General features: G+C 34.0%; 13 protein-coding genes and 3 long non-coding RNA genes across 19 annotated transcripts; 12 read left to right on the forward strand and 4 right to left on the reverse strand.

Annotated features, from left to right (window-relative positions):
- Positions 1-51,066: 51,066 nt before the first annotated feature.
- LOC116004202 (uncharacterized protein At4g28440-like) lies at positions 51,067-53,083 on the forward strand. 2 transcript variants are annotated; one of them, XM_031244154.1, is made up of 3 exons: positions 51,067-51,172; positions 51,459-51,672; positions 52,688-53,083. In XM_031244154.1, the coding sequence occupies exons 2-3, from the start codon at positions 51,468-51,470 to the stop codon at positions 52,873-52,875; spliced, it is 393 nt and encodes a 130-aa protein (XP_031100014.1). In that variant the 5' UTR covers positions 51,067-51,172; positions 51,459-51,467; the 3' UTR covers positions 52,876-53,083. The 2 variants fall into 2 exon arrangements, with proteins under 2 accessions (XP_031100014.1, XP_031100016.1); XM_031244156.1 differs by lacking the exon at positions 51,067-51,172 and adding an exon at positions 51,189-51,283.
- Positions 53,084-55,747: 2,664 nt separating this feature from the next.
- Positions 55,748-58,828, forward strand: LOC116004313 (polygalacturonase-1 non-catalytic subunit beta-like). Its single transcript, XM_031244303.1, has 2 exons — positions 55,748-55,908; positions 56,900-58,828. The coding sequence occupies exons 1-2, from the start codon at positions 55,840-55,842 to the stop codon at positions 58,697-58,699; spliced, it is 1,869 nt and encodes a 622-aa protein (XP_031100163.1). The 5' UTR covers positions 55,748-55,839; the 3' UTR covers positions 58,700-58,828.
- A 1,622-nt stretch (positions 58,829-60,450) lies between these two features.
- On the forward strand, positions 60,451-65,080 carry LOC116004671 (pre-mRNA-processing factor 17-like). The gene is made up of 2 exons (XM_031244812.1): positions 60,451-62,410; positions 64,443-65,080. The coding sequence occupies exons 1-2, from the start codon at positions 60,606-60,608 to the stop codon at positions 64,447-64,449; spliced, it is 1,812 nt and encodes a 603-aa protein (XP_031100672.1). The 5' UTR covers positions 60,451-60,605; the 3' UTR covers positions 64,450-65,080.
- Positions 65,081-67,577: 2,497 nt separating this feature from the next.
- On the forward strand, positions 67,578-69,643 carry LOC116004793 (disease resistance protein RPP13-like). Its single transcript, XM_031244963.1, has 2 exons — positions 67,578-69,409; positions 69,586-69,643. The coding sequence occupies exons 1-2, from the start codon at positions 67,623-67,625 to the stop codon at positions 69,641-69,643; spliced, it is 1,845 nt and encodes a 614-aa protein (XP_031100823.1). The 5' UTR covers positions 67,578-67,622.
- A 166-nt stretch (positions 69,644-69,809) lies between these two features.
- Positions 69,810-70,683, forward strand: LOC116003682. The gene is made up of 2 exons (XR_004094696.1): positions 69,810-70,265; positions 70,361-70,683. It is a non-coding gene; the product is annotated as an uncharacterized LOC116003682 (long non-coding RNA).
- A 1,320-nt stretch (positions 70,684-72,003) lies between these two features.
- LOC116004187 lies at positions 72,004-73,097 on the forward strand. The gene is made up of 3 exons (XR_004094761.1): positions 72,004-72,100; positions 72,198-72,268; positions 73,080-73,097. It is a non-coding gene; the product is annotated as an uncharacterized LOC116004187 (long non-coding RNA).
- Positions 73,098-74,497: 1,400 nt separating this feature from the next.
- On the forward strand, positions 74,498-77,649 carry LOC116005156 (putative late blight resistance protein homolog R1B-16). Its single transcript, XM_031245412.1, has 2 exons — positions 74,498-77,218; positions 77,316-77,649. Exons 1-2 carry the CDS (start codon positions 74,552-74,554, stop codon positions 77,343-77,345), a joined length of 2,697 nt encoding a protein of 898 aa, XP_031101272.1. The 5' UTR covers positions 74,498-74,551; the 3' UTR covers positions 77,346-77,649.
- Positions 77,650-80,566: 2,917 nt separating this feature from the next.
- LOC116004794 (putative late blight resistance protein homolog R1B-17) lies at positions 80,567-83,029 on the forward strand. The gene is made up of 3 exons (XM_031244964.1): positions 80,567-82,017; positions 82,354-82,459; positions 82,577-83,029. Exons 1-3 carry the CDS (start codon positions 80,567-80,569, stop codon positions 83,027-83,029), a joined length of 2,010 nt encoding a protein of 669 aa, XP_031100824.1.
- A 5,018-nt stretch (positions 83,030-88,047) lies between these two features.
- On the forward strand, positions 88,048-92,391 carry LOC116004369 (putative late blight resistance protein homolog R1B-17). The gene is made up of 4 exons (XM_031244393.1): positions 88,048-90,654; positions 90,747-90,855; positions 91,474-91,620; positions 91,772-92,391. The coding sequence occupies exon 1, from the start codon at positions 88,064-88,066 to the stop codon at positions 90,068-90,070; it is 2,007 nt and encodes a 668-aa protein (XP_031100253.1). The 5' UTR covers positions 88,048-88,063; the 3' UTR covers positions 90,071-90,654; positions 90,747-90,855; positions 91,474-91,620; positions 91,772-92,391.
- Positions 92,392-93,643: 1,252 nt separating this feature from the next.
- On the forward strand, positions 93,644-96,726 carry LOC116004300 (putative late blight resistance protein homolog R1C-3). Its single transcript, XM_031244283.1, has 2 exons — positions 93,644-96,290; positions 96,383-96,726. The coding sequence occupies exon 1, from the start codon at positions 93,688-93,690 to the stop codon at positions 95,656-95,658; it is 1,971 nt and encodes a 656-aa protein (XP_031100143.1). The 5' UTR covers positions 93,644-93,687; the 3' UTR covers positions 95,659-96,290; positions 96,383-96,726.
- Positions 96,727-98,617: 1,891 nt separating this feature from the next.
- On the forward strand, positions 98,618-102,684 carry LOC116003530 (pentatricopeptide repeat-containing protein At2g01390). Of its 3 annotated transcripts, none has more exons than XM_031243423.1 (4): positions 98,618-98,753; positions 98,964-99,708; positions 99,942-101,133; positions 101,863-102,684. In XM_031243423.1, the coding sequence occupies exons 2-3, from the start codon at positions 99,156-99,158 to the stop codon at positions 100,940-100,942; spliced, it is 1,554 nt and encodes a 517-aa protein (XP_031099283.1). In that variant the 5' UTR covers positions 98,618-98,753; positions 98,964-99,155; the 3' UTR covers positions 100,943-101,133; positions 101,863-102,684. The 3 variants fall into 3 exon arrangements, with proteins under 3 accessions (XP_031099283.1, XP_031099282.1, XP_031099281.1); XM_031243422.1 differs by adding an exon at positions 101,353-101,420 and having other exon boundaries at positions 98,638-99,708; XM_031243421.1 differs by having other exon boundaries at positions 98,638-99,708.
- A 6,449-nt stretch (positions 102,685-109,133) lies between these two features.
- On the reverse strand, positions 109,134-110,115 carry LOC116004332. The gene is made up of 2 exons (XR_004094779.1): positions 110,041-110,115; positions 109,134-109,680 (listed from the first exon to the last, which is right to left on the reverse strand). It is a non-coding gene; the product is annotated as an uncharacterized LOC116004332 (long non-coding RNA).
- LOC116004331 (polygalacturonase At1g48100-like) lies at positions 109,269-112,661 on the forward strand. Its single transcript, XM_031244326.1, has 7 exons — positions 109,269-109,646; positions 110,073-110,204; positions 110,327-110,554; positions 110,650-110,694; positions 110,792-110,999; positions 111,470-111,660; positions 112,092-112,661. Exons 1-7 carry the CDS (start codon positions 109,332-109,334, stop codon positions 112,482-112,484), a joined length of 1,512 nt encoding a protein of 503 aa, XP_031100186.1. The 5' UTR covers positions 109,269-109,331; the 3' UTR covers positions 112,485-112,661.
- A 1,329-nt stretch (positions 112,662-113,990) lies between these two features.
- LOC116004194 (steroid 5-alpha-reductase DET2) lies at positions 113,991-115,230 on the reverse strand. Its single transcript, XM_031244146.1, has 2 exons — positions 115,090-115,230; positions 113,991-114,942 (listed from the first exon to the last, which is right to left on the reverse strand). The coding sequence occupies exon 2, from the start codon at positions 114,922-114,924 to the stop codon at positions 114,124-114,126; it is 801 nt and encodes a 266-aa protein (XP_031100006.1). The 5' UTR covers positions 114,925-114,942; positions 115,090-115,230; the 3' UTR covers positions 113,991-114,123.
- Positions 115,231-116,504: 1,274 nt separating this feature from the next.
- Positions 116,505-117,542, reverse strand: LOC116004796 (NAC domain-containing protein 78-like). The gene has a single exon (XM_031244965.1). It carries the CDS (start codon positions 117,540-117,542, stop codon positions 116,505-116,507), a length of 1,038 nt encoding a protein of 345 aa, XP_031100825.1.
- Positions 117,543-133,356: 15,814 nt separating this feature from the next.
- On the reverse strand, positions 133,357-139,891 carry LOC116003638 (pantothenate kinase 1-like). Its single transcript, XM_031243538.1, has 10 exons — positions 139,578-139,891; positions 138,878-139,087; positions 138,336-138,382; positions 137,145-137,261; positions 136,396-136,515; positions 136,045-136,139; positions 135,867-135,957; positions 134,894-135,025; positions 134,654-134,766; positions 133,357-133,800 (listed from the first exon to the last, which is right to left on the reverse strand). The coding sequence occupies exons 1-10, from the start codon at positions 139,684-139,686 to the stop codon at positions 133,572-133,574; spliced, it is 1,263 nt and encodes a 420-aa protein (XP_031099398.1). The 5' UTR covers positions 139,687-139,891; the 3' UTR covers positions 133,357-133,571.
- Between the last annotated feature and the right edge of the window lie 1,508 nt (positions 139,892-141,399).

Raw genomic sequence — 141,399 nt, forward strand, 5'->3', positions numbered from 1 at the left:
TTGGGCCGTAATGAGGGCCGAAAAGGCTATTCAAACTTATGTTTTTTTTTAATTGTAACCAAGGGCGTTTTGTTGAAAATTTAATTGTTATAAATTTTAAGGATCTTCAAGGCTCATTCTTTTCTAAACTTTATTTGCCCACTTGGGCAGTAATGAGTGGTCGAAAAGGCTCCTCAAACTTAAGTCGTTTTTTTTTAATAGTAAGCAAGGGCGTTTTGGGAAAATTTTTATTTTTATAAATTTTAAAGATACTCAAGGCTCATTATTTTCTAAACTTTCTTTGCCCAATTGGGCAGTAATGAGAGGCCGAAAAGGCTCCTCAAACTTAAGTTTTTTTTTTTTTAATAATAACCAAGAGACTTTTGGGAAAAATTTTTTATTTTTATAAACTTTATGGATCCTCAAGGCTCATTGTTTTCTAAACTTTCTTTGCCCACTTGGGCCGTAATGAGGGCCGAACAGGCTACTCTAACTTAAGTTTTTTTTTTTAAAGTAATCAAGGGCGTTTTGGGAAAAAAAATTATTTTTAAAAACTTTAAGGATCCTCAAGGATCATTCTTTTCTAAACTTTTATTGCCCACTTGGGCAGTATTGAGGGGTCGAAAATGATCCTCAAACTTAAGTTTTTTTTTTTTAATACTAACCAAGGGCATTTTGGGGAAATTTTTTTTTTTTTTAATACTAACCAAGGGCATTTTGGGGAAATTTTTTATTTTTTTAATACTAACCAAGGGCATTTTGGGGAAATTTTTTATTTTTATAAATTTTAAGGATCCTCAAGCCTCATTGTTTTCTAAACTTTCTTTGCCCAATTGGGCAGTAATGAGGGCCGAAAAGGCTACTCAAACTTAAGTTTTTTTTTTAAAAGTAACCAAGGGCGTTTTGGGAAAAAAAGTTATTTTTAAAAACTTTAAGGATCCTCAAGCATCCTTCTTTTCTAAACTTTCTTTGCCCACTTGGGCCGTAATGAGGGCCGAACAGGCTACTCTAACTTAAGTTTTTTTTTTAAAGTAACCAAGGGCGTTTTGGGAAAAAAAGTTATTTTTAAAAACTTTAAGGATCCTCAAGCATCCTTCTTTTCTAAACTTTCTTTGCCCACTTGGGCCGTAATGAGGGCCGAACAGGCTACTCTAACTTAAGTTTTTTTTTTAAAGTAACCAAGGGCGTTTTGGGAAAAAAAGTTATTTTTAAAAACTTTAAGGATCCTCAAGCATCCTTCTTTTCTAAACTTTCTTTGCCCACTTGGGCCGTAATGAGGGCCGAACAGGCTACTCTAACTTAAGTTTTTTTTTTAAAGTAACCAAGGGCGTTTTGGGAAAAAAAGTTATTTTTAAAAACTTTAAGGATCCTCAAGCATCCTTCTTTTCTAAACTTTCTTTGCCCACTTGGGCCGTAATGAGGGCCGAACAGGCTACTCTAACTTAAGTTTTTTTTTTAAAGTAACCAAGGGCGTTTTGGGAAAAAAAGTTATTTTTAAAAACTTTAAGGATCCTCAAGCATCCTTCTTTTCTAAACTTTCTTTGCCCACTTGGGCCGTAATGAGGGCCGAACAGGCTACTCTAACTTAAGTTTTTTTTTTAAAGTAACCAAGGGCGTTTTGGGAAAACATTTTATTGTTATAAACTTTAGGGATCCTCAAGGATCATTCCCTTCTAAACCTTCTTTTCCAACTTGGACAGTAATGAGGGGCCGAAAAGGCTGCTCAAAATTAAGTTTTTTTGATAATAGTAACCAAGGGTGTTTTGGGAAAAATTCTTATTTTTATAAACTTTAATGGTCCTCAAGGCTCATTCTTTTCTAAACTTTTTTTGCCCACTTGGTTAGTAATGAGGGGCCGAAAAGACTCCTCAAACTTATGTTTTTTTTTGTAATTGTAACCAAGGACGTTTTGGTGAAAATTTAATTGTTATAAATTTTAAGGATATTCAAGGCTCATTCTTTTCTAAACTTTATTTGCCCACTTGGGCAGTAATGAGGGGTCGAAAAGGCTCTTCAAACATAAGTTTTTTTTCTAATAGTAACCATGGGAGTTTTGGTGAAATTTTTTTCTATAAACTTTAAGTATACTCAAGGATCATTCTTTTCTAAACTTTTATTGCCCACTTGGGCAGTAATGAGGGGCCGAAAAGGCTCCTCAAACTTAAGTCGTTTTATTTTTAATAGTAAGCAAGGGCGTTTTGGGAAAATTTTTATTTTTATAAACTTTAAAGATCCTCAAGGCTCATTATTTTCTAAACTTTCTTTGCCCAATTGGGCAGTAATGAGGGTCGAAAAGGCTACTCAAACTTAAGTTTTTTTTTTTTTTAAAGTAACCAAGGGCGTTTTGGGAAAACATTTTATTTTTATAAACTTCAGAGATCCTCAAGGATCATTCTTTTCTAAACTTTCTTTTCCAACTTGGACAGTAATGAGGGGCCGAAAAGGCTGCTCTAACTTAAGTTTTTTTTTTAATAGTAACCAAGGGTGTTTTGGGAAAAATTCTTATTTTTATAAACTTTAATGGTCCTCAAGGCTCATTATTTTCTAAACTTTTTTTGCCCACTTGGGTAGTAATGAGGGGCCGAAAAGACTCCTCAAACTTATGTTTTTATTTTAATTGTAACCAAGGGCGTTTTGGTGAAAATTTAATTGTTTTTAATTGTAACCAAGGGCGTTTTGGTGAAAATTTAATTGTTATTAATTGTAACCAAGGGCGTTTTGGTGAAAATTTAATTGTTATAAATTTTAAGGATCTTCAAGGCTCATTCTTTTCTAAACTTTATTTGCCCACTTGCGCCGTAATGAGGGCCGAAAAGGCTACTCTAACTTAAGTTTTTTTTTTAAAGTAACCAAGGGCGTTTTGGGAAAAAAAAATTATTTTTAAAAACTTTAAGGATCCTCAAGCATCATTCTTTTCTAAACTTTCTTTGCCCACTTGGGCAGTAATGAGGGGTCGAAAAGGCTCCTCAAACATAAATTTTTTTTCTAATAGTAACCAATGGCGTTTTGGCGAAATTTTTTTTCTATAAACTTTAAGGATCCTCAAGCATCATTCTTTTCTAAACTTTTATTGCCGACTTGGGCTGTAATGAGGGGCCGAAAATGCTCCTCAAACTTAAGTCTTTTTTTTTTAATAGTAAGCAAGGGCGTTTTGGGAAAATTTTTATTTTTATAAACTTTAAAGATCCTCAAGGCTCATTCTTTTCTAAACTTTCTTTGCCCACTTGGGCAGTAATGAGAGGCCGAAAAGGCTCCTCAAACTTAAGTTTTTTTTTTAATACTAACCAAGGGACTTTTGGGGAAATTTTTTTTATTTTTATAAACTTTATGGATCCTCAAGGCTCATTGTTTTCTAAACTTTCTTTGACCAATTGGGCAGTAATGAGGGCCGAAAAGGCTTTTCAAACTTAAGTTTTTTTTCTTAAAAGTAACCAAGGGCGTTTTGTGAAAACATTTTATTTTTATAAACTTTAGGGATCCTCAAAGATCATTCTTTTCTAAACTTTCTTTTCAACTTGGACAGTAATGAGGGGCCGAAAAGGCTATTCAAAATTAAGTTTTTTTTATAATAGTAACCAAGGGTGTTTTTCAAAATTAAGTTTTTTTTATAATAGTAACCAAGGGTGTTTTGGGAAAATAAGTTTTTTTTATAATAGTAACCAAGGGTGTTTTGGGAAAAATTCTTATTTTTATAAACTTTAATGGTCCTCAAGGCTCATTCTTTTCTAAACTTTCTTTGCCCAATTGGGCAGTAATGAGAGGCCGAAAGAACTCCTCAAACTTAAGTTTTTTTTTTTAATAATAACTAAGGGACTTTTAGGGAAATTTTTTTTATTTTTATTAACTTTATGGATCCTCAAGGCTCATTGTTTTCTAAACTTTCTTTGCCCACTTGGTCCGTAGTGAGGGCTGAAAAGGCTACTCTAACTTAAATTTTTTTTTTAAAAAAGTAACCAAGGGTTTTTTGGGAAAAAAAAATTATTTTTAAAAACTTTAAGGATCCTCAAGCATCATTCATTTCTAAACTTTCTTTGCCCACTTGGGCAGTAATGAGGGTCGAAAAGGCTCCTCAAACTTAAATTTTTTTTCTAATAGTAACCAAGGGCGTTTTGGTGAAATTTTTTTCTATAAACTTTAAGGATCCTCAAGGATCATTCTTTTCTAAACTTTTATTGCCCACTTGGGCAGTAATGAGGGTCGAAAAGGCTCCTCAAACTTAAGTTTTTTTTTAATACTAACCAAGGGCATTTTGGAGAAATTTCTTATTTTTATAAATTTTAAGGATCCTTAAGGCTCATTCTTTTCTAAACTTTCTTTGCCTACTTGGGCAGTAATGAGAGGCCGAAAACGCTCCTCAAAATTAAGTTTTTTTTTCATACTAACCAAGGGCATTCTGGAGAAATTTCTTATTTTTATAAATTTTAAGGATCCTTAAGGCTCATTCTTTTCTAAACTTTCTTTGCCTACTTGGGCAGTAATGAGAGGCCGAAAACGCTCCTCAAAATTAAGTTTTTTTTTCATACTAACCAAGGGCATTCTGGAGAAATTTCTTATTTTTATAAATTTTAAGGATCCTTAAGGCTCATTCTTTTCTAAACTTTCTTTGCCTACTTGGGCAGTAATGAGAGGCCGAAAACGCTCCTCAAAATTAAGTTTTTTTTTCATACTAACCAAGGGCATTCTGGAGAAATTTCTTATTTTTATAAATTTTAAGGATCCTTAAGGCTCATTCTTTTCTAAACTTTCTTTGCCTACTTGGGCAGTAATGAGAGGCCGAAAACGCTCCTCAAAATTAAGTTTTTTTTTCATACTAACCAAGGGCATTCTGGAGAAATTTCTTATTTTTATAAATTTTAAGGATCCTTAAGGCTCATTCTTTTCTAAACTTTCTTTGCCTACTTGGGCAGTAATGAGAGGCCGAAAACGCTCCTCAAAATTAAGTTTTTTTTTCATACTAACCAAGGGCATTCTGGAGAAATTTCTTATTTTTATAAATTTTAAGGATCCTTAAGGCTCATTCTTTTCTAAACTTTCTTTGCCTACTTGGGCAGTAATGAGAGGCCGAAAACGCTCCTCAAAATTAAGTTTTTTTTTCATACTAACCAAGGGCATTCTGGAGAAATTTCTTATTTTTATAAATTTTAAGGATCCTTAAGGCTCATTCTTTTCTAAACTTTCTTTGCCTACTTGGGCAGTAATGAGAGGCCGAAAACGCTCCTCAAAATTAAGTTTTTTTTTCATACTAACCAAGGGCATTCTGGAGAAATTTCTTATTTTTATAAATTTTAAGGATCCTTAAGGCTCATTCTTTTCTAAACTTTCTTTGCCTACTTGGGCAGTAATGAGAGGCCGAAAACGCTCCTCAAAATTAAGTTTTTTTTTCATACTAACCAAGGGCATTCTGGAGAAATTTCTTATTTTTATAAATTTTAAGGATCCTTAAGGCTCATTCTTTTCTAAACTTTCTTTGCCTACTTGGGCAGTAATGAGAGGCCGAAAACGCTCCTCAAAATTAAGTTTTTTTTTCATACTAACCAAGGGCATTCTGGAGAAATTTCTTATTTTTATAAATTTTAAGGATCCTTAAGGCTCATTCTTTTCTAAACTTTCTTTGCCTACTTGGGCAGTAATGAGAGGCCGAAAACGCTCCTCAAAATTAAGTTTTTTTTTCATACTAACCAAGGGCATTCTGGAGAAATTTCTTATTTTTATAAATTTTAAGGATCCTTAAGGCTCATTCTTTTCTAAACTTTCTTTGCCTACTTGGGCAGTAATGAGAGGCCGAAAACGCTCCTCAAAATTAAGTTTTTTTTTCATACTAACCAAGGGCATTCTGGAGAAATTTCTTATTTTTATAAATTTTAAGGATCCTTAAGGCTCATTCTTTTCTAAACTTTCTTTGCCTACTTGGGCAGTAATGAGAGGCCGAAAACGCTCCTCAAAATTAAGTTTTTTTTTCATACTAACCAAGGGCATTCTGGAGAAATTTCTTATTTTTATAAATTTTAAGGATCCTTAAGGCTCATTCTTTTCTAAACTTTCTTTGCCTACTTGGGCAGTAATGAGAGGCCGAAAACGCTCCTCAAAATTAAGTTTTTTTTTCATACTAACCAAGGGCATTCTGGAGAAATTTCTTATTTTTATAAATTTTAAGGATCCTTAAGGCTCATTCTTTTCTAAACTTTCTTTGCCTACTTGGGCAGTAATGAGAGGCCGAAAACGCTCCTCAAAATTAAGTTTTTTTTTCATACTAACCAAGGGCATTCTGGAGAAATTTCTTATTTTTATAAATTTTAAGGATCCTTAAGGCTCATTCTTTTCTAAACTTTCTTTGCCTACTTGGGCAGTAATGAGAGGCCGAAAACGCTCCTCAAAATTAAGTTTTTTTTTCATACTAACCAAGGGCATTCTGGAGAAATTTCTTATTTTTATAAATTTTAAGGATCCTTAAGGCTCATTCTTTTCTAAACTTTCTTTGCCTACTTGGGCAGTAATGAGAGGCCGAAAACGCTCCTCAAAATTAAGTTTTTTTTTCATACTAACCAAGGGCATTCTGGAGAAATTTCTTATTTTTATAAATTTTAAGGATCCTTAAGGCTCATTCTTTTCTAAACTTTCTTTGCCTACTTGGGCAGTAATGAGAGGCCGAAAACGCTCCTCAAAATTAAGTTTTTTTTTCATACTAACCAAGGGCATTCTGGAGAAATTTCTTATTTTTATAAATTTTAAGGATCCTTAAGGCTCATTGTTTTCTAAACTTTCTTTGCCCAATTGGGCAGTAATGAAGGCCGAAAAGGCTATTCAAACTTAAGTTTTTTTTTTAAAGGTAACCAAGGGCATTTTGGGAAAACATTTTATTTTTATAAACTATAGGGATCCTCAAGGATCATTCTTTTCTAAACTTTCTTTGCCCACTTGGGCAGTTATAAGGGGGCCGAAAAGACTTCTCAAACTTAAGTTTTTTTTTATAATAGTAACCAAGGGTGTTTTGGGAAAAATTCTTATTTTTATAAACTTTAATGGTCCTCAAGGCTCATTGTTTTCTAAACTTTCTTTGCCCAATTGGGCAGTAATGAAGGCCGAAAAGGCTATTCAAACTTAAGTTTTTTTTTTAAAGGTAACCAAGGGCATTTTGGGAAAACATTTTATTTTTATAAACTATAGGGATCCTCAAGGATCATTCTTTTCTAAACTTTCTTTGCCCACTTGGGCAGCAATGAGGGGCCGAAAAGGCTCCTCAATCTGAAGTCGTTTTTTTTTAATAGTAAGCAAGGGCGTTTTGGGAAAATTTTTATTTTTATAAACTTTAAAGATCCTCAAGGCTCATTATTTTCTAAACTTTCTTTGCCCAATTGGGCAGTAATGAGGGCCGAAAAGGCTACTCAAACTTAAGTTTTTTTTTTTTTAAAGTAACCAAGGGCGTTTTGGGAAAACATTTTATTTTTATAAATTCAGAGATCCTCAAGGATCATTCTTTTCTAAACTTTCTTTTCCAACTTGGACAGTAATGGTCCTCAAGGCTCATTATTTTCTAAACTTTTTTTGCCCACTTGGGTAGTAATGAGGGGCCGAAAAGACTCCTCAAACTTATGTTTTTATTTTAATTGTAACCAATGGCGTTTTGGTGAAAATTTAATTGTTATAAATTTTAAGGATCTTCAAGGCTCATTCTTTTCTAAACTTTATTTGCCCACTTGCGCCGTAATGAGGGCCGAAAAGGCTACTCTAACTTAAGTTTTTTTTTTTAAAGTAACCAAGGGCGTTTTGGGAAAAAAAAATTATTTTTAAAAACTTTAAGGATCCTCAAGCATCATTCTTTTCTAAACTTTCTTTGCCCACTTGGGCTGTAATGAGAGGCCGAAAAGGCTCCTCAAACTTAAGTCGTTTTATTTTTAATAGTAAGCAAGGGCGTTTTGGGAAAATTTTTATTTTTATAAACTTTAAAGATCCTCAAGGCTCATTCTTTTCTAAACTTTCTTTGCCCACTTGGGCTGTAATGAGAGGCCGAAAAGGCTCCTCAAACTTAAGTCGTTTTATTTTTAATAGTAAGCAAGGGCGTTTTGGGAAAATTTTTATTTTTATAAACTTTAAAGATCCTCAAGGCTCATTCTTTTCTAAACTTTCTTTGCCCACTTGGGCTGTAATGAGAGGCCGAAAAGGCTCCTCAAACTTAAGTCGTTTTATTTTTAATAGTAAGCAAGGGCGTTTTGGGAAAATTTTTATTTTTATAAACTTTAAAGATCCTCAAGGCTCATTCTTTTCTAAACTTTCTTTGCCCACTTGGGCTGTAATGAGAGGCCGAAAAGGCTCCTCAAACTTAAGTCGTTTTATTTTTAATAGTAAGCAAGGGCGTTTTGGGAAAATTTTTATTTTTATAAACTTTAAAGATCCTCAAGGCTCATTCTTTTCTAAACTTTCTTTGCCCACTTGGGCTGTAATGAGAGGCCGAAAAGGCTCCTCAAACTTAAGTCGTTTTATTTTTAATAGTAAGCAAGGGCGTTTTGGGAAAATTTTTATTTTTATAAACTTTAAAGATCCTCAAGGCTCATTCTTTTCTAAACTTTCTTTGCCCACTTGGGCTGTAATGAGAGGCCGAAAAGGCTCCTCAAACTTAAGTTTTTTTTTAATACTAACCAAGGGACTTTTGGGGAAATTTTTTTTATTTTTATAAACTTTAATGATCCTCAAGGCTCATTGTTTTCTAAACTTTCTTTGCCCACTTGGGCCGTAATGAGGGCGAAAAGGCTACTCAAACTTAAGTTTTTTTTTTTGAAAGTAACCAAGGGCGTTTTGGGAAAAAAATATTTTTAAAAACATTAAGGATCATCAAGCATCATTCTTTTCTAAACTTTCTTTGCCCACTTGGGCAGTAATGCGAGGCCGAAAAGGCTTCTCAAACTTAAGTATTTTTTCAAATAGTAAACAAGGGCGTTTTGGGGAAAAATTATATTTTTAGAAACTTTAAGAATCCTCAAAGATCATTCTTTTCTAAACTTTTTTTGCCTACTTGGGCAGTAATGAGGGCCGAAAAGGCTCGTCAAACTGAAGTTTTTTTAAAAAAAAAGTAACCAAGGACGTTTTGGGAAAAAAAATTTATTTTTATAAACTTTAAAGATCCTCAAGGCTCATTGTTTTCTAAACTTTCTTTGCCTACTTGGGCAGTAATCAGGGCCGAAAAGGCTCCTCAAACTGAAGTTTTTTTTTTCTCAAAGTAACCAAGGTCATTTTGGGAAAAAATTTTACTTTTATAAACTTTAAGGATTCTGGATCATTCTTTTCTAAACTTTCTTTTCCCACTTGGGCAGTTATAAGGTGCCGAAAAGACTTCTCAAACTTTAGTTTTTTTTTTTAATAGAAACCAAGGGCGTTTTGGGGAAAAATTTTTATTTTTATAAACTTTAAAGATTTTCAAGGCTAATTCTTTTCTAAACTTTCTTTGACCACTTGGGCAGTCACGAGGGCCGAAAAGGCACCTCAAACTGATGTTTTTTTTTTCTAAAAGTAACCAATGGCGTTTTCGGAAAAAAATTTTATTTTTATAAACTTTATGGATTCTGAAGGATCATTCTTTTCTAAACTTTCTTTTCCAACTTGGGCAGTTATGAGGGGCCGAAAAGACTACTAAAACTTAAGTTTTTTTTTTTAATAGAAACCAAGGGCATTTTGTGGAAAAAAATTTGTTTTTTTAAACTTTAAGGATATTCAAGGCTAATTCTTTTCTAAACTTTGTTTGACCACTTGGGCAGTAATGAGGGGCCGAAAAGGCTTTTCAAACATAAGTTTTTTTTTAATAGAAACCAAGGACGTTTTTGGGAAAATTTTTATTTTTATAAATTTTAAGGATCCTCAAGGATCATTCTTTTCAAAACTTTTATTGCCCACTTGGGCAGTAATGAGGGGCTGAAAAGATTCCTCAAACTTAAGTCTTTTTTCTTAATAGTAACCAAGGGCGTTTTGGGAAAAAAATTTTATTTTTATAAACTTTTAAGATCCTCAAGGCTCTTTCTTTTCTAAACTTTCTTTGCCCACTTGGGCAGTAATGGGAGGCCGAAAAGGCTACTCAAACTTAAGTTTTTTTTTTTAAAGTAACCATGGGCGTTTTGGGAAAAAAATTTATTTTTAAAATTTTAAGGATTCTCAAGCATCATTCTTTTCTAAACTTTCTTTGCCCACTTGGGCAGTAATGAGAGGCTGAAACGGCTCCTCAAACTTAAGTTTTTTTTTTTGAATACTAACCAAGGCCATTTTGGTGAAAAAATTTTATTTCTTTAAACTTTATGGATCCTCAAGGCTTTTTGTTTTCTAAACTTTCTTTGCCCACTTGGGTAGTAATGAGGGCCGAAAAGGCTCCTCAAACTAAAGTTTTTTTAGTAAAGTAACCAAGGGCATTTTGGGAAAAAAATTTATTTTTAAAATTTTAAGGATTCTCAAGTATCATTCTTTTCTAAACTTTCTTTTCCCACTTGGGCAGTTATAAGGGGGCCGAAAAGACTTCTCAAACTTAAGTTTTTTTTTAATAGAAACCAAGGACGTTTTTGGGAAAATTTTTATTTTTATAAATTTTAAGGATCCTCAAGGATCATTCTTTTCAAAACTTTTATTGCCCACTTGGGCAGTAATGAGAGGCTGAAAAGATTCCTCAAACTTAAGTCTTTTTTCTTAATAGTAACCAAGGGCGTTTTGGGAAAAAAATTTTATTTTTATAAACTTTTAAGATCCTCAAGGCTCTTTCTTTTCTAAACTTTCTTTGCCCACTTGGGCAGTAATGAGAGGCCGAAAAGGCTCCTCAAACTTAAGTTTTTTTTTTTAATAGAAACCAAGGACGTTTTTGGGAAAATTTTTATTTTTATAAATTTTAAGGATCCTCAAGGATCATTCTTTTCAAAACTTTTATTGCCCACTTGGGCAGTAATGAGAGGCCGAAAAGGCTCCTCAAACTAAAGTTTTTTTAGTAAAGTAACCAAGGGCATTTTGGGAAAAAAATTTATTTTTATAAACTTTAAGGATTCTCAAGGATCATTCTTTTCTAAACTTTCTTTGCCCACTTGGGTAGTAATGAGGGCCGAAAAGGCTCCTCAAACTAAAGTTTTTTTAGTAAAGTAACCAAGGGCATTTTGGGAAAAAAATTTATTTTTATAAACTTTAAGGATTCTCAAGTATCATTCTTTTCTAAACTTTCTTTTTTTAAGGATTCTCAAGTATCATTCTTTTCTAAACTTTCTTTTCCTAAGGATTCTCAAGTATCATTCTTTTCTAAACTTTCTTTTCCCACTTGGGCAGTTATAAGGGGGCCGAAAAGACTTCTCAAACTTAAGTTTTTTTTTAATAGAAACCAAGGACGTTTTTGGGAAAATTTTTATTTTTATAAATTTTAAGGATCCTCAAGGATCATTCTTTTCAAAACTTTTATTGCCCACTTGGGCAGTAATGAGAGGCTGAAAAGATTCCTCAAACTTAAGTCTTTTTTCTTAATAGGGCTGAAAAGATTCCTCAAACTTAAGTCTTTTTTCTTAATAGTAACCAAGGGCGTTTTGGGAAAAAAATTTTATTTTTATAAACTTTTAAGATCCTCAAGGCTCTTTCTTTTCTAAACTTTCTTTGCCCACTTGGGCAGTAATGGGAGGCCGAAAAGGCTACTCAAACTTAAGTTTTTTTTTTTTTAAAGTAACCAAGGGCGTTTTGGGAAAAAAATTTTATTTTTATAAACTTTTAAGATCCTCAAGGCTCTTTCTTTTCTAAACTTTCTTTGCCCACTTGGGCAGTAATGGGAGGCCGAAAAGGCTACTCAAACTTAAGTTTTTTTTTATAAAAGTAACCATGGGCGTTTTGGGAAAAAAATTTATTTTTAAAATTTTAAGGATTCTCAAGCATCATTCTTTTCTAAACTTTCTTTGCCCACTTGGGCAGTAATGAGAGGCCGAAAAGGCTCCTCAAACTTAAGTTTTTTTTTTTGAATACTAACCAAGGCCATTTTGGTGAAAAATTTTTATTTCTCAAACTTTATGGATCCTCAAGGCTTTTTGTTTTCTAAACTTTCAAACTTTATGGATCCTCAAGGCTTTTTGTTTTCTAAACTTTCTTTGCCCACTTGGGTAGTAAGCTTTTTGTTTTCTAAACTTTCTTTGCCCACTTGGGTAGTAATGAGGGCCGAAAAGGCTCCTCAAACTAAAGTTTTTTTAGTAAAGTAACCAAGGGCGTTTTGGGAAAAAAAATTTATTTTTATAAACTTTAAGGATTCTCAAGTATCATTCTTTTCTAAACTTTCTTTTCCCACTTGGGCAGTTATAAGGGGGCCGAAAAGACTTCCCAAACTTAAGTTTTTTTTTTTAATAGAAACCAAGGGCGTTTTGGAAAAAATTTTTATTTTTATAAACTTTAATGATCCTCAAGACTCATTCTTTTCTAAACTTTCTTTGTTCACTTGGGCAGTAATGAGGGCCGAAAAGGCTCATCAAACTTAAGTTTTTTTTCTAATTGTAACCAAGGACGTTTTTGGTAAAAAATTTTATTTTTATAAACTTTAAGGATCCTCAAGCATCATTCTTTTCTAAACTTTCTTTGCCTACTTGGGCAGTAATGAGAGGCCGAAAAATCTCTTCAAACTTAAGTTTTTTTTTTTGAATACTAACCAAGGCCATTTTGGTGAAAAATTTTTATTTCTTTAAACTTTATGGATTCTCAAGCCTCATTGTTTTCTAAACTTTCTTTGCCACTTAGGCAGTAATGAGGGCCGAAAAGTCTCCTCAAACTGAGGCTTTTTTTTTTCTAAAAGTAACCAAGGGCGTGTTGGGAAAAAATTTTATTTCTATAAACTTTAAAGATTTTCAAAGATCATTCTTTTCTAAACTTTCATTGCCTACTTGGGCAGTAATGAAGGCCGAAAAGGCTTCTCAAACTGAAGTTTTTTTTTTAAAAAGTAACCAAGGCGTTTTGGGAAAAAAAATTTATTTTTATAAACTTTAAGGATTCTCAAAGATTATTCTTTTCTAAACCTTTTTTTCCCACTTGCGTAGTTATAAGGGGCCGAAAATGTTTCTCAAACTTAAGTTTTTTTTTTAATAGAAACCAAGGGCGTTTTTCGGAAAATTTTTATTTTTATAAACTTTAAGGATCCTCAAGGCTCATTCTTTTCTAAACTTTCTTTGTCCACTTGGACAGTAATGTGGACCCAAAAGCCTCCTCAAACTTAAGTTTTTTTTTTTATTGTAATCAAGGACATTTTTGGTAAAAAAATTTATTTTTATAAACTTTAAGGATCCTCAAGTCTCATTATTTTCTAAACTTTTAATGCCCACTTGGGCAGTAATGAGGGGCAAAAAAGGCTATTCAAACTTAAGTTTTTTTAAAAAAAATTAACCAAGGGCGTTTTGGGAAAAAAATTTATTTTTAAAATTTTAATGATCCTCAAGCATCATTCTTTTCTAAACTTTCTTTTGCACACTTGGGCAGTAATGAGAGGCCGAAACGGCTCCTCAAACTTAAGTTTTTTTTTTGAATACTATCCAAGGGCATTTTGGGGAAAAAAATTTATTTCTTTAAACTTTATGGATCATCAAGGCTCATTGTTTTCTAAACTTTCTTTGCCTACTAGGGCAGTAATCAGGGCCGAAAAGGCTCCTCAAACTTAAGTTTTTTTTTTTAATAGAAACCAAAGGCGTTTTGGGGAAAAATTTTTATTTTTATAAACTTTAAGGATTTTCAAGGCTAATTCTTTTCTAAACTTTCTTTGACCACTTGGGCAGTAACGAGGGCTGAAAAGGCACCTCAAACTTAAGTTTTTTTTTTTTCTAAAACTAACCAAGGGTGTTTTCGGAAAAAAAAAATTATTTTTATAAACTTTAAGGATCCTAAACCATCATTCTTTTCTAAACTTTCTTTGTCCACTTGGGCAGTAATGAGAGGCCGAAAAGGCTCCTCAAACGTAAGTTTTTTTTTTGAATACTAACCAAGGCCATTTTGGTGAAAATTTTTTATTTCTTTAAACTTTATGGATCCTCAAGGATCTTTGTTTTCTAAACTTTCTTTGCCCACTTGGGTAGTAATGAGGGCCGAAAAGGCTCCTCAAACTAAAGTTTTTTTAGTAAAGTAACCAAGGGCATTTTGGGAAAAAAAAATATTTTTATAAATTTTAAGGATTCTCAAGTATCATTCTTTTCTAAACTTTCTTTTCCCACTTGGGCAGTTATAAGGGGGCCGAAAAGACTTCTCAAACTTAAGTTTTTTTTTTTAAATAGAAATCAAGGACGTTTTTGGGAAAATTTTTATTTTTATAAACTTTAAAGATCCTCAAGGCTCATTCTTTTCTAAACTTTCTTTTCCCACTTGGGCAGTTATAAGGGGGCCGAAAAGACTTCTCAAACTTAAGTTTTTTTTTTTAAATAGAAATCAAGGACGTTTTTGGGAAAATTTTTATTTTTATAAACTTTAAGGATCGTCAAGGATCATTCTTTTCAAAACTTTTATTGCCCACTTGGGCAGTAATGAGGGCCGAAAAGGTTCCTCAAACTGAAGTCTTTTTTTTTAATAGTAACCAAGGTCGTTTTGGGAAAAAAATTTTATTTTTATAAACTTTTAAGATCCTCAAGGCTCATTCTTTTCTAAACTTTCTTTGACCACTTGGGCAGTAATGAGGAGCCGAAAAGGCTTTTCAAACTTAAGTTTTTTTTTTTAATAGAAACCAAGGACGTTTTTGGGAAAAATTTTATTTTTATAAACTTTAAGGATCCTCAAGGATCATTCTTTTCAAAACTTTTATTGCCCACTTGGGCAATAATGAGGGCTGAAAAGATTCCTCAAACTTAAGTCTTTTTTTTTAATAGTAACCAAGGGCGTTTTGAGAAAAATTTTTATTTTTATAAACTTTTAAGATCCTCAAGGCTCATTCTTTTCTAAACTTTCTTTGCCCACTTAGGCAGTAATGGGAGGCCGAAAAGCCAACTCAAACTTAAGTTTTTTTTTAAAAGTAACCAAGGGCGTTTTGGGAAAAAAGAATTATTTTTAAAAACTTTAAGAATCCTCAAGCATCATTCTTTTCTAAACTTTCTTTGCCCATTTGGGCAGTAATGAGAGGCCGAAAAGGCACCTCAATCTTAAGTTTTTTTTTTTCTAATAGTAACCAGTGGCGTTTTGGGGAAAAATTATATTTTTAGAAACTTTAAGGATCCACAAAGATCATTCTTTTCTAAACTATCTTTGCCTACTTGGGCAGTAATGAGGGTCGAAAAGGCTCCTCAAACTGAAGTTTTTTTTTTTAAAAAAAGTAACCAAGGGCGTTTTGGGAAAAAAAAATATTTTTATAAACTTTAAGGATTTTCAAGTATCATTCTTTTCTAAACTTTCTTTTCCCACTTGGGCAGTTATAAGGGGGCCGAAAAGACTTCTCAAACTTAAGTTTTTTTTTTTTAATAGAAACCAAGGGCGTTTTGGAAAAATTTTTTATTTTTATAAACTTTAATGATCCTCAAGGCTCATTCTTTTCTAAACTTTCTTTGTTCACTTGGGCAGTAATGAGGGCCGAAAAGGCTCATCAAATTTAAGTTTTTTTTCTAATTGTAACCAAGGACGTTTTTGGTAAAAAATTTTATTTTTATAAACTTTAAGGATCCTCAAGCCTCATTGTTTTCTAAACTTTCTTTGCCCACTTGGGCAGTAATGAGGGCCGAAAAGTCTCCTCAAACTGAAGTTTTTTTTTTTTTCTAAAAGTAACCAAGGGCGTGTTGGGAAAAATTTTTATGTTTATAAACTTTAAGGATTCTCAAGGATCATTCTTTTCTGAAGTTTCTTTGCCTACTTGGGCAGTAATGAGGGCCGAAAAGGCTCCTCAAACTGAAGTTTTTTTTTTAAAAGTAACCAAGGGCGTTTTGGGAAAAAAAAATTTATTTTTATAAACTTTAAGGATTCTCAAAGATCATTCTTTTCTAAACTTTCTTTTCTCACTTTGGCAGTTATAAGGGCCGAAAAAGCTTTTCAAACTTAAGTCTTTTTTTTTTAATAGTAACCAAGGGCGTTTTGGGAAAAATTTTTATTTTTATAAACTTTTAAGATTCTCAAGGCTCATTCTTTTCAAAGCTTTCTTTGCCCACTTGGGCAGTAATGGGAGGCCGAAAAGGCTAGTCAAACTTAAGTTTTTTTTTTTAAAAGTAACCAAGGGCCTTGGGAAAAAAAAATTATTTTTAAAAACTTTAAGGATCCTCAAGCATCATTCTATTCTAAACTTTCTTTGCCCATTTGGACAGTAATGAGAGACCGAAACGGCACCTCAATCTTAAGTTTTTTTTTTCTAATAGTAACCAGTGGCGTTTTGGGGAAAAATTATATTTTTAGAAACTTTAAGGATCCTCAAAGATCATTCTTTTCTAAACTATCTTTGCCTACTTGGGCAGTAATGAGGGCCGAAGAGTCTCCTCAAACTGAAGTTTTCTTATTAAAAAGTAACCAAGGGCGTTTTGGGAAAAAAAATTTATTTTTATAAACATTAAGGATTCTGAAGTATCATTCTTTTCTAAACTTTCTTTTCCCACTTGGGCAGTTATAAGGGGGCCGAAAAGACTTCTCAAACTTAAGTTTTTTTTTTAATAGAAACCAAGGGCGTTTTGGGAAAAATTTTTATTTTTATAAACTTTAATGATCCTGAAGGCTCATTCTTTTCTAAACTTTCTTTGTTCACTTGGGCAGTAATGAGGGCCGAAAAGGCTCATCAAACTTAGGTTTTTTTTCTAATTGTAACCAAGGACGTTTTTGGTATAAAATTTTATTTTTATAAACTTTAAGGATCCTCAAGCATCATTCTTTTCTAAACTTTCTTTGCCCACTTGGGCAGTAATGAGAGGCCGAAAAGGCTCTTCAAACTTAAGTTTTTTTTTTTTGAATACTAACCAAGGCCATTTTGGTGAAAATTTTTTATTTCTATAAACTTTAAAGATTCTCAAGGATCATTCTTTTCTAAACTTTCTTTGCCTACTTGGGCAATAATGAGGGCCGAAAAGGCTCCTCAAACTGAAGTTTTTTTTTAAAAAGGTAACCAAGGGCGTTTTGGGAAAAAAAATTTTATTTTTATAAACTTTAAGGATTCTCAATGATCATTCTTTTCTAAACTTTCTTTTCTCACTTGGGCAGTTATAAGGGCCGAAAAGGCTTCTCAAACTTAAGTTTTTTTTTTAATAGAAACCAAGGGCGTTTTGGAGAAAAATTTTTATTTTTATAAACTTTAAGGATCTTCAAGGCTAATTCTTTTCTAAACTTTTTTTGACCACTTGGGCAGTAATGAGGGGCCGAAAAGGCTTCTCAAACTTAAGTTTTTTTTTAATAGTAACCAAAGACGTTTTTGGGAAAATTTTTATTTTTATAAACTTTAAGAATCCTCAAGGATCATTATTTTCAAAACTTTTATTGCCCACTTGGGCAGTAATGAGGGGCCAAAAAGGTTCCTCAAACTTAAGTCTTTTTTTTAATAGTAACCAAGGACGTTTTAGGAAAAATTTTTATTTTTATAAACTTTTAAGATTCTCAAGTCTTATTATTTTCTAAACTTTCTTTACCCACTTGGGCAGTAATGAGAAGCCGAAAAGTCTCTTCAAACTTAAGTTTTTTTTTTTAATACTAACCAAGGACATTTTGGGGAAAATTTTTATTTCTATAAATTTTAAGGATCCTCAAGGCTCATTGTTTTCTAAACTTTCTTTGCCCACTTGGGCCGTAATGATGGCCGAAAAGGCTACTCAAACTTAAGTTTTTTTTAAAAGTAACCAAGAGCGTTTTGGGAAAAAAAATTTATTTTTAAAAACTTTAAGGATCCTCAAGCATCATTCTTTTCTAAACTTTCTTTGCCCACTTGGGCAGTAATGAGAGGCCGAAAAGGCTCCTCAAACTTAATTTTTCTTTAATACTAACCAAGGCCATTTTGGGAAAAATTTTTATTTTTATAAACTTTAAGGATCCTCAAGCCTCATTGTTTTCTAAACTTTCTTTGCGCACTTGGGCAGTAATGAGGGTCGAAGAGGCTATTCAAACTTAAGTTTTTTTTTAAAAGTAACCAAGGGCGTTTTAGGAAAACAAATTTATTTTTAAAAACTTTAAGGATCCTCAAGCATCATTCTTTTCTAAACTTTCTTTGCCCACTTGGGCAGAAACGAGAGGCCGAAAAGGATCCTCAAGCATCATTCTTTTCTAAACTTTATTTGCCTACTTGGGCAGTAATGAGGGCCTAAAAGGCTCCTCAAACTGAAGTTTTTTATTTTAAAGTAACCAAGGGCGTTTTGGGAAAAAAAAATTATTTTTATAAACTTTAAGAATTCTCAAAGATCATTCTTTTCTAAACTTTTTTTCCCACTTGCGCAGTTATAAGGGGCCGAAAATGTTTCTCAAACTTATTTTTTTTTTTAATAGAAACCAAGGGCGTTTTTGGGAAAATTTTTATTTTTATAAACTTTAAGGATCCTCAAGGCTCATTCTTTTCTAAACTTTCTTTGTCCACTTGGACAGTAATGTGGACCCAAAAGCCTCCTCAAACTTAAGTTTTTTTTTTTAATTGTAACCAAGGACGTTTTTGGTAAAAAAATTTATTTTTATAAACTTTAAGGATCCTCAAGTCTCATTATTTTCTAAACTTTTATTGCCCACTTGGCCAGTAATGAGGGGCAAAAAAGGTTATTCAAACTTAAGTTTTTTTTTTGAATACTATCCAAGGGCATTTTGGGGAAAAATTTTTATTTCTTTAAACTTTATGGATCCTCAAGGCTCATTGATTTCTAAATTTTCTTTGCCTACTTGGGCAGTAATCAGGGCCGAAAAGGCTCCTCGAACTTAAGTTTATTTTTTTAATAGAAACCAAAGGCGTTTTGGGAAAAAATTTTAATTTTTATAAACTTTAAGGATTTTCAAGGCTAATTCTTTTCTAAACTTTCTTTGACCACTTGGGCAGTAACCAGGGCCGAAAAGGCACCTCAAACTTAAGTTTTTTTTTTTCTAAAAGTAACCAAGGGCGTTTTCGGAATAAAATTTTATTTCTATAAACTATAAGGATTCTCAAGGATCATTCTTTTCTAAACTTTCTTTTCCCACTTGGGTAGTAATGAGGGCCGAAAAGGCTCCTCAAACTTAGGTTTTTTTTTTAATAGAAACCAAAGGCGTTTTGGGAAAAATTTTTAATTTTTATAAACTTTAAGGATTTTCAAGGCTAATTCTTTTCTAAACTTTCTTTGACCACTTGGGCAGTAACGAGGGCCGAAAAGGCACCTCAAACTTAAGTTTTTTTTTTTCTAATAGTAACCAAGGGCGTTTTGGGAAAAATTTTTATTTTTATAAACTTTTAAGATCCTCAAGGCTCATTCTTTTCTAAACTTTCTTTGCCCACTTGGGCAGTAATGGGAGGCCGAAAAGGCTACTCAAACTTAAGTTTTTTTTTAAAAGTAACCAACGGTGTTTTGGGAAAAAAATTTATTTTTAAAATTTTAAGGATCCTCAAACATCATTCGTTTCTAAACTTTCTTTGCTCACTTGGGCAGTAATAACTTTAAGGATCTTTGAATACTAACCAAGGCCATTTTCGTGAAAATTTTTTATTTCTTTAAAATTTATGGATCCTCAAGGATCTTTGTTTTCTAAACTTTCTTTGCCCACTTAGGTAGTAATGAGGGCCGAAAAGGTTCCTCAAACTAAAGTTTTTTTAGTAAAGTAACCAAGGGCGTTTTGGGAAAAAAAATTTATTTTTATAAACTTTAAGGATTCTCAAGTATCATTCTTTTCTAAACTTTCTTTTCCCACTTGGACAGTTATAAGGTGGCCGAAAAGACTTCTCAAACTTAAGTTTTTTTTTTAAAATAGAAATCAAGGACGTTTTTGGGAAAATTTTTATTTTTATAAACTTTAAGGATCGTCAAGGATCATTGTTTTCAAAACTTTTATTGCCCACTTGGGCAGTAATGAGGGCCGAAAAGGTTCCTCAAACTGAAGTCTTTTTTTTTAATAGTAACCAAGGTCGTTTTGGGAAAAATTTTTATTTTTATAAACTTTTAAGATCTTCAAGGCTCATTCTTTTCTAAACTTTCTTTGCCCACTTGGGCAGTAATGAGAAGCCGAAAAGGCTCCTCAAACTTAAGTTTTTTTTTAATACTAACCAAGGACATTTTGGGGAAAAATTTTTATTTTTATAAATTTTAAGTATCTTCAAGGCTCATTATTTTCTAAACTTTCATTGCCCACTTGGGCAGTAATGAGGGGTCGAAAAGGCTATTCAAACTTAAGTTTTTTTTTAAATTAACCAAGGGCGTTTTGGGAAAAAAATTTATTTTTAAAATTTTAATGATCCTCAAGCATCATTCTTTTCTAAACTTTTTTACCCACTTGGGCAGTAATGAGAGGCCGAAAAGGATCCTCAAACTTAAGTTTTTTTTTCTGAATACTAACCAAGGCCATTTTGGGGAAAAAATTTTATTTCTTTAAACTTTATGGATCCTCAAGGCTCATTGTTTTCTAAACTTTCTTTGACCACTTGGGCAGTAATGAGGGCCGAAAAGGCTCCTCAAACTGAAGTTTTTTTTTCTAAAGGTAACCAAGGGCGTTTTGGGAAAAAATTTATTTTTATAAACTTTAAGGATTCTCAAGGATCATTCTTTTCTAAACATTCTTTTTCCACTTGGGCAGTTATAAGGGGCCGAAAAGGCTTCTCAAATTTAAGTTTTTTTTTTAATAGAAACCAAGGGCGTTTTGGGTAAAATTTTTATTTTTATAAACTTTAAGGATCTTCAAGGCTAATTCTTTTTTAAACTTTCTTTACCCACTTGGGCAGTAATGAGAGGCCGAAATGGCTCCTCAAACTTAAGATTTTTTTTAATACTAACCAAGGACATTTTGGGGAAAAATTTTTATTTTTATAAATTTTAAGGATCCTCAAGACTCATTGTTTTTTATTTTTATAAATTTTAAGGATCCTCAAGACTCATTGTTTTCTAAACTTTCTTTGCCCACTTGGGCCGTAATGAGGGCCGAAAAGGCTACTCAAACTTAAGTTTTTTTTTGGTTTTAATAGTAACTAAGGACGTTTTTGGAAAAAAAATTTATTTTTAAAAACTTTAAGGATTCTCAAGCATCATTCTTTTCTAAACGTTCTTTGCCCACTTGGGCCGTAATGAGATGCCGAAAATGCTCCTCAAACTTAAGTATTTTTTTCTAATAGTAATCAAGGGCGTTTTTGGGAAAAATTATATTTTTAAAAACTTTAAGGATCCTCAAAGATCATTCTTTTCTAAACTTTCTTTGCCTACTTGGGCAGTAATGAGGGTCGAAAAGGGTCCTCAAACTGAAATTTTTTTTTAAAAAAAGTAACCAAGAGCGTTTTGAGAAAAAAAACTTATTTTTATAAACTTTAAGGATTCTCATGGATCAATCTTTTCCAAACTTTCTTTTCCCACTTGGGCAGTTATGGGGGGCCGAATTGGCTTCTCAAACTTTAGTTTTTTTTTTTAATAGAAACCAAGGACGTTTTGGGAAAAAAATTTTATTTTTATAAACATTAAGGATCCTTAAGGCTCATTCTTTTCTAAACTTTCTTTGCCCACTTGGGCAGTAATGAGGGGCCGAATAGGTTCCTCAAACTTAAGTTTTTTTTTTAATTGTAACGAAGAACGTTTTTGGGAAAATATTTATTTTTATAAACTTTAAAGATCCTCAAGGCTCATTCTTTTCTAAACTTTTATTGCGCACTTGGGCAGTAATGAGGGGCCGAAAAGGCTACTCAGACTTAAGTTTTTTTTTTTTCAAAATTAACCCAGGGCGTTTTAGAAAAAAAATTTATTTTTAAAATTTTAAGGATCCTCAAACATCAATTTTTTTTAAAATTTCTTTGCCCACTTGGGCAGTAATGAGAGGCCGAAAAGGCTCTTCAGACTTAAGTTTTTTTTTTTAATACTAACCAAGGGCATTTTGAGGGAAAAATATTTTATTTTTATAAACTTTAAGGATTCTCAAGGCTCATTGTTTTCTAAACATTCTTTGCCCACTTGGGCAGTAATGAGGGCCGAAAAGGTTCCTCAAACTTAAGTCTTTTTTTTTAATAGTAACCAAGGTCGTTTTGGGAAAAATTTTTATTTTTATAAACTTTTAAGATCCTCAAGGCTCATTCTTTTCTAAACTTTCTTTGCCCACTTGGGCAGTAATGAGAAGCCGAAAAGGCTCCTCAAACTTAAGTTTTTTTTTTAATAGTAACCAAGGACATTTTGGGGAAAAATTTTTATTTTTATAAATTTTAAGTATCTTCAAGGCTCATTGTTATCTAAACTTTCTTAGCCCACTTGGGCCGTAACGAGGACCGAAAAGGCTACTCAAACTTAAGTTTTTTATAAAAGTAACCAAGGGCGTTTTGGGAAAAAAAGTTTATTTTTAAAAACTTTAAGGATTCTCAAACATCATTCTTTTCTAAACTTTCTTTGCCCACTTGAGCAGTAATGAGAGGCCGAAAAGACTCCTGAAACTTAAGTTTTTTTTTACTAATAGTAACCAAGGGCGTTTTGAAGAAATATTATATTTTTAGAAACTTTAAGGATCCTCAAAGATAATTCTTTTCTAAACTTTCTTTGCCTACTTGGGCAGTAATGAGGGCCGAAAAGGCTACTCAAACTTAAATTTTTTTTTAAAAGTAACCAAGGGCGTTTTGGGAAAAAAAATTATTTTTATAAACTCTAAGGATTCTCAAGGATCATTCTTTTCTAAACTTTCTTTTCTCACTTGGGCAGTTCTGAGGGGCCGAAAAGGTTTCTCAAACTTAAGTTTTTTTTTTTAATAGAAACCAAGGTCGTTTTTGGAAAAATTTTTATTTTTATAAACTTTTAGGATCCTCAAGGCTCATTTTTTCAAAACTTTCTTTGTCCACTTGGGCAGTAATGAGGGCCGAAAAGGCTTCTCAAACTTATGTTTTTTTTTAATTATAACCAAGGGCGTTTTGGGAAAAAAAATTAATTTTTATAAACTTTAAGGATTCTCAAGGATCATTCTTTTCTAAACTTTCTTTTCTCACTTGGGCAGTTATGAGTGGCCGAAAAGGTTTCTCAAACTTAAGTTTTTTTTTTTAATAGGGCCGAAAAGGTTTCTCAAACTTAAGTTTTTTTTTTTAATAGAAACCAAGGGGTTTCTCAAACTTAAGTTTTTTTTTTTAATAGAAACCAAGGTCGTTTTTGGAAAAATTTTTATTTTTATAAACTTTTAGGATCCTCAAGGCTCATTCTTTTCAAAACTTTCTTTGTCCACTTGGGCAGTAATGAGGGCCGAAAAGGCTCCTCAAACTTTTTTTTTTTTTTAATTGTAACCAAGGGCGTTTTGGGAAAAAAAAATTTATTTTTATAAACTTTAAGGATTATCAAGGATCATTCTTTTCTAAACTTTCTTTTCTCACTTGGGCAGTTATGAGAGGCCGAAAAGACTTCTCAAACTTACTTTTTATTTTAATAGAAATCAAGGACGTTTTTAAGAAAATTTTTATTTTTATAAAAACTTTAAAGATCCTCAAGGCTCATTCTTTTTTAAACTTTCTTTACCCACATGGGCAGTAATGAGAGGCCGAAATGGCGCCTCAAACTTAAGATTTTTTTTAATACTAACGAAGGACATTTTGGGGAAAAATTCTTATTTTTATAAATTTTAAGGATCCTCAAGACTCATTGTTTTCTAAACTTTCTTTGCCCACTTGGGCCGTAATGAGGGCCGAAAAGGCTCCTCAAACTTAAGTTTTTTTTAAAAGTAACCAAGGGCGTTTTGGGAAAAAAATTTATTTTTATAAACTTTTAAGATCCTCAAGGCTCATTCTTTTCTAAACTTTCTTTGCCCACTTGGGCAGTGATGAGAGGCCGAAAAGGCTCCGCAAACTTAAGTTTTTTTTAAAAGTAACCAAGGGCGTTTTGGGAAAAAAATTTATTTTTATAAACTTTTAAGATCCTCAAGGCTCATTCTTTTCTAAACTTTCTTTGCCCACTTGGGCAGTGATGAGAGGCCGAAAAGGCTCCGCAAACTTAAGTTTTTTTTAAAAGTAACCAAGGGCGTTTTGGGAAAAAAATTTATTTTTATAAACTTTTAAGATCCTCAAGGCTCATTCTTTTCTAAACTTTCTTTGCCCACTTGGGCAGTGATGAGAGGCCGAAAAGGCTCCGCAAACTTAAGTTTTTTTTAAAAGTAACCAAGGGCGTTTTTGGGAAAAATTGTATTTATAGAAACTTTAAGGATGCTCAAAGATCATTCTTTTCTAAACTTTCTTTGTCTACTTGGGCAGTAATGAGGGCCGAAAAGGCTCCTCAAACTGAAGTTTTTTTAAAAAAAAAGTAACCAAGGGCGTTTTGGAAAAAAAAATTTATTTTTATAAACTTTAAGGATTCTAAAGGATCATTCTTTTCTAAACTTTATTTTCCCACTTGGGCAGTTATGGGGGTCAAAAAGGCTTCTCGAACTTTAGTTTTTTTTTTTAATAGAAACCAAGGGCGTTTTGGGGAAAAAGTTTTTTTTTTTAATAGAAACCAAGGGCGTTTTGGGGAAAAATTTTTATTTTTATAAACTTTAAGGATTCTCAAGGCTCATTCTTTTCTAAACTTTCTTTGCCCAAGGATTCTCAAGGCTCATTCTTTTCTAAACTTTCTTTGCCCACTTGGGCAGCAATGAAGGGCCGAAAAGGCTCCTCAAACTTAAGTTTTTTTTTTTTAATTGTAACCAAGGACGTTTTTCGGAAAGTTTTTATTTTTATAAACTTTAAGGATCCTCAAGACTCATTCTTTTCTAAACTTTCTTTGCCCACTTGGGCAGTGATGAGAGGCCGAAAAGGCTCCTCAAACTTAAGTTTCTTTTTTCTAATAGTAACCAAGGGCTTTTTGGTGAAAAATTATATTTTTAGAAACTTTAAGGATCCTCAAGACTCATTCTTTTCTAAACTTTCTTTGCCCACTTGGGCAGTGATGAGAGGCCGAAAAGGCTCCTCAAACTTAAGTTTTTTTTTAATAGTAACCAATGACGTTTTGGGAAAAAAATTTTATTTTTATAAACTTTAAGAATCCTCAAGGCTCATTCTTTTCTAAACTTTGTTTGTCCATTTGGGCAATAATAAGGGGCCGAAAAGGCTCCTCAAACTTAAGTTTCTTTTTTCTAATAGTAACCAAGGGCTTTTTGGTGAAAAATTATATTTTTAGAAACTTTAAGGATCCTCAAAGATCATTCTTTTCTAAACTTTCTTTGCCTACTTGGGCAGTAATGAGGGCCGAAAAGGCTCCTCAAACTGAATTTTTTTTAAAAAAAAAGTAACCAAGGGCGTTTTGGAAAAAAAAATTATTTTTATAAACTTTAAGGATTCTCAAGGATCATTCTTTTCTCAACTTTCTTTTCCCACTTAGCAGTTATGAGGGGCCGAAAAGGCTTCTCAAACTTAAGTTTTTTGTTTAATAGTTACCATGGGTGTTTTGGTGAAAATTTTTATTTTTATAAACTTTAAGGATCCTCATGGTTCATTCTTTTCTAAACTTTCTTTGCCACTTGCGCAGTAATGAACTAGGGGCCGAAAAGTCTACTCAAACTTAAGTTGTTTTTTAAATAGTAAGCAAGGGCGTTTTGGGGAAAATTATTATTTTTATAAACTTTAAGGATACCCAAATCTCATTCTTTTCTAAACTTTCTTTGCCCACTTGGGCAGTGATGAGAGGCCGAAAAGGCTCCTCAAACTTAAGTTTTTTTTTCTAATAGTAACTAATGGCGTTTTGGGGAAAAATTATATTTTTAGAAACTTTAAGGATCCTCAAAGATCATTCTTTTCTAAACTTTCTTTGCCTACTTGGGTAGTAATGAGTGCCGAAAAGGCTCCTCAAACTGAAGTTTTTTTTTTTTTTAAAGTAACCAAGGGCGGTTTGGGAAAAAAAATTTATTTTTATAAACTTTAAGGATTCTCAAGGATCATTCTTTTCTAAACATTCTTTTCCCACTTGGGCAGTTATAAGGGGCCGAAAAGGTTTCTCAAACTTAAGTTTTTTTTTAATAGAAACCAATGGCGTTTTGGGAAAAAAAAATTATTTTTATAAATTTTAACGATCCTCAAGGCTCATTGTTTTCTAAACTTTCTTTGCCCACTTGAGCCGTAATGAGGGCGAAAAAGCTATTCAAACTTAAGTTTTTTTTTTTTAAAGTAACCAAGGTCGTTTTGGGAAAAAAAAATTATTTTTAAAAACTTTAAGGATCCTCAAGGCTCATTCTTTTCTAAACTTTCTTTGCCCACTTGGGCAGTAATGAGGGGTCGAAAAGGCTCCTCAAACTTAAGTTTTTATTTTTAATAGTAACCAAGGGCGTTTTGGGAAAAAAATTTATTTTTATAAACTTTAAGGATTCTCAAAGCAAATTCATTTCTAAACTTTCTTTGCCTACTTGGGCATTAATGAGGGCCGAAAAAGCTCCTCAAACTTAAGTTTTTTTTTTAAAAGTAACCAAGTGCATTTTGGATTTTTTTTTTATTTTTATAAACTTTAAGGATCCTCAAGGATCATTCTTTTCTAAACTTTGTTTTCCCACTTGGGCAGTTATGTGTGGCCGAAAAGGCTTCTCAAACTTAAGTTTTTTGTTTAATAGTTACCAAGGGTGTTTTGGTGAAAATTTTTATTTTTATAAACTTTAAGGATCCTCAAGGATCATTCTTTTCTAAACTTTGTTTTCCCACTTGGGCAGTTATGTGTGGCCGAAAAGGCTTCTCAAACTTAAGTTTTTTGTTTAATAGTTACCAAGGGTGTTTTGGTGAAAATTTTTATTTTTATAAACTTTAAGGATCCTTAAGGTTCATTCTTTTCTAAACTTTGTTTGCCCACTTGCGCAGTAATTAGCTAGGGGCCGAAAAGTCTACTCAAACTTAAGTTTTTTTTTTAAATAGTAACCAAGGGAGTTTTGGGGAAAATTTTTATTTTTATAAACTTTAAGGATCTTCAAGGCTCATTCTTTTCTAAACTTTCTTTGCCTATTTGGGCAGTAATGAGGGGCCGAAAAAGCTCCTCAAACTTAATTTTTTTTAAAGTGACCAAGGGCGTTTTGGGAAAAAAAATTTATTTTTATACTTTAAGGATCCTCAAGGTTCATTCTTTTCTAAACTTTCTTTGCCTACTTGGGCATTAATGAGGGCCGAAAAAGCTCCTCAAACTTAATTTTTTTTAAAGTGACCAAGGGCGTTTTGGGAAAAAAAATTTATTTTTATACTTTAAGGATCCTCAAGGTTCATTCTTTTCTAAACTTTCTTTGCCCACTTGGGCAGTAATGAGCTAGGGGCCGAAAAGGCTACTCAAACTTAAGTTTTTTTTTTAATAGTAACCAAGGGCGTTTTGGGAAAAAAAATATTATGTTTATAAACATTAAGGATCCTCAAGGCTCCTTCCTCTCTAAACGTTCATTGCCCAATTGACAGTAATGAGGGCCAAAAAGGCTAGTCAAATTTAAGTTATTTTTTAATAGTAACCATGGGCTGATTTGGGGAAAATATTTATTTTTATAAACTTCAAGGATCCTCAAGGCTCATTCTTTTCTAAACTTTCTTTGCCCACTTGGGCAGTAATGAGGGGCCGAAAAGGCTCCTCAAACTTAAGTTTTTATTTTTCATAGTCACCACGGGCGTTTTGGGAAAAAAAATATTATGTTTATAAACATTAAGGATCCTCAAGGCTCCTTCCTCTCTAAACGTTCATTGCCCAATTGACAGTAATGAGGGCCAAAAAGGCTAGTCAAATTTAAGTTATTTTTTAATAGTAACCATGGGCTGATTTGGGGAAAATATTTATTTTTATAAACTTCAAGGATCCTCAAGACTCATTCTTTTCTAAACTTTCTTGGCCCACTTGGGCAGTAATGAGGTGCCGAAAAGGCTCTCGTCAAACTTAATTTTTTTTTAATAGTAACCAAGGGCGTTTTCGGGAATTTTTATTTTTATAAACTTTAAGGATCCTCAAGACTCATTCTTTTCTAAACTTTCTCTACCCACTTGTGCAGAAATGAGAGGCCGAAAAGGCTCCTCAAACTTAAGTTTTTATTTTTAATAGTAACCAAGGGCGTTTTGGAAAAAATTTTATTTTTATAAACTTTAAGGATCCTCAAGGCTCATTCTTTTCTAAACTTTCTTTGCCCACTTGGGCAGCAATGAAGGGCCGAAAAGGCTCCTCAAACTTAAGTTTTTTTTTTTAATAGTAACCAAGGGCGTTTTAGGGAAAATTTTTATTTTTATAAACTTTAGGGATACTCAAGACTCATTCTTTTCTAAACTTTCTCTGCCCACTTGTGCAGCAATGAGGGCCGTAAAGGCTCGTCAAACTTAAGTTTTTATTTTTAATAGTAACCAAGGGCGTTTTGGGAAAAAAATTTTATTTTTATAAACTTTAAGAATCCTCAAGGCTCATTCTTTTCTAAACTTTGTTTGTCCACTTGGGCAATAATAAGGGGCCGAAAAGGCTCCTCAAACTTAAGTTTCTTTTTTCTAATAGTAACCAAGGGCTTTTTGGTGAAAAATTATATTTTTAGAAACTTTAAGGATCCTCAAAGATCATTCTTTTCTAAACTTTCTTTGCCTACTTGGGCAGTAATGAGGGCCGAAAAGGCTCCTCAAACTGAAGTTTTTTTTTAAAAAAGTAACCAAGGGCGTTTTGGGAAAAAAAATTTATTTTTATAAACTTTAAGGATTCTCAAGGATCATTCTTTTCTCAACTTTCTTTTCCCACTTAGCAGTTATGAGGGGCCGAAAAGGATTCTCAAACTTAAGTTTTTTGTTTAATAGTTACCATGGGTGTTTTGGTGAAAATTTTTATTTTTATAAACTTTAAGGATCCTCAAGGTTCATTCTTTTCTAAACTTTCTTTGCCACTTGCGCAGTAAGGTTCATTCTTTTCTAAACTTTCTTTGCCACTTGCGCAGTAATGAACTAGGGGCCGAAAAGTCTACTCAAACTTAAGTTGTTTTTTAAATAGTAAGCAAGGGCGTTTTGGGGAAAATTATTATTTTTATAAACTTTAAGGATACCCAAATCTCATTCTTTTCTAAACTTTCTTTGCTTAAGGATACCCAAATCTCATTCTTTTCTAAACTTTCTTTGCCCACTTGGGCAGTGATGAGAGGCCGAAAAGGCTCCTCAAACTTAAGTTTTTTTTTTCTAATAGTAACTAATGGCGTTTTGGGGAAAAATTATATTTTTAGAAACTTTAAGGATCCTCAAAGATCATTCTTTTCTAAACTTTCTTTGCCTACTTGGGTAGTAATGAGTGCCGAAAAGGCTCCTCAAACTGAAGTTTTTTTTTTTTTTAAAGTAACCAATGGCGGTTTGGGAAAAAAATTTATTTTTATAAACTTTAAGGATTCTCAAGGATCATTCTTTTCTAAACATTCTTTTCCCACTTGGGCAGTTATAAGGGGCCGAAAAGGTTTCTCAAACTTAAGTTTTTTTTAATAGAAACCAATGGCGTTTTGGGAAAAAAAAATTATTTTTATAAATTTTAACGATCCTCAAGGCTCATTGTTTTCTAAACTTTCTTTGCCCACTTGAGCCGTAATGAGGGCGAAAAAGCTATTCAAACTTAAGTTTTTTTTTTTAAAGTAACCAAGGACGTTTTGGGAAAAAAAAATTTATTTTTAAAANTTTTTTTTTTTAAAGTAACCAAGGGCGTTTTGGGAAAAAATTTAATTTTACAATTTTAAGAAACCTCAAGCATCATTCTTTTCTAAACTTTCTTTGCCCACTTGGGCAGTAATGGGAGGCCGAAAATGCTCTTCAAACTTAAGTTTTTTTTTTAATACTAACCAAGGGCATTTTGGGGAAAAAATTTTATTTTTTTAAACTTTATGGATCCTCAAGGCTCATTGTTTTCTAAACTTTCTTTGCCAATTGGGCAGTAATGAGAGACGAAAAGGCCACTCAAACTTAAGTTTTTTTTAAAAGTAACCAAGGGCGTTTTGGGAAAAAAATTTATTTTTAAAAACTTTAAGGATCCTCAAGCATCATTCTTTTCTAAACTTTCTTTGCCCACATGGGCGCAGTAATGAGATGCCGAAAAGGCTGCTCAAACTTAAGTCTTTTTTTTTCTAATAGTAACCAAGGGCGTTTTTGGGAAAAATTGTATTTATAGAAACTTTAAGGATGCTCAAAGATCATTCTTTTCTAAACTTTCTTTGTCTACTTGGGCAGTAATGAGGGCCGAAAAGGCTCCTCAAACTGAAGTTTTTTTAAAAAAAAAAGTAACCAAGGGCGTTTTGGAAAAAAAAATTTATTTTTATAAACTTTAAGGATTCTAAAGGATCATTCTTTTCTAAACTTTCTTTTCCCACTTGGGCAGTTATGGGGGGTCAAAAAGGCTTCTCGAACTTAAGTTTTTTTTTTTAATAGAAACCAAGGGCGTTTTGGGGAAAAATTTTTATTTTTATAAACTTTAAGGATTCTCAAGGCTCATTCTTTTCTAAACTTTCTTTGCCCACTTGGGAAGTAATGGGAGGCCGAAAATGCTCTTCAAACTTAAGTTTTTTTTTTAATAGTAACCAAGGACGTTTTTCGGAAAGTTTTTATTTTTATAAACTTTAAGGATCCTCAAGACTCATTCTTTTCTAAACTTTATTTGCCCACTTGTGCAGTAATGATGAACTGAAAGAGCTCTTCAAACTTAAGTTTTTTTTTTAATAGTAACCAAGGACGTTTTGGAGAAAATTTTTATTTTTATAAACTTTAAGGATTCTCAAGGCTCATTCTTTTCTAAACTTTCATTGCCCACTTGGGCAGTAATGAGGGGCCGAAAAGGCTCTTCAAACTGAAGTTTTTTTTTTAATAGTAACCAAGGACGTTTTGGAGAAAATTTTTATTTTTATAAACTTTAAGGATTCTCAAGGCTCATTCTTTTCTAAACTTTCATTGCCCACTTGGGCAGTAATGAGGGGCCGAAAAGGCTCTTCAAACTGAAGTTTTTTTTTTTAATAGTAACCAATGACGTTTTGGGAAAAAAATTTTATTTTTATAAACTTTAAGAATCCTCAAGGCTCATTCTTTTCTAAACTTTGTTTGTCCACTTGGGCAATAATAAGGGGCCGAAAAGGCTCCTCAAACTTAAGTTTTTTTTTTTAATTGTAACCAAGGACGTTTTTCGGAAAGTTTTTATTTTTATAAACTTTAAGGATCTTCAAGGCTCATTCTTTTCTAAACTTTCTTTGCCCACTTGGGCAGTGATGAGAGGCCGAAAAGGCTCCTCAAACTTAAGTTTTTTTTTTTAATTGTAACCAAGGACGTTTTTCGGAAAGTTTTTATTTTTATAAACTTTAAGGATCTTCAAGGCTCATTCTTTTCTAAACTTTCTTTGCCCACTTGGGCAGTGATGAGAGGCCGAAAAGGCTCCTCAAACTTAAGTTTTTTTTTTTAATTGTAACCAAGGACGTTTTTCGGAAAGTTTTTATTTTTATAAACTTTAAGGATCTTCAAGGCTCATTCTTTTCTAAACTTTCTTTGCCCACTTGGGCAGTGATGAGAGGCCGAAAAGGCTCCTCAAACTTAAGTTTTTTTTTTTAATTGTAACCAAGGACGTTTTTCGGAAAGTTTTTATTTTTATAAACTTTAAGGATCTTCAAGGCTCATTCTTTTCTAAACTTTCTTTGCCCACTTGGGCAGTGATGAGAGGCCGAAAAGGCTCCTCAAACTTAAGTTTTTTTTTTTAATTGTAACCAAGGACGTTTTTCGGAAAGTTTTTATTTTTATAAACTTTAAGGATCTTCAAGGCTCATTCTTTTCTAAACTTTCTTTGCCCACTTGGGCAGTGATGAGAGGCCGAAAAGGCTCCTCAAACTTAAGTTTTTTTTTTTAATTGTAACCAAGGACGTTTTTCGGAAAGTTTTTATTTTTATAAACTTTAAGGATCTTCAAGGCTCATTCTTTTCTAAACTTTCTTTGCCCACTTGGGCAGTGATGAGAGGCCGAAAAGGCTCCTCAAACTTAAGTTTTTTTTTTTAATTGTAACCAAGGACGTTTTTCGGAAAGTTTTTATTTTTATAAACTTTAAGGATCTTCAAGGCTCATTCTTTTCTAAACTTTCTTTGCCCACTTGGGCAGTGATGAGAGGCCGAAAAGGCTCCTCAAACTTAAGTTTTTTTTTTTAATTGTAACCAAGGACGTTTTTCGGAAAGTTTTTATTTTTATAAACTTTAAGGATCTTCAAGGCTCATTCTTTTCTAAACTTTCTTTGCCCACTTGGGCAGTGATGAGAGGCCGAAAAGGCTCCTCAAACTTAAGTTTTTTTTTTTAATTGTAACCAAGGACGTTTTTCGGAAAGTTTTTATTTTTATAAACTTTAAGGATCTTCAAGGCTCATTCTTTTCTAAACTTTCTTTGCCCACTTGGGCAGTGATGAGAGGCCGAAAAGGCTCCTCAAACTTAAGTTTTTTTTTTTAATTGTAACCAAGGACGTTTTTCGGAAAGTTTTTATTTTTATAAACTTTAAGGATCTTCAAGGCTCATTCTTTTCTAAACTTTCTTTGCCCACTTGGGCAGTGATGAGAGGCCGAAAAGGCTCCTCAAACTTAAGTTTTTTTTTTTAATTGTAACCAAGGACGTTTTTCGGAAAGTTTTTATTTTTATAAACTTTAAGGATCTTCAAGGCTCATTCTTTTCTAAACTTTCTTTGCCCACTTGGGCAGTGATGAGAGGCCGAAAAGGCTCCTCAAACTTAAGTTTTTTTTTTTAATTGTAACCAAGGACGTTTTTCGGAAAGTTTTTATTTTTATAAACTTTAAGGATCTTCAAGGCTCATTCTTTTCTAAACTTTCTTTGCCCACTTGGGCAGTGATGAGAGGCCGAAAAGGCTCCTCAAACTTAAGTTTTTTTTTTTAATTGTAACCAAGGACGTTTTTCGGAAAGTTTTTATTTTTATAAACTTTAAGGATCTTCAAGGCTCATTCTTTTCTAAACTTTCTTTGCCCACTTGGGCAGTGATGAGAGGCCGAAAAGGCTCCTCAAACTTAAGTTTTTTTTTTTAATTGTAACCAAGGACGTTTTTCGGAAAGTTTTTATTTTTATAAACTTTAAGGATCTTCAAGGCTCATTCTTTTCTAAACTTTCTTTGCCCACTTGGGCAGTGATGAGAGGCCGAAAAGGCTCCTCAAACTTAAGTTTTTTTTTTTAATTGTAACCAAGGACGTTTTTCGGAAAGTTTTTATTTTTATAAACTTTAAGGATCTTCAAGGCTCATTCTTTTCTAAACTTTCTTTGCCCACTTGGGCAGTGATGAGAGGCCGAAAAGGCTCCTCAAACTTAAGTTTTTTTTTTTAATTGTAACCAAGGACGTTTTTCGGAAAGTTTTTATTTTTATAAACTTTAAGGATCTTCAAGGCTCATTCTTTTCTAAACTTTCTCTGCCTATTTGGGCAGTAATGAGGGGCCGAAAAAGCTCCTCAAACTTAATTTTTTTTAAAGTGACCAAGGGCGTTTTGGGAAAAAAAATTTATTTTTATACTTTAAGGATCCTCAAGGCTCATTCTTTTCTAAATTTCCTTTCGCACTTGGACAATAATGAGGGGCCGAAAAGACTACTCAAACTTAAGTTTTTATTTTTAATAGTAAACAAGGGCGGTTTGGTGAAAATTTTATTTTGGGAAAAGGGTCAAATAAGCCCCTTAACATTATACCAAAAGTCAATTAGGTCCCTGAAAGGTGCAATTAAATACATAAACTCATGATTTCGGTTCATCCTACCCCTTCAGCCGGTTAACCTCTAGGTAACTTCCGGTAAAAACTTCTATGGTAGCTGTCTTGTCCATATCTAGCTCACCACATAAGCAAAGTATAAATAAATAAATAAATAAAATAAAAAAACTTGACCTGTCGTCGCAATGTACCAATTACTCCTGTTGCCGAACTTCGCCGCCGGTAAATTAGTCCAGTCAAACACCTCAAATGTTGGTTGAATCACTCCGCTGCCGCTAATCTCCGCCGATCAAACTATTTCGCATCCAGTCAAACACCTCCAGTAAAGGTCTAACCAAGTCGCTGAAGCCGATTTCTACCAGTGAAAACCATTGGATTTTGAAAATGGAGACGAAAGGATATAATTCGAAAATTGAGAGGAAAGAATAGAAGTTGTGTTTTTGAAAATGGGGAGGAGATGAGAAAGAAGACAAAGGGTTGTGTTCAAAAATGGATAGGAGAAACAAGCTGTGAAGGTTGCAGCACATGGAGAAACATAGGAGATGAGAGAAGGGAGAAAACAGTTTGAAGAGCATGGGCATAGCTTTGAAGAACCCAAAAATGTTCTTAGCCATCGTTGACAGTAGACTATTTTGATATGCAATGCAACTAAGATATCTTGATAATGAATATAGTAAAACCATTTTCTCCCAAGTCCGGAACAAGAAATTCTTCATAGTCTTTAGAATAATGAGACTAGAAATGCTTAGAATAAAAAAAGTTTATAAACCCAAATCAAGTACAACTTCTACTCATTCAGCAAGAAACTGCAGCAGGGCGGGGGAGAAACTGATCCAGAACATTGGATCATAATCTTATTGTAGATTCCGGCGATCTTGTCTTACGATTTGGACTTCAAGGCGTCGGCAAGAAGAGAGAACTTCATGGCAGGAAGTTAGGATTTGTTCTCAGCGGTGGGGGAGTTCTAGAGTTTTTATTTTTTTATTTTTACTTCGCTTATGTGGCAAGCTAGATATTCACAAGTCAGCTACCATGGAAGCTTTTACCAGAGGTTAACCGGCTGAAGGGGTAGGATGAACCGAAATCATGAGTTCATGTATTTAATTGCACCTTTCGAAAGTTCAGGGACCTAATTGACTTTTGGTATAATGTTAAGGGTCTTATTTGACCCTTTTCCCTTTTATTTTTTATAAACTTTAGGGATCCTCAAGTCTCATTCTTTTCAAAACTTTCTGTGCCCACTTGTGCAGTAATGAGGGCCGAAAAGGCTCCTCAAACTTAAGTTTTTTTTTTTTTAAGTAACCAAGGGCATTTTGGGAAAAAATATTATTTTTAAAAACTTTAAGGATCCTCAAGAAATCATTATTTTCTAAACTTTCTTTTCCCACTTGGGCAGTAATGAGGGGCCGAAAAGACTCCTCAAACATAGTTACCTAGGGCGTTTTGGGAAAAATATTTATTTTTATAAACTTTAAAGTTCCTCAATGCTCATTCTTTTCTAAACTTTCTTTGCCCACTTGGTCAGTAATGAGGGGCCGAAAAGGCTTCTTTTTAATAGTAACCAAGGGCGTTTTGAGGAAAAATTTTATTTTTATAAACTTTAAGAATCCTCAAAGCTCTTTCTCTTCTAAACTTTCTTTGCCCACTTAGGCAGTAATGAAGGGCCGAAAAGGCACCTCAAACATAAGTTTTTTTTAAAAGTAACCAAGGGCGTGCTGGGAAAATTTTTTTATTTTTATAAACATTAAGGATCTTAAAGGCTCCTTCCTCTCTAAACGTTCATTGCCCAATTGGTCAGTAATGAGGGGCCGAAAAGAGTTCTCAAACTTAAGTTTTTATTTTTAAGAGTAACCAAGGGCATTTTGGTGAAATTTTTATTTTTATAAACTTTAGGGATTCTCAAGGCTCATTCTTTTATAAACTTTCTTTGCCCAATTGGACAGTAATGAGTGCTGAAAAGGCTCCTCAAACTTAATTTTTTTTCAAAGTAACCAAGGGCGTTTTCAGAAAAAAAAAAAAAAATTTATAAACTTTAAGGATTCTCAAGGATCATTCTTTTCTAAACTTTATTTTCCAACTTGGGCAGTAATGAGGGGCCGAAAAGGCTCCTCAAACTTAAGTTTTTTTTTATAATAGTAACCAAGGCCGTTTTGGAGAAATTTTTTTATTTTTATAAACTTTAAGGATCCTCAAGACTCATTCTTTTCTGAACTTTCTTTGCCCACTTGGGCAGTAATGAGGGGCGAAAAGGCTTCTCAAACTTAAGTTTTTTTTAATAGTAACCAAGGGCGTTTTGGGGAAATTTTTATTTTTATAAATTTTAAGGATCCTCTAGGCTCATTCTTTTCTAAACTTTCTTTGCCTACTTGGGCAGTAATGAGGGATGAAAACTCTTTTCAAACTTTTTTTTTTTTTAAAACTAACCAAGGGCGTTTTGGGAAAAAAAAATTATTTTTATAAACTTTAAGGATCCTCAAGGATCATTCTTTTCTAAACTTTCTTTTCACACTTGGGCAGTAATGAGGGGCCGAAAAGGCTCCTCAAAATTAAGTTTTTTTTTATAATAGTAACCAAGGCCGTTTTGGAGAAAATTTTTATTTTTATAAACTTTAAAGATCTTCAAGGCTCATTCTTTTCTAAACTTTCTTTGCCCACTTGGCAGTAATGAGTAGTCGAAAAGGCTCCTCAAACTTATGTTTTTTTTCTAATAGTGACTAAGGGAGTGTTGGGTAAAAAATTTATTTTTATAAACTTTAAGATTTCTTAAAGCTCATTGATTTCTAAACTTTCTTTGCCGACTTGGGCATTAATGAGGGCCGAAAAGGCTCCTCAAACTTAAGTTTTTTTTTTAAATAACCAAGGGCGTTTTGGAAATTTTTTTTATTTTTCTAAATTTTAAGGATCCTCAAGGATCATTCTTTTCTAAACTTTCTTTTCCCACTTAGGCAGTTATGTGGAGCCAAAAAGGCTTCTCAAACTTATGTTTTTAGTTTAATAGTTACCAAGGGTGTTTTGGTGAAAATTTTCATTTTTATAAACATTAAGGATCCTCAAGGTTCATTCTTTTCTAAACTTTCTTTGCCCACTTGGGCAGTAATGAGCTAGGGGCCGAAAAGGCTACTCAAACTTAAGTTTTTTTTTTAATAGTAACCAAGGGCGTTTTGGGGAAAATTTTTATGTTTATAAACTTTAAGGATTCTCAAGGCTCATTCTTTTCTAAACTTTCTTTGCCCACTTGGGCAGTAATGAAGCGCCGAAAAGGCTCCTCAAACTTAAGTTTTTTTTAATAGTAACCAAGTGCGTTTTGGAGAGAAATTTTATTTTTATACACTTATCCTCAAGGCTCATTGTTTTCTAAACTTTCCTTGCCCACCTGGGCAGTAATGAGNAAAAAAATATTATGTTTATAAACATTAAGGATCCTCAAGGCTCATTCTTTTCTAAACTTTATTTGCCCATTTGGGCAGTAATGAGGGGTCGAAAAGGCTCCTCAATCTTAAGTTTTTATTTTTAATAGTAACCAAGGGCGTTTTGGGGAAAATTTTTATTTTTATAAACATTAAGGATCCTCAAGGCTCCTTCCTCTCTAAACGTTCATTGCCCAATTGGCAGTAATGAGGGCCAAAAAGGCTAGTCAAATTTAAGTTATTTTTTAATAGTAACCATGGGCTGATTTGGGGAAAATATTTATTTTTATAAACTTCAAGGATCCTCAAGACTCATTCTTTTCTAAACTTTCTTGGCCCAATTGGGCAGTAATGATGTGCCGAAAAGGCTCTCGTCAAACTTAATTTTTTTTTAATAGTAACCAAGGGCGTTTTCGGGAAATTTTTATTTTTATAAACTTTAAGGATCCTCAAGACTCATTCTTTTCTAAACTTTTTTGCCCACTTGTGCAGTAATGAGGGGCCGAAAAGGCTCCTCAAACTTAAATTTTTATTTTTAATAGTAACCAAGGGCGTTTTAGTGAAAATTTTTATTTTTATAAACTTTAGGGATACTCAAGACTCATTCTTTTCTAAACTTTCTCTGCCCACTTGTGCAGCAATGAGGGCCGTAAAGGCTCCTCAAACTTAAGTTTTTATTTTTAATAGTAACCAAGGGCGTTTTAAGGAAATTAATATTTTTATAAACTTTAAGTATCCTCAAAGCTCATTGTTTTCTAAACTTTCTTTGCCCACTTGGGCAGTAATGATGGCCGAAAAGGCTACTCAAACTTAAGTGTTTTTTTTTAAAGTAACCAGAGGCGTTTTGGGAAAAAAAATTATTTTTAAAAACTTTAAAGATCCTCAAGCATCATTCTTTTCTAAACTTTCTTTTTCCACTTGGGCAGTAATGAGGGGCCGAAAAGGCTCCTCTAACTTAAGTTTTTTTTAATAGTAACCAAGAGCGTTTTGGGGAAAAATTTTATTTTTATAAACTTTAAGGATCCTCAAAGCTCATTCTTTTCTAAACTTTCTTTGCCCACTTGGGCAGTAATGAGGGGCCGAAAAGGCTCCCCAAACTTAATTTTTTTTTAAAAAAGTAACCAAGGGCGCTTTGGGAAAAAAAAATTATTTTTATAAACTTTAAGGATCCTCAAGGCTCATTCTTTTCTAAACTTTCTTTTCCCACTTGGGCAGTAATGAGGGCTGAAAAGGCTCCTCAAACTTTTTTTTTTTTAATAGTAACCAACGGCGTTTTGGGAGATATTTTTATTTTTATAAACTTTAAGGATCCTCAATGTTCTTTCTCTTCTAAACTTTCTTTGCCCACTTGGTCAGTAATGAGGGGGCGAAAAGGCTCCTCAAACATAAGTTTTTTTTTAATAGTAACCAATGGCGTGCTGGGAAAAATTTTTATTTTTATAAACATTAAGGATCGTCAAGGCTCCTTCCTCTCTAAACGTTCATTGCCCAATTGGGCAGCAATGAGGGCAGAAAAGGCTAGTCAAATTTATGTTTTCTTTTAATAGTAAGCATGGGCTGTTTTGGGGAAAATATTTATTTTTATAAACTTCAAGGATCCTCAAGACTCATTCTTTTCTAAACTTTCTTTGCCTACTTGGGCAGTAATGAGGGCCGAAAAGGCTCCTCTAACTTAATTTTTTTTTAATACTAACCAAGGGCGTTTTGGTGAAATTTTTATTTTTATAAACTTTAAGGATCCTCAAGACTTATTCTTTTCTAAACTTTCTTTGCCCACTTGTGCAGTAATAAGGGACCGAAAAGGCTCCTCAAACTTAAGTTTTTATTTTTTATAGTAACCAAGGGCGTTTTGGGGAAAATTTTAATTTTTATAACCTTTAGGTTTCCCCAAGGCTCATTCTTTTCTAAACTTTCTTTGCCCACTTGTGCAGTAATGAAGGCCGAAAAGGCTTCTCAGACTTAAGTTTTTATTTTTAATAGTAACTAAGGGCGTTTTGGGGAGAATTTTTATTTTTATAAACTTTAAGAATCCTCAAGGCTCATTCGTTTCTAAACTTTCTTTGCCCACTTGGGCAGTAATGAGGAGCCTAAAAGGCTCCTCAAACTTAAGTTTTTTTTAATAGTAACCAAGGGCGTTTTGGAGAAAATTTTTATTTTTATACACTTTAAAATCCTCAAGACTCATTGTTTTCTAAACTTTCTTTGCCCACTTGAGAAGTAATAAGTGCCGAAAAGGCTACTCAAACTTATGTTTTTTTTAAAGTAACCAAGGGTGTTTTGGGAAAAATATTTATTTTTATAAACTTCAAGGATCCTCAAGAATCATTCTTTTCTAAACTTTCTTTGCCTACTTGGGCAGTAATGAGGGGACCGAAAAGGTTCCTCTAACTTAATTTTTTTTTAATACTAACCAAGGGCGTTTTGGTGAAATTTTTATTTTTATAAACTTTAAAGATCCTCAAGTCTCATTCTTTTCTAAACTTTCTTTGCCCACTTGTGCAGTGATAAGGGACCGAAGAGGCTCCTCAAACTTAAGTTTTTATTTTTTATAGTAACCAAGGGCGTTTTGGGGAAAATTTTAATTTTTATAACCTTTAGGTTTCCTCAAGTCTCATTCTTTTCTAAACTTTCTTTGCCCACTTGTGCAGTAATGAGGGCCGAAAAGGCTTCTCAGACTTAAGTTTTTATTTTTAATAGTAACTAAGGGCGTTTTGGGGAGAATTTTTATTTTTATAAACTTTAAGAATCCTCAAGGCTCATTCGTTTCTAAACTTTCTTTGCCCACTTGTGCAGTAATGAGGGCCGAAAAGGCTTCTCAGACTTAAGTTTTTATTTTTAATAGTAACTAAGGGCGTTTTGGGGAGAATTTTTATTTTTATAAACTTTAAGAATCCTCAAGGCTCATTCGTTTCTAAACTTTCTTTGCCCACTTGGGCAGTAATGAGGAGCCTAAAAGGCTCCTCAAACTTAAGTTTTTTTTTAATAGTAAGCAAGGGCGTTTTGGAGAAAATTTTTATTTTTATACACTTTAAAATCCTCAAGACTCATTGTTTTCTAAACTTTCTTTGCCCACTTGAGAAGTAATAAGTGCCGAAAAGGCTACTCAAACTTATGTTTTTTTTAAAGTAACCAAGGGTGTTTTGGGAAAAATATTTATTTTTATAAACTTTAAAGATCCTCAAGTCTCATTCTTTTCTAAACTTTCTTGGCCCACTTGGGCAGTAATGAGGGGACCGAAAAGGTTCCTCTAACTTAATTTTTTTTTAATACTAACCAAGGGCGTTTTGGTGAAATTTTTATTTTTATAAACTTTAAAGATCCTCAAGTCTCATTCTTTTCTAAACTTTCTTTGCCCACTTGTGCAGTGATAAGGGACCGAAAAGGCTCCTCAAACTTAAGTTTTTATTTTTTATAGTAACCAATGGCGTTTTGGGGAAAATTTTAATTTTTATAACCTTTAGGTTTCCTCAAGTCTCATTCTTTTCTAAACTTTCTTTGCCCACTTGTGCAGTAATGAGGGCCGAAAAGGCTTCTCAGACTTAAGTTTTTATTTTTAATAGTAACTAAGGGCGTTTTGGGGAGAATTTTTATTTTTATAAACTTTAAGAATCCTCAAGGCTCATTCTTTTCTAAACTTTCTTTGCCCACTTGTGCAGTAATGAGGGCCGAAAAGGCTTCTCAGACTTAAGTTTTTATTTTTAATAGTAACTAAGGGCGTTTTGGGGAGAATTTTTATTTTTATAAACTTTAAGAATCCTCAAGGCTCATTCGTTTCTAAACTTTCTTTGCCCACTTGGGCAGTAATGAGGAGCCTAAAAGGCTCCTCAAACTTAAGTTTTTTTTTAATAGTAACCAATGGCGTATTGGAGAAATTTTTTATTTTTATACACTTTAAAATCCTCAAGACTCATTGTTTTCTAAACTTTCTTTGCTTTAAAATCCTCAAGACTCATTGTTTTCTAAACTTTCTTTGCCCACTTGAGAAGTAATAAGGGCCGAAAAGGCTACTCAAACTTATGTTTTTTTTAAAGTAACCGCCGAAAAGGCTACTCAAACTTATGTTTTTTTTAAAGTAACCAAGGGTGTTTTGGGAAAAATATTTATTTTTATAAACTTCAAGGATCCTCAAGACTAATTCTTTTGTAAACTTTCTTTGCCTACTTGGGCAGTAATGAGGGGACCGAAAAGGCTCCTCTAACTTAATTTTTTTTTAATACTAACCAAGGGCGTTTTGGTGAAATTTTTATTTTTATAAACTTTAAGGATCCTCAAGTCTCATTCTTTTCAAAACTTTCTTTGCCCACTTGTGCAGTGATAAGGGACCGAAAAGGCTCCTCAAACTTAAGTTTTTATTTTTTATAGTAACCAAGGGCGTTTTGGGGAAAATTTTAATTTTTATAACCTTTAGGTTTCCTCAAGGCTCATTCTTTTCTAAACTTTCTTTGCCCACTTGTGCAGTAATGAGGGCCGAAAAGGCTTCTCAGACTTAAGTTTTTCTTTTTAATAGTAACTAAGGGCGTTTTGGGGAGAATTTTTATTTTTATAAACTTTAAGAATCCTCAAGGCTCATTCGTTTCTAAACTTTCTTTGCCCACTTGGGCAGTAATGAGGAGCCTAAAAGGCTCCTCAAACTTAAGTTTTTTTTTAATAGTAACCAAGGGCGTTTTGGAGAAAATTTTTATTTTTATACATTTTAAAATCCTCAAGACTCATTGTTTTCTAAACTTTCTTTGCCCACTTGAGAAGTAATAAGGGCCGAAAAGGCTACTCAAACTTATGTTTTTTTTAAAGTAACCAAGGGTGTTTTGGGAAAAATATTTATTTTTATAAACTTCAAGGATCCTCAAGACTCATTCTTTTCTAAACTTTCTTTGCCTACTTGGGCAGTAATGAGGGGGCCGAAAAGGCTCCTCTAACTTAATTTTTTTTTAATACTAAGACAGGCCGTTTTGGTGAAATTTTTATTTTTATAAACTTTAAGGATCCTCAAGGCTCATTCTTTTCTAAACTTTCTTTGCCCACTTGTGCAGTAATAAGGGACCGAAAAGGCTCCTCAAACTTAAGGTTTTATTTTTTATAGTAACCAAAAGCGTTTTGGGGAAAATTTTAATTTTTATAACCTTTAGGTTTCTTCAAGGCTCATTCTTTTCTAAATTTTCTTTGCCCACTTGTGCAGTAATGAGGGCCGAAAAGGCTTCTCAGACTTAAGTTTTAATTTTTAATAGTAACTAAGGGCGTTTTGGGGAGAATTTTTATATTTTTAATAGTAACTAAGGGCGTTTTGGGGAGAATTTTTATTTTTTTAATAGTAACTAAGGGCGTTTTGGGGAGAATTTTTATTTTTATAAACTTTAAGAATCCTCTTTTGGGGAGAATTTTTATTTTTATAAACTTTAAGAATCCTCAAGGCTCATTCGTTTCTAAACTTTCTTTGCCCACTTGGGCAGTAATGAGGAGCCTTTTAGGCTCCTCAAACTTATGTTTTTTTTAAAGTAACCAAGGGTGTTTTGAGAAAAAAAATTATTTTTATAAATATTAAGTATTCTCAAGGCTCATTCTTTTCTAAACTTTCTTTTCCTACTTTGGCAGTAATGAGGGGCCGAAAAGTATCATCAAACTTAAGTTTTTATTTTTAATAGTAACCAAGGGCGTTTTGGGAAATTTTTATTTTTATAAACTTTAAGGATACTCAAGGCACATTCTTTTATAAACTTTCTTTGCCCACTTGGTCAGTAATGAGGGGCCGAAAAGGCTCCTCAAACTTATTTTTTTTTAATAGTAACCAAGGGCGTTTTGGAGAAAAATTTTATTTTTATACACTTTAAGGATCCTCAAGGCTCATTCTATTCTAAACTTTCTTTGCCCACCTGTGCAGTAATGAGGGGCCGAAAAGACTTCTCAAACTTAAGTTTTTATTTTTAATAGTAACCAAGGCGTTTTGGGAGAAATTTTTATATTTATAAACTTTAGGGATCCTCAAGGCTCATTCTTTTCAATACTTTCTTTGCCCACTTGTGCAGTAATGTGGTCCGAAAAGGCTTCTCAAACTTAAGTTTTTATTTTTAATAGTAACCAAGGGCGTTTTGGGGAAAATATTTATTTTTATAAACTTTAAGGATTCTCAAGGATCATTCTTTTCTAAACTTTCTTTGCCCACTTGGACAGTAATGAGGGGCCGAAAAGGCTCCTCAAACTTAAGTTTTTTTAATAGTAACCACGGGCGTTTTGGAGAAAAATTTTATTTTTATACATTTTAAGATCCTCAAGGCTCATTGTTTTCTAAACGTTCTTTGCCCACTTGGGCAGTAATGAGGGCTGAAAATGCTCCTCAAACTTATGTTTTTTTTTAAAAGTAACCAAGGGCGTTTTGGAAAAAAAATTATTTTTATATATTTTAAGGATCCTCAAAGCTCATTCTTTTCTAAACTTTCTTTTCCCACTTTGGCAGTAATGTGGAGCCGAAAAGGCTCCTTAAACTTAAGTTTTTTTTTAATAGTAACCAATGGCGTTTTGGGAAAAAATTTTATTTTTATATACTTTAAGGATCCTCAAGCCTCATTTTTTTCTAAACTTTCTTTGCCCACTTGTGCAGTAATGAGGGGCCGAAAAGGCTCCTCAGACTTAAGTTTTAATTTTTAATAATAACCAATGGCGTTATGGGGAAAATTTTTATTTTTATAAACTTTTGGGATCCTCAAGGCTCATTCTTTTCTAAACATTCTTTGCCCACTTGTGCAGTAATGAGGGCCGAGGCTCCTCAAACTTAAGTTTTTATTTTTAATAGTAACCAAGGGCGTTTTAGGGAAAAAATATATTTTTATAAACTTTAAGGATCCTCAAGGCTCATTCTTTTCTAAACTTTATTTGCCCACTTGGGCAGTAATGAGGGGCCGAAAAAGCTCTTCAAACTTAAGTTTCTTTTTAATAATAACCAAGGGCGTTTTGGAGAAAAATTTTATTTTTATACACTTTAAGATCCTCAAAGCTCATTGTTTTCTAAACTTTCTTTGCCCACTTGGGCAGTAATGAGGGCCGAAAATGTTCCTCAAACTTATGTTTTTTTTTAAAAGTAATCAAGGGCATTTTGGGAAAAACATTTTATTTTTATAAATTTTAAGGATCATCAAGGCTCATTCTTTTCTAAACTTTCTTTTCACACTTTGGCAGTAATGAGGAGCTGAAATGGCTCCTTAAACTTAAAATTTTTTTTTAATAGTAACCAAGGGCGTTTTGGGAAAAAAAATTTATTTTTATAAACTTTAAGGTTCCTCAATGCTAATTCTTTTCTAAACTTTCTTTGCCCACTTGGGTAGTAATGAGGGGCCGAAAAGGCTCGTCAAATTTAAGTTTCTTTTTTAATAGTAACCAATTGTGTTTTGGTGAAAATTTTTATTTTTATAAACTTTAAGAATCCTCAAGGATCATTCTTTTCTAAACTTTCTTTGCCACTTGTGCAGTAATGAGGGCCTAAAAGGCTCCTCAAACTTAAGTTTTTTTTTTAATAGTAACCAAGGGCGTTTTGGGAAAAATTTTAATTTTTATAAACTTTAAGGATCCTCAATGCTCATTCTTTTCTAAACTTTCTTTGCCCACTTGTGCAGTAATGATGGCCGAAAAGGCTCCTGAAACTTAATTTTTATTTTTAATAGTAACCAAGGGCGTTTTGGAAAAATTTTTATTTTTATAAACTTTAAGAATTCTGAAGGCTCATTCTTTTCTAAACTTTCTTTGCCCACTTGGGCTGTAATGAGGGACCAAAAAGGCTCCTCAAACTTAAGTTTTTTTATTTTTAATAGTAACCAAGGGCGTTTTGGAAAAATTTTTATTTTTATAAACTTTAAGGATCCTCAAGGCTCATTCTTTTCTAAACTTTCTTTGCTCACTTAGGCAGTAATAAGGGGCCGAAAAGGCTCTTCAAACGTAAGTTTTTTTTTTAATAATAACCAAGGGCATTTTGGGAAAATTTTTATTTTTCTAAACTTTAAGGAGCCTCAACGCTCATTCTTGGGGAAACTTTTATTTTTCAAAACTTTAAGGAGCCTCAAGGTTCATTCTTTTCTAAACTTTCATTGCCCACTTGGGCAGTAATGACTAATAAGAGCTGTTTGGGGAAATATTTATTTTTCTAAACTTTAAGTAGTCTCAAGGCATATTCTTTTCTAAACTTTCTTTGCCCACTTGGACAGTAATGAGGCGCCGAATAGGCTCCCAAACTTAAAATTTTTTTTCCCAAACTTAAATTTGTTTTAATAATACCAAGGGCGTTTTGGAGAAATTTTTAATTTTCTAAACTTTAAGGCAGTAATGAGGCGCCGAAAAGGCTCCCAAACTTAATTTTTTTTAATAATACCAAGGGCGTTTTGGAGAAATTTTTAATTTTCTACAAAGTTTTTTTTTGAATAATAACCAACAGCGTTTTGGGGAAATTTTTAGAGATCTGATTTGCACCCCTACCCCTTTTGCGCGAGAGAGAACACCTATGCTATACAAGTTAACAAGTCACAAAAGATCCTTGTATATATACTGGATCAAATCTTCTTTACCAACCAATGTGGGACAAAAGCCTGCTCAAAGCTTTTTCCATACAAATTCCATCTCAAATGGGTCTACTTTGAGAACCAAATTCTCGCTCACCCATTATCCTTTTTAAGCGTATAATATATTGATCTCTTCGTCTAATTACGAAGAACCCGAATCCACTTTGACCCGACCAAAATCGAAAGTGGACCCACATATATTTATACCACAAAATGACCACTTAAAATGTCATTTATGACATTTTTTCCAATAATTAATACCCTGGACTAATGTCTTGAATATGAAACTACTTTGTTCAGAACTGTTGTTATGCCTCTCCATGTTGTCCTTCTAAATTTGAGTTAAAGTGAGTGTTGTTATCAAGTGTTTCTCTAAAGGTTGAGTTTAGTTCGAAAGTGTTTCCTGGACATGATTTCCTGTTCTTGAATCTATCGTTCTAGCTATGTATAAGTCTTTTGGAAAACCCTTCTGTGGAGTTAGTTAGAGGATATATATGTATCAGTTTCAAAACCTATTTTGGATATTAAAGTATATGGTTGTAGCTTTACGTGTTGGAGTGAGATTTACTCAGCATTATTCGCTAATGTTTATAAATTGTGTTTTCAAGTATGGAGTAGAGTCCCCTCGAGAGCGCGATATAAATTTGTCATGCAGCTCTGCCTTCCTCTAGCTAGATTGAGCTTTCAGTTACTAGACTTATGACTTCTGAACCTTGTTATAGACTATCGTGATGTAATGACTTAGATTATGCTTGTTCTTTTCTGACTATGTTGCTTATGGATTTATAGTATACACCTTGCCTTAGCATTTGGGTTTAGAATGACCTACGTGTGGCATAGCATCGCTATGCAGTTGGTTTCAGCTTATGCTTTTTGAGTAATTCAACATTTGTACTTTATTTCTTTATTTTTCGCCTTTATTTCATTATTTCTGGCTTTAGAAATTGCGGGTGTTACAAAACTTACCCAAATCACTCTATGGTAACCTACAATAGGCGCCTATCATCGCCAAAATGAGTGGAAAACTCTCAACACCTGCCCCTTGAAAAGTGATGAGACTTCTTTGAATGACTTGGTGCATGCCACTAGTGATCGCAGAGTTAGGGAGACAAGCTAGTTTTCTGCTCCCCGGGGTCTCCCCTCCTCCCCTCCTCCCTTTTTGATAACAAAAAAAATATCGCATGGTTTGTATATAAGCCACATCAATTTAAATAAAAATGTAATGTCATTTTCATAAATATGTACTTTTATTTTATTATTTAAGAAAAAAATACTAACTTTGAAAAAAAAACATCATTTTGAAAAAAAAAAAAAAAAAAAACTTGTTAAAATACACCATAAATTTAAATGAAAGATGTAATGAAATTTTTATAAATATGTAGAATAAGACTACTAGTGTTGCCCAAAGTCGTGCTTAAGTAATATTAAATTAGAAAAATGGACAAAATCAAATCTCCTTATACATTGTATTAAGATAATTCTACATGTGCCAAAGACCTTGTGGTCTAGTGGCACCCGGTTGCACCCCCATATGAGAGGGGTGGGTTTGAACCTCAGTAGAGGTAATAGGCGATATTGGCGACCTCTTGCATAACTTTATCCCAAGTATAAAATCCATCATTTTATTATATAAAATTTAATAGCAATAGAATAAAATAATATTTTAGTGTATACGAATATATTTTTTTGGTGAGGAAGGAAACCTGCAGTCACTACGCGAAGGTATACACTGAGTAAATCCCTCATTGTAATTCTAGTCAGGCGTTAACAAAGAACCACTAATAAGTAAACCAACCTAGGTTGCCTATAGTTGTGATAAATGCTTATTTGTTTATATTTTTTCACTTTTCACTAAGCCATTTTGCTTATTGATCATTCCAAATTTTATGAAATTAGGACTAAATAGTGTTATTTTGCAAGGAGTTTGTATTCGAAAGCAAAGATGAATATTTTCAAGCATTTTCGAGGGAACTAGAGTCAAAAGCAGCATTTTGGATGCATTTGGAGTCCATGGGAGTTAAAGAGAAGCTAAGAGGATGGATAAAACACTTCCAAGGGAGTGATATTTTCAAAGATTTTGATTATATGAACAAACCAAGGAAAAAGTGGAATAAGTGCCAAAAAGCTGAAATTCTCGCATAGATCGATCACTGTTCGGTATTTGGACAATATCTCGGCCTAGAAATAACCCAATTAAGTGATTCTTGTGCCATTGGAAAGAAGACTAAAAGGGCTACAACTCTTATAAAGACATTAAAGCTTAAAAAGGAAGTCAAAGGGGTCAAAATTGTCGAAACTTACAGATTTCGTCCAAATCTTCCACTGTTCGGTATTTTGACCATATCTCAGCCTAGGAATTTCCAAATGATGTGACTCTTGCACTATTGGAAAGCCAACTTGAAAGGATACAATTTTGTTTAAGACTACAAAGACCAATGAAATGATTTTGAGGGTGAAAAATAGCCTAGAAGTCAAAGAAGTTGCACAAAATTCTGGTTACACAATGTGAAATGCAATTTCTAGAGAGTTTGCACATGGCCACTTACATGGCCCGTGTAGGTGGCCATGTGACTCCTGCTCTGTTTATATTTAAGTTTATTTTGAGCATTTTCAACTCAATTTTGACTTATGGTTGAACCCTAGACACTCACTTTTACTTCCTTTCATATTTTTAGGTTAGATTAAGCTTAGATTTATGTTATTTAGCACTTTTGAAGCTTGTAATTTTGGATTTGAAGCTTGCGTTTCAATATTCTACCACCAATTTTAATAGAGAAGCTTTTTTTTTACCTTATCTCTTTTCTTTTGCAAGATTTATGTTTATTGCTTGTGTTTTTGTGTTCTTTATGCTATTTAATCATGAGTAGTTAGTTTATGGACTTGAGTTAGGGTTGTATTATCTATTTTGATGCTTAAGTTGTGATTATTGTAAAAAAGGGGAAGAACCCCAACCTAGGTTCATGTGTTTATGAGGGTATTGTGTTTGAAACTTGCTTATGTTTTATGTACATATTCATTGGCATGTATTTGCAGGATTTTTTGTCTCAATGAGAGTTGGGTGATGAATTCGTGCCACCTCTTGCATAAACCTAATTTCTTTCCATGCAAATAGGGAAAATTAGGGGCTTTAAAATGCTTATGTGCTTAAAGAGCTAGTATTGATACACCATGAAAGAGGGACAATCCTTGCTCTAATTCTTATTTATTTGCTTACAATTGTGGTTTTAGATTAGGATTGTTACGTGCATTCCCACTTAATTCCTTAGTTATTTGTTCTCTTTAACTCCGTAGGTTGTTGAAGCATCTAGATGGTAATACCCCTAACTTGAGTTATATTTCTTTATTTTGTATTTATCTATTGTTCATATGTGTTTGTCTCACCTTGTTGTCGTTTGCTTAGCTTCTTGTTGATCTTCTTATGCTAGTGCATAGTTTTGTGATTGCATATTGCGTGCCATAACTTCCCATCTTCAGCGGAACGACATTTCACACCCGTACATTCACCATCACTCATTTTTACTACGACAAAGTTGATCAGTTCAAACCAAGAATATTAATAGACTGCTCTCGTTGGGAGTTAAACTTGTAATATGAATTTTTTTTAATAATCAATAAGTAGTCCTTACCAAAAAAAATAATCAATAAGTAGTTACTTTTTTTTTCTTTTGAAATCATAAGAAGTTACTTTGTTATATGAAATTATAAATTGAGTTTTTTCCCAAAATGGTCCCTCGACTATTGCTCATTCTCAATTTTGCATTTCGACTTTCAATTGCATCTAATGTGGTCCCTCGACTTTCAAAAACTCACCCAATTTGGTCCTCCGTTACATATTCCGTCAAATCAGTGTTAAAATGGAGGTCATTTTCGTCCATTTACCTATTGTTAGCATAATAAACATTGAGAAATAGTTGAGGGACCATTTTGAGAATAGTCAAGGGACCATTTTGAGAAAAAACTATTTTATTTATTTCATTTTTGTTTATTTTTCATTTTTTAGACTCTATAAAATTAGAATTTCTATACATTTTTTTTCTTACAAATATAAATAGTTAAAATCGTGCAATCCATCCTAAAAAATTTTATCTTTTTTACAGACTTTTTCCTTCTATCTAAATATACAAACTATTCCTATGCAGATTTACAATAAGTTTCGTAAATTTTATAAATACTCATTTTTTAAGCACCGATTAAAATAATTCTTAGTCACATCCGTAGTACAAAATATATTACTTTGGATTTTTTTATAAATAAGATATAATATTATTAAACTCAAATAATTAAAAATAATGTGTCCACAGCATAAAAGATTTTATGATTGACTTAAAAATTAACTATAAATTTTATTGTTGAATACAGATTGACAATTATTAAACATTATTTATAATAATTATTGTGTCCCGTGTAATATACTAAAATTATTAGGTAGGATTTTTATAATTAAGGTATAATTTAATTAAATCAAAATTATTAAAAATAATGTGTCCACATTACAAAATAAATTATACTTGCCTTAATAATTAATAATTAATAAAAAAATAAGAAGAGGAAAACATATAAAAGATGTCATACAATATCTTAAATAATGTAAATTAATATAAAATTTAAATTACTTCGAAATCAAATACAGAAAATATTACAGGAAACATTGACGAGATTTTACTTTTCGGCTCACCTGAGAAGTTTACTAGAAAAATTTACCTTTCGGTCTAATATTTTCCCTACATTTTACACTCTTTGGGTGTCTACGCTTGAAAAAAAAAATATTTTCAATAGTAAAAGTAATATTTAATGTGATACATAGTGATTGATTGTCTATGAACATAAAAATAATAATTAAAAAAAAGAAGTATATGAGTATTTATGAAATTTACAGAACTTATTGTAAAACTTCATAGGAATAGTTTGTATATTTAGAGGGGAAAAGTCTCTAAAGAAAGTTAAAAATTTTGAGGTTGGATTGCGCGATTTTAACTATTTATATTTGTAAGAAAAAAATGTATAGAAATTCTAATTTTATAGAGTCTAAAAAATGAAAATAAACAAAAATAAAATAAATAAAATAGTTTTTCCCAAAATGGTCCATTGACTATTCTCAAAATGGTCCCTCAACTATTTCTCAATGTTTATTAGGCTAATAATAGGTAAATGGACGAAAATATCCACTATTTTAACACTAATTTGACGGAATATGTAACAGAGGACCAAATTGGGTGAGTTTTTGAAAGTCGAGGGACCACATTAGGTGCAATTGAAAGTCGAAATGCAAAATTGAGAATGAGCAATAGTCGAGGGATCATTTTGGAAAAAAATTTGTAGTTCATTCAAATCATTTTCCCTCTAAACACACTATCACACGAATATTTTGCTCCGTCGGGCAAATCCCTTGTGCCACCAACATGTTGCTGGCAAATTATTGTACGAATCATAATCCACGTATGGATCATAACCAAAAAAAAATATTTTTAATATACTAAATGAGTTGTTCGTGGGGCCAGGGTTGGGGTATAACGGCGCAAAACCTAATTCATATTTTTGCGTTGACATTTCACATCCTCTTCCCCGAAGAAAAAATCCCTCTTATCTCGGCCCTAGCAGGAACTCCGGTAATTATCTAGTTTTTATGATTCACAGGCGTTTAATTATATAATTTCATAAATAAAACACAAGCTCTTTTCACAGTTATTCATAATCTAATTAAGGTTTTTCTTTTCGAGGTACAAGTTTTAACTTCAAATTTATCTGTTTTTCGATTTCTATGTGGAGATGTTACTTCAATGCAGATTGATCGGCTTTGCATAATTGTAGTCTGTTTACAGTTTAATTTTTTATTTTAATCAAATGGATTTGTTAAGATTTGATCCATACTCTTTGTTTGGCTGATTTTGTTAGTGGATAACAATGGCTGAACAGAAGAAGAATGAACCAGTGTTCGTCAAGGTTGAGAAGCTGCGGCCAATGGCTAGCGGGCTCAATCTAACGGTGAAGGTTCTTAGTGCGAAGACCGTAGTTCCAAAGGGAAATCTAAATCGTCCGATGCGACTAGCTGAGTGCTTGGTTGGTGATGAAACTGGAATCATCATCTTCACTGCTAGACATGAGCAAGGTATATCCTTTCTTTCCGTTTGAGATTTTTGATTTGTTGAACCTATTATTCTTTTCTAAGTTAGAAGTACTGGTTTGAGCCTGGGTTGGTTTTAATTTGCTGTGTGGTGGTTAAAATAATTGGAATTATAAATACTGTATGGCTAGGAGATTTAGAACTTTGTTAGAGAAACAATTGCAATTTTGTGCAACTCAGATTATGATTTGGGCTCTTTGAGGCCAATATAATTGCCATGTTTGATTTCAGGAACCTTAATTCAGACCGTGCTGTTGCTTGTTTTCAATTTACTGTATGGCTGTTAAGATTATTTTTTGGGGGGTAAGATTGAAGGAAATACAGATGGGGTATCTTGTCAATTGACTAGGGTACTTTGAACGAAAGAGCGGAAAAGCCAAGTAGTTTAGAAATTCAACCCTTTTTGTATAGGTATCTAAAGTCATTGATTTGAGTGAGACATTCTTCTTTATTGGGGAAAGTAAGAGCAAGACATTTTGTGCTGCACTGGATCTTGTTCTTTGAATCTTTACATGTTAATTTGGTTGCCTTTAGGTTTGGAATGATAAAGAGGAATCATATACAGACAGGCAGTTAGCCTTTTCTTCTTTGATTGCCTTTAGGTTTGGATTTTGAAATGATAAAGAGGAATCATGTACAGACAAGCAGTTAAATCTTTCTTCTTTGAATCTTTATGGGGATACAACTATGTAGACAGCTAACTTCATTGAACTGGTGAGACATATTGCTTTGTCTCGATATTTCTGGATACGTGACAAATGTGTATTGTCCAGTCACACCATGCTTAACCACCACCATTGAATATCAATGGCAAACACTTTCAAGTTTCAACACACGACAATTAAGACGTATATATGTCTCACCTGGTGAACTTTTCTGTATTTGACATGTCTTTCTTCTTTGTGGATTAACTATGTGCATGAATGGTGGGACTATCAAAGTATTATTAACCCCCCTGTATCTACAATATACTTGTCTCTAACAAGATTTTTTTGTGCAGTGGACCTGATGACCGAGGGAGCTACACTAACCTTGCGTAATGCAAAAATTGATATGTTCAAGGGATCAATGAGGCTCGCAGTGGATAGATGGGGTCGCATTGAAGTTACTGAACCTGCGAGTTTTTCTGTGAAGGAAGATAACAATTTATCGCTTATCGAGTTTGAACAGGTGAATGTTTTTGGGTAATTCGGTAGAAATTTCAATTGCTCTACTATGTATTTCTTGTAATGCCAGTCTGTTTCAAACGTTTGTTTACAACACCATGATTAAGATTCAATCTAGTTCTTATGATACTTTCTTCAAGTGCATACAGGGACAGTAAAGCCAACCAAGAATTATCAGATGTTTAATTTTGTTTATTGGGAAGTTAATGAAACATTTATTTGCTAGACTAGAGACTTTGTGCTTAGACTCTTTAGAGAATATGGGCAAAGACTGGTGTTCATAAAGACCCCTAAAGAAATATTTTATATTACTGGTGTGTTTAGGTGGCAAACTAGTTTAAGTTGTTTCTGGATTGATGAAAATAGATTGAATGAAAATTCTAAACGTTTTTAATTATGGGTTATATAGAGACTTGAGTGAGTAAAAATGTAATAGTTTGAATATGAATATGCTAATTGTAGACACATGTTAACCAACATCTTTTGTACGTTGTTGGTACATTGGTATTAGTGTTGGTTAACTTGAACTAATACATATCGACATTGAGTAATTATCTATTTATCTTTCCGTTGTTGGTACATTGGTATTAGTGTTGGTTAACTTGAACTAATACATATTGGCATTGAGTAATTATCTATTTATCTTTCAAAGAGTGAAACAACTCTTGGACTCGCAAACTAAATTGATTTTGAATTTGATGATACATACCAACTTCGAAATTGTTCAGGTTTTGTGATAGTCAAATTTCTTTCGACCAATTATACCTTAGGATTCATGAGTGCTCTAGAAAGATCACTCTATATATTTCATAAAAGTTTGAAATTGTCTTCACACTTATCTTTCTACAACTAGCTAATATTATCAGTTAGTCAAACCCCACTAACAGTTATTTGCCAACACCCCCAGTATAGGATATTTTTTTAAACCTGATGCACTAGTTGACATCGTTTTAGACTAAGATTCACCATGCAACAATATAATTTGCCATATTTTCTAAATATGAGATTTATACATCCTTCTCAAAAATTAATTTGAATTATTTTCAATGACTATTAGATCACTAACATGTTTGGTCACATTTGATGCACAATTTTTTTTTTTTTGGCCACATTTATTCCTTAAAACTAAATCTACAATAGAAATTTATTGGAAATCATCTAGTACCATGCCGGCTTGAACACCTCGGTGCTTTTGGGGGTGAAAATGTATGATTTTGAATTACAAGTCTAATGTGTTTTGATTTTTTTTTTAATTGATAATTTGGTTAAAAGGTGTGATAAAATAAAAGTTGTGCACCAAATGTGACAAAAATAATATTTAGAAACTAAATGTATATGTCTAGAAATAACTTAATAATTGTAGAATGAAAACTGAACATAATTCAATTAATTTTTTTGAGGCTCGAAGCGAAGAGTTTCTAACCCTAACCAAGATATAACAGGCTCAAACCAAACATCATTCGTTCAAGATTTATCCAAAAGAATGATGTTGCATTTGTAACAAGCAATCTGAAAATGTTTGGTCCAACGTACCTTTGCTTATAGAAAGATGAAAAGAGAATCATTTCTTAGTTCATGGTGGGATGGGGTTTTATTGTTGGAGGGAATATATGGTTTGATGATGAGTAATATCATATTCTCACAAAAATGATGAAAAATGCCATTGCTTCATAAATGTGGGATCTAAAGCTTGTGTGTCTCTTTTCTCTAACAAGCTCATGGGGGAATCTCTTTACTAATTAAGCTACTCCTAATATCTTATACTTGTGGGTGCAATTCTTTTTAATTCCTTTTGAGATTTTCCCATATTCATGAAAGAAAAATGAAAAGAAGAGGGAGAAACAAAAGATTATGAAACGTTATATATGTGCAATTCCACATGTTGCAGATTCCACCGATCATGAAATGTTTGCACCTTAGAAGAAAAATAGAAATCTTAAGATCTTGAAATATTTATCTCCTACGTCTTCAAATTAAAGAATATCGACTACTATAAATTCAATGAAAATTTGAGAACAAGGATGAGGTTCAAATTTAATCAATTTTTGACATATCAATATTTTCAAATCTTATATCTTATAGGTATTGAATTTGCAATCTCTAGTGCCTTACACGTATTTTAACTATCCTATGTGATTTTTTTTTTTAAACACATACACCTAAGATTTTAATTATATTTTAGTTGAGTAACCCATATGATCATTTTTCTACTACTATAAAATGGACCCAAAAATTCTATGAATCATGAATAAAAGGTACGTTTTCAAAAAAAAAAATGAATAAAATGTACATTTCTAATATACCAAAAGCACATACATTATTTATATACTGAATTTACTCTATTTGATAGTATACAAAATAATGTATTTTCTATATTCAAATAATGTACATTTACTACACAATTTTTTTTTCTTGCTTTAGAGCTATTGGTCTTCCTAGATCAATAGGTAGCGAATGTTAAACCAAAATTTGTTTTTAACATGATTATTCTCATATGATTTTAATTCTATATCTCAATTCATTTCTTTAATTTATTAAATAGTTAAATTCTAAAACATATACACCTAAGATTTTAATTATATTTTTAAAGAGTAACTAATTTTTTCCATGAAATACAATTACATATCAAAGGATTTTTTGAAAAGTGAGAAGTTATTACTTCTATACCCTCTAGGAAATTGATTATTTTAGTTTCTAAAAATAACACTTAGTTATACTTTAGGTTTTAACAGAACCTACAAAATCTGTATTCCTAGCATTGACTATTTACTATTTACCACCCTACCTCCCACCATCATCTCAACTGTTCTCTTCCACCCCTCACAAAACTCTCACTATAAAGTTGTCTCATAACTAACATACCGAAATTCCATCTTACACCTTTTATATTCTCTCTCTCCCCTTCTCTCTCTCTCTCTCTCTTTCTCACTCTCACAATTTACACAATTCAAGCTCTCTACCTAGATAGGTGAATTGAATAACAATAATGCACCTCCACTCTCTCCCTCTTTGCCTCTTTCTTCTTTTCTTGTGCTTGCCTTCTCCATCTCCCATTGTAAGTGGCTATGTTTTATATTTATTTATTGTCACTCACTTATACACTCAATGTTCATAATTTATGTTTGTTTAGTATATATATTCGCATTTGTTTAGTATAAATATGATAGATTTATCATCCATTATCTGTATGCTCAATGTTTGTAATTTGATTTTTTGGTTTAATTTTGTTAATTATCTATGTTCTTATCTAAATGCCCCTATTTTGTTACTTTGTAAACTCTACGGAATGAAATTTATAGCAATTTTTAATTTATCATCCATCGATCATACACTAGTGTTCATATATAATTTGAATTTTGATTTATTTTCATGAGTTATATCTTTATATATACGTGTGTGTGTGTTTTCATATAATTATATGTATTTTTTTTGATAAATGGGCGTGATTGAACAGAAATCGAATCAAACATTGTATATATACTTAGAGTTCAAGATCATACATTTCTAATTATACATGCATTTCTACGGCTATGGAATTTGGTTTTTGGTTATATACGCTTGCATAAAACTCTAACTTTTTTGACCTGGTGTAAAAGAAGATCAGTCTAAGTATGATATGAGCTTAAACTTATAGTCTATCCAGGATATTTTGTAGTTAACCATTCAAAAAGAAAACTATCTTTTTCATGTCTTATAATGTGCATGCATGAATTAAAGTTTAAGAAACTGTTTTATATTTTTTTTTTCTAAAGAAGAATCATGAGAGAATTGATGATTGGTATTTGGTAGTAATTAGTTCATGCATGGATGAATTGAAGATCCTACTTATTATATCTAATTTAAAAATTATGATCAAATTTTATGTTGTGCAATGAATTTTACATTATGTTTCTTTTATCTCTAAATATTTTTTTATGATACTATCCTTTTCTTATGAAAAATGCTACTTTAGTTTTGCATAGATTTGTAGCAAAACTCAATTTATTATGTGCACCATATTTTATTAGTATAGACTTTTCTCTGATTGTACGTTGTTATGGTGGCAGGTGGCCGTGAGAGATAGCCCCTTCACGCCGAAGGCTTATCTGATTCGTTACTGGAATAAACAGATCTCCAATGACCTTCCCAGGCCGTGGTTTCTCATCAACATGGCGTCGCCGTTGACCGCCGCACAGTATGCCGTCTTTTCCAAGATCGCGAAGGCGGATCGGAACTCCCTGGCCACCCAATTGCCGCAATTTTGCTCGTCGGCGGACCTCCTCTGTTTCCCCGATTTATCCCCAAACCTCAGCAAGCACGACGACAACGCCAATTTCACCTCGTACGAGTTCCAGAATTTCACGAATTACGGGTCCCACAGCTCCGCCGGCGCCGTCTCTTTCAAGAATTACACCGTCGACGTGAACCTCCCCGTCGACACGTTCCGGCGCTACAGCCGCGATTCCTCCGGCCATACTGATCGGTTCTCCAATTACGGCTCCGGCGGCAACGTCGTCGACCAGAGCTTCCACACCTACGGCGCCGGAACGGCCGGCGGCGCCGGCGATTTCGCGAAATATGCGGAGAACGGTAACGAGCCGAATCTAAGGTTCACTGCCTACTCCGACGACACCAATGGCCGGAAACAGGATTTCAAATCCTACTCGGAAAACGCCAATTTCGGGAATCAAAATTTCACGAGCTATGGGAAAAAGGGGAACGGAGCCGCTATCGGGTTCACTAGCTACGGCAATAATTCGAACGTGATGGATTCCTTGTTCAAAAACTACGGCGAGTCCGGTAACGGAGATGTCGACACCTTCACAAAATATGCCTTTGACGGAAACAACCCGGATAACACCTTCCAGAATTACGGCGCCAAAGGGAATGGCCCCGTCGACACTTTCAACACTTACCGTCAGGAATCTAACGTCGGCGCCGATAATTTCAAATCCTACGGGAAAAAATCGAACGCCGCCGAGGTTGGTTTCGTGAACTACGGCAAATCCTACAACGAAGGGACGGATAAATTCTCCGGCTATAGTGACAGCGACAGAGTTACCTTCAATGGATACGGCGTAAACAACACCTTCAAAGACTACGCCAAAACCGGCGTCACATTCGCCGGCTACGTGAACACCACCGCCGTAACAGCGGCGGTGGAAGCGGCCGGGGGCAAAATGGTAAATAACAACAGGTGGGTGGAGCCCGGGAAGTTTTTTAGAGAGAAGATGTTGAAGAGTGGGAGTGTTATGCCGATGCCCGATATTCGGGATAAAATGCCGAAAAGGTCATTTTTGCCCCGGAATATCGCGACGGAACTGCCGTTCTCCGCCGCGGAGATCGGCGAACTGGAGAAAATTTTCCACGCCGTCGAGGGCTCCAGCATGGCTAAGATTCTCTCTAACACGTTGGCCGAGTGCGAGCGTGCGTCGAGCCCAGGCGAGACCAAGCGGTGCGTCACCTCCGTGGAGGACATGATTGACTTCGCCACCGTCGTGTTGGGGCGGAACGTGGTGGTTCGGACGACGGAAACCACCGTGGGGGCGAAACAAAACATCATGATCGGATCGGTCAAAGGAATCAACGGTGGAAAACTCACCAAATCAGTGTCGTGTCACCAAAGCCTTTTCCCTTACCTAGTCTATTACTGTCATTCGGTTCCTAAAGTCCGGCTTTACGAAGCGGATATTTTGGACCCGAAAACCAAGGACAAGATCAACCACGGTGTCGCTATTTGTCACATCGACACGTCATCTTGGGGCCCCACGCATGGTGCCTTCTTGGCACTTGGGTCCGGTCCGGGTAAGATTGAGGTGTGCCACTGGATCTTTGAGAATGACATGACATGGACGGTGGCAGATTAAACAAATATGCTTATGTCAATAACTCATTTAAAGTACCATTCTATGCAACATTTTATCATTTTATGTTGGAACATGAATGGTGCACCCTTTAATTTATGACTTTTAATGGAAATGATTTATTGAATAGTATTTCAGTGTCATATTAAGAAATAGTATTGATATATAAAATTTTATGAGGGTAAAATAACGTGCTAACTGCTAAGTAATATTTACATACTTCATTGATATTATTGATACATACATCATATAGACACATAGTATTTATTAATTACATTACACCTTTAAATTTTTAATTTAATATAAATTACACTATAAAGTTATTTATTTTTCATCCCCACATTATTTAAGATCAAATGAATTGAAAATTCAATGGAACGATTAGCTAATAACAAATTACACTTGCAATGTTACCAAAAGATACAAAAGAACATGATGTTTATAAAGTATAAAGTAACTATATTTTGAAATTATAATAAGTATCACACGAGTAACTTCAAAGTATTTGTTTTAGAAAATTTCAAATATTTTGATTAAGCATCTTAAAATTCTCTCCCAATAATACACAGTTTCGACCATGGATAAAGAGAAATACAAATTATCAATTCATTACCATAGTCTTCCATACAATGGCGCAATTATTGATAAAAATTATCAAATAAGTGTTGGTCTTGGGTAAGCAAATAATCAAGGGTAGTAGTGAAAACACAACTTTATTTCTTTATATATTGCATAACAGATAGTGTTATGTTTCAATGACAAGATTTGCACATCATGCTTTCAATCATATTCGAACCCGTGGCTTGCTTTGGACAAGCTCAATTTTGAACAAGCTACAATTTAAAATAAAGGTCAATGGTGTAATACCGCTTCAACTTTTGTTTAATGGTGTGATGTATGTGGAGGAAATCATGTTTCGGGTGCGTGTATACAAAAGGTTCCCTATACTCAAAACATGATGATCCCACAAGGAAATGCATTTTGATGATACATGAAATATGATGATATGAATACGAAAATTTGTTTTATAACAATTATAATCTATTGGTGACATTTAAACGAGTATCTCCAAGTTTTCATAAGAAATTGAATTTGTTCCAAAGTCATGGTAGCTATGCCCCAACACCTTCTATATAGAGGAGCCTCCACAGTCCATTATGGAGGCAATAAGGGATTAACTATCAAAGTGGCACAATTTAATACTTTAGTCGCCATATGGAGGCAATAAGGGATTAACTATCAAAGTGGCACAATTTAATACTTTAGTCGCCATTATATCATATCTTTCAGAAGTTTATTTTTTGTAGTGACGAGGAAAAATCAGTATTCACTATCCGAGAGCGTGCAATGGGTAAATTTTATCTTGTGACTCTAAACGACAAATGATCATAAGGAAGTAACACAACCTATATTGCTTATAACTTACTAATTCAAACCAAGAAGAAACCAAACCAACAACATGATCAAAATTGAATTCATATTTTAATTATTAATATTCATGAATGAGAAACCCCTATTGGATTAAAAAAAAAAGTTAATAGGTTCTGTAAACTTTTAAAATAAAAAAATATAAAAATAATTAAAAGTTTAAAGAGATTCTATACGTGTCATTTAAAATTTATTATATAGTTTATAAAAGTTTATCAATTTAAAAGTATGTAAAATCCCTTTTTATTGATTACTCTCCCTTAATTGACAAATTGAATGATCCAATTCTACAAGTAGGGTTTCGTTGATCAAAATTTGGAAAATCAATCACAATTAGCCTTACCACTATTAACTCCTGGATTTACTGTGCGGCGGTGCTATACATTATACATACACCGTACGGCCGCGAAAACCCCAAAATCAACACCAAATTGTCACTGGGGTTTTCTCGCTAGCTCGCTCGCAATCTCTCTCTCCAATCATGGATCTCTTACGCTCGTATGCCGACGACGACATGGACAACCAAGAGCAGAAATCCGAAGAAAAACCGCAATCCTCCAACCAAAGCCCTAATTCCCAACAATTGGACCATTCGGGTCACTCCTCTCCGGATTCATCCCCGGTTCGGATGTCGCTCACGTCCAAATCCGCCGCCCCGAAAGTCGACGACACCATGTTGGCCCTAACAGTCGCCGGCGGCGCAGCTCGGGCGCTTTCGAAACCCCTGGATCCGACTCAACACACGGTGTCGTATAATCCCACTTATGACCAGCTCTGGGCCCCAATCTACGGCCCCGCGCACCCTTACGCGAAGGACGGCCTCGCGCAGGGCCTCCGCAATCACAAGCTGGGGTTTGTGGAGAACGCTGCTATTGAGCCGTTCGTGTTCGACGAGCAGTATAATACGTTTCAGAAATACGGTTATGCATTTGACCCTTCCGCGAATCACTATGTAGGGGATATGGATGTTTTGAAGAAGAATGACGCAATTTCGGTGTATAATATACCGCAGCACGAGCAGAAGAAGAGGAAGCTCGAGAAGAAGAAGGAGATGATGGAGAATGAGCAGGGAGAGGAGGAGGAAGAGGATGTTGATATGACTGAAGTGGACAATCCGGCCACTGAGGCGTGGTTGAGGAAGAATAGGAAGAGCCCTTGGGCTGGGAAGAAAGAGGGTTTGCAAACTGAGCTGACTGAGGAGCAGAAGAAGTATGCTGAAGAGTATGCGAAGAAGAAGGGCGAGGAGAAAGGTGAAAGAGAAAAGGGAGAGGCTTTGGTTGAGAAGAGTACTTTTCATGGTAAGGAAGAGAGGGATTATCAGGGTAGGTCATGGATTGCACCTCCTAAGGATGCCAAGCCACAGAATGATCATTGTTATATTCCAAAGAGATTGGTGCATACTTGGAGTGGCCACACGAAAGGAGTTTCAGCTATTAGGTTCTTCCCCAAGCATGGCCATTTGATTCTTTCTGCTGGAATGGACACCAAGGTGAAGATTTGGGATGTTTTCAATTCAGGCAAGTGCATGAGGACTTACATGGGGCACTCAAAGGCGGTGAGAGATATTTGGTTTAGCAATGATGGAACTAAATTTTTAACTGCTAGCTATGACAAAAATATCAAGTATTGGGATACAGAGACTGGAAAGGTGATATCTACATTTTCCACAGGGAAGGTACCTTATGTGGTGAGACTTAATCCTGATGAGGATAAACAGAATGTGCTTTTGGCGGGTATGAGTGATAAGAAGATAGTACAGTGGGATATGAACTCTGGGCAGATTACTCAAGAGTATGATCAGCATCTTGGAGCAGTTAATACAATCACATTTGTGGATGATAATAGGAGGTTTGTAACTTCTAGTGATGATAAATCCCTCCGGGTTTGGGAATTTGGCATTCCTGTTGTTATAAAGTACATTAGTGAACCCCATATGCATTCTATGCCCTCCATTTCACCACATCCGAATGGGAACTGGCTTGCGGCTCAGAGTTTGGATAATCAAATTCTTATCTATAGCACCAGGGAGAGGTTCCAGCTCAACAAGAAGAAGAGATTTGCTGGACATATTGTAGCTGGGTATGCCTGTCAGGTTAATTTCTCACCTGATGGGCGGTTTGTCCTGTCAGGAGATGGTGAAGGTAGATGCTGGTTCTGGGATTGGAAGAGTTGCAAAGTCTTCAGAACTCTCAAGTGTCATGATGGGGTATGCATTGGTGCTGAGTGGCATCCTTTGGAGCAAAGTAAAGTTGCTACCTGTGGCTGGGATGGCTTGATCAAATACTGGTAATAGATCTCATCCCTTATACAATATGATATAGTGCTTTATATGATGATTACATCTTTATATTTCTTTGTTGTGGCATTGGACAGTAGTTAGCAAACACTAAATGCAACCGGTAAACCAGCCTAGGTTGCCCATAACTGACTGGCTCAAACCAAGAAAGCTTGGATTTGAACTCTGACCTTGTGATTACAAGTTTGTATCCTTAGCCAAGTAACTTGGCTGGGGTTACCCCCTTTCTGTTATGATAAGTAATGGCAACTAATTAATTCATTCTACGACGTTACTTATACAAGATCACAAATTAGTTTCTCTTATTTTGCCTACTGCATAAGCTCATTTAAATCACAATGTAGTGGGGCAGCTAACTTCCTCTGCTTTTCTATCTATTAATTTTATAATTGAATTTGGATTCTTAATTTGGAAACTCTATGCTACTCAACTCTTTACCTGGGGAATAGTATCACTCATATTCTCATAAAACACAAGGAAATAATTGTAGATTGAATTGCTTCTATAGTTCTATGTTTTAACTTCTGTGATCAGTTAGAGTAGGAACACCTCTAAGAAGTGTGCTTTGGAGACCCCAAAAAATTCTTCTGATTATTACAGTCTGTTGTAATACATGTTGGTCTGACCATCTTAGAAGAATAGATGTCGCTTTAGATAGATTATCCTTGTAATACTTCTGGAGGTTAAATTCTGCTCTATTTTGCAAGAAGATTGTTTTAGGGCATACACATAATTAATAAATACTTAATAAACAGAAATATTCAGTTAATGACAATCACTGTACCTTTCTTGTCCTAAAGGGGCTCTAGTTGGTGAACCTCTGTCACCTTGATATCAAGGAGAACATGAATCAATGTAGAGCAGCGCAATGTTTCAAACCAACTCATCTGGGATTTAATCCCAATTTAGTTGGATGTGCTTCATGGATTCAGTTAACTTGGGGTGGGTGGGGGTGGGGGGTGGGGTTGAAAGGGTGGACAAATAACTTACGCTTAATCTGGATATGTTTTACACTTTTACTTGTCTAGTCAAATATGGGTTGGAAAGCTATGTAGTACATATGGTCATATAGCTCTGTGCAAGGTTGATCTTTTGTAAAGCTTTGTTACATCTATATATGTTACATTGGCTTGGTGCATTCTTTTTATTAATGGAAATTTACTTACCAAGAAGCAAAAATACATGTTGCTCAAAATAGGTTGGATAAGATTGCTTGTTACCTCAATTCCTTGCAACCTACATTCAATAGGTTTTAGGAAGTGCTACTAGAAATTAAAATGCTTGTTTTATGCTGTAGAATAACATTGTTTGGAAATAATGTCATGCTGTATGTGATTAAAATAGTAAGGTAATTGTAAAATAGAACTCCAAATCATAATATTAATTGGAGTTTGTCAACAAGGGAAATAAGTTTGGGAAAGATGAGCAGCAGATAGTGGAAAGAAATAGAGAATAGGTTAAAGCAGGAGGGGTTTGTGTGTTTGTTTGTGTGAGGTGATTGGGCAGGGCTTAGAGAAAGAATCGGGATAGAGGTGAGAGAGACAGAGAGGAGGGACACTAGTGAAGGCAGAGCTGGAGAATCAAGAAAGGCGAAAGTTTGGGGCATACATTTTTACTTCACCGCCCAACCTCTGTTGTTATAAATCATAGTCAACTTCAGTAGGTGCACACTGAAATGATAGAATTATTGAAGGCTAAGTTGCACGGAAATGGGAAACGGGGAAACACAGGATACGAAATGCGAGAAAAATATAAATATAAAAAATATAAGTGTGTATTTGCTTCTTTAAATATGAATACATATTAATTGTTTACTAGTTTGCTTTTAGAAAAAGGTATTTTAAAAATTTTTAAAACTAGGGAAACATCTTTGGAATGTTTTTTAAAGTTTCTATAAATTTGTGGGAGGAAACGTTGTCAAAATGCGAAGCCAAGGCAGGGAATGCTGCTTTGATTACATGTATGTGTCTAACTGTCTATGTGTAGTCCTGTCTAAGTGACTTAACTCCTTGGTTTTTGCAGGGACTAAACAATGGGATGCCAAGCTTGTGGTTTGTTTTATTAATCATCTCATTCACGGAAGAGCTTCATTAATGATCACTTCAGTTGGAATTTGTCAGTGTATTTTCAAATCTCATGTGGAGGATATATCAGAAAGCTTTATGAGCTCGAATGTTTTCTCACAATTTACAGGTTCAAACACCTTCCATATGTGTGCATGCTAGAAGAAAAACATAAATCCTAACTTGGTGCCCTCGCTTGCATCCACTTTTATCTATACTTGATGATGATCAATTTTGCGCCATACAGAATTGCCTGATAGGCTGTCGAGGAAGTTGTTGAGTTGTATTCTATTGCACTCTTTCCTGTATTATTGGCACTGGTTTGTAACGTGAGCGTGGATTGGACGACAAGAGTTGTAGGCTAAAATAGGATAGAACAAAGTGCAAAATTCACTTTGATCGACTGTAATTTGTTATACCAATTTTTATTTGACTAGCGGATGCACCTACATTTTGCCCATCTCGTATCTGGCGTGTGTTGGATTTGTAAGAATCTACAGGAGTTAGTGTAGTAATGAGAGTATGTATGTAGAGAGAGATTTTTGTTTTTGTATATTTCTATTTTTTGTGAAATTTCAAAATCTTGATTAATGGCCAGATTTCTGTAATGCACTGAGTTTCAGTGCAGAGAAACAGAGTTGCAATTGCAGATAATAGAGAGAGGGGGAGGTTAGAATAGTGAAGAAGAAAAGAGAGAGTGGAAGGTGCTTATTCACTGAGTTTATTACAGGAAGTCTCAATTTTTATTTTCTCACTTTTATTATTTGATGTGGTAAGAAATGATAAGTTATATTTATTCGTGGATTTCAAAGTAAAATGTAAAAATTTAAATTTTGAGTGAGTAAAAATAGGGAGTAGTAGTTTGAGTGGTGTTTTTTTGGTTGCTCAAAGGTATCTTTCTTTTAGCCGACAGCTAGAAGACTAATTCTTCGTCCCATGATAGAGGATTGGCCAAATAGTTTGCCCCATGTGACCATGTTGGTTAGTTTATCCATTTGTTCATACAAACAAATACAAGTCCAAGGTTATCAAAATATCAAAAGAAAGTAACGACTAGATAGAATTTTTTTTAAAGAAATAATTTTGCTTAAATTTGAGGAAAATGAGATTTTCCTCCCTTTGGTTCATGGAAAACTTTTTCCATAAGTTTATGCAAGGAGTGGCTTGGAACCCAAATCTCGTCATAGAAAAAAATTCCTCCAAAAGCATCCCAATGAATGTTGTAAACCAAACATTAACAAGATACAAATGCAAATCCTTCATAAACTCAAGAACTCTAGGTAGGCAAAATCCCCTTTATGCAATAATCACAAATATAGTATCATAATAGATAATGCAACCCTAACTCAAGTCCATAAACTAATTACTTAGACATATTAAACATAAACATCACCAGAACACAAGAATAAAGCATAAATGGCATAATGGAAGGAGATGGAAAGAAATAAAAACTTATCTACTAAAATGGAAGAACAACATTGAAATGTTAGAATCCAAGCTTCAAATTCTTGATTACAAGCATCCAATCAAAATGTTAAAAATTTGGCTCCTTGAAAGCATTTTAGACATCCTCTTAGCATATCTTTGGTTTTCATTGACTCCTAACACATCCAAAATGCTCCAAAAGCACACATTCATAATTTTTTTCTATGGCTCATAAATATTTATTTAAATTTAATAATAATAATAATAATAATTCTATTATTGGTCAGATAATATAAGGAACAATTTCAGCTGCTCAGATAATCATCTCACGTTGATGGAACTGTGAGATGGTTTATCAACCACTCAGGACTCTGGTCCTCTCTCCAACTCTTCTGCAAAAAACAAAAGTTCTCTCTCCATCAAAGTTCTTAGATTAAGGGAACGCTCAGGGTCTGGAGGGAGAAACCAAGTCTCCATTTGAAGCATCTGCAGTGAAACCATGGAGCCAGGTATATTCATTAAAAGCTAATTTAAGTATATGTGAAAATCATATGTTCTAAGGTCCTATACGCTTAAGATTTAACTTACAGAAATGACTTGTAACAGAGTCAGTAGTACTAAAAGAAAATGATATAAATTAAAACTTTTTTATGATTTATTTCTTGTTAATTTTATTTGCTTAAGGTTTAAGGTTTTTAATAAGGTAACTAGTACTATATATGAGTTTATAAATATCATGTAATCTTTTTTTTCAACGAGGTTTTTTCCCACGTGGTTTTCCTAATGAAGTTTTTAACGAGGCATGCATATATTAATTAAACGATCCATATATATACTATTTTCTTGTCTAGGTTTTTCCCATATGATTTTCCTAGCAAAGGTTTTAACGAAGCAAGATCGTGGACAAATAATGTCCAAGGGAGGGTGTATGTTATAAATAATCTATTTAGTGTGGCCATTATTGTGTAACCGTTGTAGCGGTCATCATAATTAGTATTGTCATTATTACTTATATTATATATATGGTTCCCCTCTTGTAAACTGATGATGGATGAATAAGAATTTTTTCCCCTTTCCTGGTCTCTATTCTCTCTATTAGCTTATCTTATACATAATCCTGCAATTCACTATTCACCGTCACCGATTAGAAGTATAGGCCAACGGGCACAAAAAACCTATTCAAACATTTATTAAATATTAGCCTTTTTCAAACAAGACACATCAAATTGAACGAAAAGAATAATAATTAAATGTTGAATGTTAATCATAGTTGTGATATTAAAATTAAACATTACAGGTCATTAAATGATTATCTTATTATTTATTGGATTTGTCACCATACTGAATCCTAAGCTACCATTTTTTTTTGTCATTCAATGAATGATTCCCCGACAACTACACCATTTTTTTTTTTAATCTTTCCAACAACAAGCTTTGATGTTATCTTTGAATTAAAATATTGAATTAAAAAAATAGCATTGCATTATAGAGGGTGTCTACCATTATTATTGAATTCCTGTTGATATTAGTTCCAGTTGCTTCTTCTGTGAAAGCTTACACACAATCGAAGTAACTAACAAAAAATTGCAATATTGAATTTCACCCAGTGAAGTTCCTGTTGATATTAGTTCCACTTGCATCTTCAATTCTGTGAAACCTTACCCACAATAATCAATCAATCAAAAAAGTTGCAAACAGATCTAGAGATCCAAGGATGGCTTGTGTAGCTGTAGCTTCTCTTCTCAGAACAATAGAGCTTGAGTTCTTGCAGTATAAGCCTCGTCCAGTTGTTCTAGACAATGATCTTATCTCTCCCAACAAAGACTTGATCCAATCTTTCCACCAAGAGCTTGGATCTCTCATAAGTCAGCTCGATGAGGAAAGAATCAATATGGATGGTGTTGAAGCAGTTAAACCCTTGGAAACCAAGCTCAGGGATTTAGCGTTCAGAGTGGAAGATGAAATCGAACTCCTAGTAGCACATCTTTATGATGATGATGAGGAGGATATTGAAGATGAATATTTAGTCCGAGTAGCAGATCTCTTTGTGGAAGAGGAAGACGAACTCGATTTGTACGTGGAAAAACCACAGCCGGATAGATATGCGGAGAAACTTGGTCAAGTTTTTCAAAGTGCAATGGAAGAAATAGAAGCCATCAAGGAAGCGTTGAAGAAAATCAAGAATAGGGACGAGGCAGAAGGAAGAAAGACAGGCAATGATGTTCTACAAAGGTCTCAACTTCTTTCCTCCCACCATGCTTCACACTCCAAGGAAAAAATGGTCGGGAAAAAAGACGAGTTTGAGATAATCAAGAAGCTGCTAACTGAACTTGGATCTAAGGAAAAAAAAGTTGTATCAATTATAGGTATGGGAGGAATCGGTAAGACAACTTTGGCTAAACAAATCTACGAAGATCCATCAATTTTTCTCCACTTTGATGTGCGAGCGTGGGTTGTTGTGTCACAGCTTCACAACAAGAGGCAAATGCTTGTAAGTCTTCTTAATTCAATTTCCAAACAAGACAACATAGAAAACTCCACTAATGATGATCTTGCTTTAAAACTTTACCAAAGTTTAAGGCATCAAAGGTACATGATTGTGGTTGATGATGTTTGGAGTGGTGACGCATGGGATGATGTTAGCAATTGCTTTCCTGATGATGGAAATGGGAGTCGAGTATTGTTAACAACTCGCCTCGCAGAGGTGGCAAATTATACTAGCTCCGACAATGACTTTTCTCATCATATGCAATTATTGGATCAAACTGATAGTTGGAATTTATTTTGTGAAAATGCAAGTAAATCTCGTGATGCTAAATTTGAGATAATTGGGAGGCCAATTGTTGAAAAATGCAAAGGATTGCCTCTAGCAATATTTGTAGTTGCCGGACTGTTCTCCAAACTCAACACACTAAATGAGTGGGAGAATATTGCAAAAGCTCTAGAGTCTTCTACAACAACAACTATTGCTGCAACATGTTCAAAAGTACTCTCACTAAGCTACAATCACTTGCCTCACCACTTAAAGGCATGCTTTTTATATTTAGGGATTTTTCCAGAAGATTATGAGATCAATGCTAATGAGCTTTCAAGGTTATGGTCTGCGGAAGGACTTGCAAAGGCATCCGAGAATGAAAACTTTGATGTAGTGGCTGAAAGGTACATACAAGAACTTATGGATCGAAACCTAATTCTTGTGAGCAAGTGGAGTTGTTGTGGAAGAAAAATTAAAGTGTTTGGAGTGCATGATTTATTGCATGCGTTTTGTGTGAAAGAAGCTGAAAAGGAGAACCTTTTACATGTTGTACGAGAAAATGGTTCAGATTTTCGACAAAGATGCTTCCGTTGGGTAAGCATACAATCATCAAATTTTGATGTGACTACACTATCTTATTCATCAAGAAGCTGTCGGTCCATCTTCTGTTTTTCCAAAGAATACATAAGCTTAAACTTGGAACAGTTCAAGCTATTGAGAGTATTCTTCTTTATTGACGAGTTGATGTACAAAAATACTGTGGATCTCATCCATTTGAGATGTTTACCTCCCATGCCTAGTTATCAATATATTCTGAAACTGTTCAAGGCTTGGAATCTTCAAACACTATATACTTGTAAAGATGATAGGAACTATTTGGAGTTTCCACAACTGCAATATTTTCGTTGTGTATTTCTTACAGGAAATCCTCCCAAATTTGTTCATCAAAACTTGCAGAGTCTTTCTTGTTTGGATCCTAAACATTGCACAAAAGAATTCTTTACACATGTTCCAAACTTAAAGAAGATACGGATTATCGGTGAAATAAGAGAGTTCAATGATTGTATCGAGAACCTTGTTAGTTTACAGCAGCTGGAGAGACTGAATATTAGTGCTTATCAATGGCAATATCCTAGTCCAAACGGGATCCAGATTAACAGTCATATTGTTTTCTTGAAAAGGCTTAAGAGGTTAACATTCGAAGGAAATTGTTTTGAGTGGAATAAAATTAATGTTCTTTGCAAGTTGCCTAGATTGGAGGTACTCAAGTTAAGTGGTGCCTTTGTAAGTGAATTGTGGGAGCTAGCGGAGGATGACAAATTCTGCCAGTTAATTGTTTTGAAAATTGGTCCAACTGATCTCAAGGATTGGAAAGCCACTGGTGATCATTTCCCAAAACTTGAGCACCTCTCCCTTTTTTCATGCAAGAAATTGAATAAGATCCCTAGCGGGTTTGCAGAAATTGAAGGATTGAAATCAATCCAATTTACGTGTTGTCGTCCTTCTGTGGTTGCTTCAGCCGAGGAAATCAAGCAAGATCAACTTGATTATTTGAATAATATTGTGGATGTGGTTGTGGCAGAGCAACATGACTACTCTTCGGTATCTCTCCCTTTTATCTTTCTTAATTACTTTCTTTCTAAACTTCATTCAGTTTCATCTTTATATCCTAATTTAGTTTCAACAATTCATGATAGGTTTCTGAGCCTGAGTCTGATGAATACGAGTCTGATGAAGCTTAGTTTGATGAAAATGGGTTTTTCCAGAAGAGCAGGAGGAAAGCTTGAGAAAAAATTGGTAGTTAAGCACATTTATCATTGTGAATCATAAAATTTGACTTTGCAACATTGTACTGTGTAGTTCTGAGTGAGAAAGCGTTGCATCAATTTGTGCTTTTTGTTTTAAAACATTTGCTTCTATTTCATTCATAAGGTGGGTCATGTGATATGCTTGAAGTTCAATGTTTATATTGGTGTAAAAATTTTGCCTTTTGCAGTTAAATATTTGCAGTTGAGTTAAATGTTATTTAATTTGTTGAAGAATACTTGAGGTGTTGAGTTTGAAACAGAGACTGGAAAGGTGATATCTACATTTTATACAGGGAAGGTACCTTATGTGGTGAGACTTAATCCTGATGAGGATAAACAGAATGTGCTTTTGGCAGGTATGAGTGATAAGAAGATAGTACAGTGGGATATGAACTCTGGGCAGATGAGTATGATCAGCTTCTTGGAGCAGAAAATATAATCACATCTAATTTGTGGATGATAATAGGAGGTTTATAACTTGTAGTGATGATAAATCCCTCCGGGTTTGGGAATTTGGCATTCCTGTTGTTATAAAGTACATTAGTGAACCCCATATGCATTCTATGCCTTCCATTTCACCACATCCAAATGGGAATTGGCTTGCGGCCCAGAGTTTGGATAATCAAATCCTTATCTATAGTACCAGGGAGAGGTTCCAGCTGAACAAGAAGATCAGAAGAGATTTGCTGGACGGGGTGACGAGGGAAACCTCCAGCTACGCACGGGATAAATGTCACCTTGTGACCATAGCTGGCAAAGGACTACAAGGAGGTAAACCAGCCTAAATTAAATTATGCTCTCTTTAGCAAGAAGATTGTTGGGACATACACATAATTAATTACGGATTACTTAACAAACAGAAATATTCAGTTAATGACAATCACTGTCCTAAAGGGGCTCTAGTTGGTAAACCTCTGTCACCTTGAGCAGGAATCAATGTAGAGCAGCGCATTGTCTCAAACCAACTCATCTGGGATTTAATCCCAATTTAGTTGGATTCAGTTAACTTGGGGTGGGGGGTTGAAAGGGTGGACAAATAACTTATGCTTAATCTGGATATGTTTTACTTGCCTAGTCAAATATGGGTTATAAAGCTATGTACAGTATTACATATGGTCATATAGCTCTGTGCAAAGTTGATCTTTTGCAAAGCTTTGTTACATCTATATATGTTTATTTTACATTGGCTTGGTGCATTCTTTTTATTAATGAAAATTTACTTACCAAGAAAAAAAATACAAGTGGGTCAAAATAGGTTAGATAAGTGATTAAAATAGAAAAGGCCGTAAATATATATTAATTGTTTATATATTTTCACAACTCGAAAATTGAAGAACCCAAAACCAGATAATTGAAGTAAACACAAACAAGATTTGACATTAATGCACAGTTTTTTGGTTCTGTAAACTGGAGTTAATTAAGTTTGTATGCAGGAACTCCAATTATGAAAGCAGAAAGGGTCAGGATATATCAGAAAACCCTCATGCGCCACTCTTTTTCTGGTAGAGTGGTTTAAACAGAGAGGTAAGAGTAGAGGGAACAGTGCACAAAATTTCTGAACAAGAATCTGAGCACTACTTCTACAGTCGTCCAATAGAAAGTCAAATTGCAGCTTTAGTTAGCAAGCAGGTTCGAAATCACCCATTCATTCATTCTTATACATACACACAAATATATTTCCATTTATTTTATTTTCTTATCTCCTTATATAACACTACATTTCCAGAGTATTGTAATTCCTAATCGTCAGACTCTCCACAACGAATACAAAGATTTGGAGACCAAGTACTATGATGGGTCAGTAAAATTTTTGTATGGTATAACTATTAATTTAGACTTTTTAGTTGAGACGAGAAAAGTATTAAGATTTGACTTATCGGCCTGGACATATGAGGGGGGTCAATTATACCATATATGGACCAATGTTTACCTTGCAATATTGCATTATTGATCTTAGTCCAAAATAACAGACACATAAACTGTTAACTATAGGTACAAATATGTTAACTGCACACATAATATGTTAATAATATATTACGTATCTGCCGTTAACATTTGTACCTATAGTTATCATTTGTGTATGTAGTTATAACATGTTATGTGTTTTCAATTTATTTATATACACAAAGACGGTTATCTGCAGATGAACCCTGGTCCATGGTATAACAATTGTATGAGGGCCATGAGTCTAAACTCTAAATAGCAAAGTTATTCTTATAAATCAAAGAGATCTTGGCCCTGTTTGGTAAATAATCAGCCTATCAGCCAATTTTGGTTTATTTGACCACTATTAGTTGTTTGGTTAATAAGCTTTTTGTAACTCCAAAATGCTAAAATTCAAAAAGTTACTCAAAACAGCCTTTTCAATTAGCTTTTTGAGAAAAGAAATTATACCAAACAGCTATCAGCTAACAGCTAATTTATCAAACAACTTTTTACAATAAACTAATATTATCAACAAATCATTCATTCTAACCCAAACAGCCAACAACCATTTACCAAACAGGCCCTTATTTCATTGTAAAATTCATCGATCCTGGTCTTACAATTTTTTTTGGATATAAAGTAAATTTAATGTAAATTTCTATCTTGTGGTACATGCATGCAGAAATGTGATTCCCAAACCGAAAAACGCCGGAGGATACAGGCTTAGACCGAACATGTTTGAATTCTTGCAAGTACAAGAATCTCAGTTGCAGTATAGGTACATCATATGAAGCTCTTGACATGTAGAGAGAAACTTGTTAGTACTTTAATTTTGTTCCCTACTTGAACTAATTGATAGGAGAAAAAGGCAAATTAATGATTATATATTAACAGGTTGCAATATACTGCTGGAGATATTGATGGAAAGAAGGAATGGAAAATAGATCAATCCACTTGTGATAAGTGTTAAAATATTATTATGTTGTTGTAATTGTTGATCACGTTATTAGTGGTGCATCTTTATTACAAAGAATTTTATTATAAAGAAGGATTTTGTAGTGCTCGATAGTCTTGAAATGCTCTAAAAATTTTCTTAACCTAATACAATACAATTTTAAAGTTGAAGTTCTAGATTCTTAATTTATCGTTTGTATCGTCAAAATCTAATTATACTTTATTATATTACTAACAAAATAAAAGAAAAAATTCCTTAAAATTTCCGCTATTCAAGTTTTCTAATAGATGACCTAGGTTTATATACAGATTGTTTGAGAAAAATTTCAAGATTGTGCTCCTTGTAATCCTTAGAATTGAAGGATTGATTTAAGAAAATAGAAGTACAAACAAGAGCTCATAGAGTCATAGATAAGGAACCAAACTGGAAAAAGAAAAAACAATAGGAGGTAGATTATGAGAAATTAATTAATTGAAATCCTGCACAGTACACTTTTCTCTGTCTGTTCATAGACACTTTCTCAAGTCTACAGAACCACAAAGAGCCATCATTCATGTGAGAGTGTAAACCGGGACACCGAGTGCCACTAGATCACAAGGTCTTTGGCCACTTTTTCAAACTTAAATACAAAAACAAAATAAAATCCCGTATGCTATGCCCATTTCTCCAAAAATATAAGATTCCTTGATAACTCAACGTCTTATTTTATTATTTGTCTATTTGCACCGAGTCCTTCAAATCTCATTTTTATAAGGTTTTTGGTTTTCCAATTAGAGTACAACATGAAATTAATAATAGGCATGGTGCTATAAAATAAAATCCTGTACACTATGCCCATTTCTCCAAAAATATAATATTCCTTGATAACTCAACTTCTTATTTAATTATTTGTTTATTTGCACCGAGTCATTTTTATAAGGATTTTGTGTTTTCCTATTAGAGTACGTACAACTACAACATGAAATTAATAATAGGCATGGTGCTATTTTATATCTTTCCAACAAAAAGCCACCGAAACATTTAACTTAAAGAAATAGCATTGCATTATAGAGGGTGTCTTGCCATTATTGAATTCCTGTTGATATTAATTAAATTAGTTCCACTTGCTTCTTCTGTGAAAGCTTACACACAATCAAAGTAACTAACAAAAAATTGCAGATTTGCAGTTGCATTATCACACACAATAGATCCAAGGATAGATGGCTTGTGTAGCTGTAGCTTCTCTTTTGAGAACAATAGAGATTGAGTTCTTGCAATATAAGCCTCGTCCACTTGTTCTAGACAATCATCTCATCTCCCCCAACAAACACTTGATCCAATCTTTCCACCAAAAGCTTGGATTTCTCATAAGTCAGCTCGATGAGGAAAGAATCGATGGTGTTGAAGCAGTTAAACACTTGGAAACGAAGCTCAGGGATTTAGCGTTCAGAGTGGAAGATGAAATCGAAATCCTTGTAGCACATCTTTATGATGATGATGAGGAGGAGGATATTGATGATGAATATTTAGTCGGAATAGCAGATCTCTTTGTAGAAGAGGAAGATGAACTACTCCGAGTAGAAGATCTGTACGTGGAAAAACCACAGAGGGACACAGATGCGGAGAAGACGACGACTCAGCCTTGTGTCAAACTTGGTCAAGTTTTTCAAACTGCAATGGAACAAATTAAAGCCATCAAGGAAGAGTTGGTGAAAATCAAGGCAGAAGGAAGAAAGACAGCCCATGATGTTCTTCAAAGGTCTCAACTTCTTTCCTCCCACCATGCTTCACACTCCAAGGAACAAATGGTCGGGAAAAAACACGAGTTTGAGATAATCAAGAAGCTGCTAACTGAACTTGGATCTAAGGAAAAAAAAGTTGTATCAATTATAGGTATGGGAGGAATCGGTAAGACAACTTTGGCCAAACAAGTTTATGAAGATCCATCAGTTTCTATCCACTTTGACGTGCGAGCCTGGGTTGTCGCATCACAGCTTCACAATAAGAGGCAAATGCTTGTAAGTCTTCTTAATTCAATTTCCAAACAAGACGGCCTAGAAAAGTCCACTGATGAGGATCTTACTTTAAAACTCTACCAATGTTTAAAGCGTCAAAGATACATAATTGTGGTTGATGATGTGTGGAGTGGTGAGGCATGGGATGATGTTTGCAATTGTTGTCCTGATGATGGAAATGGGAGTCGAGTATTGTTAACTACTCGCCTTGTAGAGGTGGCACATTATACGAGCTCTGACAATGACTTTTCTCATCATATGCAATTATTGAATCAAAGTGATAGTTGGAATTTATTTTGTGAAAAGGCATGTAAATCTCGTGGCGTTGAATTTGAGATAATCGGGAGACCAATTGTTGAAAAATGTAAAGGATTGCCTCTAGCAATAATTGTGATTGCAGGATTGTTTTCCAAATTCAGCACGCTATATGAGTGGGAGAATATTGTAAATGCTCTAGATTCTTCTACAACAACAACAATTGCAACAACATGCTCAAAAATAATTTCACTGAGCTACAATCACTTGCCTCACCACTTAAAGGCATGCTTTTTATATTTAGGGGTTTTTCCAGAAGATCATAAGATAAAGGCTAATGAGCTTTCAAGATTATGGTCTGCGGAAGGACTTGTAAAGGCATCCGAGAATGAAAACTGTGATGTAGTGGCTGAAAAGTACATACAAGAACTTATGGATCGAAACCTAATTATTGTGAGCAAGTGGAGTTGTTGTGGAAGAAAAATTAAAGTATTTGGGGTGCATGATTTATTGCATGCCTTTTGTGTGAAAGAAGCTCAAAAGGAGAACCTTTTACATGTTGTTCAAAAAAATGGTTCCGATTTTCCTCAAAGAGGCTTCCGTTGGGTAAGCATACAGTCATCAACTTTTGATGTGTCTGCACTATGTTATTCATCAAGAAACTGTCGGTCCATCTTCTGTTTTTCATATTGCCGAAGCTTAAATTTGAAACAGTTCAAGCTATTGAGAGTGTTCTTCTGTATTAGCTTTCGGATGTATGACAATGTTGTGGATCTCGTCCATTTGAGATATTTACCTTCAGCGCTTGATGGTCAAAATATTATGAAACTGTTCAAGGCTTGGAATCTTCAAACACTATATATTTGTAAAGATGATAGGAACTATTTGGAGTTTCCACAAATGCAATATTTTCGTTGTTCATTTATGACAGGAAATCCTCCCAAATTTGTTCATCAAAACTTGCAGAGTCTTTCTTGGTTGGAGCCTGAGCATTGCACAAAAGAATTCTTTACACATTTTCCAAACATAAAGAAGATAGGGATTAACGGTAAAAGAAGGGATTGCAATGATTGCATCGTGAACCTTGTCAGTGTACAGCAGCTGGAGAAACTGTATATTTATATTGGTAGTGTCAGTTATACGTGTCCAACCATGATCCAGATTAACTGCCATATTGTTTTCTTGCAAAGCCTTAAGAGTTTAAAATTTGACGCCAATTGTATGGAGTGGAATGGAATTAATGTTCTCTGCAAGTTGCCTAGGTTGGAGGTGCTCAAGTTATTAAGCAATGCATGTGTAGGCAAAGAGTGGGAGCTACCAGAGGATGATGACAAATTCTGCCAGTTAATTGTTTTGGAAATTGGTAGAACTGATCTCAAGGATTGGAAAGCCACTGGTGATCATTTCCCAAAACTTAAGCACCTCTCCCTTTCTTCATGCAAGAAATTGAAAGAGATCCCTAGAGGGTTTGCAGAAATTGAAGAATTGAAATCAATCCAATTAGCGGGTTGTCGTCCTTCTGTGGTTGCTTCAGCCCAGGAAATCAAGGAAGAACAACTTGATTATTTGAATAATATTGTGGATGTGGTTGTGGCGGAGCAACGTGACTACTCTCCGGTCTCTTTCCCTTTATCTTTCTTAATTACTTTCTCTCTAAACTCCACTCAGTTTCATCATTATCCTAATTTAGTTTCAATGATTATATTCATGATAGGTTTATGAGTTTGAGTCTGATGAAGCTTAGTTTGATGGATGAAATTGAGCTGTGCCAGAAGAGTAGAAGGAGGAAAGCTTGAGAAAAGAAGAGTAGAGAAAAATGGGTATGCATGTCTATCTATTATTGTGAATCATAAAATTTTACCTTGCAACATTGTACTGTATAGCTCTGGGTGAGAAAGCTTTGTATCACTCTAATTAATTCATTTTGTGCTACTTTAAAGCGAGTTAGACTTGTAGTTTAATTTGTTGTGCTTTTTATTTTAAAAACGTTTGTTTCGATTTCCATTCATAAGGTCAGTGATATGCTTGAAGTTCATTCAATGTTTATATTGGTTTGGCCTTTAATTTTGCAGTTCAGGTAAATGTCATTATTATTATTTTGATTGAAGTGAATAAATGTTATAGAATGAGATATTTGAAATTATAATGTAAAAGCCTTAATAGGCGGCTTCCAAGCTTAAAATCACGAGGGCTCGGAATTGTTGATCTGAGTTATTATGCAATTCCCTCCTGAGATTCTTCTGGAGCAATTGCTGCTTGGTGCAAGCTAAGGGATGAAATGGTTTGCCAACAGTGACTTGCCACAAATTGGTTGTATATACCCTGCCCGGTAACTGGTGTCTATCTTTTTCTCCCTCTCTGTTCTATAGTCTAAGTCAAGGACAAAATCTCAGTTGCATTATAGGTACTATGAAGCTCTTGACGTGTAGGGAGAAATTTGACACTTTTGTTCCCTACTTTAACTAATTGATAGGAGAAAAAGGCAAATTCAAATTATATATTAACAGGTTGCAATATACGGAGTACTACTCAAGATATTGATGGGAAGAAGAAATGGAAAATAGATCGATTCACTTGTACTGTGATAAGCCTGTGTTAGGCAAAAACTTGTGTGAGACCATCTCACCGTGAGACCGGTCGGGTTTGATCAAGATTGAAAAGGTAATACTTATACGCACAAATGTCATACTTATATGTTCAAATGTAATATTAATCGAAATAAAAAAAATTTTACTTATAAGGGTAAATGTAATACTTTTAACGGAAAATACAATACTTTAACATTTCGATTTAAAAGTATTAAATTTTTCCTCAAAAGTATTATATTTTTCCTTATAAGTAAAGGCACTGGTTAACATTAGTTATTATGGAAAATGTAATACTTTTTCTCTTAACAAAAATTGTATTCATGATTAGTATTATATTTGAGCATATAATTAGTAGGACATTTGCATGTTGCTTCGACTCGTCTCGTCTCACGAATAAGGATCTGTGAGACAGTTTCACACAAGCGTGACCTAAGTGTTAAAATAGTGTTGTTGCAATTGTTACTTTTTTTATTTTTTTATTTTTTGTTCAAAAAGGAGGGGGATACCCGATTACAAGCTATATAATGTTGGAAAAAATGTCAAATTGGCCCCCTAAGTCGGGTGAATAATTCAATTAGACCCTCTAACTGAAAAAAGCTCCATTCAAGCCCCCTAAACATGCAAAAAACTGCAATTGAGTCCAAAATTACTTGTTTATCAGGTCAAATTCAGTTAGGGGTCTAATTGCACTATCCGCCCGACTTAGGAGATCAATTTGACACTTTTTTATTATTTTATTTTATTTTTCAAAAAAATATTTTTTATTTATTAAAAATATTATTTATTTTTAAATATTAAAAAACAAGGGGAATAGCTCTATTACATGCCCCCTTTGTATTAGGCTATTCCTGAGTCTTCAGGAATATATTATATATTTTATTGACTATTTTACCTTGTTTAACTTAAAATAATATACATTATTTTTCTCTCTATCTTCTCACCTCTTTCGCCATCTGTCATTTACATCTAATTGAGATTGAAATTCTTCTTCAAGTTTCAAACAAACTCTATTTTATTGAATTTTATTTTTAAAAAAATAATTAATTAATTGATTAATTATATATATATATAAACTTTTGGCAGCAAGGTTTTATTTTTTTCCTAGAAAATTATAGAAAGTGTTGTCTTGAGTTATGTTCATCTTGAATACAATATGTAATTAAAAGTTGTAGAATAAAAATGATTAAGTAATAAATACCTAATTAACATATAAAATGAAATGTTTATTACTGAATGGATTCTTCGTTATTTATTTATATTACGAGTCATTCATTGACAATTGATTTAACTTGGACATTTTATTTTTTAAGAAAATGAGTCATTGTGTAATTAGAATAATACAGAAGAATCGTTGCTCCAACCAAATAGGCTGTTCGATAATGCTCACCCGCTGTTAGAACTAGTGCACCAACATTTAGTCCAGCTAATCTCAGTTTAATTGTAAGAAAAATTGTTATCTCAATAGCGTACATAACTATTTTATTTAAATAAAATGCAATTTGTGATTTTCCTTTCTCGGGTATAAATAATTGCAGTTGCCGGTAGTGAAGCATTGTACAGTGGATTTATGATTTGCTCTCTAAGAACATCTATTAATATATCTAGGATGGTAATACAACTTAAATTTAAATTATTTGTAATAACCTTTATATTTTATTATATACACATTTTGATTTACTTGTTGTTTTAAATTATCGATTTACTCCAATTAATGTGTTAATTATTATGTACTTATTTGATTTTATTATTTCTCAAAAATATTACCGTGGTTAGCAAACCAAATAATATATATGCAATTAATATATAAGATTTAATATTAAAAATAGGAGATGCATTCATAGTTGTGTATTTAAAGTACCAACTATTCTATGAGAATCGTCTAAATACTTATCATTTTATGTTTTTTTTAAAGAAAAATAATCCGTATTGCAAACAACTGTTAGTTCTTCAGCATTTAATCCAATTATTTTTTTAATAGCCTACATGCCTATATAACAAATTCATTCCATGCCTACCATGGGTAAAAATACTAGTTTTCCTTAATAACAATCAAATATTTGTTAAGTAACTACTGAGTAAACAACTATATATGGTATTTGAGTATTTGACACCATACCTAATCCGAAGCTATCAAAACATTTTTTTTTTGTTCCCCGACAACTATACCTTTATCTTTTTATCTTCCCAACAACAAGCTATGGTGTTATCTTTCACTATAAAATTAAAAATAGCATTGCATTATAGAGGTGTCATACCATTATTGAATTCCTGTTGATATTAGTTCCAGTTGCTTCTTCTCTGAAGCTTACACACAATCAAAGTAACTAACAAAAAATTGCAGTTGCATTCACACACAAACAGATCTAGAGATCGAAGGATGGCTTGTGTAGCTGTAGCTTCTCTTCTCAGAACAATAGAGCTTGAGTTCTTGCAATATAAGCCTCGTCCACTTGTACTGCGCAATCATCTCATCTCTTTCAACAAACACTTGATCCAATCTTTCCACCAAAACCTTGGATTTCTCATAACCCAATTCGATGACAAAAGAATCAATATGGATGGTGTTGAAGCAGTTAAACACTTGGAAATGAAGCTGAGGGATTTAGCGATCAGAGTGGAAGATGAAATCGAAATCCTAGTAGCACAGCTTTATGATGAAGAGGTCGATGATGAATATTTAGTTGGAATAGCAGATCTCTTTGTGGAAGAGAAAGATGAACTCGGAGTAGAAGATCTGTACGTGGAAAAACAACAGAGGGACACAGATGAGGAGAAGACTAAGCCTTGTGTGAAACTTGGTCAAGTTTTTCAAAGTGCAATGGAACAAATTGAAGCCATCAAGGAAGAGTTGCTGAAATTCAAGGCAGAAGGAAGAAAGACAGCCCATGATGTTCTACAAAGGTCTCAACTTCTTTCCTCCCACCATGCTTCACACTCCAAGGAACAAATGGTCGGGAAAAAACACGAGTTTGAGATAATCAAGAAGCTGCTAACTGAACTTATTGGATCTAAAGAAAAAAAAGTTGTATCAATTATAGGTATGGGAGGAATCGGTAAGACAACTTTGGCCAGACAAGTTTATGAAGATCCATCAGTTTCTATCCACTTTGACGTTCGAGCCTGGGTTGTCGCATCACAGCTTCACAATAAGAGGCAAATGCTTGTAGGTCTTCTTAATTCAATTTCCAAACAAGACATCCTAGAAAACTCCACTGATGAGGATCTTGCTTTAAAACTCTACCAATTTTTAAAGCATCAAAGGTACATGGTTGTGATTGATGATGTGTGGAGTCGTGAGGCATGGGACGATGTTCACAATTGCTTTCCTGATGATGGAAATTGGAGCCGAGTATTGTTAACTACTCGCCTCGCAGAGGTGGCAAATTATACTAGCTTCGACAATGACTTTTCTCATCATATGCAATTATTGGATCAAGTTGATAGTTGGAATTTTTTCTGTGAAAAGGCAGGTAAATCTCGTGGTGCTGAATTTGAGATAATCTGGAGGCCAATTGTTGAAAAATGCAAAGGATTGCCTCTAGCAATAATTGTGGTTGCCGGACTGTTCTCCAAACTCAACACACTAAATGAGTGGGAGAATATTGCAAAAGCTCTAGATTCTTCTACAACAACTATAGCGGCAACATGTTTAAAAATACTATCACTGAGCTACAATCACTTGCCTCACCACTTAAAGGCATGCTTTTTATATTTAGGGGTTTTTCCAGAAGATCATAAGATAAAGGCTAATGAGCTTTCAAGATTATGGTCTGCGGAAGGACTTGTAAAGGCATCCGAGAATGAAAACTTTGATGTAGTGGCTGAAAGGTATGTACAAGAACTTATGGATCGAAACCTAATTCTTGTGAGCAAGTGGAGTTGTTGTGGAAGAAAAATTAAAGTGTTTGGGGTGCATGATTTATTGCATGCCTTTTGTGTGAAAGAAGCTCAAAAGGAGAACCTTCTGTATGTAGTTCGAGAAAATGGTTCAGATTTCCCTCAAAGATGCTTCCGTTGGGCAAGCATACAATCATCAAATTTTGATGTGTCTACACTATGTTATTGATCAAGAGGTTGTCGGTCCATCTTTTGTTTTTCAAAATGCATAGACTTAAATTTAGAACAGTTCAAGCTATTGAGAGTGTTCTTCTTTATTATCTCTAGGACGTATACAAATAATATTGCGGATCTCGTCCATTTAAGATATATATCACCAGTGTTTAGTGATGAATACATTATGGAACTGTTCAAGGCTTGGAATCTTCAAACTGTATATATTTGTGAAGATGATGCGAACTTTTTGGAGTTTCCACAATTGCAATAATTTTGCTGTTTATTTATTACGGGAGATTTATATCTTCCCAAATTTGTTCATCAAAACTTGAAGAGTCTTTCTTGGTTGCACCCTGAACATTGCACAAAAGAATTCTTTACACATGTTCCAAATGTAAAGAAGATACGGATTGAGGGTGGAAAAGGAAAGTGCAATGATTGCATCGAGAACCTTGTCAGTTTACAGCAGCTGGAGAGACTGAATATTAATGCTAATGAATGGGATTATACGAGTCCAAACATCCAGATTAACAACCATATTGTTCCCTTGAAAAGCCTTAAGAGGTTAAAATTTGAAGGTAATCATTTTGAGTGGAATGGAATTAATATTCTTTGCAAGTTGCCTAGGTTAGAAGTGCTCAAGTTAAGGAAAGTGGCAAAGAATGGGAGCTACCAGAGGATGACAAATTCTGCCCAGTTAATTTATTTGGAAATTTTTTCAACTCATCTCAAAGATTGGAAAGCCACTGGTGATCATTTCCCCGACCCTCCAACACCTCTCCCTTGATAATTGTAAGAAATTGAAAGAGATTCCCCGCGAATTTGCAGATATTTCAATATTGAAATCAATCAAATTAGTGGACTGTCTTCCTTCTGTGGTAACTTCAGCCCAGGAAATCAAGGAAGAACAACATGATTATGATAATATTGTGCGTGTGGTTGTGGCCAAGAAACGTGGCTTCTCTCTGGTCTCGATCTCTCCCTTTACCTTTCTTAGTTACTTTCTCTCTAACTCTATTCAATTTCATCATTATCCTAATTTAGTTTCAACGATTAATGACAGGTTTTTGAGCCAGAATCTGATGAATGAAATTGAGTTGTGTCAGAAGAGTAGGAGGAAAGCTTGAGAAAAGAAGACTAGAGAAAAATGGGTATGCATGTCCATCTTTCATTGTGAATCATAAAATTTGACTTTGCAACATTGTACAGTGTAGCTTTGAGTGAGAAAGCGAGTTAGACTCGTCATTTAATTTGTTGTGATTTTTGTTTTAGAAACATTTGTTTCTATTTCATTCATAAGGTCACGTGATATGCTTGAAGTTCATTCATGTTTATATTGGTTTGGCCTTTCACAAGGAAAGATTAATGTTTATATTGGTTTGGCCTTTAATTTTGCAGTTCAGGTAAATGGAGTATTATTAATTATTTTATTGAAGTGAATAAATGTTATAGAATGAAGTAACAGCATATATAATATATTCAGGAAAAGAATGCGAGAATGAGATATTTGAAATTTTTTTTTTTTTTTGGAATACTACTAACTCTATTACAATGCATATCTGTTTATAACTACTTTCTCAACGTATTGAAGCACAAGAGTCAGTATTTTCTCAACGTATTGAAGCACAAGAGTCACCACCTCCCGTATAAAGGGAAGGGTTTGATGCCACTGGACCACAATTAAAATGTAAAAGCAGCATCAACTCCATGAGCTGCTGCAGATTTCTGGAGACTGTTTTCTTTTACCAACCTTAACCGTAGCCTTTCATATTCCAATCAACAATATCATTCAACATAAGTTTTAGTTAAACTAGTATTTCACTCGTGCGAGGCATAAAATATAAATAAATGCAAAATAATTAATTCCAATATATATATTATAGACAGAAAATGTCATTTATTAAATTTCGATAAATGTTATTTATCATATCATTACAAATATTAAATCTAATACGAATTTTAAAATGAAGCCAAATATTCCACATAGGTATCAAATCAATCACAATCATATATTAACAACAATAAAATGCTTCATCAAAACCATTTATAAATTACTCCGTATTAAATACCTCCTTTATACACAACATTTGTAGTCTTCAAACCATAATGTCCATCTTCATTACATACAAGTACTTTAAGACCATATGGACTATTAACTCTAGACAAAGCTACATAAAGTTGACAATGTAAAAATACTGGTTTCTTCAAAAGCAAACCAACATTAGATAGTGTTTGATCTTGACTCTTATTTATTGTCATTACATACAACATCAATGAAAATTGTCTTCTTGTGAATTTAAAGGGCAATCTTGGATTTGAAGGTGTTAGCGACAATCTGGGAATCTAGGAGGACAATTTGGTACTCGCACTCCAAATTTTCTTCCTATGTATAATGGAATTGTAATTCCTAGTTAGGGGAGGTGAGATTTGCATTGTAATTCTATAAGTAAATTTAATGTAAGTTTCTATCTTGTGGCACGTGGATGCTGAAGTGTGATTCCGAAACGGAAAAACGCCGAAGGATACAGGCCTAGACTGAACATGTTTGAATTCTTGCAAGGACAAGAATCTCAGTTGCATTATTGGTACGTCATATGAAGCTCTTGACATGTAGAGAGAAATTTGGTACTTTTCTTCCCTACTTGAACTAATTGATACGAAAAAAGGCAAATTAATGATTATATATTAACATGTTGCAATATAATGCTGAAGATATTGATGGAAAGCAAGAATGGAAAATAGATCAATCCACTTGTGATAAGTGTTAAAATATTGTTACGTTGTTGTAATTGTTGATCATTTTATTAGTGGTGCACCTTTATTACAAAAAATTTTATTACAAAGAAGGATTTTGTAGTGCTTGATAATCTTAAACTGCTCTAAAAAATTTCCTAACCTAATACAAGACAATTTTAAAATTGAAGTTCTAAATTCTTAATATCTGATCTTATCGTTTACATAATCAAAATCTAATTATACTTTATTACTAACAAAATCAAAAACTTTTCTTTCCTTAAATCTCCGCTATTCAAGTTTTCTAATAGATTGTTTGAGAAAAATTCCAAGATTGTGCTCCTTTGTAATCCTTAGAATTGAAGGATTGATTTAAGAAAATAGAAGTACAAACAAGAGCTTATTATAGAGTCATAGATAAGGAACCAAACTGGAAAAAAAAAAAAAAAAAAAAAAAAAAGGCAGAGGAGAAATTAATTAATTAAAATGCTGCACAGTACACTTTTTAAAACTTAAATACAAAAATAAAAGAAAATCCTGTATCCAAAGACACCCTTAATTATTTGTTTATTTGCACCGATTCCTTCAAATCTCATTTTTTATAAGGTTTTTGGTTTTCCAGTTAGAGTACAACATGAAATTAATAATAGGCATGTTGCTATAAAATAAAATACTGTACACAATGCTAATTTCTCAAAAAATATAATATTCCTTGGTAACTCAACTTCTTATTTAATTATTTGTTTATTTGCACCGAGTCATTCAGATCTCATTTTTATAAGGTTTTTGTGTTTTCCAATTAGAGTACAACAATATGAAATTAATAATAAGCATGCTGCTATTATATATATATATATATATATATAGGTGTTAAGAATCCTGCGAGAACAGTACTATAGGAGAACAAATTTTAGCCTTATATTTTTTAAAATTCGACGGATCTGATCATATTTAAAAAAAAATGCGATGATATTTTCGTAATTATAATCAACTTCACTATGCAAACTTGAACACTTAAATATGCAATCTTTAACAACTAAATATGCAAACTTGATAAATTTTATAAAATCAACTAAAAAGCTAAATTTTAAATCTAAATCGTAAATGGTAGACCTTAAGTAGTAAAAAGTGAACCACTAAACCAAATAAAACAAAAAAACTCGGTCATAAATTCTAAAATCGAAACCTTAAGTGTAATGCCCTTTCGCATTTTTACAACTGCAATCTTTTAATACTAAATAGGGAAAAAGGTCAAATAAGTCCCTAAACAATATCTGAAAAGTCAATTAGGTCCCTAAATATTTAAAAAGTACAATTAGGTCTTTTAACATGTTAAATTGAGACAAAAACTCAAAAATCAGTAAATAAGCAGGTCATTTACTGTTCAGGAAAAAATTCGACAACCGTCACCGGAGTCCTACTGAAGGCAATCAAATAGTCGCCTTCCTAGGGGACTGGTCGCCTTCAATGGAGAAGACGAACTTCGCCGGTCCATATAAGTTGTAGAATCACATGACCCTTGCTATAAAATCTATTTACTTTATTCATTGAATTATTAAGCTATTTCTAGTCCTAAGCTAATTATTCCTAACCACATTTTGCATTAACCTAATCCGCAAAAGTATTACATTGTAGTATCTGTTCACTGAGGCTCAATCTCATGACCTCGACTCTCATATGGAAGAGTCACTACATGTCATATGAGCACAAGGTGCTTAGCATCTATTTTGATAATTATATTACTCAACATTATTTATTTCATTACTTCAAGAAATATTTGTATTGGTTATATTTATTGAAAATTGATTATATTTTCTTTATATATAATATATACTCTATTTTTGTGACAATCAATATTTATTTTTTATTTTTTGCAATGAATTAATTTATTTATGATTTATAAAAATATATTTTTGTAAGAAAATTATAAATAATGTATTAATAAAAGTTATGTAATGTTTGTAAGGGTGTGTTCAATTTAGAGTTTTAATGACTTTTATAGAGTTTTTAATATGAAAATGTTTTTAAAAGTCTATAAATATTTGTCCTATAGATTTTTATAGACTCGTATAAAGTTGATGAAAGTTTAAAAATTTTTAAGAAAGTATACCAAAGTCATTTAAAATCCGTCACTTTAAAAATATTTAAAAGTCTTAATTGAATACACCCTAAGATAATGCAATAATTACAGTTCAGGATTTACGGTCATAATTTACAAATTCAATATTCTAGCAGTATCTTAATATAATTGTACTGTAGGTTAACTAAAATAATTGAAAGGATTAATATGAGTGCCATTTAAAATATCTTAATTACAAATTTTTAATGATATATTTCTTATGCATTAATTTTATTTGAAAAAACAATTAAGTTAAAATAGAATTTATGGAGAAAATATTAATTTCTAATAACTAAAATTAAAATTCTAAATAAATTAAAAAATCTTTCAACCACTCATCATTCAATTATTAATTCAAGTTGGACTCCCTGGGACTCTGGGAGTAGCTTATTGGCCTTTAATTTGAGTCGATCAACTATATGTAATATAAGTAATTTAATTTTTTATAGTTCTTTGAATCTTTGCCTACTAACATTAAAACGCAGGATTTATCTCGGACACACTCTCGAATAATAGCTGTGAGTTTTCCTTGTTAGTCAATAAAAATAAAAAACTTATTTATTAAATAGTGCACATTTGTTTATAACAATTAAATATTTGTTATTAAGTTTTCAAAAAAAAAATTTGTTATTAACCAAAATTAGATTGGAATTAAACATTACAGTTCATTAAATGACTCTAGAATTTGAGTATTTGACACCATACCTAATCCGAAGCTACCTAACATTTTTTTTTTTGCTCCAAAAATAAAAAAAAAAATTAAAAAAAAAACATTTTTTTTGTCATTCTTTGAATGATTCCCCGACAACTATACCTTTTCTTTTTATCTTTCCAACAAGTGTTATCTTTGACTTTAAAAAATGGCATTGCATTATAGAGGGTGTAGTACCATTATTGAGTTCCTGTTGATATTACTTCCAAATTCCAATTGCTTCTTCTGTGAATTTTTACAGTTCTAGAGATCGAAGGATGGCTTGTGTAGCAGTAGCTTCTCTTCTGAGAACAATAGAGCTTGAGTTCTTGCAATATTACCCTCGTCCACTTGTACTGCACGATGATCTCATCTCTCCCAACAAAGACTTGATCCAATCTTTCCACCAAAAGCTTGGATCTCTCATAAGTCAGCTCGATGAGGAAAGAATCAATATGGATGGTGTTGAAGCATTTAAACGCGTGGAAACCAAGCTCAGGGATTTAGCTTTCAGAGTGGAAGATGAAATCGAAATCCTAGTAGCACACCTTTATGATTCAGAGGAAGAGGAAGTCAAAATAGCAGATCTCGTTTTTAAAGAGAAAAAACCACAGAGGGACACAGAAGGGGAGAAGACTCAGCCTTATTGTGTGAAACTTCATCAAGTTTTGCAAAGTGCAATGAAAGAAATTGAAGCCATCAAGGAAGAGTTGGTGAAAATCAAGGCAGAAGCAGGAAGAAAGACAGCCCATGATGTTCTACAAAGGTCTCAACTTCTTTCCTCCCACCATGCTTCACACTCCAAGGAAAAAATGGTCGGGAAAAAAGACGAGTTTGAGATAATCAAGAAGCTGCTAACTGAACTTGGATCTAAGGAAAAAAAAGTTGTATCAATTATAGGTATGGGAGGAATCGGTAAGACAACTTTAGCCAGACGAGTCTACGAAGATCCATCAATTTTTCTCCACTTTGATGTGCGAGCGTGGGTTGTTGTGTCACAGCTTCACAACAAGAGGCAAATGCTTGTAAGTCTTCTTAATTCAATTTCCAAACAAGACGACATAGAACAGTCCAGTGATGAGGAACTTGCTTTAAAACTCTACCAATGTTTAAAGCGTCAAAGGTACATGGTTGTGGTTGATGATGTGTGGACTGGTGAGGCATGGGATGATGTTAGCAATTGCTTTCCTGATGATGGAAATGGGAGTCGAGTATTATTAACTACTCGCCTCGCAGAAGTGGCAAATTATACTAGTTTCGACAATGACTTTTCTCATCATATGCAATTATTGGATCAAACTGATAGTTGGAATTTATTTTGTGAAAAGGCAAGTAAATCTCGTGATGCTAAATTTGAGATAATTGGGAGGCCAATTGTTGAAAAATACAAAGGATTGCCTCTAGCAATATTTGTAGTTGCCGGACTGTTCTCCAAACTCAACACACTAAATGAGTGGGAGAATATTGCAAAAGCTCTAGAGTCTTCTACAACAACTATTGCTGCAACATGTTCAAAAGTACTCTCACTAAGCTACAATCACTTGCCTCACCACTTAAAGGCATGCTTTTTATATTTAGGGATTTTTCCAGAAGATTATGAGATCAATGCTAATGAGCTTTCAAGGTTATGGTCTGCGGAAGGACTTGCAAAGGCATCCGAGAATGAAAACTTTGATGTAGTGGCTGAAAGGTACATACAAGAACTTATGGATCGAAACCTAATTCTTGTGAGAAAGTGGAGTTGTTGTGGAAGAAGAATTAAACTGTTTGGGGTGCACGATTTATTGCATGCCTTTTGTGTGAAAGAAGCTCAAAAGGAGAACCTTCTGTATGTTGTTCGAGAAAATGGTTCAGATTTTCCTCAAAGATGCTTCCGTTGGGTAAGCATACAATCATCAAATTTTGATGTGACTACACTATCTTATTCATCAAGAAGCTGTCGGTCCATCTTCTGTTTTTCCCAAGAATACATAAGCTTAAACTTGGAACAGTTCAAGCTATTGAGAGTATTCTTCTTAATTAGGTCTGACAAGTACAGATATATTATTTTTGTGGATCTTGTCCATTTGAGATATTTACCTTCTGCGCTTGATAATGATCAAAATATTAAAAAACTGTTCAAGGCTTGGAATCTTCAAACAATATATATTTCTCTAAATCATAGGAACTATTTGGAGTTTCCACAACTGCAATATTTTTATTGTACATTTATTAGGGTATATCCTCCCACATTTGTTCATCAAAGGTTGCATAGTCTCTCATGGTTACACATGTTCCAAACGTAAAGAAGATACGGATTCACGGTGAAAGAAGAAAGTGCAGTGATTGCATCGAGAACCTTGTCAGTTTACAGAAGCTGGAGAAACTGTATATTTTTGCTAATAACTGGGTTTATACGAGTCCAAACATTTTCCAGATTAACAGCCATATTGTTCTCTTGAAAAACCTTAAGAGGTTAAGATTGGAAGCTAATTGTTTTGAGTGGAATGAAATTAATGTTCTTTGCAAGTTGCCTAAGTTGGAGGTGCTCAAGTTATATTCTCATGCCTGTGTAGGCAAACTGTGGGAGCTACTAGAGGATGACAAATTTTGCCAGTTAATTGTTTTGCATATTTCTCAAACTGATCTCAAGGATTGGAAAGTCACTGGTGATCATTTCCCAAAACTTGAGCACCTCTTCCTTATTTCATGCGGGATATTGAAAGAGATCCCTAGTAAGTTTGCAGAAATTTCAGGATTGAAATCAATATATTTAAGGAACTGTCCGACTTCTGTGGTGGTTTCAGCCCAAGAAATCAAGGAAGAACAACTTGATTATTTGAATAATATTGTGGATGTGGTTGTGGAGGAGTAACATGGCTACTCTCTGGTCTCTCTCCCTTTAACTTTCTTAATTACTTTCTCTCTAAACTCTAATCAGTTTTATCATTATCCTAATTTAGTTTCAATAATTCACGACAGGTGATTTTTGAGCCTGAGTCTGATGAAGTTTAGTTTGATGGATGAAATTGAGTTGTGCCAGAAGAGTAGAAGGAGGAAAGCTTGAGAAAAGAAGACTAGAGAAAACCGGGTATGCATGCCTATCTATCATTGTAAATCATAAAATTTTACCTTGCAACATTGTACTGTGTAGCTCAGAGTGAGAAAGCATTCCATCACTTTAATTTATTTGTGCTTTAAAGTGAGTTAGACTCGTCTTTTAATATATTGTGCATTTTGCTTTAAAAACGTTTGTTTTTATTTCATTCATAAGTTCATGTGATATGCTTGAGGTTCAATGTTTATATTGGTGAAAAAATTTGGCATTTTGCAGTTCAAATATTTACAGTTCAGTTAAATAATGTTATTTGTTGAATACTTGAGGTGTTGAATTTGAAACTTCAACTTCTTTCTGACTTATAGTATTTATGTTTGATGCATATATATGGAGATCAGATATGTTATTGGATTTGAACCTGATCAGTAAACAATAAGATTCATTGAAACCTTCTCAGTGGAATATTAAGGCTTTTTATTTCTTCTGATCCCATTTATGTAAATGTTTAATTGTATTTTTCAGTGTTCTTGAATCTATCTGTATGTGCAATGCCATAGTTTGTTGAGTGTACAAACTTCAATTCATAGTAGTTGGAAGCTTCAAACATCTACATCGCACTTCTAAGTTATAAGAAAAATGTCTACTTTACAGTTCACTATGATACATTCTTCCTCAACACTATGATGTATTATTTATCTAGCCACTGAGGGGTGGGAAGAAAGAGGCCGGGTTTGCAAACTGATCGAGCTGACTGAGCTGTAATGATTGAAGGAATACATTCACTAATTGTTGCCATTGGTAAGTGCCGAAGATGCTATGTTTTGTGTAGTATTTGGAAGGCATCTTGTGCTATAATTGGAATCCTTTGAGCTTATTATATTCTTATAATAGCTTATTTTAATTAAAGCTAAGAATAAGGACTAATTGTGGTTGTATTGTTGCAATATAGGAAAACAATGTCATTTCAAAGGCACTTCGAGACAGTTTGGTATTTTGATCATATCTTAGGTTAGGAGTGTCCAAATTAGGTTATTCAAGTGGCATTGGAACGAAAAATCAAAGGGCTACAAATTTTCTAGAGACCACGAAGTCTAATTCAGACATTTTCAAGGTCAGAATCATACCACAATTTACCGTGTGATCCTAGGCGTGATACCAACTTCAAAGAAGTGTTTATGCCGTGATGAATCTCGTGACAACAACTCCAGAGGACTTTTTATGCTCTTCATGCCATTCACCACGCGGTAACGAGGCTCGTGGTGAAAACTTCAAAGAACAGTTACTACTAATCATCACGCCATTTTACCACGCGGTAACCATGCTCGTGACGCAAAGTTAAATTTTGGCTATAAATAGAGGCTTTTGATCTCATTTGTGGGGAATCTAAATTTTCACACTTTGTTAATACTTGTATTTTAGATTTTAGATGATTTTTAGAACAACTTGACAACTTGATATAAGAATTCTAGGGGGATTTCAACTCACAATTGTGAAGATTTGCTTGGAGATTGAAGATTGTGATTTCAAAGCTAAGTGTTCATTTAAATTATAATTTACTTTTCTTTATAATGCTTCCATTGATTTTTCATCTTAGCTATACAATTGTGACAATGTGTAGCTAATTCTTAGGGAATTAGGATTAGGTTTACTTGATATGATGTTAGAACGTTTTGATTGCAATTAGGAGATGACTTGATGTATTGACTTGATTCTTGTTGGGAGTGAACTTTTGTATAGACTATTGTATGGTGATGGCCACATTATGCAATAGGACTTGGAGGTGTGTAGTTGCCAAGAGATTGAGGCTACACTATAATCTAATCCACTTGCATTTCCCGCCTTGCATTATTGGGCCACATTATATTATTTTGCTCCATGCTTTATTCTTTCCTTTTAGCTCAATAAATTATCATTATTCTTATTGGACCAACACCTCACCCATAAAGATGGACGCCCCGCTTGGGCAATTGGGTCAATACTTTCCCAATAAAATGGGCCCGGTGTCCCATGTCATCATCAAGTACTATATGAGAGAAATAAGAACCAATCACAGTCTTACATCTGTAAAAATTTGAAGGATATGATCCTATTTTAAAAAAATGTGGTGGTATTTTCGTAATTATCATCAACTTTACTATGCAAACTTGAACACTTAAATATGCAATCTTTAACAACTAAATATTCAAACTTGACAAATTTTATAAAATCAACGAAAAAACTAAATTTTAAATCTAAACCGTAAATGTTAAACTTTAAGTAGTAAAAAGTAAATCACTAAACCAAATTAAATAAAAAATTCAGTCATAAACTCTAAAATCGAAACCCTAAGTGCAATGCACTTTCAACTCTAAGTGCAATGCACTTTCGCAAGTGCAATATTTTAATACTAAATATGAAAAATGTTAATATTAAATGTGCAAACCTACAAAAATCTAAAAATTACAAATTTTAGTGTTCAAGTTTGCATAGTAAAATTGGTGATAATTATAAAAATATCATCGATTTAAAAAAAAAATGATATGATTCGTCCAATTTTTTCAGACTAATTAAATGTTGAACATTAATCATAATTGTTATATTAAAATCAGACATTACAGCTCATTAAATGACTATTTATTGAATTTGTCACCATACTGAATCCTAAGCTACCATTTTTTTTGTCATTCAATGAATGATACCCTGACAACACCATTTTTTTTTATCTTTCCAACAACAAGCTATGACGATGCATGTTATCTTTAAATTAAAATATTTAATGCTACAAGTCGCAGAAAGCCACAACCAAAATATTTAACTTAAAAAAATACTCCGTAGCATTGTTTCTTCTGTGAAAGCTTACACACAATCAGATCTAGAGATCGAAGCATGGCTTGTGTAGCTGTAGCTTCTCTTCTCAGAACAATAGAGCTTGAGTTCCTGCAATATCAGCCACGTCCAGTTGTTCTAGACAATGATCTCATCTCTCCCAACAAAGACTTTATCCAATCTTTTCACCAAAAGCTTGGATTTCTCATAAGTCAGCTCGATGAGGAAAGAATCGATATGGATGGTGTTGAAGCAGTTAAACACTTGGAAACAAAGCTCAGGGATTTAGCTTTCAGAGTGGAAGATGAAATCGAAATCCTAATAGCACACCTTTATGATGAAGAGGAAGAGGAAGATGAAGTCAAAATAGCAGATCTCGTTTTGAAAGAGGAAAAACCACAGTTGGACACAGAAGGGGAGAAGTCTCAGCCTTATTGTGTGAAACTTCATCAAGTTTTTCAAAGTGCAATGGAAGAAATTGAAGCCATCGAGGAAGAGTTGCTGAAAATCAAGGCAGAAGGAAGAAAGACAGGCCATGATGTTCTACAAAGGTCTCAAGTTCTTTCCTCCCACCATGCTTCACACTCCAAGGAAGAAATGGTCGGGAAAAAAGACGAGTTTGAGATAATCAAGAAGAAGCTAACTGAACTTGGATCTAAGGAAAGAAAAGTTGTATCAATAATAGGTACGGGAGGAATCGGTAAGACAACTTTGGCCAGACAAGTTTACGAAGATTCATCAGTTTCTATCTACTTTGACGTGCGAGCTTGGGTTGTCGCATCACAACTTCACAATAAGAGGCAAATGCTTGTAAGTCTTCTTAATTCAATTCCCAAACAAGGCAACCTAGAAAACTCCACTGATGAGGATCTTGCTTTAAAACTCTATCAATTTTTAAAGTGTCAAAGGTACATGGTTGTGGTTGATGATGTGTGGAGTCGTGAGGCATGGGATGATGTTAGCGATTGCTTTCCTGATGATGGAAATGGGAGTCGAGTATTGTTAACTACTCGCCTCGCAGAGGTGGCAAAATATACTAGCTCCGACATTGATTTGTTTCATCATATGCAATTATTAGATCAAAGTGATAGTTGGAATTTATTTTGTGAAAAGGCCGGTAAATCTCATGGTGCTGATTTTGAGATAATCGGGAGGCCAATTGTTGAAAAATGCAAAGGATTGCCTCTAGCAATAATTGTTGTTGCCGGACTGTTCTCCAAACTCAACACACTAAATGAGTGGGAGAAGGTTGCAAAAGCTCTAGATTCTTCTACAACAACAAGTATTGCGACAACATGTTCAAAAATACTCTCACTGAGCTACAATCACTTGCCTCACCACTTAAAGGCATGTTTTTTATATTTAGGGGTCTTTCCAGAAGATGATGAGATCAATGCTAATAAGCTTTCAAGGTTATGGTCTGCGGAAGGACTTGTAAAGGCACCTAAGAATGATGTAGTGGCTGAAAGTTACATACAAGAACTTATGGATCGAAACCTAATTCTTGTGAGAAAGTGGAGTTGTTGTGGAAGAAGAATTAAACTGTTTGGGGTGCACGATTTATTGCATGCCTTTTGTGTGAAAGAAGCTCAAAAGGAGAACCTTCTGTATGTTGTTCGAGAAAATGGTTCAGATTTTCCTCAAAGATGCTTCCGTTGGGTAAGCATACAATCATCAAAATTTGATGTGTCTACACTATGTTATTCATCAAGAAGCTGTCGATCCATCTTCTGTTTTTCAGAATGCAGAAGCTTAAATTTGAAACAGTTCAAGCTATTGAGAGTTTTCTTCTGTATTAGCTATCGGATGCACAAAAATATTGTGGATCTCGTCCATTTGAGATATTTACCTTCAGCGCTTTATAATCAAAATATTGTGGAACTGTTTAAGGCTTGGAATATTCAAACACTATATAATTGTGCAGATGATAGGAACTATTTGGAGTTTCCACAACTGCAATATTTTCGTTGTTTATTTGTTACGGGACTTCCAAATTTGTTCATCAAAACTTGCAGAGTCTTTCTTGGTTGAGGCCTAATCATTGCACAAAAGAATTCTTTACACATGTTCCAAACGTAAAGAAGATACGGATTGCCGGTGAACAAAGAGAGTGCAATGATTGCATCGAGAACCTTGTCAGTTTGCAGCAGCTGGAGAGACTGTATATTAATACTAATAGATGGCATTATACGAGTCCAAACATGATCCTGATTAACAGCCATATTGTTCTCTTGAAAAGCCTTAAGAGGTTAAAATTTCTGGGTAATTGTTTTGGGTGGAATGAAATTAATGTTCTGTGCAAGTTGCCTAAGTTGGAGGTGCTCAAGTTATATGATCATGCCTGTGTAGGCGGACAATGGGAGCTATCAGAGGATGACAAATTCTGCCAGTTAATTGTTTTTGAAATTGATGCAACTGATCTCGAGGATTGGAAAGCCACTAGTGATCATTTCCCAAAACTTGAGCATCTCTCCCTTTTTTCATGCAAGAATTTGAAAGAGATCCCTAGCGGATTTGCAGAAATTGAAGGATTGAAATCAATCAAATTAGCGGGTTGTCGTCCTTCTGTGGTTGCTTCAGCCGAGGAAATCAAGCAAGATCAACTTGATTATTTGAATAATATTGTGGATGTGGTTGTCGGGAAGCACCATGGCTACCCTCCGGTCTCTCTCCCTTTATCTTTCTTAATTACTTTCTCTCTAAACTCCACTCAGTTTCATGATTATCCTAATTTAGTTTCAATGATTCATGACAGGTTTATGAGCCTGAATCTGATGAAGCTTAGTTTGATGAAAATGAGTTTTTCCAGAAGAGCAGAAGGAGGAAAGCTTGAAAAAAATTGGTAGCTAAGCACATTTATCACTGTGAATCATAAAATTTGACTTTGTAACATTGTACTGTGTAGCTCTGAGTGAGAAAGCGTTGCATCTATCACTTTGTGCTTTAAAGTGACTTAGACTTGTCGTCCTTTGTTGTGCTTTTTGTTTTAAAACGTTTGTTTCTATTTCATTCATAAGGTCGGTCATGTGATATGCTTGAATTTCCATGTTTATATTGGTGTAAAAAATTTTCCTTTTGCAGTTAAATATTTGCATTTCAGTTAAATGTTATTTAATTTGCTGAAGAATACTTGAGGTGTTGAGTTTGAAATTAAACTTCAACTCATTTCTGACTTTTAGTATTTATTATGTTTGATGCATATGGAGATATGTTATTGGATTTGAACCTTACCCGAGTCCAATTGATCCTGAAAGAGTGCAAGATGAGGCAGGTTTTTTGTCCACAGTCAGGTATAAAGTAACAGAGTATAAAGCCTCAGGACGCAAATAACTTTTGCTTTTTATGTCATGTTGTATGTGATTAAATAGAAAGGTAAATATAAAATAGAACTCCAAAATTCCAAATCATAATATTAATTGGAGTATATGTCGACCAGAAAAATAAGGTTGGGGAAAAATGAGCAGCAGATAGAGGAGAGAAATAGAGAATAGGTTAAAGCCCGCAGGAGAGATTAGTTTTGTTTTTTGGAATTTTCCTTAACATTTGTGTAATATGAAGACAATATTAGTCATAGTTAGGGGTGGGCATTTCGGTTTTCGGTTCGGTTTTTCGGTTTCGGTTTTTAAAAAAAATAAACCATTCAGTTTAATATTAGAGTTCGGTTCGGTTTCGATTCGGTTTCAAACAGTTCGGTTTCGGTTCGGTTTACGACCCCCGAATTTCAACATTTCCTACGCGATAAGGCGGCCAGGGGCACCGCGACTTAACGGGACACCGTAATAACTATGTATGAAACATCACATAATCCAAATCCAAAGTCTAATATCTAAATATTAAATACCAACATAACAAATTAACAATTCAAACAAATTAAAATAAAAAATAAAACTAATGCTGAGAAACAAATTTAAAAAAAAATTAATAATATTATATTAGCATATGTTACAATGTAATAGGGTCAGTTGAATTAAAAAAAATAATAAATAAAAAATAAAACTGAAACTAATATTCCAAAATTAGACTTCCAGTTTACTGGAACTGGAGGAATGAATTTAGAAATTCATTCCACTGGAATGAATTTTTTCATTCCAATTAGGATATACATATATATAATTTAATATATATTTATTATATATAATATATATTTATATATATTATTATTAAAACCTAACAACATTCGGTTCGGTTCGGTTTTTAACCGAACCGTTCGGTTTACAAGAATCTCGAACCGTTCGGTTTTGTATTACTAGTTCGGTCCGGTCCGGTTCGATTCGGTATCCGAACCGAATTGCCCACCCCTAGTCATAGTTGGCTAATGTTACTTTGGGATTTTCAGGTGAAGTGTGTTTATGAACTTACGTGTCTTTTTCTTAAATTCTTTATTGAAGGATGAATAATAAAGTTTGATGGTCCACTCAATTAATAAGTACCCAATGTATGAATATTATTAGGAATGTCAATGGGGCTGGGCGAGTAGTATACCTCTGTCCCCATTCCCGAAACCCCACTCCAATCCCTGTCCTCGTCTCCATCCCTATCGGCGATGAGAAATCTTTCTCCATCCCAATTCCCGCGAAGAATTTTCTTCCCTGTCCCCGGTCATATTTTAATCAAAATAATTTTTTTGGTTAAATAATAGTCAAACTAGTATATTACAGGGTATTTAAATAGTTTTCATATAAAATATACACACATCCAATATCCAAATGCAATACAACTTATATACAACCTTAATAATAATAATAATAATAATAATAATAATATTATTATTATTATTATTATTATTATTATTATTATAATTTATGGGACGGATGAGTTCGGGCAAGGAGGGGTATCCCAAGGACGGAGCTAGCATGGGGCAGCTGTCACGACTGTTAAAAATTAGACTACACCAAAACAACGTCATTTTGGAGGTTTATATATATATATATATATATATATATATATAATTTTTTATTTTTAATTCCTTTCTTTATACGCCCAGCCAACGCTGTACTCCTCTGTCGCCTCTGTCCTCACTCCTCTGCCTCACGCCCTCGCCAGTCGCCACCGCCTACCAGACACCGTCACACCAGTGTCGCCAGATGCCAGAAAACTGAGGCCGAAGTAGCGGAAATATTTCTCAAGTAACTTTCTAAATGGCTTTTCATTCCATGATTTCAAAGTAAAATATTTCTGGAACTGTATATTTGCTTAATCTTCTTATACGGACAATTATTGATTTTACTCTTTTTGATGCGTTGAAACATTGCCGCTGTGGTTCAATTTCCTGCAAAATTTTTCCTGGTGATTTCTTTATGTTTTCTTCCCATGGTGCCCTTCGATTCATGAAAAAGCTTCGTGCTTTTCTGGGTATTCCTGCCAGTAGCGCCACTTCAGGGTCTAGGAAGATTATCTCCAATTACTTGCATTGTCTTAAAGAATCGAAAGGGAGGAGACCCAATCGGCTAGTTAATCGACATGTAAATAAATCTTGGAAGAAATTAGTCAAAAAACATGCTGAAAATGTAGAGACTTCTAATGTTTACATGAGGGATTTAGTCACAAAAATATCAAATATATTGAGATATTCAACTTGGGATTCTGCTCAAGTGCAATTGGAGAATCTTTCAGTAAAATGGGATTCGTATACAGTCAATCAGGTTCTCAAGACCCATCCCCCAATGGAGAAGGCCTGGCTGTTTTTCAACTGGGCAGCTAGGCTTAGAGGGTTTAAGCATGACCAGTATACCTACACAACCATGTTGGATATATTCGGGGAAGCGAGGAGGATTTCGTCAATGATGTTTGTTTTTAAGCGAATGCAAGAAAAAGGGGTCGAGATTGATGTGGTTACCTATACTTCTCTTCTGCATTGGCTCTCCAACGATGGGGATGTTGAAGGGGCAGTTAGGGTTTGGTACGAGATGAGAGCGAATGGTTGCTGTCCTACTGTGGTTTCCTACACTGCTTACATGAAGGTTTTGTTTGATCACAATCGTGTTAACGAGGGTGCTGATGTGTACAAGGAGATGCTCGAATCCGGTTGTTATCCCAATTGCCACACATACACAGTCCTTATGGAGCATCTTGCTGACATGGGTGAGAGTGCTTTATTTCTCTGTAATTGTTTCTTTAAGAACTAATGCAATTATTTCTTCGTTGATAGTTAGTCGTCTCAACTTGGCTCCTATGTTATTCAATTGGCTTACCGGACTGAGCTTCTCTTTATTGGTTTTCTTGCAAGTTTTCAATTGGAAATATTTTCCTATGCTTTACTGGATCTTCTACTCTTGCATAACATAGGATTTTTCTTCTTATGTCTCCACTTTCAGGGAAGTTTGATAAAGTTGAAGAGATCTTTTGTAAAATGCAAGAAGCAGGGGTTAAACCAGACAAAGCTACATGTAATATTTTGATTGAGAAATGCTGCAAAGCAAATGGAACAAGGACAATGATGAAAATTCTTGACTACATGAAGGAAAATTTTCTTGTCCTGCGATATTCAGTGTATAAGGAGGCCCTTGAAACCTTAAATAGTTTAGGGGAGAGTGATGTGCTTCTCAAGCAGGTTAACCGTCACTTTTCATCAGATTATTGCAATGAGGTGCAGACATATAGGTCTGGTTCAACTGATATGGATAACCACTTCAATTTAGAAGAAAAACTTGTTATATATTTATTGAAGAAGCAAAATCTGATAGCCATTGATTACCTGATAGCTGATTTGATGGGGAAATGCATGAGATTGGATTCTGGAATCATCTCAAGTGTTGTTGAGGCAAATAGTAACTGTGGGAGACAAGGTGGGGCTTTATTAGCATTTGATTTCAGCAAAAAGCTAGGCATAAACATTGAAAGAACTGCATATCTGACTTTAATTGGTGAACTTGTCAGAACAAATTCTTATCGGAGGGTAGTCGAGATTGTTGAAGCAATGCTAGGTGCGGGACTTACTCTGGGTTCACAACTGAGTGCGCTTCTAATACATCGGCTTGGCTGCTCAAATGACCCTGTTTCTGCCGAGAAGGTATTTTGTCTCCTACCTTACGAAGAGAAAGGCACTGTTGTCTACACGGGCTTAATCAGTGCTTACTTCTCGTCTGCTAATGCTGACAAAGGACTTGAATTATTTGAAAAGATGAAAAGGCAAGGGATGAATGTTTCGTTAGGAACTTACTATGTCCTATTAAATGGTCTTGAAAGAAACGGCAGAGTTGGTGAACTAGAATGTTACAGAAAGGAGAAGAAAATTCTTGAAGCTGAATACCATAAGAAAGAGCTAACGATGGAGGAAAGACTGTGTGACATTCTATTCAGTGGTTTCGGACTGTAGAATGGTTTGTTGACATGGATTCTGAAAGACTTGTGATGGAAATGGTGTATTACCATTTCTCTGTCAGATTCTATACATTCTCTGCCATAAATGTTTCTGCTTTGGAAGACATTTGCTTTACTAATACTGATGGAATTCATGCATAACTGAATCAACAAATGTTATCCTCAAGAACTGCAAAATTGGAACAGGTACCCCCGCAAATTCTCTTTTATGTTCATTTATATTTTAAAATGGGCAATGTTCGATAATATCGAGACGAATGACATTTAAATACCAACACCTTGTTCTTAGATTCATTTAGTTATCTTGCACTTCGATATTTTAGGTCATGACTACATCTCAATTGTCAATACTAACCCTTGTATCAGAATGACTAATATCCACTTTGAACCTGGCCATGGAATTAGGTAACTTCAATCAAGAACATTGTGAAATTTTCAGTGCAATGAACATACTAAGTAAGGCATAACACATGGTAAGTGCTGCCCTCATATATATAGCACATCTGAGCAGCCATGATGATGGTTCTAGGGGACGACAAAATAAGTCCTCATACCTTCATTACTTGGTTTATTGGCCTTGCCTACCACATCTGTGAATTGCATGCTTTTCCCTGCCTATTCCAAGAGATAGGTTAGAAAATAAAAATAAAATGAGTGGATTTTCACATTCCCGAATTCATTAGTTCCTCTTATTCCGTTAAAAAACAAACAATCACATTAAAAAATCATTACAGAGGTTTGTGTGTGCGCGCATAAGATTTTAGGTTTTTTTTCTGTTCCAATAATGTAATGTTCATTGCTATATGAAAGTTTTTATCATGAATGTCATGATTTTAATGTTTTTTTTTTCTTAATTTTAATCATAATTTTATAATTAGCTTGGAATCATGAATGCTGAATTGCTTAATAATACAGATACATGGTTGACTAAGCCCACAAATATGAAGAGCTCACTACATCTTGTACAAGAATGCACACAAGACAGTGAACAAGGACTCTTCACTTTACACCTACTTAAAGGTGTAAATTATGGGTAACAGATGAGTTAAGCATGCAAATGCTAGATGAGAGGAAGACAAATCATGAGCCAGCAACAAAGGAGTTCTTCTCTGATGCTCAAGTGGTAAACCATCTGACCTTAAGTCACCACTCTAGCGGTAGGGTGGGGATTTAACTCCTACCAACAACATCTTGGAGTTAGGACTCTCCAAGTTAGAGTTTGGGCTCCTTAGATTGGAGATTGGGCTCCCCAAGTTGGTGGAAGTATGGAGATAGATCCCTTGTGCGCAGAGTCAATATCAGGGACTAACTGGGAGACTATTTGGGCGACTCGCGATTACATGTGACTCTTGAGCTAGGGTTTTGGAGGCTTAAAATTAGTCTAGTGTAACTGTGTAAGTTGGAAACCTAATATAAATATAGATGGGGTGTACATGGTAGATTACTTTTGGACCAGCACTTCAAAGAGTCTGGAGTGGTTATACTGCCCAATAACCACTGGTTTCCTCTGAGCTTCTTCACAATTATTTGTTCCCCCAAGTTTCAGGTTAGCTAATTTCTGTACTTGATATCAGCTTACCTCAGGAATATGAAGGCATCAGGCTGCAACACCTGTATCAATACGTACTCCATTTCTATTCTAGTTAGAATGATCAGTTCCCTTTATTGTACCTTTTTTTTTTTAAAATTTTTTTTAATTTTTGGGCCAGGTAAATCCACAATTATTATTTGAGGGTATGTATTTGGTAAACCTCGGTATTGTGTAATGGTCAACAAATTACACAACATAAATATATCGCACTAACAAGATTTTGTGCGACATGCTCGACCAAAAAGAGTTTTGGCAAAAATCAGACTCATCACCTTTAGATACAAGAATCATATTTTACTCATTTGATCACATTTTTCGAGTCTAGGATGATGTTTACTTAATAGAGCCACTACCTTATTGCATTGAAGGAGTTGTAATCTTGGGAATAACAGCCATGTCAGCCAATACGTTAAAACATAGAAATTGAATAATATTTAAGAGACCAAAAAGTGATTAACCAACTCAAATGGTATTTTCTTGCTGTCTTTGATGCTTAAACCAAGGATTCATCCTAATAATCTGCAAACTAAGGCCTCAACTTTCTATTTAAGTGTTAGAAATAAAATATTTAACTTTTATCTTCCCAATAAAAAATGATTATTATATATACTATGTAATGCATGGGGCTTTGTGTGTGATCCGTAGAAATAGGTGTTTGGTTATATAGTTCAAAGGAGTAAATAATACATTCTCATGGTCAAGACCGTTGTATATAGTCTCTTTATTGTGATTTAACTTTTTTATGTAATTTACGAGATTTACTCAGTTCACACTCTCGGATAGTGGCTACGGATTTTCCTCGTCACTCAAAAAGAAGGAAATAATAAGATTATTATGGTTTTTTTTTTTTTTTTGAAAATATAAGATTATTATGGTTATTTAAAGGGAAAGTGGCAATTTCTCTTCCCCTACAAAATTATGTGCATCCACTATTTCCTATTCAATTATCTTTTAAGTGGTTATTTTTATCCAAACCCGTTAACTATTCACTGTAGACCTCTAAAATCCTTTTAAAAAAAAAGGGGGTTTTCTCTAAGAAATATTAGCTAAAATTTTCAATGTCCTCGTTCTTTTAACACAAGTAAAATGGGCAAGTTAATTTATCTCAGTTCTCATTTATGGACATGGAATTGGGATTTAAAAATGAGAATTGGGATAAATTATTTTCTCTATTTCATGTGTTTAAGTTAAACGAATGACATTATTAGAAGCTTTAGCAAATATTCCTAAAATATAATCAATTTTTTTAGGGTACTGGATGTCAACAATAAACACCTAATGGGTTTTAGGTAAAATACCTACTTCGAGAATAATTGAAAGAAAAAAAAAAAGGCGAATACACCTATAATTGAGGAGAAAATAAACTATATCAATATAATTTAAGGAAAAAAAAGTATCATTATTATGGTCAAGTGGCATAATTCTGACTATCCTAAATCAGGGAGTGCCTAGGATGCCTAGGCAGGGATTAATCGGCGCCTAGGCGCCCGTGTATTTTTTATTTTATTTTTTAATTTTTAAAAATTTGTTTAAGTATTTTTAATTTTTTAAAGACTAATAATTATAAATTATATAATACTTTAATAGTTAATATTAAAATATTAATATTAACTTAAAAAATATCTAGAGTTTGTATAATTTAGGGTTATTTCGCTCAAAATAATGTTGTTTTGAGTGAAATAACCCATTAAAAACAAAAGAACAATAGTTAATCATCTAACTAGGCAGCCTAGTCGATGCTTAGGAGGTCTAGTCGGCGCCTAGAAGGCCTAGGCGGTGCTTAGACGGCCTAGGTGGTCACCTAGCCGGCCAACTGCCTAAACCACCATTTAAGGTGATACGCTAGGCGGTCAACCAGCGCCTAGGTAGGAATTAATCGGCGCCTAGGTGCGATTTTTGCAACACTGGTCAAGGGTTCAATTCTTGACTTTGGGTATAGAGTACCCTTAAATCTCTATGCCAGTGGCGATGTCTGATGATGGAAACTATGTGCTACACCCAAAAAAGAAGTATAACTCAAGGAAAAAAATGACATTTATCTCATTTAAATTCTTTTGACATTTTAATGTACCAAAAAAAACACACACACACATGTTGGATAAAAGACAAGATAAAAAAATATTATGAAATAAATTTTAAAAAAAATTGGACCTCAAATCATCTTCACTCGGAGATGGAGTTCACGGGAGCCATCATTTATAGTTCACGAGAGCATTGCTACACAAGAAGACGACATAGAAGGTCCTACTCCTCTTCATTCCTCCACATGCCCAAATCATTTAATAATTCATGCAAACAAATCCTCTTAATAGGGGGGTGTAAATCAAATGAAGTAAAATTTCATCAACATTATTTGTGTTTGTCTATAAATATATTTTAGTTTTCTTTTATGAATAAATTGATTCCAAATAAAACATTTTCCTATTTCGTTTATATCTTTAAAAAAACATCGTTCATTAGTTCGCTTAGACTTTATATGTTTTAGATGTGTATAGTTTCCTTGTACAGTACGTTAACTAATTTTAGTTTCTACTCTTTGACTATAGCATTTTTTAAATGTTTAATTCCCGAGTAAATATTAATCAAATTTGTCCATAATTATTGAAAATGTGTTACCCTTCAGTTATTTTTAATACTAAAAACTACATACTTTTGATAATCGCGGAACAAAATCTGATTGATTTTGAACTTGAAAATAAAAATTAGAAAAACATAATAGCAAAAAAAAAAAAAAACCCGCGATGTTAGAATTATGATGCATCTCATTAAAAAGTAATTAACGAACAAATGTATAGTATTTGTCATAAAATTAAAAAAAAAAAAAAAAGTGTACTGGTTTTGGGTGCACTAAACTTTAAGAATGGGTACGTACGTGGTACGGTATGCATGAGAACATATGTTATTGTTTAATAAGTTTTCAAAAAAATGTTATTGTTTAATAAAAGAAGAATATCAGATGCATTTACAAGAATGTCCAAATTAGCTAGCGTAACATACACATTGCACACAAGCATATATAATAGGCCCAAATAATCCCACTACCATTAATTTATAAACATTAAAAAAAAAAAAAAAACAAACAAACAAAACAACAACAGGTGGTCATTGACACTAACAATCAAAAATAAAATAAAAATATTTACAAATATTTTTTTACAAAATAAAAAATAAAAAATTCTACAGAGTACTATTTTACTAAATAATAAGAATTTTAAAAATAAAAAATATATAATTAAAATTCATGTACACTTTAGGACATCATGTGTTTAATTACCTAGTCAGTGTCACATTAACAATAACTTGCTGAATATGTAATAATAAAAGATATACACACAATTTTGTCGTTTTAAGAGATTTTATTGAAAAGCTCTTAAATTAATGGATCTAATTGCACTATTCTTTAGAGATAGATGCCAATTTAATACTTTTTTTTTAACAATTTAAGACAGGTGGGGTTTTTTCTTAATAATTATAAAACAATAGTTATACACTTATACCGTGGATCTGGGTCCACCTTGCAAGGTGAACCTATCACAATTTACATACTGAATGTTCACAATTCAAATTGTGAACATTCAGTATGTAAATTGTGAATATTCATTATATAAATTGTGTATTTTGCACTCTAGTTCACCTTGATGCATTATTATTATTATAGAAAATAATGAGATTGAAACAACTAAAGAAGACAATGAAATTAGAGTAATGAAGTAATGTACCTCTCTTAATAGGCCTTGGCTAATTTAAAAATTTTTGTGATTAAGACGATAAACCACTTTAAGAAATGGAGGCAAGAGGACCCACCATTATATCATGGATCAAGGTTCACACTGCACTATGGATTCTGGTTCATGTTTTTGCGCTTTGTGTTATGACTTTTTGTGTTTTGCGTTATGAATTCTATACCTGAAACAAATTAGTAGTTGTGTTATTTCTTATGAAAATTTGTGTTTTGTGCTATGAAATTTTGTACCTATGATCACAAATTATTTACATAAATCAAATTTAAAAAATAAGTCAATATATAACATGTGTATGTGTCTTGTTTTATGATTTTTTGTATCTTGTGTTATGAAATTCTGTACTTTACAAGTATAAATTTTGTACATCATCTTTTCAATTCAACTAGGTCCATAATGCTATGTTATGTATCTTGTGTTGTGATTTTATGTGTTTTGTATTATAAAATTTTGTACCTTACGAGTATGAATTATATATCTCATTATTTCAATTCATGGTACATAATGCTATGTGGACTCTGATCCATAATATAAATTACCAAAAGACATAAAGGGCTAAGGTTAAACACATGGTCATCAATAAGATGCTCGAGATGTTAACAGTTATGAAGTTTGGCCTATTGCGCAGGGACAAAACACAATAAAACCATGGGCGTTGTTTCTTCCCTCGACTTTTTCGCCAAAAAGCTATATATGCCACTGCGTGGATCGCACCCACAATAAATTACTTGTAATATTCTTGGGGTAATTAGTGAAATCATCCATTCTAGACTCGATTAATTTGTGAATGACTAAATCAATTTGTGAATGACTAAATCATGGGCGACGCCAAGGACCTTGTGGTCCAGTGGTATCAAACTCTTCCCTTTATACGGGAGGTGGTGAATTCGAGTCTCAGTGCAGGCAATATTGACTCTTATGCTTCAATAGGTTGAGAAAGTAGTTATGAACAGATACTGCATTGTAATAGAGTCAGTACTCAGTACTCAGTAGTATTCAAAAAAAAAAATCATGGGCGGATGCAAGAGGATTTGGCTGGGATTTAATGTGGATGCAAGAGGATTTGGCTGGGTTTTGCACAATGATGAGGTGTTGTTTGAAACCAGCATATTTCTATTTCAAAAACTGCAGCATATTTCTATTTGAAACCAGCATATTTCTATTTCAATTGACTTCATAAACCAATAAAACCAGTATAAACTGCAGCAAAGCAATGGGTGTGAGAGAAACTCTAAGTTGGCTGAAGGTGCAATGGGTGTGAGAGAAACTCTAAGTTGGCTGAAGGTGATGGGGGTGAATGGTGTCGACGTTGAGATGGATGCTCAACAGGTGGTTCTAGCCATTCAGGTTGAGTTGTATAGTTCCTCATTCAGACACATTGATGATATTAAAGAAGTTGCTTATACTTTTAATGAAATTTGCTTCTACTTTGCTAAGCAATATGCGAATCGCGCTGTTCACATTGTTGCTTGAGATGTCATTTCTTTGTCATGTTGTGACGAGTGGCTTGCCTCTCCGCCTACTTTTGTTGTTGATGTCACAAGTTCTGATTTAATAAATTGATCAAATTTTACCTACCAAAAAAAAAATAAAATTGTAAATAAAATTGACATTAAAAATTGGGTGAATAATTTTATATTTGAATATGTACGAAAACTGTACTCCTTTTATACTTCTGAATAATCTCTTACCGTCTGTATGAGTTGCTGTTGAGATAGTGAATTAAAAGGAGTACATTTTACATCCGATACAGACTCCTTTTAACCCAATGGGCGATCATAAGGTACGACCCTATCTAGAAGTATCCCCTTCCTACGGATGTAAAAAACAAAAAATAAAAATAAAAATAAAAACAAAACAAAAACTAGCACTAGATCTATCATATCCATTTCGTCATAATAATTTTATCAATTATAATTTGGGGTTTAAAAGACTAAACACTAATAAGTAAAATGTTGCAAGTTGAATTTTAAATGAAAATAAAAGAAAAAGAAAAGGAAAAAAAAATGAGAGGGGCAATATAATAGTCCAATAGAAGAATGAAGAAGAAAAGCAATACCCGTGAACGTTGCATGTGATCATAAAGAGTTAGAGACGCCTGTTTTAATCAGTATTGACCACCCACTCACGTGCCTTTTTTGGGTTTTATGATGATTTTATAATTACAATATAATAACAATAATTGCTACTTAATTATGTGAATCATAGATCAACATAACTTCATTTTCTACGCCATATTGTCCATTTTCTATAAAGCAAACCTTCCTTTTTGACATAATTATGCTTTTTTTTTTCTTCTTTTCTATTCTACTTCACATAAATAAGATGAACTATTATTATATTAAACAAAAATATGTAATGAATTGGTCTATTACCCTTCTTGATTTAAACCGATCAACGCGTTGGTTTGTCTCATTATGGTCTTTTGCCTGTTAGGCTCACAAGATGTGATTTATTTAGTGCACACTCTCAAGTAATAACTACAAGTTTCTCTCATCACCCAAAAAAATAAAATAAGCAATGAAGTACGTGTAAGAAATATAGATCATCAATTAATTATTTCGTGTCACATTAAAAAACTAACATCAAAAGCTCTATTTTGCAAACTAAATGAGAGCTAAATTGTATGTAAACCAAACCTAACCATTTGTGATAGTTGATAAAGTAGAAAACTAGACTTTCTTGGTAAGAAAAAACTAATGTTTCTCGAGTAAAAATCAAACTTTAGATTCAAGAGATTTCAAGATAAATTCTCATTTTAATAAGCTATGCATTGTGTAAATAGTTTTTATATTTTGAATCACATGCTACCATATATCATTAAAAAAGCAAAGTTAAATAGTAAAATGATGATGGACCAAGAATAAAACAATATGCCAATAATTATGAGGACATCTTTTTGTTTTTAGGCCTAAATAGTTAGACCAAAAATGTATCCCTTCCTATATAGACATAACATCAGCATCTCCTCTCATCCTACCCAAAAACACACAACATAACACTCTTCTCCTCCACTACACTCTCTCTGCAACATCTGCATACATGACAAGAAGATGATTATGAAAGGTCTCACATTATTATTAATTCTGGCCATTGCAATTCTGGTCTGGTCATCCAACATGGAAACCTGCCATGCAAGACAGGGAAAGCATTGGAGGCAAAGCAGGGGAGCTCTGTACAAGAAGAAACCAAAGTATCATCGCCAACACGGCAATGCCGGTAAGATCAAGCAGAAGCATCCCTCTCCCAAACCATCATCACCCCCAGCTCCGGTCTCCCCACCGAGCATAGGTTCTGGCAATGCAGGTCGCGTTTTCAATGTGGTGAGTTACGGAGCCAAGGGCGACGGAAACACAGATGATACCAAGGTAAAACTGAACTTCATCATTCATTATATCAACCCTGCAAAATGCAAGACTCAGAAACCGCACATGCATTTAGTCACAACAGAGCAGTTGGGAGAAACAGAGAAAAAATAATGAATGAGTGTGAGAGTTAGAAAACATAGAAGTGAAGACAACACAGTAGCAGACAATAGTGAACAACAGAATCAGTTGTGTCCAACATGAAATTATTCTGGTAGGTCAGTTAGTTCGGTCTGGGGGGCCCAGTCATGAAATGTGCAACAATAATTGCAGATAGTGTGTACTGTGTAGTACATTAATATGTCAAGTTCTAAGTTCTAACCACTATTCTGTGTTTAACATTCTCTGATCACCGGGCTTTCGCCGCAAAACTAGATAGGTAAAACATGGTACTGACCAAGAAATTGTGTTTATGGTGATTCCATACAGGCATTCCAAATGGCCTGGGCAGCTGCTTGTAAAGTGGAGGCCTCTACCATTATCATCCCACCAAAACTTGTATTCCTTGTGGGACCCATTTCGTTCTCTGGTCCACGCTGTCAACACAACATTGTGTTTCAGGTAAACTACATGAGAAATGTAATTGAATATCATCATAAGAAACTCAGCAATTTACGAGATATGGCATCTATATATGCAATATAAAGTTTGTGACATGATTTATGTATGCCTCCATGTTGTAGATTGATGGCACAATTATTGCTCCAACCAGCTCCAAAGCTTGGAGTTCGGCTCCTTTCCAGTGGCTTGAATTCACAAAACTGGTAGGAATTACAGTTAAAGGAAGTGGGACAATTGATGGGAGTGGTTCAGTGTGGTGGAAGGATGCCCCATTTGGTGACCCTATAGATGATGAATATAAACTAATTGTTCCGTTAAACAGAACAATGCCTAGCATTCCCCCGATTCCAGTAATTATTGCTCCATCTTCTGAGTTTCTTGCCCATGTTCAGCTTTCTATACCTGGCTCCTCAGTCCTCACCTTTTGTTTATTTCTTGGTGGCAGGTCAGTAGATCAGTCGGTGGAAGAATGCCAAGCATTAAGCCAACGGTAAGGACACCTGAAGAAACACAACCAGAAGAAAGCTGCATTACTTGACAAAGCAATATTTGTGTGGATGTTAACGCTACTTATGTTTGCAACACAGGCACTACGGTTCTATGGGAGTTATAATGTGACGGTCACTGGAATCAAAATTCAGAATAGTCCACAATGCCATCTCAAGTTTGACAATTGCATGGGTGTCAATGTATACAACTTCAGTGCCTCCTCACCTGGAGATAGCCCCAACACAGATGGAATTCACTTACAGAACTCCAGAGATGTGGTTATTCGAAGCAGCAACCTTGCCTGTGGTAATTGATCTGTGGCAAAGTCTGTTTATTATTTTACAATCTTATCATGACTTGGCATGCCATATGAAACCCAAACTGAAAAGTGAAAACCAGCCATAAACATCTTGACAATAGATATCCATTCAGTAAATAATTCACATCCTTTCATCATAAGCTTCAGGCCACAGACAGCAAACAATCATACAAAAGAACAGTCTCATTTTGGATGGTGTTTTTACCCCAACGCTAAAGCTCCCTCCTTTAGTCATTATCACCATCAATACTGAAACCACATTGATTCTATTTATCTTTCAGAACATGCTAAAGCAGCCATACATCCATACATGAGAGTTGTAAAACATATTAATCCAAAGAAATGACAATGCATTAGTTTATCCTAGAAAAGCACACAGTTGTAAGTATCTATGCAAGAAGAAAATTATTTTAAAAAATAAAAAAAGACTCACCACCAAAAGGATTGGTTTGTGCAGGAGACGACTGTGTTTCAATACAAACTGGATGCTCAAATGTATACGTACACAATGTGAATTGTGGACCAGGGCATGGAATCAGTATTGGAGGGCTGGGAAAAGCTAATACAAAAGCTTGTGTCTCAAATATCACAGTGCGTGACATCGTTATGCATAAGACCATGAATGGTGTCAGGATAAAAACATGGCAGGTACAGACACCATTTGCTTTTCATTCTGATTAGAAATTTCATAAGCTATCTTCTAGTAGTCAGAGCTCTTTTTCATGACAAGTGAAGAAATATAACATCATAAGTTTCTCTTTAACAGTTATAAGTTACATAGATCGAAGATATGAATTCTAGAATTCAATGAATTAGATTTTTGTAGCTAGGAATTCAAAAGCTTATATTGAATTGGCAGAAAGAAATTCAGCAAAATGTTTTCCCTTAGGGGTAAAGTTTTTCAGAAAGGTGCAACAATACAAGAACTAACAGAAATTCCAAAACCATTTCATCTGCATCTGGAACTATATATGCTTTAATAACTAATTTTGGTACTTCAAGTCTTTAAGCTATATATCTTTATACATGCAGCAGCTACTATTATATACAGTAATTATTATCACATTTTTCATGGGCAGGGTGGCTTAGGATTTGTTAAAGGAGTACTCTTTTCAAATATCCAAGTTTCAGAAGTTCAACTGCCAATAGTAATTGACCAGTTCTACTGTGATAAGATCAAATGCAAGAACCAAACAGCTGCTGTGGCACTATCAGAAATCCACTACGAAAATATACAAGGAACATATACAGTAAAACCAGTACATCTTGCCTGCAGTGACAGCATGCCATGTACAAAGGTGACATTAAATGAGATAAAACTAAAGCCACTGCAGGAACATTACCACTTGTATGACCCATTCTGTTGGCAGACATTCGGAGAGTTGCACTCCCCTACTGTCCCGCCTGTTGACTGCTTAAAAGTTGGCAAGCTACCAAGCAACAAGGTTCAGGTAGATCATGATCAGTGCTAGATATTATGGTGCATTCATCTGTGAGGTTGGCATGGTTTTTGCTGACCCCTTATACACCATTAGTCAGTGATAGTCCTTTAGCACTATTAGATTATAGATTTTTTTTAATAGGATCCTTGAGATCTATTGTGTGGGAGACATATAGGTATGTTATATATAATATACAGTTAATAGCAACTTGTCAAGTGTTTAATAGTTAGGTACATAAATCACAGGGCATTTCTGCAGAAAACTATGCTAGTCACCTGTCCAATTGACAACAAACTGGAAAGTGGATGTACAATAAAACAAAAAATTTTACACATCAAATAAATAGAAAGAGAACAAAAAGGAACTTGCTACTCAGGACATTCAATTGTCTAGCAGATGATAAGAATTCTGGTCCTGTACAGAGACATGGATGTTTTAATTGTATATCACTCAACTGATTGTTTAAGAACTTACAAGAAAGAGGATGAAAACATACATTCATGGGCAAAAGTTGAAATAGCATTAACAAAAGAAGAAGATCAAATGGTATCAGGAAATTCAGAAGCCAAAAGTAGTCCAGATAAAACATTGCTGGGAATGAGTTGATATATATCAAGATCAAGAGAACTACTCAGCAGGATATGAAGGGAGAAACAAAAGTATCATAAATTTCAAGTCCACCTTTATGTAGCTGCTACCTACTCCTTAAGATTATTGAAAAGAGCAAAGCTAATTGTAGCTGTTGCCTTTTTTACTTGCAGATCTCACTTGGTAGTTGTAAATCATTCAGATCACAAATGCCCCACTCTCAATCAATCACTCTGGATGCAAGAAACAAATTTTCACCTTAAATAAGGATAAGTTGAAATAACGTCTCCGACAACCTTACTAAAGTACTACTATGATTGTATGCCTGGTAAAAAGTAACATGATCATTGAAAAATAACAACTATACATACAGAAGTGACAGAAGAGATGTTTATCTCTGGACAATATTTGAAGTTTCAGGATGCATCTGATAGTTTTTCATAATCTTTTTTAAATGCAAAACTTTAAGAAAGCATTGTTTTCAATATTGTTTAAAAGTCTTGAACATCTTATGATACTCAGTATGAAAGTTAATATTCTTAAGGATTAAAGCAGCATATTCCTTTTGGTCCATAGTAGTAGAATTAGTCAAAGAGAACTTTGGAAATTGTAAATAAATGAAAGCATCCTCAGAGCTCAGCTAAGCATTGGTTGTGTGGTATGTTTATAATGATTAATCCAAATTCCTCTGCAAGACAGCTATTTTTACAAATCAAGAACAGCTTTACCTCACATGAGGAAACCTAGAAGCTAAAACAGCCTGTTTTATTACTTATTTCTTTTTCATCATAAACTGCTTTTCTGCATAAAGTTTATGTAATTCATAAGGCAAGGTCTAACTAACTAGTTTTCCTCAGTTCAGCTGAATTACCAAAAGTAAAAAAACAATTTTTAAAAACCAAAATAAAACACACTAAAATATAGATGATTCAGATACTAATAAGCTTGTAAATGACCAATAGACAGGTAACTCTCTTTTTCTTCTCCATGGGAAATACGGTTTCCATTAAGTAACAAGAAGAAAACTAGATTAAGCATCATCCAATCCAATTGCCATCACATTACTACTAACCAATAAATGTCAGTACAGAAATGGAATTACAGCCTTTCTTTTCCTTGGATAATCTTCCCCAAATTTCTCCAAGTACCATTCGCGATGAGACCAAGCCCGGGGCATCAAGTTGGCACAAGTGAAGAGAAAGAAAGCAAAGCCAGCAGTTGACCAAGTCATCAAAAACCAGCCCAACCACTCCAAAATCTCCCCAAAGTAGTTAGGGCAACTCACATACTCATACAGTCCACCTCTGGGAATCTTATACCCACCACCCTCACTCTTCAAACGAAGCAATACTTTATCAGCCCATACATTCACGGCCATCCCGGCCAGAAAAACTGCCATTCCGCAAGCGAATCGCCACCAGAACAACGCATCACCCTCATAATCCGCATAATGGGAGACCCATCTGGTCTGCAAATAAGCATTCAGAATATTGAAAGTGAACGCCATCAAAGCAACACTTACAGGGAAACCAGCGGCCGCTTTCCGCGGATCGGAGGTGAGGTAGAGCCTGAGCGGGTAGACGATGGTGCGGTGGGCGTAGTGAAGCAGATACGGAGACATAAGGATTTGGGCGAGCGGATTGGAAGAGTTCCTGCCAAAAGGGAATAGGAGAAGCGTGAGCCATATAGCAGGGCTCTCCATGAGAAACCAAGCCAACGGCGGGCTGATGGTGGGCCCCCATCCAGGGCGGACATGTTTGCCAAAAGGCGCGGTGATGAAGCGGCAGGCGATGTACACAGGCGGCGCAATGAGGAGCAGAACCAAGACGCTATAGCGGAAGAGCCATTGATCCGATTCCAATACTTCTCGGATAGACATCATTTTCAATTTTTCTTCAACCTGCCGCAAATTTAACACACAACATTCAGAATTCTAAACGGAATCAATCAATCAATCAATCAATAACAGTCTGTAATTTTTGAAGAGCTTCAGATATGGAGTTAGGGAAAGAACACTACAGAAATGAACTGAGAAGCCATAAATCACCTGGCAGGCTCTCTTCAATCTTGATCCAACCTCGCAGCGCTTCAACGACGAAAATCTCCGCAGCCTTCACTTTACAGTCAACTATAGTCATCAAGTTTACGGATTTTGATTAAGGATTCAAGGCGTATTATTATGGTAGACTGGTAGTTTCCAAAAAGGGATAGTTTTAAATAAATTAAGCAAATCTCAGTAATTTTATACTTATTATATTTCTTTTTTGAATTGTCATTGTTACCTTATAAGGCTTATATACTTCATTATTTTTATTTTTTTTTCTAATAAAAAATTGTCATATCTGTTTTTTTTTTTCTGTTCTTTTCTTTTTCTTTCTTTTTTTACCTCCCTCTCCTCTATCCTACTTGGCTCTTAAAACTTAAAAGTTTGTAAAAAAATTATACTAATGTGGCTGCTCTAAGTCAATTTTTATTCCTGTGAAATTTTCCAATCAAATTTTTCTCCGAGGTTCGTGCAATAACCAAATTCCCTCATAACTCAAGAAAGCTACAGGGAAAAACTGCCTACTTATTCAACCATTGGGGGAGTAGGATAGGTAGGGATTCCACTGTGAGAACAATTCAAAATGCCCCATCAACATATTAACACAGAAAATTTTATAAATTCCATCACTTTAGACATTGCTAGAAACTTTATAACGTGCTACAATGATTGGATACATAAAATGTCAAGAAAAAGTAACGAGTAGTTCCTAGTTCCTTCACCTGTGGATCGAATCTAGCTCAACTACAACAACATCTTATAACTTCTCAATAAGTGTACGCTATACATTAGAAAGATAGTTACTCAGAGGATAATTTAAAGAAACCTAAAAAAAAAAAGATAAAATATGTCTTAATATTCACATGCATCAGACTAAAATATTGAAAGATGAAATCATATTAATTAGTATATAAAAGCCTAAGTTTGTTTTCAAAAAATAAAAACCTAAGTTTCTAACTAGTGCAGCGCAACCTCAATACAGTAAACAAGTTTATACACACTCGAGCACTTCGTTCATCCTCTCTAACAAAAAGACAGGTTAAAGCAATGAACTAAAGAAAGTAAGACTACAAAAGATCGAAATGGAAATAGCCACTAGATAATTATAAACTTCACATGCTGTCATGCTGAGATGCAAATATTAGGAGAGGGAGAAATCATGGTTGAGTAGACAACTAACAGGAAAGCATGCATGATGAAATAGAAGCAAAAAGGCACAGATTAAGAAAGCTAAAAGCATTAAAATGTACGTAAATGATTCTCAAATCCATCCATTAAAATATAAAAGAGACCTGCTGGCGGAACATATAGACCGATCCTCAATAAATTTGCTAAAACTGTTTATGTTATTGGAATTGACCCTTACTTTTACATAATGTATGTACTACTATACCTTTTGTGTAATCTTAATTAATTAGTTAGGCCTTAAAATTCCAAAAATTGTAATCCTCCAAAACATCATGTGGTGGTATTTTCTTCAATAATTCATCCAATTCATCAACTCCACTGGAAAACTCTGCGGCAGCCAAAGTTGAAGTTTGAGAGGGTGGCAGAGATTCATTTTCCGGCGTCCTCAACAGTTGATCCCATTCATCCAGCTGTAATCTATCATTTTCCATAGCGATCACTCCTCCATATGCATCATCAACTCCACTGGAAACTTGTGCGGCGGCCAAAGTTGAAGTTTCTGAGGGTGGCAGAGATACCGTAACGTCGTCGTTTTCCAGCCTCCTCAACAATTCATCCAATTCATTGAATTCATCCACCTGTAATGTATGATTGTCCATAGCGATCACTCCTCCATTTGCATCATCAACTCCACTGGAAACCTCTGCGGCGATGGGGGCCAAAGTTGAAGTTTCCGAGGGTGGTAGAGATACAACGTCATTTTCCGGCCAATTGTAAATCTCCAACGGCGTATCATTTTCATTAATATTCAGAGTAGACGATTCACTGCTTCCTGATGTGCTTCTAACGACTCTCCTTATCCGGCAGAGTACAACATCCTTGAGTACAACGTTTTTATCTCGGAGATAATCATTGGACAGGGAATATTCCTTCATGAGCCAATCCTCCCTTGGGTGGTCGCCCAGCCCGTCCTTGCTTTTTGATTTTTTGGTCTCGTATTTCAAGCTTTTCCTGAATCCCATAACTTTGTCGCGGACTCTGATGGGATGTCCTGCGTCCTGGCCCTTCCACGTCCCGCGGTCTCCGACGCGGCGCAAGAATCTTGAGCCACGCTGACATTTTCTCCTCAACTGGGTGAAGTAATAGCGAGTCATAGGGTCGCCGGAGCCGAAAATCTCAGCGGGTTCTTTCTCTCCGTAAAGATCTTCCAGTGCGATGAAATCAGAGGTGTGTTTGAGAGGTTTTCCAAGGACGAAACCCTCCAAATATTGCATCAACTCCTTGTCGGTTGGCTTGAATATGTAACCATGCAGAGATCGACGAGCCATCGTAAGTACGTAAAGTTTGGGACGGAGAATGAGAGCGAGAGAGTGATAAGGCGATATCAGGTATTAGGGTGTAATAATGACCGTTTGAATTAAGTATATAATCTTTATCTTTTATCTTTATATATATAGTAAAGCTAAATTAAGGCATCAAAATTTTCCCTCCAAATAGGGTAAATGAACTTTTGGATAAATGGGTTGCAAGTTTGCAACAATTTAATAGGATATGTTTGGCCCATAAATTCTTTTAAATAATGTAATTATATATTGTTCCAACTTCCAATATTTGTTATATTAAAACTTTTATTCTTTATTATGTTATATTGTTTAGTGTCAATTGATTTCTTTTTTATTTTTGTAATGTCGAAAACAAGACACACATATATATATATATATATGAAAGAGAGTATACTCTTGAGTTTATATAACATAAAGATGCAAGCTAAAAAAATACGTACAAATTTATAAATTCATGTAATCATGAATTAATTTTTACAAGTATTATATATCAGTTCTTATTTTAATTACAAATATTTATATTAATAATTACAAATCAAATCAAAATAATTATTAACTTAAAAATTATATATATAAATGAATAAAGCTCATATCACATTTTTGTATATAAAATTTAATAACACTGTATAATTTAATATTTTATCTTTTTAATATATATATATATATATATATATAGAGAGAGAGAGAGAGAGAGAGAGAGAGGGGTGCACTCCCATGCGAACTGCCGCCCAGGTAAGAAATGAGAACGTTTCACAGCCGTCCACGTGTCCAGATCAACGAATCATATGCAATTTAAAAAAAAAAAAGACGCGGTAGCATTTTCGTAAATAACTGGAACTTTGGTGCACCTAGTTTCACTTACAAGTGCACCTATTTTCGCACCTATTTTCACTTATAAATGCGAGTAATTTACCTTGTTAATATTCATGCACCTATTTTCGCAAATATTTTCACTTACAAATGCAAGTAATTTACCTTGTTAATATTCATGCACCTGGTGCAACCTAGGTGCACCTAGTTATAACATTAGGTGCACTTAGTATTGATGTTCAGTGTACAATTCACTTGCACCTGTAATACATTTTACTTGCATCTGCAATACATTTTACTTGCACTTGTGCAAGTAATTTACTTTGTTAACATTCATGCACCTAGGTGCAACATATGTGCACCTAGTTATAACATTACGTGCACCTAGTTATAACATTAGGTGCACTTAGTATTGATACCCATTGTACAATTTACTTGCACTTGTAATACATTTTACTTGCACGTGTGCACCTACTTTCACTTACAGGTGCAAATAATTTACCTTGTTAACATTTATGCACATGAGTGCACCTAGTTATAACATTACGTGCACCTAGTTCCGGACACGTGGCGCGCTGTGATTCGTCCGCAGTTCTCTCCTGAGCGGCCAGTACGCACCTGAACGCGATCCTATATATATATATATATATATATATATATATATATATATATATAGGTAGGGTACTAGGGTAGTCGGTGAAAAGTTTTTTAATTTGGGATAATAATATTTATATAAGTTGGAAAATAATAGACCTGGCAATTATCAATAGGACTTAGTATTTAGTAGGGGTCGATCTGTTAAACATATTAACAACACGTTTAACCAATTATGATGTTAACCGTTTAACCCCGGATTATCTAGAAGTGAAAAAGAAAAAATAAAAAACAAGTAGAGCAATTAATAGAATCACAAAGAGGAGCAATGAAAATATATATATTTTTTAAATTGTTAGCTCAAATTTATCTAAATTTCAAGAAAATCTTATGAGCAGTAAAAATTTTATGAAAACAACAAAATTCTTAGAAGATTTAAGAATCATGAAATATTTTACAAGATTTAAAGCAAATGGTGTGAATTAACTTCTATTCTTTTTCATGACTATAGGAGTATATGTGCAAATGAATAGAAAGAAATATGGAATTTGAATTGTCATTAATGTGGTTTATATAAGTTTTTTTTTTTTTTTTTTGAGTTCTACTGACTCTCTTACAATGTGCTTTATATAAGTTGTGAATAGATGGTGCAATAATCACATTAATAGTTACATATGACATTTGATGGTTAAGTTTTAAAATGATAATGAATACAAATAGTGCGAATTAACTTCAATTTTTTTCTAACATGAATATTGAACACTCATAAAACCTCAAAATTTTCATTACCATAGGTGCAAATGAATATGGAGAAATAAAACATTAGTATATACGTACTATGCTCACAAAACGAGATTTATACATCTCATGTGCTTGTCATAGTCTTAATTTTATTGTTAATGATATATGACACATTTTTGTGTTAAAGTATTTTCATTTTTTGCAGTTTCTTTTCATTGTTGAAAATTTTATAATCTTATTTCATGTTAATTAATATGTGAAGAAATTCAATCCTTTAACCTTAACGTGTTGTGCCCATGTTTAACCTTATCGTGTTAATGTCGTTATCGTATCAATCCGTTAACGAACCTGTATACACAAATTGCTAGGGAAATAGTTAGAATAAATTGCATATATCTCCATTAATATGATGTTTTTATTTTAATTTGATTAACTTTATGTATTTTTAAATTAGAAATTCAACCCCTTAACCGTGTCGTGTCCATCTTTAGCCTTATCATGTTCATGTCATTATCGTGTCAACCTGCTAACGAACCTGTATACACAAATTGTCAAGCCTAGGAAATAATTAGAATAAACTACATATATGACCGAACCAACAAAATTTGATTAATCATTTTTTAACTGAAATATTTTAGTTCAATTAACCGTTAATTCGGTTCGAAAGTCTCGATTAACCGAATTAACTGATCGGCTAACCGCATTAATATACAGTTTTTAATGTAATGAGTACTTTGTGGTGTAAGTGTGTATATATGTGTTTTTAAGAGTAAATACCAATTTTGGTCCCACGACTATTATCAAAATGACAATGTTGGTCCACATGTTTCATTTCTACCAATTTTGGTCCTACGACTATTGTTTTAGTACCAATTTTCATCCACGACTATTGTCTTAGTGGCAAAATTCATCGCGCCGGTCACCCATCCGTTTAAAACGTGCAAAAATCTAAAATTGTTAAGGGTATTTTCATCATTTTCAACTTAATATCCCAATTTGAGTATGAATAAATGGATTTAAGTCTTAAAGTCGATCAAAATTCGCAGTTTTCCTCCTCATTTTACCTTAATTTGAGCAGGAGAATTGTGAATTGTGATTGATCTTAGGGCTTAAATCTCTTTTTTCATGCTCAAATTGGGATATTGAGTTGAAAATGACGAAAAATCTTTAAAAATTTTAGATTTCGGCACGTTTTAAAAAGATGGGTGACCGGCGCGATGAATTTTGGCACTAAAACAGTAGTCGTGAGACCAAAATTGGTACTAAACAATAGTTGTTGAACCAAAATTGGTAGAAATGAAACTTGTGGGCCTAAATTGTCATTTTGCTAATAGTCGTGGGACCAAAATTGGTATTTGATGTAAGTGTGGATATATATGTTTTTAAAATTTACCATTTATGTATTGATGTAAGGAGTACTTTGTGGTGTGAAATTATAAATTTACAAATTTTACAGAGATTATCAATGCTAATATACAGTTTAGCACTTCATTTTCTTGCTTGCAACCTGTGATCGATTGCTCTGTTTTCCTTCTGGTCCACTGAAGATGAGGTCTGCAGTCGATCTTCAGCGCATGATGTTGTTGGAAGTTTTTCTGTTTTTAGCTGATCTGCCATCAGCTCAGAAAGGTCATCTTTTTTGTAATTCATGAAAGCCCCTACCGATCCCAGAAAGCCTTCATGCAGCAAAAACATTGCTTTCATCTCTGATTTTGACCTGCAACCATTACAACCGGGTATGGATCTTGACATTGTGTTTTATGTTTTCTCGGTTGACTGATCTCTTCTTTTAGTCAACGGAACTGAAAAATTTAGCACCGTCTATGCTTTCTACTATTATCTATAAGGAATCTAGATATCATCATCATATCAAGAGAAAACAATGAGTTTTTTAGTCCTATGCATGGTTGCAGTAGGCGTTTAGACTAGTGCTTAGGTGGTGATCTATAAAAAAAAATTAGTACATGTGTGTGTGGTTGTATGTCATATTATATATATATATATATATATATATATATATATATATATATATATATATATATATATATAAAAGCCTGGCTGACTCGGCCAAGTTAACTCTGCTAATTAACTAGGCCGAGTTGGTCGAATTTGGTCGAGTTTGCTGCCAACGCGGCCGAGTTAAGTGCTAGGCGACCGCCTAGAATTTAGGGAGTAATTCGTCTTGGCTTAGGGGCGCCTAGGGCCTAGGCCGATTTTTTCATTAGTGGTTCTGTGTAGGGTGAAACAATGTCGTCATACCAACGTGCATGGGGAGCAAATGCTCAAAAGGTACTAAGGCTCCCTCTGGCCTCTGGGAGAGCATTGAGATTGGAACGGTTAAAGTGCCAAAGTGGTGGTGATACTGGAGTGATTGAACCACTATAATCACATTGCTGCCTACCAAACCGTTACCCCTAAAATTGAATTTTCTGCGGTTAGAGGGTGGACTACTCTAATTGCTCCAACCGCAATTCATTCAAACTGTCACTCCCAAATGCACAGCAAGACAGCTAGTGTCATCATACCAAAATAGAAAGTCAGTAGTGACATGTGGTATGTTTCATGAGTTAGTTAGGTATGTCTTCTTCTCTCCTATCGATTTAGATATCGCATTATTAGTGTTGGTTCAGAAGGAGAATAGTAAGACTAGGACCTAAGAGACAATAAAAGGGCACTGTTTCAGAGCAAAACTAGTACAAGTGTACGCGCACGTACATTGCCTAATCATTTTCTGAGATTGCTTTGCCAAAGCTAGAAGCAATAGCCGTTGAGGCAAGGCCAATCTGTTATCATTCACCAATTTCAGAAAAAAACGGATCAATAAGCTCTACATGGCCACAATTTGCAGTTTAAGTTAAGTCGTATATGGGCCAATTACAACAACAGAATCAACAGTATAAAGTTAATAAAGTTCATTATGTTAGCAGCATAAGTTTATATTTATCTTCTTAATGCAAATGCATATATATAGATCCATAGCTTTTGTATGTTAACCCATCAAAGAATTCCTTACCTGCCCAAGATTCCAGAAATGCTAATGCTACATTGACCAAAAGTTTTCACCAAAATCTTTCACCATTAATAGAATTCTTTTTATTCATTGGTTACCGTGAATTGGCCGACCCCACCCCATTAAAAAAGAAATCTACTTATTAATCAAATATGAATCATATATTGCCACATCAAATGGTGAAAACTTTTGGTCTATGTAGCATTACCCTTCCAGCTGAAAACTCAACAGACATAATAGAAACATACTTTCACATTATATCAACCACCCTTTATGTGAGAGACAGACACGAATCAACCAGCAACAACATTCCACCATGCACAACACTTTCTCCTTCAAGTAAGGTGTTTTAAAATATTATATTTGTTCCATATCCAGCAAATGCATCCAGAGGAAATTTAAAAGAAGATAAAGATGTCTTAATATTCACATGCATCAAACTAAGATAATGAAAGATGAAATCATATTAATTAGTGCATAAAAGCCTAAGCTTCTAACCAGTGCAGCGCAACTTCAGTATGGTGAACAAGTTTATGCACACTCGAACACTTCATTCATCATATCCTCTCTAACAGAAAGGTAGGTTAAAAGAATGAACTAATGAAAGCAAGACTACTGTTTACTCTTATTGGGATTGACCCTTACATTTACATATTGTGATACTGTACAATTTGTGTAATCTTAATTAATTAGTTAGGCCTTAAAAATAGGTACTGACCCAGGGAGATTTATCCTTTCAATATCTTCTTGGGTCAGGATGTCGGACCAATCCTCAAAAATATCATGTGGTGGTGTTTTCTTCAATAATTCATCCAATTCATCAACTAATGGATCATTGCCCATAGTGCTCACTCCTCCATGCGCATCATCAACTCCACTGGAAAACTCTGCGGCAGCCAAAGTTGAAGTTTCAGAAGGTGGCAGAGATTCATTTTCCGGCGTCCTCAACAGTTGATCCCATTCATCCAGCTGTAATGTATCATTTTCCATAGCGATCACTCCTCCATTTGCATCATCAACTCCACTGGCTGCCTCTGCGGCGGCGGCGTCCAAAGTTTGAGTTTCCGAGGGTGGCAGAGATACAACATCATTTTCCGGCCAATTGTAAATCTCCAACGGCGTATCATTTTCATTAATATTCAGAGTAGACGATTCACTGCTTCTTGATGTGCTTCTATCGACTCTCCTTATTCGGCAGAGTACAACATCCTTGAGTACAACGTTTTTATCTCGGAGATAATCATTGGACAGGGAATATTCCTTCATGAGCCAAGACTCTCCTGGGCGGTCGCCCAGCCCGTCCTTGCTTTTTGATTTTTTGGTTTCGTACTTCAAGCTTTTCCTGAATCCCATAACTTTGTCGCGGACTCTGATAGGGTGTCTTGCGTCCTGGCCCTTCCACGTCCCGCGGTCTCCGACGCGACGCAAGAATCTTGAGCCACGTTCGCATTTTCTCCTCAACTGGGTGAAGTAATAGCGAGTCATAGGGTCGCCGGAGCCGAAAATCTCAGCGGGTTCTTTCTCTCCGTAAAGATCTTCCAGTGCGATGAAATCAGAGGTGTGTTTGAGAGGTTTTCCAAGGACGAAACCCTCCAAATATTGCATCAACTCCTTGTCGGTTGGCTTGAATATGTAACCATGCAGAGAACGACGAGCCATCCTACGTAAAGTTTACTGAGAAATGAGAATGAGAGCGAGAAAAATACGGAGATATCAGGTAGCGTTTGGATTATATAAGAGCGAGAGAGAGTGCTATATATAGACATTAGTTTAGGGTAATATATGGTTTAGATAGTGATATATATAGAGATATAGTTTAGGGTAATATATGGTTTAGATAGTGATATCAGGTATTTGGGGGTAATATATGGTTAGCGTTTGAATTATATAATTCTCCCTGTCCCATTTTGTGTGTCTTGGTTCCATTAACTAGGGTTAAATGAAGTTATTTTTAATTCAATTTTTATAATTATAAATTTAGTATTAATATACACAATTTATATATTTAGAAACTACACTAAAAGTACTATTAAACACAAAAAATCATATTTAAAAATAAGTTAAAAATAATAAAGAAAATAAACAAAAAAGAAAGAGTTGGTTTGACCCATGCATGGTAAGTAGGACAGATAAAATGAGATAGAGGTAGTAACAATATATATAGTTTAAGGTCGATTCAGGCGGTATTTTTTGGCAAATAACGATGTATAAAAATATTTATGATAAGATGGAAAATAATAGATCTGACAATTATCAATACAACTTATATAATAACAATATATATAGTTTAGGGGCGGTAAAAAGTATTTTTAGCAAACAAACATGTATAAAAATATTTATAATAAGATGGAAAAATAGTAGACCTGCGACTTAATATTTAGTTTTAACCTGTTCGCAATTGTTAATGGGTTAAAAGTTAAATAAGAGTGTGCATAATTCATCATTTTCGTTCAATTTTATCAGGTGTCTTCAATTTATTAATTTATGTTTTACAAAATTTATATAAATAAATGCAATGGTTACATTTCAAATTACAAACCAATCATACAATAACTAATGTATGTTTTAATTTTTTAAAGTGCAAAATGATTATCTCCTTTATTATAATGATTTAATTATAGCAATATCAGGTATTTTGGTGTAATAACGAGTGCTTGAATTATATAATAACAATATATATTGGTAGTGTTGAGTCGGGCGGCAAAAACTTTTAATTAGCAATAAAAATATTTGTTTTCAAAAAAAAGCATGATAAGATAGAAAATAATAGACTTGACAATTATCAGTAGGACTAGTATTTTATATCTGGCAAAAACAAATGCCCAATATTAATACTAAATATTAAAATATTTTTAAAAAAATTATAGCATATTTTTTTATAAAAAAATGTATAGTTGTAGAATTCATATTATATTAAATAAAAGTATAGTTTATAATTTAAAGGAATAAGGTTCAAATTATATTGGTCATTGAACGTAACCTGAAAGTGCAATTAGGCCATTGAACGAAAAAAAAAAAAGTGCAATGAGACCACTGAACACTATAAAAGTATGCAATTTTACCTGATAGCAGGTCGTCATCTATTTCTTCAAGTTATAATTAAATTTAATAATTATTTTAATGATTTTTTAATAAAAAAAACTAAAAATAATAAAATAAAAACACGAGGGTGGCCGCCGGCCACCCCCTCCTTCGTCGACCTGTCTTCGTCTCCAACTAGACAAAGAGATTCTTCGTCTCTCGTTGAAGAGACGAAAACACCCTCTGATTTTTTAAAATGTTTTTTAATTAAAAAATTAATAAAATAATTTTTAAATAAAAATTAATTTAATTATAACCGGAAGAAATGGATGATGACCTGCTATCAGATGAAATTACATATATTTAGGGTGTTCAGTGGTGTAATTTCAGTTTTTTCGTTTAGTGGCCTAATTGCACTTTCAAGTTATTATGTTCAGTGGTTAATTTAAATCTTATTCCTAATTTGCATAATAATTATGGTATGATTAATATTATTCAAATAAGAAATTTAGATATGATATATTACTAAATATAATTATGGTTGACGGTAATAATGTTACCGGTATATTATTTGAGTATGAATGTTATCAAGTGTTTGAATACAGTATTGAGTGCAGTGCTCAGTGTACAAAATGAGTTGAGTGTTATTTTGTCTAAGTTCAAGTGTCATGTCTCTACTTTGCGTTGTGAGTCTTTTTATTTCCTTCAGCTCAGTAATGGAGCGTTAATGCTGAGGAGCTGAACGTTGGGCATCAATGCTGAGGAGCTGAACGTTGGGCATCAATGCTGAGGAGTTGAACCGTTGAGCATTGATGCTGAGGAGTGAGGTGTCTTGGGTAGTTTGCCCATAATTCCGGGTCGGGTGCTGTTGCCCAATTACTCTGTCACCAGTCCCCCACTCCCTAGCCAGCGAGAATGGTTGAGGTGGCTTGGGAGTAATCTTTCTGCTTTTTACCGCTTCTGTCGATTCTACATCCACTTCCTCTTCAACTTTATTTTTTGTTCGAACGGTAAGAAAATCCTGGCCGTTTTTTTTCGAACCGTAAGAAAATTTTGGCCGAGGCACGGACCTCGGCCGATCGTAGCCGAGGCCAGGCCTTGGCTGCAGCGCCCGAAGCACGGGGCTCGGCCATGGCCGAGGCTTTGACCTCGGCACAAAATAGTCCACAGAAGAGAAAACACACAAAGCCAAATAACAATGACTAATTGGACCATTAATAAATTAACCGTCCAAAATTAGTATTTTGAAATGATCTACCTGTAATGGCTCATTAAACTCAACAAAAATCCGGAATAATCTACAAGTCTTCAATCGGCCACGGCCCACGGGAGTGGCCGAGGCACCCTGGTTTGTTTTTTTTTTTTGTGACTTATCAAGAACTGACCGCGGCCTTGAATGATTGTCAAACTCCACCCATAGGAATCTCAAACAGTTCAAAATTCAAGATGGCTGGAATACTAAATTCGCAACATTGTCACCACTCCAGTGTGCAGTGTACTTGCCAGCACCCACGAAGGGAATCCGTAGAGGTTGTGAACATTATACTTAGGAATGTTGCCAAAATGAGGCGCTGTTGCAGGGACAACCTTCTAGTTGATTGCCCTCTGGTTTCCAAAGTTGTTGATCTTGTAGGGAGGGTTGTCGAGCGTGGAGTCATTGGGAGGAGATGTTATGATGTTATTCAAACTCATGCACGTGAATAACACTAAAAGCAGACATTTGAATTACCTTGAGCAATTAGAACTTATGCCTGGTTCCCACTTCTACACTTCCAATGCAATTAATAGCACCGCCCAACTTTAATGGAGACCTCCCATGCCCTTTCGGCCCAAAATAATTCAAAGAATAGAATATCCCACAGCACAACTTCTGAGACTCTATGTATGGCTTAAGGGTCGCTTCAGTTGCAGACGTAGAAGCCACAGCCTGATCTATCACATTTGCAGTGCGCTTAAAAACTTCTAACAATGGCTTTGCAAAATTATCAAGGCAGTACTTAAGATCAAGGAGCAACTTATTGGCCTTAAACTGATACTGAAACTTATTAAACAAGGAATTCAGAGTAGCTAACAAGCTGAGCCAGCAGTTGAAATGCATAAGGGAAGAACTCACTCATATCTCTCTCCAAAATCATTTGGAGGCTAGGGGACAAACTTTCTTCAAAAGCAGATATAAGAGAGAGAGCCCTCTCACAGGCCCTTCTAATAAGAACAGCCACTGATTCAAAGAGGTAGTGGTTGAAAACAGGATTTTTTGGATTCTGACAGATTATGTTCAGGACTTGCATGAGACCAGCTATGGAAGGTAAAGCAACCTCACGAGAAATTTCTGCAGCACCAAGCACTCGCATAATACACTGCATTATGTATTGATTCTCTTCAGAGAAAGTTCTGGCTTCTTCAAGGCATGACCTCGGCCATGCGCTGCCGAGGTGTGACCTCGGCCGTGTGTGGCTAAGGAGGCCTCAGGGGGCGCTTTTTTTTTTTTTTTGAGTTTAAACACCGATTTGGTCCTTAAATTTCAGGTCAGCCAAGTGAACAGAATAGATAAAACCCATCCAGATCTTTCTTCTCCTGCAACTAGTTGGAAAACTGACACTAGTGTCACTCGAATAGGAGTACTACTAAAACCAAGCACTGTTAAGTCTCATGAAGTCAAAGCTTTGAGTTCCCCACCTTGCACATCACCAAGAGTATTACATGGAAAAAAAAAGTTTGTTGGTGTTCCCGAAGATAATGATGCTCAAGAATCAAGAGAAGTGGCAAAATCAACATGAAAATTTAGCTGGGCATCGAAGGGATGAAACATTGCTTTCTTCAGTGTTCTCAAATGGATATATTGGTGATGAGAGTTCATTCAACAAGTCAGAAAATGAGTATGCAGCAATGAACCTCAATGATTCAGAAGTCGTGTCGCCAATGTCTAAGCACTCGTGGCAAGAGAAGCAAAAAAAAAAAAAACAACTTTCTGAAAGATGGGCCCTGGTGGCATCTCATCGAAGTCATCAAGAACAGAGACATCTCCGTAGAAGCTCTAGTACTCTAGGTGAGATGCTTGCTCTTTCTGAATCTTTCGTCGAGAGGCTTAACAATGATGCCCGGGAAGATTACCAGAATCTTTCTGCTGCGGCACTTCGATACATCTCGATCACAACCAATCACTACAAAAGAACTCCAAACACATTCAACATGAAATCTCAAAGGCCAGCCGCAAAGGAGGCGTGAATGGCCGAGGTGTGACCTCGGCCATGGGTGGTCGAGGCACGGCCTCGGCCTTGCGTGGCCGAGGCGCGACCTCGGCCATGCACTGCCGAGGCGCGACCTCGGCCATGTGCTGCCGAGGTGCGACCTCGGCAGTGTGTGGCCGAGGAGGCCTCCGTTTTTATTTTGCGCTTTTTATGTTTTTGTTACTTTTTTTGTTTTTTGTTTTTTGTTTTATTTTGTTTTTTTATTTTATTTTGTTTTTTTTTGTTTTTATTTTTTTTATTTTTTTTTTGCTTGCATGCTCATAGCTTACTTTGGCCGACCGTAGGTTCGGTCAAAGGTTGGCTCTTCCGTAGGAAGGTGAGCGAGGTTAGGCCTCATACCATCGCATAGGAGATAGCGTTTTTGGAACTAAGTCATGAGCTCGGTTCAGAAAACGCCCCTTCCGTCGGGTAGCTAGCGGGATCGGATCCCGTGCTATCCCTTAGGAAATAGAGTGTGCGATCTATTTTTCCGTTTTTTAATTCTTTTAGCAACTTTGCGCCTCGGAGGCATGCTTTGCCACTTGGTGACGAGGCGAGGTGCCTCGGCACCCGGTGCCAAGGCGAGTCGGTGCCGAGGTGTGGACCTTGGCACCAAGTGCCGATGCCAGGTAAGGTGCCTCGTTTATTTATTTATTTTATTTTATAAAGAGCATACCGAGGTCGAGTCGCGGTCGAGGCCTTGAATTGTGGCTAAGGCGGTCACGGTCTTGTATTCTCTCTCTGCGAGGACTCCACCTCTACTCTTGAGGAGGCGGTGGTGGGGCCTGAGTGAGGCCTCTATCCACGATTGTTGTTGAGCTGACTACAAAGATCCTCTTGCGGCCATGGTTGCCATTCTAGCTCAAGTAACGAGAACCATGGGAGCTGCTAGATCTTGATCGAGCCATTTCCATTGATAAGTTCATGTTCTGTAGTATGTAGAGCTTGCCTGAGATTTGATCTCACCTCTCAATGAAAGCACCAATGACGGTAATAATCTGTTACCGGATATTATTTGAGTATTATAGAGTATTTGAACACAATATTGAGTACAGTGTTTGGTGTACAAATGAGTTCAGTATGTGTTTTGTCTAAGTTCAAGTGTCGTGTCTCTACTTTGCGTTGTGAGTCTTTTTATTTCCTTCAGCTCAGTAATGGAGCGTTAATGCTGAGGAGCTGAACGTTGGGCATCAATGCTAGGGAGCTGAACGTTGGGCATCAATGCTGAGGAGTTGAACCGTTGAGCATTGATGCTGAGGAGTGAGGTGTCTTGGGTAGTTTGCAATAATTCCGGGTCGGGTGCTGTTGCCCAATTACTCTATCAATGGTAAGATTTAATTAAAATTTAATGAAATCAAACTTATTTCTTATAATAGCATGTTTACAAGCATTATTATGTTTGAAGAATAAAAGAAAAAATATTATGTATGCATGTGCATGGTAATAATAATGGAAACATAATAGAAGTTATAACGCAGAGATATTTTCTTTCCATAAAATTGTATAGTACAACTCTTATAGCATAATGTATACAAAAATTTAACAAAAAAAAAGGACATAATTCAGGGATATAACCTGGATTGAAACATATTATGTTTTTATTAGGTTTAGTATTTAATAGAGGCCAACCTGTTAAACATATTAATAACACATTTAACCTTTAAGATTATGGTGTTAACCGTTTATAGGAATTCGGGTACACAAACTCGTTTATAACCTGCTAAGAACCTATTGTTATTTATGTATAACAATATATATAGCTCAGGGTTGATTTAGGCGGGGAATTTTTATTTTTTTTCAAATAAAAAGGTATAAAAATATTTATGCTAAGATGAAAAATAATAGACCTAACAATTATCAATACAACTCAATATTTAGTCTTAACCTGTCCTCAATCATCAAACGGGTCAATCTGTTAAGAATATGTTATATCTCGTATCTTAACATATTATATAATAACAATATATTAGTACTCAAAAAAAATATAATAACAATATATATATATATATATATATATATATATATATATATATATATATATATATATATATATATATATATATATATATATATAGGTAGGGCACCTCTTCCTTTTTGCGTATGGCATCGCCACTCCCTTTGGCAGTATCCACTAATTCGAAACTTAATTTGAAAGTCATATCTCGACCCGGATAGGCGGTGAAATTTTTTTTTTAATTTGGGATAAAAAAAAAGTTTTTAAATTTGGGACAAAAATATTTATATAAGTTGGAAAATAATAGACCTGGTAATTATCAATAGGACTTAGTATTTAGTAGGGGTTGATCTGTTAAACATATTGACAACACGTTTAACCAATTATGATGTTAAACTGTTTAACCCCGAGTTATCTAGAAGTGAAAAAACAAAAAAAAAAAAACAAAAAAAAACAAAAAAAAAAAAACAAAAAAAAACAAAAAAAAAAAAACAAAAAAAAACAAAAAAAAAAAAACAAAAAAAAACAAAAAAAAAAAAACAAAAAAAAACAAAAAAAAAAAAACAAAAAAAAACAAAAAAAAAAAAACAAAAAAAAACAAAAAAAAAAAAACAAAAAAAAACAAAAAAAAAAAAACAAAAAAAAACAAAAAAAAAAAAACAAAAAAAAACAAAAAAAAAAAAACAAAAAAAAACAAAAAAAAAAAAACAAAAAAAAACAAAAAAAAAAAAACAAAAAAAAACAAAAAAAAAAAAACAAAAAAAAACAAAAAAAAAAAAAAAGTAGAGCAATTAATAGAATCACAAAAAGGAGCAATGAAAATATTTTTTTTTTAAAAATTGTTAACTCAAATTTATCTAAATTTCAAGAAAACCTTATGAGCAGTAAAAATTTGATGAAAACAACAAAATTCTTAGAAGATTTAAGAATCATGAAATATTTAACAAGATTTAAAGCAAATGGTGTGAATTAACTTCTATTCTTTTTCATGACTATAGGAGTATAGGTGCAAATGAATATAAAGAAATATGGAATTTGAATTGTCATTAATGTGGTTTATATAAGTTTTTTTTTTTTTAGTTCTACTGGCTCTGTTATAATATGGTTTATATAAGTTGCGAATGGATGGTGCAATAATCACATTAAGGGGGTGTTTGGTTGGATGAAAAATCTTTTCCATGGAAAAGATTTTCCATGAAGTGGAGGAAAATGTGTTTTTCCGTTGTTTGGTTGGATGGAAAATGTTTTCCATTGAAACTTGAGTTCTCAAAAGTTAAGGAAAACAAATTCTTAGTTGGAAGGTGATATTTTGTTTTCCATGGAGTTTGGGAAGAAAGTTTGAACAAGTAGACTATTTTACCCCCATCAATAATAATATAATATATTATCACTATTAATTGTTAAGGGTATATTGGTCTTTATATTCATAATTTCTTATCATTCCAAATCCAACCGAACAATGGAATTCATATTCCCAGTAATTTCTTTTCCACCAACCAAACAATGGAATTTATTTTCCTAGTAATTTGTTTTCCATGAAATTTGAATTCCATTTCCTCCAAATATTTTCCAGCGAACCAAACGGGCTGTAATAGTTACATATGACATTTGATGGTTAACTTTCAAAATGATAATGAATACAAATAATGCGAATTAACTTCAATTTTTTTCTAACATGAATATTGAACACTCATAAAACCTCAAAATTTTCATTACCATAGGTGCAAATGAATATGGAGAAATAAAACATTAGTATATACGTACTATTCTCACAAAACGAGATTTATACATCCCATGTGCTTGTCATAGTCTTAATTTCATTGTTAATGATATGACACATTTTTGTGTTAAAGTATTTTCATTTTTTTGCAGTTTCTTTTCATTGTTGAAAATTTTATAATCTTATTTCATGTTAATTATTTGATATTATCATTTTTTTTAGTATTATTAAATTTTAATTTTAATTTATCCATATAAGCCCTTTTTTAATTTCGCCTATAAAATGTTTGAACCGGTCCTGTTAATCCGTTTACAAATCGTGTTTAAATTCAACCCTTTAACCTTAACATGTCGAGTGTTCGTGTTAAGAAATTCAATCCTTTAACATTAATGTGTTGTGCCCATGTTTAACCTTATCGTGTTAATGTCGTTATCATATCAATCCGTTAACGAACCTGTATGCACAAATTGCTAGGGAAATAGTTAGAATAAATTGCATATATCTCCATTAATATGATGTTTTTATTTTAATTTGATTAACTTTATGTATTTTTAAATTAGAAATTCAACCCCTTAACCGTGTCGTGTCCATCTTTAGCCTTATCATATTCATGTCATTATCGTGTCAACCTGCTAACGAACCTGTATACACAAATTGTCAAGCCTAGAAAATAATTAGAATAAACTGCATATATGACCGAACCAACAAAATTTGATTAATCATTTTTTAACTGAAATATTTTAGTTCAATTAACCGTTAATTCGGTTCGAAAGTGTCGATTAACCGAATTAACTCATCGGCTAACCGCATTAAGTGTGTATATATATGTTTTTAAAATTTATCATTTATGTATTGATGTAATGACTATTTTGTGGTGTGAAATTATAAATTTACAAATTTTACAGAGATTATCAATGATAATATACAGTTTAGCACTTCATTTTCTTGTTTGCAACCTGTGATCGATTGCTCTGTTTTCCTTCTGGTCCACTGAAGATGAGGTCTGCAGTCGATCTTCAGCGCATGATGTTGTTGGAAGTTTTTCTGTTTTTAGCTGATCTGCAATCAGCTCAGAAAGGTCATCTTTTTTATAATTCATTAAAGCCCCTACCGATCCCAGAAAGCCTTCATGCAGCAAAAACATTGCTTTCATCTCTGATTTTGACCTGCAACCATTACAACCATGACATTCTCAAAAAAAGCTAATCAAAAAAGCTACTTTGAATAGCTTTTAGAATTTTAGCATTTTGAAGCAATAAGATGTTACAAAAAGCTGATTAACCAAACAGTTATATTGATTATTTAATCAATCAAGTCAAACAACTAATAGTGGTCAAATAAGTTAAAATTGGCTGATAGGCTAACTATTTTACCAAACATGGCCAATTTATGTTTTATGTTTTCTCCATTGACTGATCTCTTCTTTAAGTCAACGGAACTGAAAACTTTAGCACCATCTATGCTGTCTACTATTATCTATAAGAAATCTAGATATCATGATCATATTAAGAGAAAATAATGAGTTCTGTAGTTCTGTATAGGGTGAAACAATGTCATACCATCGCGCATGGGGAGCAAATGCTCAAAAGGTACTAAGGCTCCCACTGGGAGAGCATTGAGATTGGATAGGTTAAAGTGGTGGTGAGACTGGAGTGATTGGACCACTATAATCACATTGCTACCTACCAAACCCTTACCCCTAAAATTGAATTTTCTGCGGTTAGAGGGTGGACTACTCTAATTGCTCCAACCGTAATTCATTCAAACTGCCTTACAGATGGTGGTCAACCACTCTACCGTCACTCCCAAATGCACAGCAAGACAGCCAGTGTCATCATACCAAAACAGAAAGTCAGTAGTCACATGTGGTATGTTTCATGAGTTAGTTAGGTATGTCTTCTTCTCTCCTATCAGTATCAGTATCAGTATCACAGGTGCATCAATTTAGATATCGCATTCTTAGTGTTGGCTCAGAAGGAGAATAGTAAGACTAGGACCTAAGAGGAGCAGAAAAGGTACCAGAAATCAACTGCCACAGAAATTGTGTCCATTGTATAAGCATGACCCAGGATGAAAAACCCTCCAAAAAATATTCTTTTCAGTCCATAGCGGAGCGCATTAAGGTATGCAATCTGAATACAAAAAAGTAAATGAAAGCAAAACATCTAAATTAAAAAATAAATAAGTAAAAACTAAAAAGATCTACCAAAAGAACTATCTAAAACTGTCACTAAGAGAACTTGGTAAATTTTTACTCACCTGACCAATGTTATTTGAAATCATTCTCAGCAGAGAACGTGCAATATCTTCTGGTTTCCAGTCTTCTAGCTCTTTATTTTCTGAGATTGCTTTGCCAAAGCTAGAAGCAATAGCCGTTGAGGCAAGGCCAATCTGTTATCATTCATCATTCATCATTCATCAATTTCACAAAAAAAAAAAAAGAAAAAAAAGAAAAAAAAAACCCGGATCAGTAAGCTCTACGCCCTCTACATGGCCACAATTTGCAGTTTAAGTTAAGTTGTATATGGGCCAATTACACAACAGAATCAACAGTATAAAGTTAATAAAGTTCATTATGTTAGCAGCATAAATTTATATTTCATCTTCTTAATGCAAATGCATATATATAGATCCATAGCTTTTCTATGTTAACCCATCAAAGAATTCCTTACCTGCCCAAGATTCCAGAAATGCTAATGCTACATTGACCAAAAGTTTTCACCAAAATCTTTCACCATTAATAAAACTCTTTTTATTCATTGGTTACCATGAATTGGCCGACCCCACCCCGCATTAAAAAAGGAATCTACTTATTAATCAAATATGAATCATATATCATCAAATGGTGAAAACTTTTGGTCCATGTAGCATTACCCTTCCAGAAAACCCAACACACATAATAGAAACATACTAGCACATTATATCAACCACCCTTTATGTGAGAGACAGACATGAATCAACCAGCAACAACATTCCACCATGCACAACACTTTCTCCTTCAAGTAAGGTGTTTTAAAATATTAAATTTGTTCCATATCCAGCAAATGCATCATGCATCCAGAGGAATTTTGTAAAACCTGAATAGTACGGATGTTGGACATAGAGCATAGATGTTGAAATTGTTTAATACTTATGAACCCTAAATGTTTTATTAATTTAGAAAATGATGTTTGATGAACTTTCTAACATGTGCAATGTCTCAAGATAAATAAAACTATAAAAGAAGACATACCTTTGAATAGTCAGTTCCATAAATGTCTCCTACAAGCATATCTATAACTCTGTTGTTTCCTTGATGACTCAGTTCCAGCAACTCATCAAAACTGGTATATGAATGCATATTTATTATCTTCTTGTCAGAACTAACACAGAATTTAGTAAAAAATGATAAGAAGAAAACAAATCCAAACCTATTGCATTTGGTCAAAAGCTTTCCTAAGCCCCAAAAAGTACCACCACCAATACTGGTTCCGCTTACTCGCTCAAACTTGTTGTCTCCATCCACCTACCATTGGCACCAAAATGAATGATGTGCTTAAATAAATTATGATTACTAAAGCTTGTCTGTTTCACTCCTAGAATATATATGGTATGTCTTCAGAAAAATATAAATAATGTTATTTAATCATTTTGATAAACGGAGTAGTATACAGTCAAAGATTTCTCTGCAAGCCTTGTGGAATTAATGTTCTGCATTAGCTACTCTACTTCCTCCTTTCCTCTACATCCCTCAAAACTCCTCCATGCATGAGAGAATTTACCTTGATCATGCTAACTCCTGACCCAATATTGACAAGGAGGTAAGGGTAAAGATCATTTTGATCTATCTGCTGGTATTCCTTCTTCCCATCCATGTATGTAAAAGCTTCTTGGTGACGAGACTACTCACCAAAACAAGAGGAATAAAACTTCTTTTATCAATTAATCAATAGGAAAAGGGTATGAAAATCATACAGAGGAAAAGCTCAATTTCATAAAGAGCATTTGAAGCTATGGGATATGACCATGTTAAGGATAAAAAATCACTTCCCAATCAGATTTCAAATGATAAGGAAGCTCTAAACAAATAAGGCTTCTATATTTGAGTTCTAAAAGAAAAGAAAATATAATCATAATCCCAAAACACTGCATATGTCAGAATCACATAGAGAAAGAAAAAATGAAGAATTAAGTATTTGCAAAATTAGTTTCATTTTACTGCACCAATGTTGAGCTCTGAAGTGCATGGATCAAAATACAGAGCACTACTCTTAAATTTCAACAATAAAAATATAATATATAATTAGAACCTCAGTCACATGATATATAATTACTCTTAACAGGGTAGCAAAGATTGTGGAGTGGGGAAACCTGAATGAATTTACATGTAGAAAACACACATAAACAGAAAAAAGAAAAACAACAAAAACTAGAAAACAAATGAATAAAAGATGATACTGCACAGAGGAATCCTTGAGAACCAACCAAAGGCAGGATACTAACCAGATACATCCTACTATGAAAAGCCTACCTCAAGCAGAAAATTTGCTCCAGCAACAAGACAATCCATTTCATCCACTTTGTCTAGAGTAATTCCTAGCTTTTCTTTGAATAGATCAGCAAATTTGAATGCGCCTCCACCTGTTGCCTTTGAATGAATAACAGCATATTAATAGGTTATTCTACTTTTCACCAAGTTTGATGGTCAATCAGTAAATTAATTACCTAATGTGTCAACAATTATACTCTCTGAATCTCAAGCCATACAAATTAAATGATATTCTGCCAGTGTCAGTTTCAGTGACACAGTTTGATTGGGATGTCATTCAAGAAAAAGTATGATTGACCACAAAGTATACTGTGCAGGAAGGTGCACCAGCTCTACCTCTCTACAAGCATAAACCACATAAAGTAACCATCTGTGTGACATTTTGACTCTGTTGTTTGTAGAAAGGGCAATAATAATTTTATCACAATTGATGATTAACTAGCTACAAGGAAAATATATCAAGAATAGTATTAAAAGTTGGGATTTTTAATTTAATCTTACCAATTGAAAGTTGTGAATGGTGGTGTATTAAGGTTAAAAACACAGACGGGGAATTAATTGAAATCGAAAAGGGAAAAGTAATTTCATCCATTATATTTTGCCAATCCCAAAAGATAGGAAATCATCATCTGCAGAAGCACTTATGATACCCCTACCCTTTAAACTGTTGTGTAGGTGCAAAACTGCTTTCAACAATTCTTTCATATTCTGGTAATTAGATATTTGACAATTTACTAGCCGGAGAAATTCTCCATTTTTCTAAAGAAATGGAAAATTGGAAAAACTAAAAACAGAAAATTTCTCTTGTACATTTGGAAAACAAAAGATAATGGAGAATGGAAAACTGGAGAAAGGAAAACAGAGAATTGAAGTAAATGTAGCCTAAATATCCTCATGACTAACTATGGAACACAATGCTAGAGAATCCTTAGCAACCTGAGAGGATGATAAAGCAAATATGTGATTGTACATTTGATCAGTCAGCCAATGAGTCACATGCTATGACCAAAGCAACAGCAGGAAGCCATGAGGGCATTGCAATGGGGAGGGGAAAAGCAGATAATGCCAGGCATTTCACAAGTAAAGTGTTAATCTATAAAAAGCAAGCAACCATTCTATATCAGGTGGAGATATGCTCAGAACCAAAGATTTGACAGTGCAAAATATTTATACCTTAATGATAATCTTCTCATTGGTGTGAAGTTCATGACATCGACCACCTGTAACCATTCTATATCTGTAAGTGTAACAAGAAGATCAAATGGCATAAACAAAATAGCATACGTAACAACCAATTATCAGATTCTCCAAATTATCAAAAGATGAGATCAGTGAATTCACTGCAGTGACAACTTTTGCTTTATTATGCTGTTAAGACAACATGTACAGGTTACCTGACACACACAAGGTTTACTGAGGTACTAGGATTTTAGTGAAATAAAGATGTATATGAATGTCAAAATAAATCATTCCACAAAGTCTATTTTGGGGGAGATTTAACATCATAAAACAACAATTATCTTTTTGCCAAACTTGAATACCAAAAATGAGGTAGGACAGTTTTCATTTCACAACACATGATGATAAGCCCAAAATAACCTATAAAAGCGCAGAAAGTCTTAAATGTCTAATGGAGCTATAAGGTGGCTGAAGTCTAGAGACCAATTCATGAATTCCATTCAGAAATGCATTAATCATCATATGAGCACACATACCAGGATATTGAAGCTTCTTAGAAGATAAAAATTTGATGCATTCACTGATCATTCTTGTTTCAAACTTGACAAAGTGAAGACTGCCACAGAAAGCAGAATGGTTCCAGTTGCCATTCAGTATAGAAACTGTTTCATTTGACAATTGCCCTTGCTGATCATTAGTTGAGCAATGATTGTTGCTTGAAACATAGACCATCTTGATGAGTGAACCTGCAGAAAGATAAGTAGCATATTGGCATTCAGGTAATGGTGGTGCATTTGCTTTGCAGCCAATGCAACTTATAACAAGTAGTGCAAAACTGTGATCTTTTAAAGGAATCAATCTAAATAAAAATCATTCATAAACACGCAGGCACTAGTGCAATAAAACGCTAATTTTACAGTACCCTATTTCTGCACTAAAGATTCCCCTATCGACTTTCGAGTTTTCAGGACAATTATAAACAAAGCTGGCTTTCTTTTTCCCTGAAACAACACCATCACTCCACTCACAAGAATGAAAAACCTCACGCATCGCAATTAAAGCCGGTAATCGTAGAAAACCCCAAAAATAAAGCGAATATTTTCGATTCAGCTTGGAAAGATAATAGCACAAAGAAAACTGAGAAATGAAATGCTTTTGTTTTCAAATTAACTTGGGGTGATTAAAAAAAAAAAAGAGGAACCGAAACCGATGAAACGTTAGAAAATCGAGAATTACCTCCAATATCGATAGCCAAATGTGAAATTTCATCATCATCGGATCGTTGAAGGCGCTCGGCGTTGGAATCTATTTCCTCGATGATCCGGTCGAATCGAACAGCATCCATTTGCGTTTTTACTTCAGTTGATTGGCTATGCTATATCTGTATGATCGTACGCAAGGATGCTGCTTCAATTGCTTGATTATTACTCGCGCCAATCAGACCCAACATTCGCCGGAATATTCCTTTTCAGGCGAGAAAATGACAAAATTTGACTCCCGTCAACGGTTTCGTATCGAATTTGACTCGTAAGTTATTTATTCATTTCTCACATCTTTCATTTTGTTTTCCAAGACATTTTTATATTGAAAAAATTAGTACTTGAATTACCAAATTCTATTCCATACTTTTACGGGTCAAAGATTCAAATGAGAAGGAAACTGAATTTGTTGACAAAAATGGGGAGTTTTGAAAAGTGAACAATAGAGTTAATACCCAATATAGTCCTCGACTATAGTGGTTTTACTCAATTTAGTCATAAATGACTTTTTGTACTTAATTTAGTCCTCGACTTTGATGGTTTTACACAATTTAGTCCTCTTGTTAAAAATTTTATTAGTTGACTATTAGAAATAGGGCCATAATGGTAATTTCTCATCATTTATCCCATTTGGGATGATTCCTTACTCTTCCCCTTATTAAGATCAACGCAAAAATGCAAATTTTCATACCAAATCAACTTCAACCCTAAATAAATAAATACAGTGTAAATAAATATTTGGGTATAAAGATTTACATTTCTGCGTGGATCTTAATAAGGGGAAGAAGCAAATGGGACGAAGGATGAGAAATTACCATTAGGACCCTATTTTTAAGCGTCAACTAACAGAATTTTTAACAAAGGACTAAATTGGGTAAAACCATCAAAGTCGATGACTAAATTGAGCACAAAAAGTCATTTAGGACTAAATTGAGTAAAACCACTATAGTCGATGACTATATTGGGTATTAACTCGTGAACAATATTAGGAAAAGAGCGTTTGGGACATGTATTTCTTGTCAGAAACATATTTATTTTTTTTCTCTTGCGTTTGAAAAGTGATACTTGCGTCTGTGGCCAACGGAGCAAGTAAGTTGTTTTAGCATTCACGTGGAAGTATTGAATAAAATATTAATATTTATTATATATTTGTATAAGGCTCATACATCTTGTTATATTTTCATAACTTGTTTACTTGATAGTAAAAACAATAGCTTTGTAGATAGTCCGAATACTAATGCCGCAACGTGTCCAATTTCATCAACAATTTTAACATTCATTTTGCACATGTTCATTTTCAAGTTCATATTTTTGGAATTAGTATGAATGTGTGCAGTACTTTTTTTTTTTTTGAAAATGAATGTGTGTAGTACTTGATTTTGTATGTGTGTGTGTTTTTTTTTTCGAATTGATATTGACCTTGGAGTTAAATTTTTTGTCACTTTGTGCATAAACCTTTTTTAAACAGTGACTACATCTTATATACCAAGTGTTTTTGTTGTCAAAGTTAATGTTGATTTTGTATTTAATTTAAGCAGGTTGAGTCTAGAAGTTGAAATTAATTGTAAATTTATATTAGTTTATATTAATGAATGCACAATAAGTATTTTACATGCAGGATCAATGAATGCAGCAATGGTGATTATTTTAAAATTTCTTCATTTTCTAGATTTAATTTGCCAAATTGATTGCGCATTGTTGTAGTATGTGCATCTTTTCAATGCAGCAATGGTGGTTATTTTAAAATTTCTTCATTTTCTAGATTTAATTTGCCAAATTGATTGCACATTGTTGTAGTA

The sequence above is a fragment of the Ipomoea triloba genome, chromosome 14 (genome assembly GCF_003576645.1).
Source record: "Ipomoea triloba cultivar NCNSP0323 chromosome 14, ASM357664v1".
Classification (NCBI taxonomy): Eukaryota; Viridiplantae; Streptophyta; class Magnoliopsida; order Solanales; family Convolvulaceae; genus Ipomoea; species Ipomoea triloba.

What these genes read in the sequence shown, in the direction of transcription:
- LOC116004202 (XM_031244154.1), top strand. Translation starts at nt 51,468, where the DNA reads ATGGCTGAACAGAAGAAGAATGAACCAGTGTTCGTCAAGGTTGAGAAG. An exon ending in CACTGCTAGACATGAGCAAG is followed by an intron (nt 51,673 to 52,687) that starts GTATATCCTTTC and finishes TTTTTTGTGCAG; the next exon opens with TGGACCTGATGACCGAGGGA.
- LOC116004313 (XM_031244303.1), top strand. Translation starts at nt 55,840, where the DNA reads ATGCACCTCCACTCTCTCCCTCTTTGCCTCTTTCTTCTTTTCTTGTGC. An exon ending in TGCCTTCTCCATCTCCCATT is followed by an intron (nt 55,909 to 56,899) that starts GTAAGTGGCTAT and finishes TTATGGTGGCAG; the next exon opens with GTGGCCGTGAGAGATAGCCC.
- LOC116004671 (XM_031244812.1), top strand. Translation starts at nt 60,606, where the DNA reads ATGGATCTCTTACGCTCGTATGCCGACGACGACATGGACAACCAAGAG.
- LOC116004793 (XM_031244963.1), top strand. Translation starts at nt 67,623, where the DNA reads ATGGCTTGTGTAGCTGTAGCTTCTCTTCTCAGAACAATAGAGCTTGAG. An exon ending in TTCTTTATTGACGAGTTGAT is followed by an intron (nt 69,410 to 69,585) that starts GTACAAAAATAC and finishes TATTTCTTACAG; the next exon opens with GAAATCCTCCCAAATTTGTT.
- LOC116005156 (XM_031245412.1), top strand. Translation starts at nt 74,552, where the DNA reads ATGGCTTGTGTAGCTGTAGCTTCTCTTTTGAGAACAATAGAGATTGAG. An exon ending in AGCAACGTGACTACTCTCCG is followed by an intron (nt 77,219 to 77,315) that starts GTCTCTTTCCCT and finishes TATTCATGATAG; the next exon opens with GTTTATGAGTTTGAGTCTGA.
- LOC116004794 (XM_031244964.1), top strand. Translation starts at nt 80,567, where the DNA reads ATGGCTTGTGTAGCTGTAGCTTCTCTTCTCAGAACAATAGAGCTTGAG. An exon ending in TTTGATGTAGTGGCTGAAAG is followed by an intron (nt 82,018 to 82,353) that starts GTATGTACAAGA and finishes TATTATCTCTAG; the next exon opens with GACGTATACAAATAATATTG. An exon ending in AGGCTTGGAATCTTCAAACT is followed by an intron (nt 82,460 to 82,576) that starts GTATATATTTGT and finishes CAAAACTTGAAG; the next exon opens with AGTCTTTCTTGGTTGCACCC.
- LOC116004369 (XM_031244393.1), top strand. Translation starts at nt 88,064, where the DNA reads ATGGCTTGTGTAGCAGTAGCTTCTCTTCTGAGAACAATAGAGCTTGAG.
- LOC116004300 (XM_031244283.1), top strand. Translation starts at nt 93,688, where the DNA reads ATGGCTTGTGTAGCTGTAGCTTCTCTTCTCAGAACAATAGAGCTTGAG.
- LOC116003530 (XM_031243422.1), top strand. Translation starts at nt 98,925, where the DNA reads ATGTTTTCTTCCCATGGTGCCCTTCGATTCATGAAAAAGCTTCGTGCT. An exon ending in GGAGCATCTTGCTGACATGG is followed by an intron (nt 99,709 to 99,941) that starts GTGAGAGTGCTT and finishes CTCCACTTTCAG; the next exon opens with GGAAGTTTGATAAAGTTGAA.
- LOC116004331 (XM_031244326.1), top strand. Translation starts at nt 109,332, where the DNA reads ATGATTATGAAAGGTCTCACATTATTATTAATTCTGGCCATTGCAATT. An exon ending in CTAGCATTCCCCCGATTCCA is followed by an intron (nt 110,555 to 110,649) that starts GTAATTATTGCT and finishes TCTTGGTGGCAG; the next exon opens with GTCAGTAGATCAGTCGGTGG. An exon ending in AAGCAGCAACCTTGCCTGTG is followed by an intron (nt 111,000 to 111,469) that starts GTAATTGATCTG and finishes TGGTTTGTGCAG; the next exon opens with GAGACGACTGTGTTTCAATA.
- LOC116004194 (XM_031244146.1), bottom strand. Translation starts at nt 114,924, where the DNA reads ATGATGTCTATCCGAGAAGTATTGGAATCGGATCAATGGCTCTTCCGC.
- LOC116004796 (XM_031244965.1), bottom strand. Translation starts at nt 117,542, where the DNA reads ATGGCTCGTCGATCTCTGCATGGTTACATATTCAAGCCAACCGACAAG.
- LOC116003638 (XM_031243538.1), bottom strand. Translation starts at nt 139,686, where the DNA reads ATGGATGCTGTTCGATTCGACCGGATCATCGAGGAAATAGATTCCAAC. An exon ending in GAGCAAATTTTCTGCTTGAG is followed by an intron (nt 136,516 to 137,144) that starts GTAGGCTTTTCA and finishes TTTGGTGAGTAG; the next exon opens with TCTCGTCACCAAGAAGCTTT. An exon ending in CTTTTGACCAAATGCAATAG is followed by an intron (nt 135,958 to 136,044) that starts GTTTGGATTTGT and finishes TTCATATACCAG; the next exon opens with TTTTGATGAGTTGCTGGAAC.